The sequence below is a fragment of the Quercus robur genome, chromosome 10 (assembly GCF_932294415.1).
Source record: "Quercus robur chromosome 10, dhQueRobu3.1, whole genome shotgun sequence".
NCBI lineage: Eukaryota > Viridiplantae > Streptophyta > Magnoliopsida > Fagales > Fagaceae > Quercus > Quercus robur.
In genome coordinates, this window is record NC_065543.1 from 34842781 (window position 1) to 34973982 (window position 131202).

The 131202-nt window shown below is 34.3% G+C and overlaps 9 protein-coding genes and 3 non-coding genes across 12 annotated transcripts; 9 read left to right on the forward strand and 3 right to left on the reverse strand.

The window, feature by feature from the left end:
* Window positions 1-11090: 11090 nt before the first annotated feature.
* On the reverse strand, window positions 11091-11621 carry LOC126704086 (uncharacterized). Its single transcript, XM_050403119.1, has one exon. It carries the CDS (start codon window positions 11619-11621, stop codon window positions 11091-11093), a length of 531 nt encoding a protein of 176 aa, XP_050259076.1.
* Window positions 11622-13680: 2059 nt separating this feature from the next.
* On the forward strand, window positions 13681-34402 carry LOC126703627 (protein CASP). Its single transcript, XM_050402652.1, has 19 exons — window positions 13681-13969; window positions 18081-18191; window positions 18527-18705; window positions 20065-20214; window positions 21146-21234; window positions 21393-21502; window positions 21641-21735; window positions 25930-25985; window positions 27019-27184; window positions 27461-27553; window positions 29495-29623; window positions 29841-29960; window positions 30517-30597; window positions 30914-31021; window positions 31138-31281; window positions 32262-32363; window positions 33566-33645; window positions 33871-33963; window positions 34042-34402. The coding sequence occupies exons 1-19, from the start codon at window positions 13885-13887 to the stop codon at window positions 34100-34102; spliced, it is 2052 nt and encodes a 683-aa protein (XP_050258609.1). The 5' UTR covers window positions 13681-13884; the 3' UTR covers window positions 34103-34402.
* A 4962-nt stretch (window positions 34403-39364) lies between these two features.
* On the forward strand, window positions 39365-45908 carry LOC126703628 (protein NRT1/ PTR FAMILY 5.10-like). Its single transcript, XM_050402653.1, has 5 exons — window positions 39365-39599; window positions 39687-39825; window positions 42396-42474; window positions 43525-44075; window positions 45026-45908. Exons 1-5 carry the CDS (start codon window positions 39485-39487, stop codon window positions 45816-45818), a joined length of 1677 nt encoding a protein of 558 aa, XP_050258610.1. The 5' UTR covers window positions 39365-39484; the 3' UTR covers window positions 45819-45908.
* Window positions 45909-47717: 1809 nt separating this feature from the next.
* TRNAD-GUC (transfer RNA aspartic acid (anticodon GUC)) lies at window positions 47718-47789 on the forward strand. Its single transcript has one exon. It is a non-coding gene; the product is annotated as a tRNA-Asp (tRNA).
* A 55-nt stretch (window positions 47790-47844) lies between these two features.
* On the forward strand, window positions 47845-56678 carry LOC126702179 (peptidyl-tRNA hydrolase, mitochondrial-like). The gene is made up of 8 exons (XM_050400838.1): window positions 47845-48301; window positions 48922-49006; window positions 49675-49742; window positions 49840-49890; window positions 50007-50080; window positions 55786-55844; window positions 55947-56023; window positions 56116-56678. The coding sequence occupies exons 1-8, from the start codon at window positions 47981-47983 to the stop codon at window positions 56227-56229; spliced, it is 849 nt and encodes a 282-aa protein (XP_050256795.1). The 5' UTR covers window positions 47845-47980; the 3' UTR covers window positions 56230-56678.
* A 377-nt stretch (window positions 56679-57055) lies between these two features.
* Window positions 57056-57127, forward strand: TRNAP-UGG (transfer RNA proline (anticodon UGG)). The gene has a single exon. It is a non-coding gene; the product is annotated as a tRNA-Pro (tRNA).
* A 17606-nt stretch (window positions 57128-74733) lies between these two features.
* Window positions 74734-76755, reverse strand: LOC126703619 (protein ASPARTIC PROTEASE IN GUARD CELL 1). Its single transcript, XM_050402643.1, has one exon. The coding sequence runs from the start codon at window positions 76480-76482 to the stop codon at window positions 74998-75000; it is 1485 nt and encodes a 494-aa protein (XP_050258600.1). The 5' UTR covers window positions 76483-76755; the 3' UTR covers window positions 74734-74997.
* Window positions 76756-89973: 13218 nt separating this feature from the next.
* On the forward strand, window positions 89974-102093 carry LOC126701981 (actin-related protein 4). Its single transcript, XM_050400511.1, has 21 exons — window positions 89974-90289; window positions 90404-90495; window positions 91695-91871; window positions 91965-92038; window positions 92632-92712; window positions 94163-94223; window positions 94351-94400; window positions 95008-95062; window positions 95904-95981; window positions 96093-96146; window positions 96793-96846; window positions 96957-97017; window positions 97764-97815; window positions 98045-98106; window positions 99649-99716; window positions 99819-99881; window positions 100357-100419; window positions 100723-100787; window positions 101399-101467; window positions 101640-101719; window positions 101832-102093. The coding sequence occupies exons 1-20, from the start codon at window positions 90277-90279 to the stop codon at window positions 101683-101685; spliced, it is 1338 nt and encodes a 445-aa protein (XP_050256468.1). The 5' UTR covers window positions 89974-90276; the 3' UTR covers window positions 101686-101719; window positions 101832-102093.
* Window positions 102094-104138: 2045 nt separating this feature from the next.
* Window positions 104139-104211, forward strand: TRNAA-CGC (transfer RNA alanine (anticodon CGC)). The gene has a single exon. It is a non-coding gene; the product is annotated as a tRNA-Ala (tRNA).
* A 324-nt stretch (window positions 104212-104535) lies between these two features.
* Window positions 104536-111083, reverse strand: LOC126702301 (ATP-dependent Clp protease adapter protein CLPS1, chloroplastic-like). The gene is made up of 3 exons (XM_050400971.1): window positions 110882-111083; window positions 110484-110640; window positions 104536-105068 (listed from the first exon to the last, which is right to left on the reverse strand). The coding sequence occupies exons 1-3, from the start codon at window positions 110949-110951 to the stop codon at window positions 104807-104809; spliced, it is 489 nt and encodes a 162-aa protein (XP_050256928.1). The 5' UTR covers window positions 110952-111083; the 3' UTR covers window positions 104536-104806.
* Window positions 111084-115545: 4462 nt separating this feature from the next.
* On the forward strand, window positions 115546-116508 carry LOC126704088 (uncharacterized). Its single transcript, XM_050403120.1, has 2 exons — window positions 115546-115677; window positions 115936-116508. The coding sequence occupies exons 1-2, from the start codon at window positions 115546-115548 to the stop codon at window positions 116506-116508; spliced, it is 705 nt and encodes a 234-aa protein (XP_050259077.1).
* A 12503-nt stretch (window positions 116509-129011) lies between these two features.
* On the forward strand, window positions 129012-129755 carry LOC126704089 (transcription elongation factor TFIIS-like). Its single transcript, XM_050403121.1, has one exon. The coding sequence runs from the start codon at window positions 129012-129014 to the stop codon at window positions 129753-129755; it is 744 nt and encodes a 247-aa protein (XP_050259078.1).
* The last annotated feature ends 1447 nt before the right edge of the window (window positions 129756-131202 follow it).

The following is a 131202-nucleotide window of genomic DNA, read 5'->3' on the forward strand; positions in this document are numbered from 1 at the left end:
TAACGGTCAACTACGAAACTTAAAAAGAATGAGTGCTATAAGTGCCTCAACACTGAAGTACAATACATGTGTGCACACAACCCGTAGATTTGTGATCAAGAAAAATAAAAATTCAGTCTCTCATTCATTAAATAAATAAATAAAATAAAATAAGACAATTCACTAAATGTAAACACCTCATTTTGTACCCGTTAATAAATTTTGGTCCCCAATCCCAATAATGAGCTTGACATGTGTCAACTAAAGGTAATTAAAGAGTTCACAATAATTTGGAAGTAATCACAACTCAAAAGTACTCAAATCGCATTGAAAACATTCTAAAAATGACCTTTCCTCACTTTTTTTTACCATAAATTTTGATCTACAAATAATTTTTGAGTGAGGTTTGTTTTATTGGAAAGTAGACATCCTCACAACTTCTACCTAATTTAGATTTATTTTGAGTAAGTTACTACCGTTTGAAGTCGAGCCATCAAAATTGTCAGGAATTAGGGCATGCGTACGCATGAATCAAGGGTGCGTGCGCACCCTCAAAATATGCATACGCAGGCCGATTTTTTCGACAATGGAACTTCATTTTTAAGGGCCCAAAACATCATTCTTTGATGTGAGCCAGCCTCTAGACCCTTGGAAACGTCCAAAGACCATTAAAAAGCCCCGAGAACACTAATTTTAACTTATAAATACTCATCTAATGTCTCCAATCAAAACCCTAACTAGAGAGAGTTTTTTTTGGCCTCCATCTTCTCTAAAACCCCATTTTCTCTTTTCAAAAACCCTAGAGCAGCAGCTAGTACAGTTTTTACAAAGATTCAAAACCTTTTTCTAGCACAAAACAAAGGCAAAAACTTGTTCTTAATTGGATTTCTCAAAACCTTTTCAAAACCTTTTATTATTGAGTTGTGATTACTAACTATTGTTGTGTTCTTTAATTATTCTTGTTCCCTCAATATAATCTTTGTGTTGTAAGCACTGAGGGGTCGATTAAACAATCTCAAATCTATGATTCTAAAGCAAGGTGAGTCTCTTTTCCATGATTTCTCACTTTGCTACATAGGATTCACATGGTTCTTTTTTTGATGTTATCATAAGTGTTCTTATCATGTTTGATTGATGTTATGATCTTTTTGATATGTTCTAATCTGATTTTAGGTTGTTCATAATATGTTCTCATTGTTCTTGGTTTGTTATTTTAGTTTTATGTAAAGTTTAACATGTTTATTTATTTAATGCAGTTTAGTTTAATAGTTTGATTTTGTTTCTTAATTATTTGTTTATGTTAATGTTTATTTTATTTGCTTCATGTTAGTTTAGTATTTAGGGTTCTAACATGCTTGTTTGATCTCACATGTTATATCTTTGTTTTATTAATCTCTAAAAATGTAATTTTTCGGATCTGTGCTAAAGGACGTGTACGCATCCATCGAGTATGCATGCGCACCTCAAACCCTAATTAGGGCAAAAATCTTATTTTTGTTTATTTAGTTATTTTTCACATGATATTTGATTCTGTTTGACTATGTTTAGGTTAATTAATTGTGTTTAATTATTTTCCATGTTTGGTTTATTTTATAATCTATCCTTATGTGTGTGATTTAATTGTTATCTTTTCCTTTTTAGTATATGTTTGATTGTGTTTTATTTGTTTCCTCTTATATTGTGATGTGATCATTAATATGTTGTGTGTGTTATTTCCTTAAGTGCACGATGTATGTTTGGGTTAAGGATTAGTGCTCTCTTAATAAACTCTTTAATTAAATATAGTCTAGCTACACATAATGGAGACCAGCTCACAAGCCTGGCGGTCTTGAGTACCTAACACCTTCCAAAGCCATACCCAAACTCCAGACCCATAATCTGGTATGCAGACCCATCATGTAAGTGATTGGCCCAATATGGTTCCTAGACCTAATCTAGGTGGCAACTCCATTTTTTTTCATCATGATCCACTCAGTCGAGGGGTACTCCCTTGCAAGGGTATTTCGGGATTTTTGTTCTTTTAGGTTTTAGGGTCATTTTAGTCATTTTTTAGGTTCTATGAGTATTTCGGTCATTTGTAAGTTTCAAGTGCATTACGGTCGTTTTTTTAGCTTCTAAGGGTATTTTAGTCACTTTTTAGTTTACAAGGTCATTTTAGTCATTTTTTAGGTTTCGGGTCATTTAGGTCATTTTTTAGGTTCTAAGGGTATTTCGGTAATTTTTAGGTTTAGAGGGTATTTCAAACATTTTTAAGATTCTAAGGATATCTTGGTAATTTTGAGGATTTCGGGGGTATTTTAGTCATTTTCAAGTTTTAGGGGGTATTTTCATAATTTTACTAGATTTAAGGGTATTTCAACAATTGTAGAAGTTTTAAGGGTATTTTTGTTATATATATTCGTTGATTATTAGGTCATTTGGTTGGTTGGCTTGGCTTGGCTTGGCTTGGCTACGACCATATGTGATGTTGGTACTGCTTAATATGACGATGAAACTATCAAATGTAAGTAAAAAAATAAGGGTACAACCAAATGTGGCAAAAGTACAGTCATATGTGATGTTGGTACAGCCTAATGTGACAATGGAACCATCAAATGTAAGAAAAAAAAATAAAGGAATCATCAAATGTGACAAAAGTACAATCACATGTAATGTTGATACTGCCCAAGGTTGTTACAAACCCATGGGCAGAACTCACCCTTGAAAATCAACTTGCAAGGGGAGGGTGCCCAAGAGCTTATAAACACATGATTAAACTTATACTTAATCCATGTAGGACACTAGGATCATAACATACCACCACGCTCTACAACCGATGTCTACGACGGCTCACTCTAGCGACATTGACTCGATGGTACCCCTTTTTCTTTTGGTGGCTCCACTCACCTATTAGTTATTTTAATCTAGCCTCTAGGTCACCTCCTCCAAGATCCAACCACAAAGCCGCAACTCATTTGATCCCATACTCAATGAGCTACCCCCAATTACTCAAGGTGGTGGTTGGCTCTGATACCAAATGTTAAAAACTTATAGGTAGAACTCACTCTTGAAAACCAACTTACAAAGGGAGGGTGCCCAAGAGCTTATAAACACATGGTTAAGCTTATACTTAATCCATGTGGGACACTAAGATCATAACAAATGTGATGATGGAACTATAAAATGTGAGAAAAAAAAATTAAAGTACCACTGAATGTGAGAAAAGTACGATCAAATGTGATGTTAATACTGCCTAATGTAACAATCGAACCATCAAATATGAGTAAAAAAAATAAGGGAAACACCAAATGTGACAAAAGTACAATCACATGTGATGTTGGTATTGACCAATGTGACAATGGAACTGTCAAATATGAGAAAAAATTAAAGTAACTCCAAATGTGAGAGAGGTACAGTCAAGTGTGATGTTAGTATTGCCTAATATGAGATTGGAACCATCAAAGGTGAAAAAACAAATAAGAGAACCACTAAATGTGACAAAAGTACAGTCATATGTGATGTTAGTACTGCACAATGTGAGGATGGTACCATCAAATGTGAGAAAACAAATAAGGATACAACCAAATGTGACAAAATTACAGTCATATGTGATGTTAGTACTGTCTAATGTGACAATAGAACCATCAAATATGAGAAAAAAAAATAAAGGAACCACCGAATGTGACAAAAGTACAATCATGTGTGATGTTGGTACTACACAATGTAAGGATATTGCAGTCAAATGTGAAAAAAAAATAAGGGTACAATTGAATGTGATAAAAGTACTGTTATATATGATGATGGTACTGCTTAATCTGACAATGGAACTATCAAATGTGAGAAAAAAAAAGGAACAATCGAATGTGACAAAAGTACAATCACATGTAAAGTTGGTACAGCTTAATGTGACAATAGAACTGTCAAATGTCAAAAAAAATTAAAGTACCACCGAATGTGAGAAACGTACAGTCAAATGTAATGTTAGTATTGCCTAATGTGGTAATGGAACCATAAAATGTGGAAAAAAAATAAGGGAACCACCGAATGTGAGAAAATTACAGTCACATGTGATGTTGGTACTGCCCAATGTGACAATGGAACTATTAAATGTGAGAAAAAAAAAATTAAAGTACTACCAAATGTGAGAAAGGTAAGATTAAATGTTGGTACTGTCTAATGTGATAATAGAACCATCAAATATGAGAAAAAATAAGGGAACCACCAAATGTGACAAAAAAATTAAAGTACCACCAAATGTGAGAAAGGTACGACCAAATGTGATGTTGGTACTATCTAATGTGACAATGAAACCATCAAATGTGAGAAAAAATAAGGGAACCACCGAATGTGACAAAGTTACAGTCACATGTGATGTTGGTACTGTACAATGTGAGGATGATATTGTCAAATATGATATTTTAGTAACCTGGTATAGCAGGTTGCCTATTAGTGGTTACAATACCCACAACATAAAGAAGGGGGGGGGGGGGAGGGACGGTAGAATTACCCTCTTTTGAAATGACAAGAAGAGATATTGAGAGTACATGATGAGCATTATAACACTCCTAATACAGAGCCTTTGATGAAAGATGAGATATCTATAATGGTTCTTAAGCTGAGATCTAACTACGTGAAGAGACTTGACATGAAGCCTTCCTCATCTCTTAGGACTACTACCTCATCTTCTCCATCAACTTAATATATCCAACATCTCGAGGAGAAGATAGACTCACAAAATACTCAGATAGATGAGCTCAAGGATGTAAACATATGGCAGGAGGAAAAGATAAAATCACATAATAATCAGATAGCTAATATTATACAGTTTTTGAGGAGCAAAGGTTTCCTTGACACTTTTGGGAGTGGGGGGAACTCATCTACTAGCTAAAAGACATCTTGGTTAATGATTGATATTATCCACTTTTTAAATTGGAAAATAGTTTCTTTAGTTGGTTCTTTGTGCCTAATTAGTGATTGATGTTATCCATAGTAATGCAACATCATCTTATGACTAATATCTTATTAAAAAAATCCAATCTATAGGGTCAAATGAATATGCAAATTTTCTTTGCTTTGGTTATAAAAAGTGTGGATCACTTTTGGGTTTGTAAAAATATGCTAAACCATTTTAATAAGTTTTATTGCTCTCTCAAAATCTATAATTACTAATCTGGCCCAACATGGGTTCTTGTAGGGTGGATAGTTGGTAAAAAGAGTTGTAATGCAAATAAAGAGATATGGGAAGAATATGAGTTTCACCTTTGTTGTTTATGCTGCAATTTTCTCAAACTAATTAGCTTAATAGTGCTAGAGTATGATATTTCCTAGAGTTCAATTTTTCGGATGCCTTTAATGCATCAAATTGTTGGAGCATGATTGAGATCTTTTAAGATATCAATGTGGTAGTTAAGCCAATTCAAAACTTGGGTATATTTAACATATTGGGTCCATTTGTTTTTATAAGTAATGGAAATAGATGTTACAACGTGACTTTTTATGAGAAACTTTCAAGTCCAATATAACATTTAAAAACTTAGACACACCAATAAAACTTACAGTTAGAGAGCTAAATGTAAGCGTGCATTACATAATACTTGAAAATATAACTTTACTTTATGAGCTGTCGTGACTTAAATGTAAGGGTGTTATTACTTTTAACACATTGCTAAAAATGTATCTTATATTATTAACATAATTAATGTTTTTGCTTGATGGTACTGATATATTTTTCTTTATATTTGTGCAAATATAAGATTGGTGGCAAGAAGCAATTTTTTTTGTAGCACTACTTGAACGCATTTTTGTTTTTGTAATGTATGGAATACATATTTCATCTACCTCTATATATATATATATATATATATTGTTGTAATTGTTTTGTGAACAACTTACTTCAATGGGTTTAACAGTGTAACAATTTTTTATTTACTTTATATATTGTATGGATGATTTGTTTATGAATGTGGTTGGAAAATATTGTATGAATGGTTTGTTTATAGATGTGATTGGAAATGAACAGGTTAATGTGTAATGTAATGGAAAGAACATTAATAAATCATAAAAAATGGTGATGAAAATTTTCTATAACCAATAGGTTGAATAGACAATTAAAAAAATGGTGACGAAAGTAAATAAAAAATAAATTGGTGACAAAATGTTTCATCACTAACAGGTTGAACTCTGAATATAAACAAAAATTAGTGACAAAATAATTTGCCACCTAATCCATTGAAATTGGAAAATTAAAAAAAAAATACAATTAGTGACAAAATATTTCGTCACCGAATATAGTAAAAAAAATTACAAATTAAAAATAATTGGTGATGAATTTATTTCGTCTCTAAACATAATATTTAGCAAGGAAAATATTAGGTGAGGAAAAAAAATTTCACCCATAATTTTTTTATTAAAAAAAATTAAACTAGTTAGTGAAGAAAATTTTCGTCACACATTCTATGGCCGAGATTATGTGACGAATAATGTTTCGTCATCATATGTCTTAGGCAACGAAATAAGAATATTTCATGATGAAAAGTGTTCGTCATCATAGGTATTGTCTGTTGTAGTGTAAACTATGACTCTTATTACACTTTGCACCCCGACGTTAAATTTATCATTAATTTAGAAGGAAAAATATGACACCATGTCATGTGAAAAGACTCAATTGCCACTCTTTTCAATCCCTAAAAACAAAAGAGAAATTACATTTTACTACCCTAAAAACTATACTCTTGATTATTCTTTACAACCTGAACTTTGAATTTCCATCCAAGTGAAAGGCAAACTTAACGTCAGGGTGCAAAGTGTAACAATTTTCATAGTTTAAAGTGTAAAACATGCATTCGAAAAATTTAAGAAGTAAAGTATAATATGAGGTATAGCTTAAGAATGAAATTTTTCCAAAATTAAAATATTGAACTTTAGATCGAAACCAAATAAAGGCCCAAGGAAATCAGAACCGTTAAAGCAACACAGATTCGCTTTTCAGCTAATGATTATGATCCTTAAGTTCTCAAATCGGGCCCAGGTTATATTTGCTACATATGATGAATTTGCAAGTAGAAAGCTTATTACTTCATGAAAAAGGGCTCAAAACCCCTCAAGTATGCTTCATTGAACGGAATTGATTTACAAAGCCCAAAGCTTATTACTTCAAGGAATGGGCTCAAAAGTCCAAGTATTCTTCATAGCATCTAGATGGAATGGGTCCGCAAGCCCAAGGCTTGCTAGTTCATTGAACGAGATTTCGAATAGTTTAAATCTTCTCCACTCACGAAGTAAGCTTAAAGCTTCTGATTACTGATTGTTCCCATCAAATTGTTACAAACTCATGGGTAAAATTCACCCTTGAAAACCGGTTTGTAAGAGAAAGGTGCCCAAGAAATTATAAGAACATGGTTAAGTTTACACTTAATTCATGTGAGACACTAACATCATTACACAAATGTATCAAGATTTTATGCCTCTTATCTCATTATGGCTAAGCCTTTCCCATGTATTGGACTCTTACTAATAAAAAGGTGGCCCAACTATTTAAGGAACTAAAAGAAGCAAAATTTTAAGAAAGGGGGAAAGCCTCTCTTGTTGGCCATATGGGATATTAAGAAAAGGAACTGAATTAAATTTCTTAGAGCATTCATAGCCAACTCACCACAATTTTATTCAAATTTGATCATTTTTGTTACTTTAACTAATCTATTATTTTTATTTAAAAAAAAAAAAAAAAAAAAAAAACTAATCTATTATTTACATAAAACTACATCAGTCTTAATAACCTATATGTAATCCATTTAAAATTTTCTTTCTTTCTTTTCCCTTTCCCAAATAAAATAGAAAAATAAAAAATAAAAATCAACACAGTGGTCTGAGCTTTGCAACAAAAGCTCACAAGCTCCACCACTCCCAAACCTATCATCTCCAGCTCAACCCACCGGCTACTTTATTTTTTTTAAGGTATAATTATAAGTGTTCATTTGGCTTGAGCTTATAAGCCCAACTTTTAACTTTTGTGTATAGTTTTTTAAAACCTTACTTTTTCTCACTTTTTCAAAATGCAAGTATACACTTTACACATTTTCAGCAAATAAATTTTAGCAAAAATTTAGATAAATTGTCCCCGAACAGACACTAAAGTCTCATTTCATTTAGTTGTAACTATACTTTTACATTATAAATATTTTAAACAAAATAAACTAATGAAAAACAAATTTGTACCAAACATTTTAAAAACTTCTACTCCACAATCTCCACCACTGTGTACATGTGATGTGAGTAAGCTTAGCAGAAAAATTTAATGCCTAGGTGTGTATCCAATAATATTAGGTTTACGTAAAATAGAAAGAGAAAAATAGAATAAACAATAAGACAAGAAACTCTAAGAATTACGTGGTTCAAACTTATGCTTATGTCTATGAGTGCATCTAAAATAATGTTTCACTAAGAAAATAGAGAAATTACAAAAGTGACATAAAGACACTGTCATAAAATCCAATCTTAAATACACCCTAAGTGCTCTCTCTCGCCACAATTAGCACGCCACATATAACAACCAAAGTTTATGTGCTAGTTTGAATTCTCTCTCTACACACAAAAAACCATAAATACTGCATATATTTTGTGCCTTTTTTTTTTTTTTTGTTAATTAGGTTTGTTGCAAAAGACCAATAGGGTTAGCTAGTGCTTATTGAATCCAAGGTTGCATTTATTTTGACGTAAAATATATTCCAGATAAACATTTTCACATTTTCATGTATTTGGGCTTGTTGAAAATGTTGAAAACATGAGCCCTTAAGGCATAAACTAACACACATATCTCAAAGGTTGTAAAATCATTTATACTAACACAAAGTAATACACCCACCCATCACCCCTGCCTACGAACACATATAACAACCAAAGTTATGTAGTTTGAACTCTCTCTCTCTCTCCACACAAAAAACCATAAATACTACATATATTTTGTGCCTTTTTTTTTTTTTTTGGTTAATTAGGTTTGTTGCAAAAGACCAATAGGGTTAGCTAGTGCTTATTGAATCCAAGGTTGCATTTATTTTGACGTAAAATATTTTCCAAATAAACATTTTCACATTTTCAAGTATTTAGGCTTGTTGAAAATGTTGAAAACATGAGCCCTTAAGGCATAAAATGACTTACATATCTCAAAGGCTGTAAAATAATTTATACTAACATAGAGTAATACACCCACCTATCACCCCGCCTATGCAATCTCTCATGATCGGGAACCAAAATCTTCGTCGTCATGACTTTCCACTACATAACACCGTTGTTGCCATCACAACCCAAAAAGGCCTCGAAGCATTACCATCGCCTATCCTCCATTGAACAACTCACGCAGCCATCATCGCTTCTTCCCCACACAACCATAGTCGTCGCCTTAATTGTTGATTAATAAGTTTTTTTTTTTTTTATCTCTCTTCTCTCTTTCATGCAAGCATCTTCTTCTCCTAGACAATCAATGCTTTATTTTATTTTATTTTTTATTTTTGTAAGTTTGTATTAGATTTAGAAAATTTTGGTTTTGAAAATGTGGATATGGTGTCGATTGGATTCATTGGATTTGTGACATTTAGATTTGGAAAATTTTAAAATTATTTTATATATTTTGTTTTTGGGCGTGACAAATTAATTTGGGTGTTGGTTGGATTGTTGTTAGTGTTGTGTATTTTGAATTCATTATGTTATATTTGTGGGATTATCTAAACTAATTTTTTGTACAAATCAAATACCTAAAAATGTTTTTTAAAGCATTTTTAGGAACCCATCAAACATGAGGAAAAATAATAATTTGTTTTTCATAAAATATTTTCCATTCAAAAAACATTCTACATCAAACACAAATGCAACCTAAATTGACACAATTAATGTTTTAGAAACAAAATCACGACACTTAATAGTTGATGAATCAAATTAATAATTTAACTAAAAAAGAAAAAGAAAAAAAGATAGTGTTCTTTTTCACGTTGCTTTGGTTGTATGGGTTGAGCTACCTCAACCCAAGAGTGTGAGTTGTAATGGATTCATTGTGATGATTGAAGGCCCATAATTATTTTTTAGGTAGGCTTTGGACTGGTCCAAGCCTAATAGCAATTGATCTGATACAAATTTTTTTTTTTTTTGTTTTTTTAAATTTTTGCAAATGATATCGTACAATTTGATTAACCAAAAAAGATAAGGACTTGTACATATTACCTATTTAATTTTTATATTTATATTTTTGATGAGATTTATATAGTTATATTTACAAATTTGAGTCAATTTTAGCAGGGTTTGAATTATCATCTCTATATATTAAGAAGATTCAAAAAGTTAGTTATGATTTTGAAAATGTCAACAATACCCCTAAATTAATAAGATAAACCTTATTTCTTAAAAAAAAAAAAAAAAAAAAAAAAACCTACCAAATAAACTTTTTTCTTAAAAACTAGCACATACTAAACACTCATTTTCAAAATCCTAAATTTTAGCTTCTTAAAAATCCCTTCACGTATAACTTTATTAACAATAAAAAAATTCAAATTAAAAATTTACATTAAACTCCAAATAAATAAATAAATAAATAAAAAGCCGCATCACACGCTAGTTGTATTTTATTTGAACTCTAGTAGGTATAGAACTCCAAGTTATTGCCTATGCATTTGGCTACAACACTCCACAGTCCACGCGTTTTTCATGATTATTATTATTATTAATATTAATAAGTAATTAAGAGAATTATTATTATTATAATAATTATTATTATTAAGAGAAGAAGATTAGTGGATGAAATTCCTAAATTTTAGAAACATAACATACAGGTACTTCATAAGTTCCTCACATGATTAATGGGCAGCACTTTTGGTGTTTTTTGCATTTTGATTTTTGAGATGTCACACTTTCTGCTGTTGACATTTATTATCATAAAATTATATATGTATGTCATAGACGTTTATAGTCTTTCTCCTCATTTATGTTCTTTATCGCGATTGTCATGGATTGATACAGACATGCACGCATGTGATCACACTAAATTGAAGGTATATACTATATAGCCCTTAATAATCCAATTTTTGCTTGGGCTGTGTTTTTTTTTTTTTGATGTGAAACTCATTACTTTAAAGTAAACTCAAGACCAACTACATGACATCTTGGACCACCAGCCCCTCAATACAAACTGGAACTTCCTCAACCCACGCGTAATAGTCTTGCACGCTTTTAGCAAATTGGGCTAGCGTGTGTGCAACCTTGTTTCCTGACCGGCCCACATGGCTAAAGTTTACATCTCTAAACCCATACAGCTGGGACAATGACCCATTAATAACATTAACAATAGAAGCTGGAACCTCTGTACGTCGTTGCATGGCGTTCACGACAGTGAGGGAATCGCTTTTAAACAGGCAGTCTCGGATTCCCATTTCCCATGCGAAGCGGACACCTTCCTCCATTGCTTTAGCCTCTATCTCAACAGCACCCAACGGAGCCTTTATCCGCTTGCTAAGTGCTGCCACTACCTCTCCGTGGTGGTCCCTTATCACCACTCCAATCCCGGCTTCCTTTTGCTGAGTAAAAACTGCACCGTCCATGTTTGCCTTGTACCACGGAGGCTTGGGAGGTTGCCATCTTGCTTCCACTGAATCTTTGAAAGGCCGTGTAGTATAGTTAGCCATCACAAAGTTCTCCAAGAGCTCTTTTGTCCACCCAACGAGGACGGACGCTGGTTTTCTGCTCTTTCTGTGTCGCACTTCATTCCGGTTCGTCTAGATGCCCCATGCCGTCGTTACCATCAAACCCACGTCCTCCATCGGCCACTGCTTCACGTTTCGGGCATACCACAATAAGTCCAAGAATTCCGGGCAATTGTCCATCACCTTATCCGTATTCATCCCTGCTTCCTTCCATACTTCCTTCGCACGGTGACAGTGCCAGAGTGCATGGCCTGTTGTTTCTTCAAAGCTTCCACATACCTCACATGTATTATCCGCCGTTATCCTTCGCCGGAAGAGATTAACCTTTGTGGGTAAGATATTCTGGCAAGCACGCCACGTGAAGCTTCGAATCTTATTAGGGACATTCAATCGCCAAATAAACTTCCAAAACTCCTTCATCCGTGTTGAGTTTGAGCTCTCCTCTGCGTCATTGCCAGCTCTCTCTTTAAGGGCCAAGTTATAAGCGGACTTCACCGTGAACTTCCCTGAAGGAGTCAGCGCCCAGATAATGTTATCATCAGGCAGCGTTGGGCTCAGTGCAATGGTAAGAATCGATTCCACATCCTTGGCCATGAGAGTTCGCTGTAAGGCTTCCAAGTTCCATTCTCCCCTTTGGTGATCGATTAACGCAGCCACTAATAGTTCTTCCCCACCACTCGGGCATGGTGTGACAGCTTTAAAAGTGGAGGATAAAGGGAGCCAGCGGTCTCCCCAAATCCGGACTTTGGCTCCATTTCCTATCCTCCAACGGCTCCCATTCCGGACTAACTGTTGTGCAGCAATTATACTCCTCCAAGCATATGAAGGTCTTGTCCCCACAGTGGCTGAGAGAAAGTCTCCATGTGGAAAATATCTAGCATGGAAGTCTCAGTAAAAAATCTCAGTAAAAAAATTTTTTTTTTTTTTTTTTTTTTTTTTTTTTTAATGTTTGGTTGGGCTTTTAAAATTGTTTAAAACATTTTTTTAAGTGTTTGGTTGTACAAAAAAATCAACAGTAATAATTTCGAAATCGAACATAATGGATACAAAATTGAAATTACATAAATCTTATAACAATCCAATGTATCACAGGGAAAACAAAATCTCCATACTGATTTTAGCCATGGAGTTTAATAGCCTAGTATTAATGACATTTTGTGGTATTTTATGCTAATTTAGTCATGAAACAAAAGTTACAAATTTGAGAAAGTCTATAACAGTATACACATCAGTCTTTTCAAATATTTAACTAAACTAATTCAAAAAACTCTACTTTTGCTAGTTTAGTTATCTATTATTTTTATACACATATATCAACTTTAATATTTTATTAACATTAAAATTTAATATAGCGAGGATAGAGACTCGTTACATTTAGAGATGAGGCTATCATCTTAAAAAACTTTAGCTAAATTAATCCAAAAAACTCTACTTTTATTAGTTTAACATCTATTATTTTCATACACATATATCAGCTTCAATACTTTATCAATATTGAAATTTAATGTAGCGAGAATAGAGGCTTACTCCATGTAGATATAAGATACATGTAGATATGAGACTATCATATTTAAAAACTTTAGTTAATTTAGTGAGGTTAATACACACTTATTTTGATTGAGTTTAGATAAATTTTTACTAAAATATTAAATTGTTGAAACTGAGCATGAATGCCCTGAGCACAATAAAATATCATACAACAACCATGCTTTGTGTTATGATAGGTTTGGGTGTAATTTTATTTTAAAACCCTTTAACTTATTATAAAAATATTATAAGATTATATTGTGAAAAATGTGTAAAAATTTCAAAACTTAGTGAACTTCAAATATAATTTTGTATTTTTATATATATTAAAAATAATTTTGTAAAATTTAAATAGAGAGGAAACACATGGATCATGTATGATTTCAAAAGTTGAGAGATTATAACTGATCATTAACACGATAATAGACGAGGGATAAAAATCATAAAATCATCAAAATTAAAAACTTTATCCTTTTCTACCAACCAAAAAAAAAAAAAGTCCTTGGAGGAGGAAATTAGTAATTTACTTCTTAAGCAATACCACACTACTATAAACTCTGAAGGAAATCCATTACCCAAAAAATAAAACCATTAGACTGAAAGCCAAAGCTCTCTCAGATCCATCAGAGCAAACTAAAAATTAAAATTCTCGTTGTTGCAGAGACTGAAGAACACACACAAAAAAAAATCAAAACCCAGCGATTCGGATCCGTTGAAAATGGAGGTTCCGCAAGTTGGATCCGAGAGGGACAAACCCAACCCGTCCTCTTCTCCTACCCCAATCGTCGCCAATTTCTGGAAAGGTAATTCCAATTCCCAATTCCCAATTCCAATTCTCGCATTTCCATCTAATTTGTGAATTTGTTTTTCTGATAATCATTCCACATTGAATTTTTCTTTTACTTACATAAAAATTGTTGGTTTTTTTTTTTTGGTCTTTATAGTTTGGAGTACTCTTTTAGTTGAAGCTATAGTTTTTAGCAGATGAAGATTAAATGCCTCTTTGGTTTGAGAAATTTTCAAATTTTCAAACACATATATCAATATATGCACAGTCTCACTTGTTAACGTGAATCTTATGAATTGCTTAGAAGTTAGAGCAGAATATGATAGTGTTACATCTGAATCTTCATTTTTATATTTTTGATTAATTTTGCATTTGAAAAATGGGAAATTGAGTGATTCTATTTTTGGGATCTTGAAACTACACTCTATCATGTTTTAGATCTGTGATCCTAGAATTGGGGTTAACGTTGTAGCGAGACATGATAAAGTGATCAAAATCCTAAACTATTAAACTGCATAAAGAAAAAAAAGTTATCAAATGGATTAGCACAATGCCTTAGAAGTTACTGATTGTTACCCATTCTCACCATTTTGGGCCAGCAGTCTCTTCTGGGAAACTTGAATATAGCCCGTTGTTCTCGTGCCCCGAGTCATTAGTGTTGAGTTCCTGAAATACACACGAAGTGGGATCGAAGGTGATAGAATAGTGTAAGGCTTTAGTCAGTTGACTAAAAAAATGAGAATTAAAGGGATTTTTTTTTTTAAATGAATAATGAAAATTAAATGGAAAATTAGGAACATAAAGAATAGATGTTAAAGATGATTACTTAGTGAAATGAAGAACTCATTTTCCAAGGACAAGGTCGAAAAGGACCATATATTAAAACAATATAGTGTTTAAGAAGATGCAAATCAGAGGAGTGAGAAAATTTGCTGGATATATGTTTGTTATTGCTGAAGTCAATGACTCAGTTATAGTTTTTTTTTCATTGTTCCTTTGTGTTCGTCATCCTGAACTCAAAGATTTTATTATTTTTAATCAATAATACTGCATGGATTACCTATAAAAAAAGAAAAAGAAAATTGGTTTGGGCTAATAGAAGCCCAGCTACCTCCAACAGATACTAGCGGCCCAACAGGCCCTTATGAGTACTAAAATGTTAAAATGAGCCCTAGGCAAACTTAAAATCTAAAACAAAAAACCTCAATTTAAAACTGAAAAATCCCTGTTCACTATTCTGTAACTAAAAATTGCATAATCCTCTCCCTAATTATCCCATTGATGTTGATGCTCAGGACATGAATAATGATGATTATGATGGTGTTTTTGATAAGAGCGATAGAATGGATGATTAAATGTTCTTTTCACCTTATTATTCATATTGCTTTTGAATTTCATATTGTAAAGTTAGCTAGTTTCCATTTGCTATCTTATTTTGGATTTTGAACTTGGAACTTAGAACCATTTTCCATTTGTGTTGATAGTTATTTTGGTATGTGGTTGCTAATTAAACATTTGTAGAACATTTTTGATACATTGTGTTAAAACTTAAGTATATTAGTTTCATTAGTATAGACGTATTGATGTATGGTATACAAATTACATCATATTGATTTTTTTTTTTTTTTTATAAGTAATAATATTATTCATAAATGATAAAACTGATTAATATGACCCCTCATCATTACTTGGTCAGGGGTAAGGACCCCATCAATAATGTCTAATTGTATTATTTTAACTATGAGAGTTCGCTATTGTTAATGTGGCGTGAAGTGTGGCTTGAATTTTGCCACAAGCCCATAAGGCCCAACTAAGCCCAATCCGGCATAGAAATTGACCTAATACAAGTTGTATTAGGAATCCCAAGAGCCGACTTCATAAAGTAACATGTATATATATGTGCTTTATGATATGCGGCAAGAAGGAGAGGATGAGAGTAATTCCAAAAACCCTAGCAGCAGCCGCATAAGAAGAAGAATAGTGTTTTCTTGTCTTGTGGGTGAGAGAGAGTTAGGGTGTATAGGGATTTGGGTTTCTTGAGAGTGTTCTTGTGCACTATTGTATCTCCCTATTTTTTTATAGTGAAATTTCTCCGTCGTCTCCGTGGAGGTAGGCAATTTGCCGAATCACGTAAATTCTTGTGTTCTTTGTGTGTGCTTGTTATTTAATTTCCACTTATTTACTGTTATTAATTTGAGTCCTGGGGTGCTATCTGCACAACAGCTATCTGTTGGAAAATTTAGTATTCTTGTCACCTTCTTGCAACCATAGGGCTCTTGATTTCTATCATTAAACCCCCTTTCAAAGCTTTCAGTTTGTCGACCAAAATAAAACTCAGAGTACCTTGGAAATGGTATGAATTCCACCACTCCTTAACCATCCCCTTAAAGCCTTCAGCCTTCAGCCTTCAACCACATATTTTCAAATCTGAAAGGTCTTCTTCCTTGATGTATTCTACCACATTCCAAAAGGATAGGGAAATGGTTTGAGCATATTCTAGACAACTTGCATTGAGCGAGAAAGGAAAATGCCCTTCCCAATCAGAAGTGAACAAAAATTTATCAATTCTAGACATAAGTGCTAACTCACGATTATTCAATTAAGTGAAATTGTTCCATGTAATTTATAATTTTTGTGATTATATGCTAACTCATTATTCACATCTTTGTTTTTTAATAAATGAATTCATAATTTACCTGATTATTTAACATACAAAGTCACAATCTGTGTTTTTTTTTTTTTTTTAAATATTTTTTTATACGTTTTTTCCCAAAAAAAGGGAAGATCTTACTATCCATGATCCAATCCCACAATCCACAATTCTGCCTGCCTCCATGATCCTATCCTACAATCCCAACTTTGACGACCTTGCTTGTAGCTCAACTAGTTGGCACTTTTTGGTTTTTCCAACGGATACATCATAGGTTCAAATCTCTTCTTTCCAAACTATTAAATTATCAAAAAATGCTTATTCATATTACACTGTAATCATCATTATAGAGTACCAAACATGCCCTAAAACATCAATCTCTAGGTTCAAAAAGTTCAAGAAATATTTTTAAAAAATTTCTTAAATTATTAAATCAGAAAAGGCTTCCTATAATGAAGGCTGCTTCATAGTAGCGTTCAGTGTTCCTAGAATCATAACCCTTTGTCTTACATATGACAATTAAATTCCAACCATCCAACTTCATCAAAAGTCATAAGCTAGTCATATGACCTTTTAAAAATACTCACAACATAATAAGTTAAACATAATATAGAAAAATAAAAGACTAGTCTTGTACGGTATTAAAAGCATGCTTAGTGCTCAAGGCTCAAAGCTCCAGGTCTAAGCACTTTGCATGGCCAAAGCAAAGCTCATTTCAAGAAGCACACCTTCGGCATGCTTTTTTGGCGCTTTTTGAAGATGCACAAAGCACACCTAGGACACTTTTTTATTTATTGCTAAAAAAATATGAATTAATAAAATTAATTGCTTGATCTTGAAGGAATTGACATGGAAAATTGATTTGTTACACAAATGCTATTCTTAAGGTGTTTGTACTACAAAAGAAATTTTTTTATTTACATGTCAAAAGATACGAACAAGGCTAATTTGCTGTTCCCTCTTATGCTTTTTTGTATTTGCCCGTTAGATGTATGTTGATTGACGAGTGTGTGAATCGAATGGCCAAAACATTTTTCAACTTGGGAAGTATACAAGAGAAATCTCCAGAACAAAATATGATCTCTGACTGATTTAGAACTTTTCATGGGTAGAGAAGATGGTGATTTTCTCTTATTTGTGCTAGCATGCTACAGTAACATATCCTCTATCTTTCTAGCAGGTTATGAAGAAGAGAAATATTATAGTAACTTGTTGAATTGAACACATTATTATTTTTTTTTCTTATTTCTTTATTCAAAATTCTAACCATATTGATACCTATTTCATACCTCATTTCTTATTGAGGGTCCGCAGATCCCCCCCTCCCCCCACCCTCCTTTTGTGCCTCCTGATTTTATTTCTGTTGTAATGTGATTGTTTCAGAGTTGCGTCAGTCAACATATTTCTTGTGTATCATCCAGCAAATAAATACCATAATGTTAAAGCATTCACAAATTTCTGTTTTTCTTGTCCACAGGTTTTGATTTAGAGAAGGTAAAGGTTATTTTGGATGAACAAGGGCTAAGGATAGCTGATAATCAGGAGAACAGCCAGAAAAATCGACGGAAGCTTGCAGAAAGCACTAGAGGTATTAATTATACATCTTTAAACAATCAGGCTAATGTTTCACACTTTGTGTGGGACTGTAGGAGGGTAGTAGGGAAGAGGAGAGAGAGAGAGGAAATGATCCCCCCCATATTTATTATTTCTTTTGTTTAAGGGAAGGGGGCAGGAAAAGAATCCAGGGTAATAAATGAAGATCTACTTTCTCTCCTGGCTAACCAAAGTGTTTTTTTAAAAAAGAGATCCATTGGGGATGTCTTGGTGGAGTCTATCTCTTCTTTTATGTTTTTCCATTGCCACCTTTTTTTTCGTATAAATAAAATTGTTTTGGTGTTATATTTAAAACTGTTTTGATAACAGATTTCAAGAAAGCTTCAGCAGAAGAAAAGTTAAGTTTGTTTAACTCTTTACTTAAGGGATACCAAGAAGAAGTTAACAATCTCACCATGAGAGCAAAGTTTGGAGAAAATGCTTTTCTTGAAATTTATCAAAAACTTTATGAGGCTCCAGATCCTTATCCAGCTCTTGCTTCAATTGCTGTAAGTACCAGTGTGTCTCGTTATTGTGTTGCATTAGAGCAAGTTTCAATTAGAGATTGCTTCTAAATTGTATATTAGTAAACCCCTTTAATACTGTTGTCTTTAAAGTAATAAGTAATGAGGGTAAAGCTATCACCAAGAAGAAGATAAGAAGAACAGAAAAGAAGAGTAATGAGGCTAAAGCTACCTAAGGTTTCTCTATGATTGGATGGTGGCTAATAGTTTACAATCTTCCCCAAATTTGTAGGATTTTTTTGAGCTTTTGAATTTTAGATGATAGTTTCCTTTTAGTTTGTTTCTCTTGTATTTACTTATTTATTTGTAAAGTTAAGGAGTCTTGAACACTTGTTTCTCTTGTATACATCTGTGTACTTATGCATCTTGCTGACAAATTGGCAAGAGTGAAACAGTAGGATATTTTATTCTGTAGAGCATCCAATTAATGTTATCAAGCAGTCATTGCTAAGCAGTGTATTTAAGTGGATGGTGATTTTAGGCAACACTCCTTTTTTTGGATAGCTTGCGTTTTACTGTGATTTTTCTTTTTGGGACAGTGTTTTATTATTTATTCGCTTTGAATGATATACATTTTTAATTATATAAAAAAGGTACTAGGGTTGTGCTGCTTATTGCTCTTGAATGAATTTTATTACTTATCAAAAAACTAAAAGAGGAGAGCCCTGAAGTACACTGAGTATGTACAGAAGTTCTCTTAAAAGATTCAAGCAAAGCACAACTGCTCAACAAAATCTAGAAAAGAAGCATGGATTACGCATTCACTCACACAGTGATCTAAGGAACAAAAATCTTAGATCAACTATAGAGAAAACAACATCATTCAAAGTGTGGTTATCCCCAGCCTTAGTGATGTAATCACCGCAAACATCAAACAACCTTTGCTACCTATGCAACTTCTGTTGCATCTACTATTAAAACTTATATAGTTATATTAAATCTCTTCAAGCTTGTTGAGTATGAACAAGTTCTTCATTCTCTCTCTCTCTCTCTCTCTCTCTCTCTTTAATTATTTAGTTTGCAATAAGTAATAGTAGATGTGACTAGCTTATAAGCCAGTACAAAACCTAGGCCTCTGGTGTTAGATCTATAAGGCTTTAGTGCCTAGTTGAGGTTTTTCCATTCAAACAATGGCTCTATTCTTGAATTGTTTGACCCCTTGTACCCTCTTTGTGTACTAGGGTGTTCCTTTTTTGATATCAATAAACTTATTACTTATCAAAACAATGGCTCTATTCTTTGTGTCTATGTGCTAAAAGCTTCTCTCTGTGCACTATGCACACACACTGTGTCTCTCTATGCCATCATTTTATTAGTAAATTCACATATGTCTGCTGCATCCAGGACCAAGATATAAAACTGTCTGAACTAGAATCTGAGAATCGGAAAATGAAAGTTGAGCTTGAGGAATTCCGGACAGAGGCTACCCACTTAAAGAATCAGCAGGCAACAATACGAAGACTTGAAGAGCGCAACCGCCAGTTAGAGCAACAGGTTAGTAATGCTTACTATAATTACAGTAGTAGCACAAATAGTTTAGGTGGATTGGTGTTGTATGTGCAAAAGCAGTGTTGAAACTGTTTCACTTGCTAGTGAGTTGCACAGTTTCCCATACGTTGTGGTCTTTTGCATTTTCATTTTTCAGGATTCATTGAGGTAATGCCTAAAAGAGTAGTGGAATTACTTTTTGGGTGGAGGAACTAGTTTGGTAAACATGGTAGATCTTTTACTTGGAATTTAGCTGCCTCATGAATATGATTGGTTCAGTAGTTTGAAAATTTGTAATCCTCGAAGTTTAATAATTAAAGCTCTTGGTCCTTTACATAAAGATGGAAGAAAATAAAATTGTTAAGAACTTTAAAAGGGTGACATTTATATAATTTTCTTACAGAAAAGTAATGATAGACAGAAGGGTTAAGCAAAATAAGAGTGAAAAGTTGGTGCAGTTTGCTTCTTTTTCTTAGGGAGTCTTATTATCTTTTTTTTTTTTTTATCTTATTGTATAAAATTCTTAGTATCTTGCAAAAAAAAGGAAGTGCATGAAAAAAAAATGTTTCATTTGATTTGTTTATTCCTGCCTACACATTTTGGGGTAGATGGAACATAGCATTTTTGCTTTTATGAACTCTTTATTAACTGCCAAGTAAGTTTTAAATGGGAACTGATAATTTTATTTTATAACTTTGATGTTTGAGCTTCTTATTTGTGTCATTGTAGTCTAATATGTCAATACTTTGAGGTGCTGGCTTTTGAGATTCTCATGGCCATTTCCTTTCTTTCCTCAAGTTCTATTCATTAAATGTGAATTCAAAACACAGAAAATGTGGTATGACTGATATATAGTTCCCATTTATATCAAATTATGTGTAATCATCGGAATGATGGTTTTTCCTTTTAATATGTAAAAATTCTAATGTGTGTTCAGATGGAAGAAAAAGTAAAAGAAACTGTGGAGATGAAACAACGTAGCTTGGCAGAAGAGAACCAGAAGACTTTGGAAGTTTTAAAAGAAAGGTAACATCCTTTCTAGTGGCACTGCAAATTCTGTTATGCAGCTGAGGTCATTAGGCATATATATTATTTATTTCTGGATAGTTTGCTTTTGTGTATATTATGTCCTATTGAATTGTCACATTATTATGGCCCTGATTTATGATCCCTTCTTCACACAGGGAACAATCGCTGCAAGATCAATTACGACAAGCTAAAGAAAGTGTTTCCACTATGCAGAAATTACATGAACTTGCACAAAGCCAGTTATTTGAACTCCGTGCACAATCAGGTGATACGCTAATTTTGATGGCATCTTCTTTTCTTTTTGTTGTCACAAGACACTCTGAATTGAACCTTTGTGCCTCATCTTTCTGCCCAGCAAAGGTTATGTCTTTATATTATCTTATCTGTTGTTTAATAATTTCAGATGAAGACACTGCAGCAAAGCAATCAGAGCTCAGTCTATTGATGGATGAAGTTGAACGGGCTCAAACACGGCTTCTTAGTCTTGAGAGGGAGAAGGTGCATTTGCTGTATCCCTTGAGCCATATTTTTAAAAGGATCCAACTTACCTTAAATCCCTAATAATAAATCTTAATTGTACGATATTCATTTACTTAACTGCTGACTGTCCAAAAGGACAAAGTTTCTCTCCAAACTAGTTTGGAGGGAAACGCTCAAACTCTCACTAAAAAATTAACATGGTTACATATTTTGAAAATCTAACCATTGGATTGCATGTTTTTTAGGTTTTTATCATGCATGTCAAATTTCGTTCAAATGGATGTTCAAATCAGATGTTATTTACTATTCGATCCATAAAATATTTTTCATGCATAATTTAAGACTACAAAAACTCTCTCACAAACACACATGGGGCATGCAGGCAGCTGTGTCAATGCCATTCCCATGTCCAACACCGACACATTGCCTGTTTTGGACGTTGATAGATCTAAACTGTCAATAGCTAGTTGGTATCTTTTAAGTTGGGAGTGTTCAACAGAGCTTTTCTCATCCCAAAGGGATATTCTATTGTGAGTCGGTGTTGTATGTATGTAGTGAGGAAATGGTGGACCGTCTTTGGATACATTATAGCGTGGCCTTCAAGTTGTGGAGTTTAGTTTTTAAATCCTTTGGGATTCAGTGGGTCTTATGGATAGAGGAATTGGGTTGGCAAGCATTCATTAGATAATTGGAATCTTGTTCCTTTATGTTTGATGTGGACCTTATGGAGGGAAAGAAATTAGTGCACTTTTGAAGATTTGGAAAGCACGGGGAGTCAATTGCTATCAACTTTTACTAGTTCCTTATATGCATGGTCCCGTGGATGGGGATTTATTATTAGTGGTTCCATTGTGTTAATTCACAGATGAGACCAAATTCTTGAGTTCCATGAACCCTCTCATACGTGGTTTTGGGTTGTTCATCTGCTGCGAATTGGAAGATTCTGTGGCCTTACATCAATTTCAATACTAGTAAGCAGCCTCATTGCTTCCTTTTCATACCTTCTAAAAGAGACCCAAAAATTTATTGAATCCCTTAATCCTATTCATTACCCAATTTGAAGGTTGAGTTCTCTAACTACCTCGCCTCACTACCCTAATACATGTTCAATGGGATGGCTTAGAGAGCTTCCTGACTGTCTTCCTCTTGCTTAGAGTTAGCCTCTTGACGCATTTGGGTATGTTTATACAATTCTTTCCTCCAGTTCGACATTTACATTAGAAAAAATTGTACCTAAAGGTGGACTATCATTCATCTAACCCAATAATTCCTCAACATTCTTGTGCTTGATAGCATTTCTCTATCTTTCCTTACATGGGATATTGCCAAGGACAACCCAAGAAATATCTAGGTCTAACACGGGTCCAATCAGACATGCTAAAACTTTGGGCACTAGGAAGTGACTAATCTCAACTAGTACCCCCCCCCCCCCCCCCAAACAAAAAAAACGCAATGAACATCTTGATTGATTTTTCGTCTTCTTCAGCATGTTGCTCCATTTACATCCTTGTCACCATCTCTGTCTTTCCCCTTTTGGCGTCTCTGGTTTACCCCTCTTCCCCCATCGTCTTCAATGGGTAAACAAACAATATTCTATTGGGTCCTTGCAAGGGTCTTTGTCCCTTTTTGGGTTTTCGGGTTCTCAGTGCAGCCCAATATCATGTTGTTGGAGCACTATTCTACCTTTGGGCCAAACATGAATCATGGGCCCATAATGAAACCTGAGTCAGGCCCCATAGAGACTTGTTTGGCTGCCTAAACATTGCGTTTAATTTTTTGTTTGATTATGTGTGGCCCACTTCTAGATCCCATTTCTAATTCCTTCCATGCACAAGCCCTATTCTCCCATTTTCCAAAATTGTCACCCTAAGAGATCTCACATCAATGTGTGTGTATATGGTGTCAAATTTGCACATTTAAGCTCAAAATTTCCCACATCAATCAATCTAAAAGTGTGTGAAATACATTGTTGCTATAGTAACAGTGTAAATATATACGGTTACTGTAGCTATGTATTTCAATATTTTATTAATTTCCTTTACTTTTGTATTGCTTTCACGTTTCGCTCTTCTTTTCTTTCTCAACAAACCAAGCTCTCTCCTTCACTTCTCCGTCATCTTACTACTTGCTCCATTTCAGCTCTCGCTCATCTTTGATCATTTGCTCATTCTCTTCACCACATAGCAAGAATGTGATCGGCTTGGAGGCTTTGTATTCCGATGAGACCTAGAGGGTGGATTGGCTTGGAGCTGATGCAGTTCTTGGGTTTGCAAGGGAGCTGAAGCGTCTTCCTCCACCATGTTAGGTCGTCAATCATCCTCCTCCACAGTCTTTGTGAGGGAGCTGAAGTGATTCTTGGGTTTGATTTGGAGATTGATGAGGCTGGGGTTGATTTGGAGTTGGAGGAGGATTTTGGATTTGATTTTTGGGTTCATCATCCAAATTTTGAAATGTTTGTGTTGGGGCTTGGATGATTTGGGCAATGCAGATATGATATAGTGTGAACTGCTGCACAGGTGGTTCATAAGGATTGTTTAGTCTTGATTGTGGTTTTCTGGTGACTACTGCCGAAACCAAGTTTTGTGAGCTGGCGTTGCTGCTGAATTCAGATAAGGTTTGCCCATTGATGAGGGTTTTTTTTTCTGGGTTGGATTTCATAGTGGATTTTGAGGTGAATATCTGTTTGTTTGCTGAGAAAACAAAGGATAGTTAATGAAAAAAAATGACAAATATAATAACAAAAAATGAATGAAAAATTATTATTTAAGTAAAATAGAATGTAGAATGGATAATCTGACGAGTGTTTTGGAAAAGTGGTTATATAAAATAAAAAAAGGAGGTCCTTATTCTAAAATAGTTAAATAGACAAATTTTGCATGAACTTATGTGAATGCTCTAAGGTTCAAATTTTCTGCTTCCCTCATCTATTACAATTCTTGTCTCAATGATTATATATGAGGAATTTTCGGTCCTTAATTCGCATGTCTCCTTTTCGATTCCCTTTCCTTGCTAGGCTTCGTCATAAGTTCTCACAAGTCCACCCCTCCCCTTTCAACACCACCACAGACGACAGGTTGTTTTCCCTTCTGATGGTTTTCCGGTATTAAGGTTCAGTGGGTGCTCTCTTCTCAACCTCTATCTGGTTTCTATGGAGTCATGTGGCTTGAAAGCCCTTTGCACCTCCTGCTTGAAGCCTTTCCACCCACCATTCTATTTTTGCCCTCCTTTCTAAACGTTAATAACTCCAAGGACTGGCCTTTTACTGTTGGGCCTTTGCCAGATCATCAAGGCCTTGCCTTCCTCCCTCATCCTTCTAATGATGTGGACATGGTGGTTCGCACTACAAAGTTCCGTTACTTGCTCCAGTAGCTACCTCACTCCTGCTTGACCCAAGAACACCAATCAAATGAAGCCTCTTCCACTTACATACGTACGTAATCAGAATGTTTTGGTTGTTTCCTCTAAAGACTTTAGTTTCTACCCAAAAGAACCTCAACTCTGCCATGTTGTTTGGCTAAGCATGAATAAAATCTGTTTGACTACTGCCTCTCCACCTTGGGGACCCCCTACATTTGTTGTTGAGACAACTGGTGGAGTTGATGGTTCCCTAGATGGAGGACACTCTTTGCGTCGCACAATGTTGGCTAGTGGACAAACCCCAACAAAGAGCCTTGGCACAACTTTTCTCACTACTTTTATTTTTTTGATAAGTAGGATTATTTATTAAAAAAAAAAAAAAAAGATTACTTCATGTTCACGATGATGAACACAGAGCATCTAAAAGATTACAAAGAAAATGAAGGGAGTCTTGGAGCTCCAAAATAGAATGAAAATGAGTAAAACCCCAAGTGTGAGACCAATGAAACAAGGTATGATCAAGGGTTGCACCATATCTTTAAGGGTGCAGCTATTCCTTTCCTTCCACACCATCCGCATCAAACAGAACAGAGTAAGATTCCAAACATTGGAATGGTGCCTCCCAAACTAATTTCACTACCCAAATAATATATCTGTCACTGTCAACTAGATTACCAACTAAACCCCAAATATCATAAAATATTTCACTCCACAAGGCATAGGAAGCATCACAATGAAGCAATAGGTGGTCCATGGTTTCTCCATGACACCAACGTATACAGCACCAATCAACTAATGGTCATTCATTCTGCTGATATACATGCCTTTTTTTTTCTTTTTTCTTTTTATTTACAGGGACTTCTTCGTTCTCAATTACAGACTGCAAATGAAGATGCTGGAAATAAGAAGAGGTGAGGTACTTCGGTACCACAATTTTTACTTTTGTATCCACCCACACTATGACTCTAGGTTCACTTGAATAACAATGGATAGCATTGTTAGGAAAATATAATGAGTTAAAGCATACATGCCCGCTAGAGGAAAACTGGGAAGAATTTTTATACTTATTACTACATCAAACAATGTGGAAATGTTTGATGTAGTGCATTTGGTGGGAACACAATGCTCGAAGTTTTGAGGACTATGAATGAATGATTCCTGAGCTTAAGCTCTTTTTTTTTTTTTTTCTCTGCAAAACTTTGTTGGATTGGATTTTAGCTTTAGGCTCTTTCTCTTTGTGTAATCTTTTGGCTGTGCTTGATCTTTCTCTTTAAAACTTGTGCCTATCTATAACTTCTTGAACTTTGGTTATTGAGTTCTAATTAGAGAAAATTATATTAATAATTAAATGTACTCATAATGCGCTGCATTGCATAAGGAGGAAAAACAAAATAATATACATTCACTTACGCACACACACACACATATATAGAAAAAAGGAGAGGGTGTCCAGTTGACATAACCATGGTTTGTATGACATAACTTTTATTAAATTAGCGTATGATTTTGGGTTTTCTTTTCTTTTCTTTATTTATATTTATTTTTTTGGTTCACTAAGTATCACTAAGCTTGCATGGTTGCACCTGTTCCACCCCTAGGCTAAAGGTGTATCATATATTTACCAGTTATCTTTTTTCTAAAGAAGAATAACTGTTGAAACATTGAAAAAATCTTTACATCTTCACAGAGCTAGCTTCCTTGTGACATGTTTGTGGCCATTATTTTTGGTCCCTGCCTTAAGATTTTACCTGGCTTTCTGTCCAACAATACAGATGGGTGTAAAAAGTTTTGTTGGCTGTGCATATTTATGATATCTTTTTCCTCCATCAATTGTGTCCTCCATTAGTAATATGTTCATCTTTCTGAATTTTGCATATCATTTTGCTGTTTTTTCCCCTTTTCTGTTTAATGTTTTTAGTGTACTATTGGTTATTGCGATTGCAGTGATAATTTAGATTCAAATAGCATCCTTGAGAATTCTTTGAATGCTAAAGAGAAAATAATCTCTGAACTGAACCGGGAGCTTCACAATATTGAAACAACCTTATCAAATGAGCAAGAAGAACACATGAAAGACATTAAGAAATTGAAAGTGCTGCTCAATGAAAAGGTATGCCACTTTGTTTTTCTATTGCTCATTTAATGTTAATAGTTAATCATGTTTAGGAATAACTGAAGTTATTGTTCTCCTCTGCCATTCATTGGGAATTCTGTTGCTAAGACCATAAATGCTGAAATAAATTCAAATCTTGGTTATACTATCACCTCATCTGATATCATGCACATTTTGTTACTGCTTGCTGTATCTCTGTTGATTATATTGTTTCGTTCCTGGCTCCATCTATAGATATATCTTAGCTCCTTTTGCCTTTTCTTATTAATTCAGGAAGTTGCTATTGAAGAGATGAAGAAAGAGCTTCAGGCAAGGCCAACAGAAAAAACGGTTGATGAATTGCGTAAACAATTGAAACTTATGCAGGTAGTTTGGTTCCTTCCCTGTTACTAAACAGTAGGGTCCCCTAATCAATTTCAACTTTTACCAAATGTTATGACATTTTTTAATAAGTGATTCCTATCTTTTGAAGTTTTATTGATGATGCTGCATGAAAATTTTCAAGTTGCATTAGCCTAAATTTTCAAATAAAAAACATTCTTTAGTATCTGGTTACTCTTTTAGGCTGTGTTTGGTGATACCAAACTAATGCATTCTCACAGATTACTAGGCGCAAAATGCATTTTGGAGAAATTTGAGGTGTTTGGTATGACCATTAATCTCACATTCTAGAGCAAAAGTCAAAAGTAAAAAAATCTTGACGTTCTCATTTTAACTAAAGTAAGTGGGACCCACCACTGACACTCACAATGACTATTTCTCTATCTGTTTCTCTTTCTTTTTTGTTTCTATATACATTGTTTTCTCAGCAAATTCACAGCAACAACCACCAAAATTACAACAAAAAAATCTAAAATCACAACACCAAAAACAAAAATCCCCAAAATCACAAGAAAAAAAAAAAATCTCAATCACAACACCAAAATAATAATAAAATAAAAACCAAAATCACACTTCTTATGTCGCCACTGCTGAGGCAGTGGATGAAGCGGAGGTCATCAAGGCCGAGCAGAGTATGGGTGATTGCCATTGCATCCCAACATGGGTTGTAGAAGGGTGCGATAAACCAGCTCCGGCTCGGCAGGAAAATAATGGGTCATTATGAAAATAACAATATTTTAGAGAGAGAGGGCAGAAAATATCTTATAGAGAGAGAAATGGTGAGAGAGGAAAGTAGTGGGAGAGAAAAAAAAAGACTAGTGAGAGGAGAAAAAAAGTGAGGAAGATAATAGCACCTGTAAATTTGCGAAAATTGAAAGAAAAGTGAATCTAGAAGCTTCAATTGTAGTTGAATTGGAGGATTAATTAGTGGAGTTTTTGAAAGGGAAAGAAGGGAAAAAGAGAAATGGGAGGTGGGATGAACATGTGCTAAAGAAAGAAATGGGAGGGGGGTGAACGTGTGCTGAAGAAAGAAATGGGAGGGGGGTGGAAGAAAGTGTGATATGGGGAAAAAAGAAGGGGGAGGGGAAGTGAACGTGTGTGGTGGGGAAAATTTGGAGGAAAAATAAAAGTGGTGGTGACGATTAAAACTTGAGGGAAAAAAGATAGAAATGAGGTAGGGAAAAAAATTTATTTTTTTAAAGGTAAAAACACACACACACACAAACATATATATGAGAAGCCATTATTATTATTTTTTTACTTTATTCATCCTAATAAAAAATTATTAAATGTACCAAAAAATGCATTCTACACTTTTCCAAACCAAACGTAATCCCATTCTGCATAATTACTTTTTAGTATAAGGTTTAGCATTATACCAAATGCAATTTTCGAAAGAAATACTTTTTTTGCCACTTTACATTCTGCAAAATGCTCTGCTGGAATGCATTCCACCCAGAAGTTGTTCTAAACACTACCTTAATAAAGTTGTGTATATCATGTTTAATGAGGCCTAGAAGAAGGATCTCACCAATAAGATGCTTTTCTGGCCCTGCAACCATACTTCACTGTGAGTCTGTGACTGCTATTTAAACCATCTGAATAACTATTTCCAAGATTTGGTCATTTGTGTCACTAGATGGCCCAATATTTCAATATGCTCATCAACAGAGTGCTCTGTTGTTGGATATTTTTATGTGATATGTAGAACTTTTTCTGTGCTTGCTGTTACAAGTTCCGCTTTAAGTTATGCAACATCAATACATCCCCATTTCAGCCTCCTGATTGTTATAGAGTAGCATGTTTTTGTGTGTGTTTTCTTCCTACGGTGTCCGCTGTACTTTACATGCATCTTTCTTGTGCTTCTTTGAAGCCTGACAGTACTTCGGTGCTTATCTGTCTAACATTACACCATTATATGTATAGGTACTGATTTATAATTCAATTGAGGCTGAAGATTGGGACGCAGCTACAGGTGGGGAAGAGATGAGCAAAATGGAGCATCTTCTTCTTGACAAGAACCGGAAAATGGAACATGAGCTCACACAGTTGAAGGTGTGAATTCTCCTTGTCCTGCTATTCCAAGCTATTCCAAGAACAAAATAGAAATTAGTGTGGTGGGGATGAAAAAGAATACCTGTACATACAAATAGCACCAGTGTATTATGCACTAGACACTGCACAGAAAAAATTACCAGAAATATCTTCTAGACTTAGAATACCGTGTTTTATACTTATTTTTATAATTTTTACACCTTTCTACCACTTGCAGGTCAAACTAAATGAGAAAACAGCTTTGCTGGAAGCAGCTGAAAGCAAGACAGAAGAACTTAAAGCTAAGGTCAATGAACAGCAAAAGTTGATACAAAAGTTAGAAGATGACATATTGAAGGTTTGCATCTACAACTTCTTTTGAAAGTCTATGACTTGACTATTGGCCGCCAGATTTGCCTCTTAAGTGATATCCAGGTTTATGAATAGTCAGACCTGCATATTGGGCATCAAAATATCAATTTATGCAGCATGTAGTTTGTTAAAGATTCTGGTCAGTGATATTTAGAGTCATAATATTATTAATTAGAGCCAAGAGCCTTGAAGCTCAATTGGCAGTTTTGGGTGTTCCAATGGAGACATCTAGGTTTCAAATTCTCTCTCTTCCAACTATCGAATAATCGAAAACTAATATTATTAATTAGGATGCATAAATGGGTAAATAATTAAATATCAGTTTTTTACTCAGAAAAAACTTGCATAGCCAGCATACCTATAAAGTTGTATTTTTTATGTGTATGTAAGCTATTTTGTTTATTTGCTTAGCAATCTCAGTTAACTTGTTAGCTAACTTGTTAGCTTGTCTGTTAGAATTAAAAAACTTCTAAAAGTTTAATTGTTGATCATTTTTGTGTTTCACCTTCTTATGCATTCTGATTCTTCACCTTCTAATGCAGGGTTATAGTTCCAAAGATAGAAGAGGCAATCTGTTTGATGACTGGGATCTTTCAGAGGCCAGGGGTTCTGAGCTCTCTGAGGTACTTGTCTCTCTTTTGTTCTACCCCTCATTTTTGAGTTCACACAACATAGCGACCAAAAATACAGAGTTGGTATTTTCTTGAACAAGTAATGAATTTATTGGGGGAAAAAAAAAACTTTGTGGATAGGGGTATACAAGAAGTCGTTTTTAATGGGCAAGAAGGCTAAAAATAAAGAACAACATATGCTGCTATTAGTTTGCTGTTGGTATGATTTAATCAATGCCTAATTCTTCCTGGCTAGATTAAGGTTTCAAGATGCTGTTCCTTTCTACCCCATGATATCTCTTATTCATGTTAGCCTTTTCTGTATCAGAATGCAGATCAAAAACATATTTCCTCAGATCAAGATCAGAGTTCAATGCTTAAGGTGATTTGTAATCAGCGGGATCGATTTAGGGCACGTTTGGGAGAGACAGAAGAGGTATTATGTTCGTTCGAAAATATTCAGTTTTGGCTTCCTATCCTTATTTGTAAATATTATATTGACATTGTTAGATTAGGGTTTAAATTTGTGATTTTGCTTTTCAATTGCACTAGGAAATACGGCATTTGAAGGAGAAGATTGGGCTACTGACAGTAGAGCTAGAAAAGACGAAAGCTGATAATGTCAAACTCTATGGAAAGATTCGTTATGTCCAGGATTACAACCATGAAAGAGTAGTCTCTAGAGGATCAAAGAAGGTACTTGATTGCAACTTCCCTGATTATTATAGTTATTGAACCAATCTGACCTGGCTGGTTGGACTGGTGAACTAGTAATCTGGTGCCTAGGTCAGTCTTAGTCCTAAATTATATTGTTAAAGTTTATGACTTGTCAAACCTAGTGGGTTCCTTTGGGCTTGCACAATCTGACAGGGTTTGTTAAACTGCCCTGGTTTTTTCAGATGCTCCAAGTTACATATCTGCCTAATTTTTTTTTTAAAAATAAATATATATATATATGTTTTTTAACAAAAGAAAAATGCTATATTAAGGAAATTAATCTAGGAATACAATATCTTCTATGATTTATTTGTGATTCTTTCTGAAAATGTATCTCTTAATTTATATAAAATTACTATGAAGGAAAATCATACAAATTTGAAATAGATTAAATTATTATCATTCCATTTTTTTTCTATATTTTTTCTTTTTACATATTTTCCCTTTAAATAAATTCTTTCTATTTCAATTTCATTGACTTACTTGATATATGCTGGATATTTCTTTTATGAGTGTATCTCTTAATTTGTTTTGTTGGTAAGTTCATACGCAATCTTCTTTATGACTTATTATGTGTGTTTTTACATTGACTCCATACATATGTTATAAATTTGGATTTGGTCAAAAAATAATATTGTTAAGCGCTCTCTATGTTTGTCATGCATAAAAAAGCTCAATAATTAATATTGTATTAAGTCAGTCATAATTTGCTCATATGTTAAATTGATTCATAAAGTTTTCAACATTTGTTTTTCCTTTTTTATTTGTATTCTTAATTTTTATTTGATTTTTAATTGACCATGAGGTTTGATTGTTTATTCTCTAGTTGAATTGGCATTTGAGGGAACTAAAGCCTGCAGTTGCTCAAAGTAGTCTGGATTTAATAACTAAAAATGTGGTCCTCTTAGTTTCTTGAAGCTTATTTTATTTATTTATTTTACTAAATTGTCATTTTTCAGCAAGCCGAAGATCTTGAAAGTGGTTTTGCCTCAGATGTTGAATCTAAGTACAAGAAGATATATGAGGATGATATAAATCCATTTGCAGCATTCTCAAAAAAGGTTGTTATTCTTGAGCTTCTTTGATGAATTTGTATATTTTCTTTATATGCCCCTTTCTTTAGTTAGGCATTATATCAGATTTGAGGCCTTCCAAGATTTTGCTTTCTTCCATTTTGAAGTTGTGATAACTGATAATTACAGACTTAATGTCCGTTTGGCATGATTAATTTTGCCAACTTATTTTACTATTCAGTTTATTTTTGCTACTATTCATAGGTTCCATTACAAAAGTTTTCAATTTCAACAAAATAAGCGGATCCCAAACAGACCCTTACAGTGAACAAACACAATGCTTTCTGCTTGTTTTTTTTTTTTTTTTTTTTTTGGGGGGGGTTGGGGGGGGGGGGGGGGGGGGGTTCATCTAGGGCTTTCTGCTACTTAATAAAAAAAGAATTCTCCTGTTCTGAAATTTTGAAGCATTTTTAGTCTCGAAAGATGTTAATAATTTATTATCATCCAATGCTTACAGTGAACAAACACAATGCTTTCTGCTTGTTTTGTTTTTTTTTTTTTTTTTTTTTTTGGGGGGGGGGGGGGGGTGGTGGTTCATCTAGGGCTTTCTGCTACTTAATAAAAAAAGAATTCTCCTGTTCTGAAATTCTGAAGCATTTTTAGTCTCGAAAGATGTTAATAATTTATTATCATCCAATACTGAAAGTTGATACTTCTTTGGATTCCCAAGGGCTCCAAATGATTGTGGATTATCATATGCTAAGCCTGGTTAATTCCATCTATAAATATCAAATTTCATCAACGACAAAACCAGAACTTTATTCAAAGCTCATTTACATTCTTCTACTTTGGAGGTTGCTTTTCATAATTAGATTGGCCACTGGAAAAATATTTGCCCAGAAATTATTGGTCAATATTTCTGAAGCTGCTTATTTACTTTGGTGAAAAAGTTAATGCATTATCTAAACTGCAAACCTACCAAATATGTAATACTTATGAGGAGTGAAAGGATAACAAATCTAGTCAATGACAGCACGAGAAACCACCTTCTGTTAGTTTGGTAGACATTGCCAACAGTATTGGGTTACTTTGTACTGATAGCATTAATCATCAATTGCTAAATATGCATCCCCAGATTTCTATTCTGCAGCATAACCATTTGTCTGCCCTCCTGTGGGTTATATATTTCTTTTGAGTGCTAATATTTGTTATAAATCATGTACTAACTTAATTTGTTGACTTGTAATTAGGAAAGGGATCAAAGGTACAAGGAGTTGGGTTTCAGGGATAGAATCACACTTAGCAGCGGACGTTTTCTTCTTGGCAATAAGTATGATTCTGTTGTCTGTATTCTAAGTTTTGAATTTCTTAATGTGTGCAACCTCTGCTTGTGGAATGTTATTTTTTATTTTCTTGATCACTAGATTTGAAAGACAAGAAAAAATTCGTGTTGAGTGACACTAAAAGAAACTGCTCTCTTATGTTTCTTCCTAATTTGGTTCCAATTTTTTCCTCTGTAGTGTATGTGAAATATAATAAGAGATAACTCTTGCAGGTATGCTCGAACTTTTGCATTTTTCTACACCATTGGGTTGCATATCCTGGTGTTCACCTGTCTCTACCGCATGTCAGCTTTGAGTTATCTTAGGTAACCATCAGTCATATGCGTTATTTGCTCTCTTTCATTCTCGTTTATTAAATCTTCAACATATTCTGTTTTTTTCAGAAATGGCCCTGAGGAATCTCTTACTGGAGATAAAATTTTGAACCTTCCACATGCGATGTAGTGTCACACCAACACCTGTTCTCCACTGATATCACTTATGTGAGAAGAGAAGATACAGGAAAGAGATGTCTTATACCATGTATATATAACAAAATCTGGTGCAAAGTTTACTTGCCAATTTGATGGTGCAACAAATATTGTAAATTCTTTTATTCTTGCCTTGAAATTTGGCCCTTGTATCAATGATGTATTAATACGAGCAAAATCATAGAAAATAATCTGGGCAATTGAAAATTTTACAGATACTTATTGACTTTTATCAAATGCATGATGATATAAAGCCAACTTATTGGCATTTCCATCTTTGCTAGAAAATCGTGATGGAGTTGGCTTTTTTTTTTTTTTAATGAGAATTCTGTAGTTACAACCAAGTGAGGAGATTTGAACACTTAACTATAATGGAAACATATGGAGGTGCCAACCAATTGAGCTACAAGACTTTTGACAGTGTTGTTTGTTAGTTTATATGGATTGTCATTTTGTTTAAGTAAAACTAGGATGTAAGGGTAGTGTAGTTTTTGTCTTTTTCTGAATGGTTCGTTAGTCTGTTAATTAACGGTTAGAGGGTAGAAATAACCAGCTAAGTGTTTTTATTTATTTATTTATTTATCAATGCTGTAATTTAGATGTAATAGAATTGCATTACCAATAACAAAGTATAGGCTTATCTTCTTGACAAGCTATTTTTTCAAAATCCTAAATATTTTGAAGTATCATATTGCATACTCCTTGTATGAATCGTTTCTATTATTGAAAATTTATCTAAATAAAAATAATAATAATTTCTTAGTAGATTTTGATTATATCAAAACTGACAATACACCATGTGAATCACCTTGACCCTCTATACCCTAATTTTGAGCAAAATCTTTTATGATCTCAAATAAGGACCTTTATTCCCATGATAGTCCAGTTCACTCTATAATAGTCTAGTTCACACGCCTAAGTTGAGGCTAGGTTGAGCTTAGAAAGTTGTGATGGTGGTGTAAACCATCTTTATCTTGTAGGGAGCGGCGTTGGTAACAAAAAAGTGTTTGTAGAAGTTATGTGAATTTAATAGTTATGTTTATGGCCATTCTTGCCATTATTTTTGGAGAGCAGCTAATTGAGTTCTTGCATGGTGTGTGGTGCCATTTGTTATTAGTTTTTTCCAATATTTCAATCATTTTCACCAAAAGAGCTCTATTGGTTGACACCTCCATCTCTTGTTGTTTTCACTTCCCACTAGAGAGTGGAGACATTAAATCACCCACTCCAACTATTGATGTATCAAAAAAAAAAAAAAAATTTAATAATTTTTCATTGTAAAAAAATTGCAATATTTAGTATTCTATTTTATAAACAAAATAGAAAGACAAAGTAGTGTAGTGATTTGATCTACTATATATTAGTTTTCAAACTTGACTTTGCATGATATAGTGACCATACAAATATGCATGTTTCATACCTACTCAAGAATGCGAATATCATTTTGATAAAATAAAAATGCAACTATAGTTCAATTATTTTCTTATATTCTTCATTGTGTTATATATATGGAAATCTAAATAGTTAAGATTACTTTTAGTGAATTTACAAATAATCAAATATTTAATTTTTTAGATGACTTGTATGTCAATTGTTGTCAAAGCAACTAAATATGAGGGAGAATGTCATATTTTAAATCTACTAATACAATTATTATTTCAAATAAAAATTGTTTCTTATATAGAATTTATAAAAATATAATCATATAAATTTATTTAATATAAATAATTAGTGCAAAATTATAGGTAATTAATATATGTACTTACTCTATTGGCTAATTCAATGAACTAATATTTTAATATAAATGCAAACTTTGTTGAGATGAAAGCCTAAATATATAAAGAAAAACTCAAAGAATACGTTACATGGCAAAACCTTATGCTATCACATATGAGATATCTACTTTTATATATACAAGTAAAGAGAACCTATCTCTAAGTAAAATGAAAATTAGATTACACCTTACTAAATTACCCATACTTATACATTTAAAAACACACGTGAATGGACCAATCTCAAGGTAGAACTTCTCACGATGTCAAGAGAGTCAAAAAAGAACCGATTCCAAAGAACCACTAGTATGTTTCTCTATTTCTAAAGTAAAAGTAGAGAACTTCATGTGATGATTTTTTTTTTTTTTTTAATAAGTAGAACGTGTAATGATTTTTTTTAATAGATATATGATTGATTTTATTTTTATTTTATAGTTCATTAATATTGGACTCTTAGTATTTTGCAATTATTAACTCACTTGGCACAAAATTTAAAAACATAAGTGGACTATGGATATATGGCAATTAGCCCACAATTGAAAATCTAATTTGAAACATAATTGAATTTTCTCTTAGTTTTGGTTTGGTTGTAAATAAATATATACATAATTCTAAATTTCCAAATTCATTCAAACTAATTCTCTAAATACTTAAATCAAACTAAAAAAAAAATCAAAATAAACTTAAGTATATAGTAGGTCGGGTTGGGTTAAATAAATTGAAAAAACTATTAACATAAACCTAACCCAACTTGAAGCTAAAAGAAAAGAAAAAGTTACAACCCAACTCAATACACGCGAACTAATTTAAAATATTGGATTGGATTAATTTCATTAGGTTTATAGGTTGGATCCACAGGATTTTTTTTTTAAAATAACTATAAAACCCAAACTATATTATTAGTTAGCCAAGGTTTGAAATTATTTTGGTTTCTAACAAATCGAGTCCAAATGACTCGATTTTGGGGTTATAAAATCGAGTATATTGTACTCGATTTTCCTATTGCACAGGAAGTTGAGCTGGACAAAGTGTCCACGTAGGCCTGAAATTGAGTCTAATGGACTTAGTTTTTGTACATGGAACTCGAGCCTAAAGGACTTGATTTTTGTTAATGGAAATCGAGCCCAAAGGGCTCGTTTTTTGTTCATGGAACTCGAGCCCAGAGGACGTTTTGTTCAGCCACATCACCCAATTCAAACACGAGCAGATATTTACACTCCCATACACCTCACAATAGTCACTCACACTCAAACCCACACTGGTCCTGCCTCTCACTCTTCAAACCCAAACACCAATCGTCACTCTCACTTTGCCTCGCGCGGCGCCACTCCGAGTCTCAAACCCACATCGATCCTCACAACAGATCACTCACACTCAAACCCCACACCGGTCCTCACAGTTTCTCTCACTCTTCAAACCCAAATACACTTAAACCCAAACACCAGTCCTCACTCTCACTCAAGGTCTTTAGCTTACGGCGTATCATCATATAGTAGCATTGGATAACCAGACCTTGAAATGGGAATCCGTTATAAGGGTTGGCATTGCTAAGAAGTCCACTATAGTATATATTTATATGAATCATTGTCAACCTATAGATCATCAAGTGCAATTGTGTTAATGACAAATTTATAACTCTCCATTAACATCAATCACAAAACTTTGCATATGAAATGCCAACAATACTAACCTCAACCAAATTTGCATATACTCACCTCAGGTCACATACAAAAATAGCCATTACCAATTTCATATTCTTTTAAAATTCCAAATCATTCTAGGGGCATGACTTTTAAAACCCATTCAAATAAGTTGCGATGAACAAAAATATTATACCAACCAGTTATCTATTGAAATCTCTGTTACAAATCTTAAACAAATATATCTTGAAATAATTTATGCTAAAAAGACTACAAATACTATCTTAGGTATCAAACTCATAATCCATTTCATACCCATGATAAAGACCTAAAAGTACTAAATATTCCTAACAATTGATCACAATATTTAGTACTAAATATTCCCAATAATTAATTACAATATTAATTTTTTTTTAAACCTAGCATTTTATTAATCACAATATTTACACTAACAAAAAAAAAAAAAAACAAATATTCCCAATATGTTGTAATAACATAATTAATCACAATATTTGGTACTAAATATTCCCAATAATTAATCACAATATTTTTTTTTAAAAAAAACCTAGCAAATAATTTAATCACAATATTTACAATAACAAAAAATAAACAAATATTCCCAATATGTTGTAATAACATAATTAATCACAATATTTGGTACTAAATATTCCCAATAAATCACAATATTAATTTAAAAAAAAAAAAAACCTCTGCAAATGATTTAATCACAATATTTAGTACTAAATATTCCCAATAATTACTCATAATATTAATTTTTTTTTAAAAAAAAACTAGCAAATAATCACAATATACTAACAAATAAACTAATCACAATATACTAATAAATAAATTAATCACAATATTTACACTAAAAACAAAAATTTTCCTAATATGTTCTAATTTTTTCTTTAAAAAAAAAAAACCACAATATTAATTAACAAAAAATATTCTCAATATTGTAAAAACATTACCTATGAGAGAGTGTTGTTAAGATTATTGTGTGAGAGTTGAGGAAAGTTGTGAGTGAGAGTGAAGAGAGGGTGTGAGAGCTTAGCTGAAGAGATTAAGTAGGACAGGTAAGGGGGAAAAAAGGTCCCAGTTGGGACCCACATGCAACATGTGGAGGGGTGGTGGCCATTAATAGAAAATTGAGTCCAATAGAGTCGATTTCCTTTAGTAGAAATCGAGTTTAACTTACTCAATTTACATCCACATGCTGCAAGATTGTGGTGGAACCACACCAGGAACTCGAGTCTAGTGGACTCAATTTCCATACGTGAAACTTGAGTCCATTGGACTCGATTTCCATACCCGTACTATGTGGACAATCCAAGTTAGCTGCTGGCGCAACAGGAAATTGAGTACAAATAGCCCAAAATCGACCCCAACGTGCTCGAATTGTTAGATATCTAAATTGTTTCAATAGTTTGCTAACTAACAAAATAGTTTGCATTTTACAGTTATTTCTGAAAAAATGCCTGGATGCACACCCCTAAACATACAATTGTTCTTCCAATGTAAGGATCTTCTTCTTGGTTTTTCTAATCCGCGCCTTTTTGTTAATGAAAAATCTTCTCGATTCCTTGAAACACTTTATAATGGCATTGATTACGAGATACAAATAAATGTATACAATACATGAACAAGAACAACCACCAAGTAGGCAAACAAAATGAATAATAATTGTTGTGGCCAAAAAACCAGTCATTGAACAATACTATTTTATTATATTTACTACTATTATTTATTTAATTTAAAAATAATAATAATAAATAAATAAAAAATAAAAAAGGAAGCCCGAAGCTTGCAAGTTGCAATATGGTGACCGACCAACCATGGCCCCAACCACAAATAAGATAAAAATTAAGCAAAGAAGAGAAAGCCCACACTTCGCTCTGTTTCAACACTTTGCTCTGTTTCAAGATTCAACTCGTGGTTCAAGAAATGGCCACTGAAACTCCATTGCTATTAGACACAATTGAAAAGGCCGCAGACTACAAAGGCCGACCTGTCCTGAGATCCAACTCTGGTGGTTGGAGGTCTGCAAGTTTCATCATAGGTAAGGAAGTACATGGTGATTACTTTGCTTTTTTTTATTTTGGGCATAAAAAAATATACATGTATGATGGGTTTATTATACATATAGGTGTGGAAGTGGCGGAGAGGTTTGCGTATAATGGGATTGGCCGCAACCTGATAATGTATTTGACTGAGCAGCTGGGGCAGTCAACAGCGACTGCAGCTGTGAACGTCAACACCTGGTCAGGAACTGCGTTGTTGCTTCCACTCTTGGGTAGGGATGGCCATACCCATTAGGTAATGGATATCCAACCCTACCCGATCCAATTATTCTGAGTAATACCCAGTTCTTAATGGGTAGAAGGTAATTGGGTAGGGTTTGGATATTATCCAAATATTTTGGGTAGGGTTTGGATATTATCCATTTACCCATTATTACCCATTTAACTAATTAGATCTAACTCAAACCAAACTCAACCAAATTATTATGGGTAAACCTCAACCCACCCAATTAACCAATAATCAAAATTACCAAATTGCCCCTAAAACTTGAAAATGACCAAATTATTCATAAAATCCTCTAAAATTGCCGAAATGCACTCCAAACCTAAAAAATGACCAAAATATCCCCGAAACATAAAAAAAATGACCGAAACACCCCCAAAACCTAAAATATGACCAAAATACCCCTGAAAACTAAAAATTACCAAAATACCCCATAAACCTAAAAAATGACCAAAAGACCACTGAAACCTAAAAATTACCAAAATACCCTCTAAACCTAAAAAATGACCGAAATACCCTCAAAATATAAAAAATTACCGAAATACTCTCTAAACCTAAAAAATGACCGAAATACCTCCGAAACTTAAAAATTAGCAAAAAACCCCCGAAACACTAAAAAAAATGATTGAAACACCCACGAAACCTAAAAATGACCAAAATACCCCCGAAACTAAAAATTACCAAAATAACCCCTAAACCTAAAAAATGACTGAAAGGCCACTGAAACCTAAAAAATGACCAAAATACCCCCCGAAACCTAAAAATTACCAAAATACCCTCAAAACCTAAAAAATGACCAAATACCCTCGAAACATAAAAAAAATTACTGAAATACCCCCCTAAATCTAAAAAATGACCGAAATACTCTTGAGACCTATAAAATTACCAAAATACCCCGAAACCTATAAAATGACAAAAATGCCCCTAAAACCTATAAGATGATAAAAATACACCCAACCCTAAAAAAAGACTGAAATAACTTCGAAACCTAAAAAATGACCAAAAGATCCCAAAACCTAAAAAATAACTGAAATACCCCCAAAGCTTAAAGAATAACCAAAATACCCCCAAAACCTAAAAAATGACCAAAATACCCCTGAAACATAAAAAATTACCCCTGAAACCTTGAAATTACCAAAATACCTCCGAAATCTATAAAATTAACAAAATAGCCCCAAAATATAAAAATTACCGAAATACCCCTAAAACCTAAAAAATGAAAAAAAATTCCCCCGTAATCTAAAAAATGGCTGAAATGCCCTTAGAATCTAAAAAAATGACCAAAATAACCCCGAAACCAAAAAAAATTACCATAATTCCCTCAAAACCTAAAAAATGACTGAAATATTCTTAAAACCTTTAATCTTGACAAAAATACCCTTGAAACATCCAAAATACCCCAAACCTCTATTTTCATAATTTAAAAGGTTACAAATGTATTTTGGTCATTTATAGGTTAAGGGGTACTTCAGTCACTTTAAAGTTTTCAAGGGTGTTTTGGTCATTTTAGATATTTTCTGGGGGTATTTGGTTGTTTTAGAGGTTTAGGGCTATTTTGGTCGATTTATAGGTTTCGGGGTATTTTTGGTAATTTTAGAGGTTTGGGGTTATTTTTGGTCATTTTGGAGGTTTTGGGCATATTTGGTCATTTTACAAGTTTACGGCTTATTTTGGTCATTTTATAGGTTTGAGGGTATTTTAGACATTTTATAGGTTTTAGGGGCATTTTTGTCATTTTATAGATTTCGGGGGTATTTTGGTCATTTTTCAGGTTTACGGAGTATTTCGGTCAATTTTTAGGTTTCAAGGGTATTTTGGTAATTTTCAAGTTTCAGCGGTGTTTTAGTAAGTTTTTAGGTTTCGGGGATATTTCAGTCATTTTTTAGGTTTAGGAGTTATTTCGGTCATTTTTTAGATTTCGGGGGTATTTTGGTAATTTTTAAGTTTATGGGGTATTTCAGTCAAATTTTAGGTTTCGGGGTATTTCGGTCATTTTTTAGGTTTAGGGGGTATTTTTGATAATTTTGGGTTTCGGGGGTATTTTGGACATTTTTAGGTTTCGTGGGTATTTAGTCATTTTTTAGGTTTCGGGGGTATTTTGTCATTTTTTTAGATTTAGGGGGTATTTTGGTAATTTTAAGTGGTTTTTGAGCATATTTGGTAATTTTGGGGGTATATTGGTCATTTTAGAGATTTAATGGGTATTTTGCTCATTTTAGAGATTTTGAGATATTTTGGTCATTTTAGTGGTTTTTGAGCATAATTGGTGATTTTAGAGAATCAGGAGTATTTTGGCCATTTTAGAGGTTTCATGGGTATTTTGCTCATTTTAGAGATTTTGAGAATATTTTGGTCTTTTTAGTGATTTTTGAGCATATTTGGTGATTTTATAAAAATTGGGTTTGGGTAGGGTATGGATATCCATGGGTAAACAAACTGGGTAACAATTGGGTATGGATACTAATTGGGTAAGGTAATTAGATATCCATGGATAAATTAATTGGGTTGGGTATGGGTATACCCTACCCATACCCTACCCATGGCCATCCCTACTCTTGGGAGCCTTCATAGCTGATTCTTATCTGGGCCGCTACCGCACCATTATTATTGCTTCTTGCATTTACATTCTGGTGCGTATCCTTATCTTAGACAAGTAGAATCTAAGCTCAGATTTTGTGCTCTTCTTTTTTTATCCAACAAAAGGAAATTAGAGTAATGTTACGAATACAATAATTTTCACAACAATTGAATTAACAAGTTTTATTGGCTCTCGTTGTCATTGGACCTCACCATTTTGTCACCTCAAAGTTCTGAAATATTTTGTAAAAAAATTTGTTATAAGCATTAAGATGGTCTAATGTCTTGATCAACACTTCAACCTGCCATTCTCAGAAAAAAAAAAAAAAAAAAAAAAAAAAAAAAAAAAAAAAAAAAAAAAAAAAAAAAAACACTTCAACCTGCCACTTAATTATTCTTCTTTTTACTTTATGCATTGCAGCGACCTCCTGGCTATCTACCAATATAATCACAGCAGAAAAACTGGGCCCAATTGTTACATGTGTTTAAAAACTAGAAATTATTGTTTGAAAATATTTATGAAAATTCGTGTCGATGAAAAAGTGTATGGAAATATGTGTAACGTTGTTTAAAAACTGAAAATGGTTGTTTGAAAACACAAACCAAACACCCCCTAAGTTGTAAAGATCTCATAGCTGCTTCTCTAAGTGCATAAATAACACTTAGCACTTGTTCACAACCGAAGACCGTCCTGTCACACCTTTACTAATACTAGAAAAAGGAACTCTTCTTACAATGGGGGTGACAAAATGGAGGATATTGCCAAAGTTTAGTCAGTCCTCTCTTCCTCATAAGCTTTTTCATATCTGCATAAGCAAGAATTCTGCTAGGGATTAGTACGTTTTCATAAAACAAATGGTTCTTAGGATTGTAGTCACAGCAATTTTTTTTTTTTTTTTTTTTTTTTGTGGTGGGGGTGGGGTGGGGGGGAATGGGGAGATTAAGCATTGTCAGCTCACCTAGGTTTCATCTAGTGGTTCAAAAAGCATGACAAGATAGCATCAGCTTTCAGAACCAACTCTTCCCAAACCAAACAGTAATGTTTCAGCATTATATATTTTTTTTAGTTAATTATCATTGGCTTAGATTGGGAATAATTTCAGGGACTAGGCCTGCTGACTCTGTCAGTGCTTCCTTCTCTCATCACATCTAATCACATGGACACCCTCAAAGTTAGATTATGTTCTTCTGAGCTCCACCTCCAAGTGATTTTATTCTTCATCTCTCTATATCTAGTAGCAGTTGGGCAAGGTGGATACAAGCCTTGTGTCCAAGCTTTTGGAGCCGACCAGTTTGATGGAGAAGATCCAGTGGAACGCAAAGCCAAAAGCTCATTCTTCAATTGGTGGTATTTTGGTCTATGTGCAGGTACTTTTGTAGCAATGTTGATCATAAGCTATGTACAAGACAACCTTAGTTGGGGTCTAGGATTTGGAATACCTTGTATGGTGATGATCATTGCCTTCGGTGTCTTCTTGCTTGGTACTAGAACTTATCGATATAGTATTAGTATCAAAGAGGAGAAAAACCCATTTGTAAGAATTGGTCAGGTGTTTCTTGCTGCAATTAAAAATTGGCAGACTACCCCATCAGAAATAGCATTTGAAGAGGAGGCTTGCAGAACCCTGCGACGCTATGATTCTGAGAAATTCAAGTAAGAGATGAATTTTCTTTCTATGCTAATTTATTAAAAGGAAAAGGGCTATACAAAAGCAACAAAAAGGTTGAATGAGGAATTTTGATAGATTTTTTTAAGGATTATATGCACTGTTATTTCAGCAGTCACTACATGCTTAGCTATAGCTATTCCTTCTACACCAAAAGATAAGAGTTGGAATTTTATGTATAGATGTGCATGGTAATATGATATAGAGTGGATACTACTTATGGGAGAAGAGTGAACTCCTAGAAGAACATTCAGCGGATTTTATTCTTACATGTTATAGAGTTAAGCATGATACCAAGAGAGAGAAAAATGATATATTTCTTTGAAAATAATGCAAGGATTCAACGCACAAATCAAAGATAATTTGTGTGGTTTAGGTTGGTGATTTTTTGAAGCTACTCAATCATTTTTCATGTGGCGTGTATAATGTCTCTATTTCATTTTTCTTGATGCTCTTTCAGAATATGGACATTTTATTTCATGAAATCAAATTCATCAATTATTTCTAGTAATCTTTTGTGTTAGAGATACATACACTGCACGTATAGCTACTACATAATTTATTTTGCCTATGCTCCACTGGATTACCTAGGGACATAAACTCAGTTTCCTAGAGAAGGAACTCTACATGATGGCATTGACACCTAAGAAATCCTTGTAATATCACTAAAATTACTTGTACCACCAGACTATGGTTCCTTATTAGGATATAAGACTTCACTGTACCTCAAGGAACTTCTACTTACCAAAAAAAAAAAACCAATATCAGGAACTTTGATTATATTACTAATAAAAAGAGTCATACATCCAGTTTTCCAACTAATGGACAAGTCTTGCTCCTCTTTCAGTCGAAACAAAATTGGTTTACTTAAAACAACTTTTAATTCCTTTCATAGATCTACACTTATACAGAATTATTGGGATCCTCAATGTGGCAGGTTCCTTAACAAAGCCTTGCACGGTAAGGTTTGTACTGTCAATCAAGTTGAAGAAGCAAAGGCAGTTCTTCGGCTTGTTCCAATTTGGGCTACTAGCTTGATTTTTGCTATTGTGACGGCACAGACTGCAACTTTCTTTACCAAGCAAGGTGCCACCCTTGACCGAACAATTTTTCTTGGCTTTGAGATACCAGCTGCCTCACTACAATCCTTTATTGGTTTGTCCACAGTTCTATTCATTCCCATATATGACTGCATTTTTGTTCCTATAGCAAGAGTTTTCACTAGGAAACCATCTGGGATAACTATGTTACAGAGAATTGGAATTGGGATGCTTTTATATGCTATTTGCATTGTAGTTGCAGCTTTAGTTGAAATAAAAAGGCTGAAAACTGCTAAGGAATTTGGGCTGATTGATATGCCACATGTGACTATACCAATGAGTGTGTGGTGGCTTCTTCCTCAATATGTTCTGTCAGGCATTGCTGAGGTTTTTCTCATGATTGGTCTTCAAGAATTTTTCTATGATCAAGTTCCAATTGAATTAAGGAGCATGGGTCTCGCTCTTTATCTCAGCATTTTTGGGGTTGGAAATTTTTTAAGCAGCTTTCTTGTCTTTGTCATTGAGGAAGCTACTAGTGGATTTGGCAGAGATAGTTGGTGTGCTGATAATCTTAATCGGGCACATCTTGACTATTTTTATTGGCTACTTGCAGGACTCTGTGCAGTTGCATTCACTGCCTACTTGCATTTTGCAAAATCTTATATTTATAATAGACAAAGTACAATTTAAGTACAATATATAAGTAAATTATTGTAAACTACGAAAAATTATTAAGTGTTCAAGAGTACAAAGACGTAGTATTCCCTTCTCTCACATAAATGGTAAATTTCACCATAAATTTAATTAGCCTTATCACACACACACTATGTGAGTGCTAAGAGGCTTTTTTTTTTTTTTTTTTTTTTTTTTTTTTTTTTTTAATAAAAAAAGGTTTTTCTTTTTCATCTTAATTCGGGGTTAATTCGAGGTTAATGTATTTATCTAGTAAATTTTATGCGTTTATCAATCACTAAAATAAATAGACATGAGTGTGATATTGTGATGAGATTTAAGAACAAAATAAATAGATACCAAAATAACATTAAAGTCGTCATTATTTGGTGTGTGGGTGTATTTATTTTTCTTCTTTGTTTATTATACACCACAACATATACACCTTGTATATTTCCTTAAAATAATGTGTTTAACAAATTTGGTCACATGGTATTGTACTTATAATAACATGCATTAATTTGTCCTGAAATTACACGCTATGAGTTAATTGCACAAAATTAATAAGTTAATAGCATAAAGTAAAATTTTAAATTATTTTTTGAGTTAAGAACGATAGAAAATTTATGAAGCTATACCTTTGTCTACAATGGGAAGGAGAAAAGCGGGAAAATCCTCTTATGGCTCTAGCCATATGGCTCCTTAGCAATACTTGCCAACGTTTGTACACAATAACACTTTTTAGGAATAGCATGGAACGAACATAGGAATGGCATCAGAGTGAGTATGGGCAGTGGCTAAAACAGACGCTCTTCAGTATGAAATTTCTAGAGAATGTACTTGTACAATACAAAGTGTCACCAAAAACACCATCTTGATAGGGGTATCTGTTTTATAATGGTAGCACATCTTGGCATGTAGACTTCATCAATAAGTTCTTGATTCCATGTACGAGTTGGCTCAGGAATAAGCTCTTACATTGTGGTATACAATGAGGTTTAATGCCTTTAAGTGTAATTGGAGTAGGTAACCATTGATCCTTCCACACATTTATCAACTGTCCATTCCCCAAACTCCATACAGATACACAGCTCCACGCCCAATGAGCACTCTTGCTGCCAAAATACTCTTCCATGTCTCTCAAGGTGTCCATACCCCATACATCATACAGCCCAATTTGACACCATTCCATTTGTTTTCATCACGTATGAGGGCATCAAAATGATGTTTTGAAAAAGACAGGAAAGATAAATCAACATCCTAGGACCAAACAGCGCATTACTTTTCTATTTATTGTATTGTACATGTACTAGTTTGTCATTCTTTTTTTCAATTCTCACGACAGTTTTTCTTACCCCTAATACTAATAGACTTACACTCCTACTACAACTCTTATATAAAACTAATGGGTCCTACTTAGTAATGTTAAAAATAAAACAACCTAATATTTTGCGGAATAGGAGTCAGAAGCCTAATAGAATTCTAGAAAGAAAAAAAAAAGTATATATAATATAATATTTAAAAAAATGCTTTTAAGCAGGCCTCCCATCATTTTTTTTTTTTTTTGGTGGTACCAGTCTCTTTCAATTTGAAACTTAGAATTTCTGTTGAGTTTGAGTCAAGTCTATATATTCACAAGTATATTGCTATACTCTTAATACTTTAATTTTGATTTATTTTTTCTACGAAGTATTTATTTTGAAGAGTTAAATTATATGTTTAAACTGTTTATATTTAAATAAATGAATATCTTGATTTGACTATTCTTAACCATGAATTTATAATTCAAATTATATGTATTTTTGAATTTACAATTACCATGCGAAGAGCTGAGAATAATCGAAAAAAATTAGGCTTGAAAGTAAGCTACATTTGCAACCTAACATCTATCACAAGTATGGAGAGAGAAGCCAACAAGTCGTTGTAGTATAGTGGTAAGTATTCCCGCCTGTCACGCGGGTGACCCGGGTTCGATCCCCGGCAACGGCGTCTCTTTTTTTTTTTTTATACTTTACTTTACTTTACTTTAAAGCAAAAAACCTTTTTTGAACCACAGACCAAACAAGGGTTTCAAACTTTAAACGTCAAAAAAACCAAAACCCTGTCTCTGTCTCTCCTCAATAGACAATAGTCAATCCTCATCCTCTTCAACAATTTTAAGAAAAGAAAGAAAAGGAAGTATGAGTTTTGGGTTCGGTGGTTGTTTCAGTAGTATATCATCAATCAGCACCACCACCACACGTTTTGTTCCTATTTGCTACCGTTGGTTTGGTTCTTTTAACCTTAACTGTAACAAAACCCTAATAACTCGTTTGTCTTTGTCGGATTGGACTAGTTCTTCTTCTTCTTCTTTTGCTTCAATGTCAACGACATCCACAACCACCACAGCTTCTTCGCCCACTGAACGATCGGTCGTAGAGTCCCCAAAGCCTAAGCAGCAGCCCTGGCTCATTGTCGGCCTCGGTAACCCCGGCAAGAAGTACCAATCCACTCGCCACAATGTCCGTACTATCCCTCTCTCTCTGTTTTATTGAACTTCAAATTTAGCTAAATTTAGTTGCAATGTTCTTTGTTGTAGATTTTTTTTTTCAATTGTGATTGTAATTTCTTTATGCTTATCATCACACGAAAAGGCGGAAAATAAGGATGTGATCATATGATAATATGACAAGTAAATGAAATTTAAAGTTTAAATTACTATAAAGAGATTGGAGAGAAAGCGGAAAATGAGCTCTAGTTCAAATGGCACTTGCTATGTTCATAAAAATCAATAATCGGGTGAAGAATGAGGTCGTGGGTGGTACGTGTGTAATTCACCAACAACTAGGGGAAAAAAATCCTAACTTTAATGAGAGGGGTCCTTAGGATGGAATTCATAGTTTTAGCTGGTGCCTTAAATTTTCGAACTTGGTTAAACAGGGCTGCCAGCATTCCAGTTATCAAAAAAGTTTCTGATATGCATGAGGTTGGGCACTAGTTTTGTTTACTTATTTATTAACAGAAAGCATTATTGGCAATTTTCATAACATGGTGCATGATATATGGCGAAGTGAGCTAGAGCTATCTTGAGTACATTGGGTTGGTGGCGTATGGGATTATAATGAGGTGGGATTCTGTGCAGGTGGGCTTTGAGATGGTGGATGCTATAGCTGAAGCTGAAGGGATATCAATAAGCAGTGTTTCCTTCAAAGCTCTGTTAGGAAAAGGTTTGCCTTCTTTTTGAACTTTTTGGGTTAGTTGATTGCACATATAAAATCTGTTAAACAGCCAATGATTGTGATGATGAATTCGGCTTTATTAATCAATAGGCAAGTTAACGCAGTGTGACAATTTTTGTATCTTACTACAATGTGATAATTGTGGTCTAGTTGTCATATTTCATGTTTGTGAGATGCTTGAAGGTGCTAGAAATATTTCTTTTTTTAATCATCATTCACATAATGTTCTCTATAGATGATAGAACCTTCCTTTTAGTATATATTTCTAGGAAGGGGGAAATGTTGGAAATAAACATTTGATGCAGGATTTAACTGGTTTCTGGTTCTTCTATCTTATGATTGCATTGCATCAGTTTGATATAACATGGGGATTAGATTAAGATTCCTACTTAACATTTTCTAGGTTTCTTTTAATTTTTATTTGATGATGAATCTTGTCTTATCAGAGATTCTAAATAAAACCAAGCTTGTTTTGAGTTCCCTTGATATCAGAGTTAGCATGCTTAACATCCACTACACAGGGTATACCACCTTAAGCCTTAGCAAATGATAGGTTTGAAGCAGTTCCTCATTATGTTTGTTGAGCAGAAATCAGTGGCTTAAAAACTGGTTTGCTTATATATTTAGTGTTGAATTAATACGATTTGATATTTCAGGTTTTATTGGAGATGTTCCTGTTATGCTTGCTAAACCCCAAACTTTCATGAATGCAAGTGGTGAGTCTGTAAGTAAGCTATCTGAAAGATTTTTATATTTATTAATTATCAAGTTCTCTCCTCCAGTTATTTTCCTATGGTTTTGATGAGGATTGGTTGGTGAAGGTTGGGGCTATCGTTTCTTATTACAAGATTCCGTTAAAGCAAGTTCTTGTGGTAAACATCTTGCCTACTACATGCACTTTCTCACAACCTTTTTTTTCTTGTAGATCTTCTTGAGTTCTGATTCACTATTTTTCTGTTCAATCTGAATTTCTGATTTTCTTCTACAGATTTTTGATGACTTAGATTTGCCATTTGCAAAATTGCGGCTATTGCCAAAAGGTGGACATGGAGGACATAACGGGTGATTTTTTTTTTTTTTTTTGATAAGAATGGGTGATTGTTATGCCACTATAATGTTATATTTCTGCTGATACAAAATTTTTCATGGATATAATTCAGCATCTTATAGAAAAGATAGTTACCATTCTTGAATATAGTTCTTTAGAGTTTGCACTTTTATTTGAATAAACTCTACTTTATACCCTTTTATGTTTGGGTTAGTTTTCAATTTTTGTTTATGTTTAAAATTTTTCAATGCTCATCCCTAATGTTTGACACTTTCAATGTTATCTTTTTGTCTATTACTGTGATTAATGTGGCAGTTAAATGCCATATAAGCATGCAATCCTTATAATGTGTGACAATTGGTTCAATTAAAAATATAAAATATGTCATGTCAGTTAAAAAATACAAGTCATCAAATATTAAATCTCTCAATTCCTCCGAAAAGAAGCCAATGACCTCTAGGTCAAATGATATTTCCTTGTGTTTCCAATGAAGACATTTAGAGTTCAAATTCCTTCTCCTCCACTTAAAAATGTGTCAAAAATTTTCTTCAAAAAGACAAGAAAAAAAAGGTTCTCATCTCAAAGTAAACCTCATTGCAGCTTCTCTTTTGCCTCACCACAACCACCTATGTGTCTCACCCTATGTGCTTCAAAGCCACTCTCAATCTCACTTGCCTTGACCTTACACCATTAACCATCTTGTTACTTTACTATCCCAGTAAATCAACCTCCAATTGTTGTTACTTAACTCAAGTCAAATTTCTTAACCAAAATTTAAAAGCCCACGCACACCAGATTCTCACTACTAACATCTCACCTAATCCCAAAATCTCTCTCTCCCTATTTCCACTCAAAAATCTATTCAGTCCCCCATTAAAACCAAAATTTGGGTGGGTTTTTCGTGACAGGTTTGGCAACTCATGGTGGTTTTGTTGGCCATGATGACTGGGGCACAGCTGGTCATGGTGACCATGTGGTGGTACAGTGCTGTGCCAGCTTGGCCGTATGGTGATGCATCTTGGGCCACCATGGCCGTGCAATGGGAGAAGGTTAGAAAAAAAGGTGGGTGGGGGGGGGGGGGGGGAGAAGAAAGTGGGGTGAGCTATATAGATTTTTTTCCCCTGACGTGGTTTAATAAAACTATATTGTTTTGAGCTTGGTTGCCATTTGACAGCCCCATCATTCATGGAAATGGACTGAATGACAACATTGAAAACAATGTAAAATATTATGGATGAAACTGAATTGAACATAAGGGACTGAAATGACAACTAACCCAAATATAGGATGTGTAAAGTGAACTTTAGTCTTTTTATTGCACAGAGTCTCAGGCCTTTAGTCAAAAGATAGACCTTTTGTATCACCTGAAGACCAAGGTTACTGTGCACATAATTCCAGGATTCTGTCTCCTCTTGGACAGAAAAGATGTGAAAAAATCTCCATTGTCCCAACCACAATCCTCCCCATACTGGAAGCAGCTTGTGGCAGCGCAGCCGGGGGTGGGGGCAAAAAGAGGTTTTGGGTCCAAAAGATTGAACATGTCTATTAAGGTTAAGATTTTCATTACAAGTAATATTAGGACAATCAAATTGATTGATGTTTAGAGGTTCGTCGTCAGGACCAGGGGCTATTGGTAGTTATTAATGTCTTTACGACTTCTTTCTTGGAATGTTAGGGGGTTGAATAACCCTCAGAAGAGAGAGGTTTGTAAGAATCTTTTGAAGGATTGGAGATGTGATGTTGTATGTTTGCAGGAAACTAAGCTTGCTTCTTCAAATTCTGCTCTTGTGCGAAGCTTGTGGGGTAGTCCCTTTGTTGATTGGGCGGTACTGGATGCGGTTCAAACATCTAGGGGGGTTTTGCTGATTTGGGATAAACGGGTGGTCGAGAAAATTGATGTATCTGTTGGTCAATTCTCTGTTAGTGTTCTTCTTAGGAGAGTGTTGGACGGTTTTGAATGGGTCTGCACTGGTCTTTATGGTCCTAATGCTGATCATCATAGGGCTGCTTTGTGGGAGGAGCTATCCAGGGTACGGATCAGGTGGAACACAGCTTGGTTTTTATTCGGTGATTTTAATATTATTAGATACCCCTGTGAGAGGCTTGGTTGTGAATCTTTTAGTCCAGCCATGTTCGCATTCTCGAACTTTATTGAGAATAATTATTTAGTGGATCTTCCATTGGACGGGGCATCTTTCACCTGGTTTAAAGATGCTGAGCCGCAGGCTATGTCCCGTATTGACAGGACTCTTGCTTGTGTGGATTGGGTGGATCATTTTGGGAATGTGACTCAAAGGGTGCTCCCTCATGTTATTTCCGATCATTGTCTGCTCTTGGTGGAAGCTGGTGGAGTGGATAGGGGTCGCTGTGCTTTTAAGTTTGAGAATATGTGGCTTAGATCTGAGGGTTTTCTCGAGAGAGTTAAACTTTGGTGGGAGGGGTATAGCTTTTTGGGCTCCCCTAGTTTTGTTCTAGCTCAGAAATTAAAGGCTCTAAAAGAAGGCCTTAAGAAGTGGAATAAGGAGGAATTTGGAGATTTGGCATTTAGGAAGAAGTGTTTGCTGGCTGAATTATTGGGTCTAGATGCTAAGGAAGAAATGCGGGGCCTCTCTAATGAGGAAGAGTGCCGTCGAACTCAGGTTAAAGGTGATATTGCAGCTTTAGCTGCTTTAGAAGAGACTTTTTGGAGACAAAAGTCTCGTGCTTTGTATGTGAAGGAGGGAGATAACAACACTCGATTTTTTCATAGACTAGTGAACTATCATAGAAGAACAAATCACACTAGAAGCATTGTGGTTGATGGGGTCTTATATGAGGACGGTTCTACTGTAAAAGCTCAGGTGGTTCAGTTCTATCAAAATCTCTACAAAGAGCCAGATATATGGCGTCCAACTGTGGATGGATTGGATTTTGATTGCATTGGAGAGGATGAAAGGTTGGCCTTGGAGAGGGAGTTCTCTAAAGAAGAGGTGATCCAGGTTTTGATGGAGATGGAGGGGGATAAAGCTCCTGGATCAGATAGTTTCACCATGGCTTTTTTTCAAAAATGCTGGAGAGTGGTGGAGGAGGATGTTATGGCTGTTTTTGAGCACTTTCACATATATTCAGTGTTTGAAAGGTCTTTAAATGCCTCGTTTCTCACTCTAATTCCCAAGAAAAATAATGCTATTGATGTTAAGGACTTTCGGCCTATTAGTTTGGTAGGGAGTGTTTACAAGCTGCTGTCTAAGGTGTTGGCAAATAGATTGAGGGTTGTGCTAGATAGTCTCATCTCCGAGTCCCAAAATGCTTTTGTTGGTGGGAGACAAATTTTGGATTCAGTGCTTATTGCTAATGAGTGCCTAGACAACAGATTGAAGAGCCATGTGCCTGGGGTGGTTTGCAAATTGGACATTGAGAAAGCCTATGATCATGTGAATTGGGACGCATTGTTTTACTTATTGGCTAGGATGGGTTTTGGGGTGAGATGGAGGGGGTGGATTAAGGCTTGCATAACTACTGTTCGTTTCTCTATTATTGTGAATGGATCCCCGGTAGGCTTTTTTGGAAGCTCTCGTGGGTTGAGACAAGGTGATCCGCTGTCCCCTCTTCTTTTCCTCTTTATTATGGAAGTTCTAAGTAGGCTGCTGAAGAAAACTGAGGATTGTGGTCTACTTCGTGGCTTTCGTGTGGGGTCTACTAACTCTATAGGGGTACGCATTTCACACTTGCTGTTTGCAGATGATACCATTTTGTTTTGTGATGCGTCTAGAGATCAGTTGTTGTCCATTAGGCTGGCATTGACTAGCTTCCAAGCTTTTACTGGTCTGAAAGTTAATGCGGGGAAGAGTGAGATTGTTCCTGTTGGGGAGGTTGAAAATATAGATGTGTTGGCTGCCATTCTTCGTTGTAGGGTGGGTAGTCTGCCTTTGAAGTACTTGGGTATGCTGTTGGGCACCCTTTACAAAACAGCATCTATGTGGAATCCTATTTTGGAGAGGATGGAGAAGAAACTCTCGGGTTGGAAGCGTCTTTATTTATCTAAGGGGGGTAGACTTACCCTGGTGAAGAGTACTCTTTCTAGCCTTCCTACGTACTATCTATCCTTATTTGTCATTCTTGTAGCTGTGGCTGATAGATTGGAGCGTATTCAGAGGAAGTTTTTATGGGGATCTTCAGAGGAGTGTTTCAAATATCCTTTGGTGGCTTGGGAGAAGGTGTGTTTACCGATAGCTTTGGGTGATCTGGGGATCAGGAAGTTAGTGCACTTTAATAAAGCATTGTTAGGGAAATGGTTATGGAGGTTTGGGCGAGAAGGCACTCATCTTTGGAGGAGGGTTATTGCTTCTAAATACGGTGAGGGTCAAAGGGGGTGGAGTTCTAAAAGTTGTAGAAGGGCTCATGGTTGTGGTCCATGGCGTGGTATTCATGATGGTTGGGAGAGCTTCTCCAACCATGTGTCCTTAGTAGTGGGGGATGGCTCTCGTATTCTTTTTTGGCATGATAAGTGGGTTGGAGATAACACGCTTAATAGGCTTTATCCTCAGTTGTTTGTGTGTTCTAACGACAAGGAAGCTTACATTTCTGATGTTCTATGCTACCAAGAGGGTGGTAACGATAGAATCTGGAATTTGAGATTTCATAGAAACTTTCATGAAAGGGAATTAGGGGCTGCCTTATCTTTCCTTGAGTTCATTCAATCTTGGATCCCTAGGGGTGGTGGGAATGACACCTCTCATTGGTGTCTCAAAGGGAATGGCATATTTGATACCCGGTCCTATTACAATATCATTAGGGGTGCAATTGATTCCAATTTTCCGTGGAAGGGTGTTTGGAAAGCTAAGATCCCTAAGAGGGTGGCTTTTTTTGTGTGGACAGCGGTTCATGGGCAGATCCTTACTTTGGATAATCTTAAGCTTAAGGGGCGCATTTTGGTGAATAGGTGTTGTATGTGCCATCAAAATGAGGAAACCGTGGATCATCTTCTCCTCCATTGTCCGGTAGCTCACTCTTTGTGGGTTTATATGCTTCAGATCTTTGGGATACATTGGGTCATGCCTGGCTCTGTGGAAAGCTTGGTGTATTGTTGGAGTTTTTGGCTAGGAAAATTTAATTCAGACATATGGAATATAATTCCCGGCTGTTTGATGTGGATTGTTTGGATGGAAAGAAATCGGCGCTCTTTTGAGGACACTGAGAAATCCTTGGTTCAATTACAAGCTCTGTGCCATAAGACTTTATTTGATTGGTCTAGGTGTTGGGGCTTCTCGGAATGCTCCACTATCTTAGAGTTTATTTCTTCTCTTAGTATTGCTTTTTAAGTTTTTCCTTTTAGTTGTTTTGCTGTTTATTCTGTTTATTGCTTTTCCTTGTGTTCACCATCATGAACACCTTGTATTGGCTTTTGTCTATTTTTTAGTTTGTTTTAATAATATTCTTATTACCTATCAAAAAAAATATATTAACATGAAAACAAAAGAAGAGTAAATAAAATCTCCTATTCTACACCTGAGCCTTGAGGGCACTAACCCACTGGGATGACTCAGACACCAGGGTGTCAAACACAACAATTCCCAATTTTTTGGACTCAGTACACTGTTAAAATATATCTATCTTTTTGTGTTTTAGTATCTGTTTTACTTATGAATGGCTGCTTGTAAGGATGGTTTTACATCTCAACATCCCCACCCAAAAAAAAAGGCTGTTAAAATTAATTCTCATTAATTGCTTTCCCTTGCAGGATGAGGAGTGTCATTGATCACTTCAAAGGGAACCGTGATTTTCCTCGTTTAAGAATTGGTATGCGCTTAAAAGCACTAAGATAATTGCCATTTTGTGTGTGTGTGTTGCTAAAAGCTCTTTTTATAACCAATTTGTCATTAAATTGGTAACTTATACTAGGTATTGGACGGCCTCCTGGGAAGATGGATTCCATCAACTATGTTCTCCGCCCCTTCAGTAAACAAGAACGTGAAGAGGTATGTAGAAAGTTTTTCATGGACTTGTAGTGGAGAAAAACATGCAAAATACATTTTGGATTCTAATTATTCAATAAAAAATGTATTTTCAGTTAAATTTTACATTTCAAGATGGGCTAGAAGCAGTTCGAATCCTTTTGCTGGAGGGATTTAATAAAAGTGCCACATTTGTTAACAGTGCCAAACCCTTGGAACAACTGGGTTAACCTTCAGCATAAGTTAATGAATTTTTGGTGATCATAGACAGGTGGGTCCTATTCATGAAGAAGAATGTGCATCTCAGTAACTGAACATTGCTTTTATGATTTTCCAGATGAAGTAACTATTAGTAGACATTATTTCCAAGCTACCTTGGGAAAAAGGAAATATGGAAGGCACCATGGTGGCTCAGAGACAATCATTCTTTGAAAGAAAGTTATAGCAATAATTTTAATAGGAATATTATGCTTTGTTCTTAACAAGGACATTGTAATATTTTTCATTAGAAATCCAATGCTTTATACAGGTTTTATTTATTTTTATTTTTTTGGGGGGGTGGGTGTTAATAGGATGGTTCTTTCTAACATTTTTTTTATTCTATAGAATTGAGAGTAATATTATGTGGCTCAATTAAATGCATGGCAATGCCTATGATCTAGAGAACATCTTGTTGCAATTTCTTGCACCACATCTAAGTGCTCCATCTTCTGGTCTCATAACAAGTTTGTAATATTAGTTTTGCTGATTCAGGAGGGCCAACCAGTCTTTCCAAGGCATTTTCATCCAAAATATGACAAATGAATCCCTTCTTATTGTCTGCATTAAGTTCTTTCTTTTCATTTGTTTTAACTTTTTAACCTTTTTTGTGCATGATTAATAAGTTTATTTTTCTGGTGGTTAAGGCTGCCTATCTACTTCTTCCAAACCTTGCAGAAACGAAAGATTTATGTGTTTTGAGTATTAACCTTCACTTATCAGTTTTTGTAAGGTAGAATCTATATAAGGTCCTATATTATTGTTATTGATATCCTTTGCAGTTTCTGGAAACAAAGTGGGCATTTGGTCTAGTGGTATGATTCTCGCTTTGGGTGCGAGAGGTCCCGAGTTCGATTCTCGGAATGCCCCCTTTTCTATTTTTTTTCCTTTTTTATAAAGTCCACTTTCTCTTTGCCTAGAAGAGTGTTGAAATTTATACATTTGTTTTTTTCCTTTTCTTAAAGTCCACTTTTATTTTTTGGGGACAAATTAAAGTCCACTCTCTCTTTGCCTTGAAGAGTGTTGAAATTTATATTTTTGTCAATTCAGATGCTTCTGGGTAAGTCCACTTTCTCTTTGCCTTGAAGAGTGTTGAAATTTATACTTTTGTTTTTTTCCTTTTTTTAAGGTCCACCTTTGTTTTTTTGTTTGGGACAAATTAAAGTCCACTTTCTCTTTGCCTTGAAGAGTGTTGAAATTTATATTTTTGTTAATTCAGATGCTTCTGGGTCGTACTAATATACGCTCTTAGCCGCTACTTTAGCCTCTTCGACTTGTTAGTTCTTAATGCAGTTTCCTCTTAACCAAAAAAAAACAAAATAAAAAAAGTCTTCATCTTTTTTTTGGTCAAAAAGTTGCCGTTTAATCTATTTGTTAGATCCGATACTTATTGATTCGGTCAGAATGTTGATTTGCTAATATCAAATAGTCAAAATGTAGATTGATAAGCGAAGGGACGAAATTGAATATGGCACAATAAGTCCACTATCTGTTTGCTTTAGAAAGTCGTCATTTTTATTTTGGTAAAAAAGTATTCATTTTTTATTCACTAAAAAGATTTTTTTTTTTTCCCAATTTACTGTATAAGTTAATTCGGAAACTAATATTGGCTAGGTTAGAATGTTGGTTTTTAGTATAGGTGAAGTAGAATCCTAGATTTCTGATTTGAAAATAAGAAATTTTATCAATTAAGATAACTAGAATTCTTTTTTTTTTCTTTTTTATTAGTTATCAAAAGTTAGAACTTTGATTAGTTTCAATGATTAGTAGATTTGACGAAAATAAATATAGCACAATGAACGAAAACTAAAAATAGGACAATATTCTAATAAATTTGAATATGCAAGTAGGTATATCTAGTTGCAATCTAACAAATTTGTTTAACCTGAAATGTTGGTATAGTGGTTCTCAATACCTCATGAAATATGTGTTGGGGGGCCGTTTTTCGGTGCGCAACCACGTGTTGTCCACTTGAGGGATGACCTTGTTAAACCCAGGGTTTGTATGGGGAGTTGCGTCTAGAACTCGACATTGGGCCATATAGTTCAATGGCTTCCGACGTATTTTTAAGCCCACAAAATGAGTAAAGCCCAAAGTCTAAGAATCATGATAATGGTTGAAATAATAAATAATATGTGTTTGATATAATAGTTTTGATTAATAGTTGTAATAATAGTTGAAATAAAGTAATATGTATTTAAAGGTGAAATAATCAGGTATTCGATAATGTAAATTTAGAGATATGGAAACTTGGTGACTTATCTTTGTATGGTTTGTAACTCCAGCTGTATAGCATCGGTGAATTGATAGTGTTCCAGCAGAATGACTCCAACGATGGAGAAGCAATATGCCTTGATAACTTCAAGATTAAAAGGGGGAAAAATGGATGCAACTGAAGGGAGAGAGAGTATGTCCAGCTGTGTGTAGAGGCTAGTTAAGTTTGTCCCATTTATCATGCACTTAAATGAATTTACCTTGGATAATGCTTTTTAAGTTATTGTGAAGCTATGAATAGTATTTCGTTCCATGGGAAGGGTTTTTGTAAGATAGTTTTGTGCATTCCATAAGAATGGTTTTTGTAAGAAGTATTTGTGTCTTCTAGGAGAAGGGCTTTAGTATAAGTATTTGATATTACTTGAGAAGTATGGAGATGGAGAAGTATGAGTGTTTGATAGATGTTTTGTGGGATGTGTAGACACTACATTTTGTACCCCTTACAACTCGGGCCCCCGTTCCCTAATGATGCTCAAACTCTAAGACCCAAGGCCAGTTTAGAGTCGAATTAGATATCAAATTGACCTGAGAAGTGTTAAAATGGAAAATATAACTTTTTAAATGAGCAAAAATTTATTTTTGGAAATAAGTGACCAAAGTGGCCCTCAGCCCACGTATGTGGGTAGCGGCCTGCGTACGCAGGCCAAAGCATGCGTATGCAGACACATTCCTACTTACGCAACTAGGGTTTCAGAAACATGGAAAATGCAAGTTTTCTGTAATAATGGCTGAGGTTTGGAATGAATCTCATATCATCTAAGAGCCGTCCCAAACCTTATTTTTTTTTCCACTATAAAAAGCCTTGCATGGTACATTTTCAAAACACACAAAAATCCCACAAGAAAAATCTAAAATTCACTAGAAAATAGTAAATCAAAAGGGAGTTTTTCACAAAATACTCTCAAGTCAATTTTATTTGATTGATACCTTTTATGGCCCCAATCCTTTTAGTTTAACGTTGCTAATCGCTTGTTTAATGACTTGTGATAGATTTGACTAAGGGGAACGGTCAAAATCAAAGCTTGGGAACTCCTTTTTAAGGTATCAAGCTCCAACCTTTCTTTTCTCTTTTTAGTCTTTCTTTTGTTATTTAATCTGTTTTTCTTGTTTTGTTTATCTTATAATATGTTTGTGTAGTTTAGTCTTATGCTTGTTTGATGTTTATAAGCATGCTAGGCTGTTAGAATTAGGGTTTTCCTTTCTGCTATGTCTTTCTGCTTGTTTGTTTTTGGGTTAGGGTTTTGAACAAGTCCCACACATGCATGCCATAAGCATGCATACGCAGGCTAAGTCTTGCATACGCAGGCCTCTAGTTGTGTGCGCAGGTACTTGTCCAGACACCCTAATTCAGATTCCTTATATTGTTTGGTTCATTTGATTTACATGTTTTGCCTATGTTTAAACCATTTTCATAACGTATTTGAGTCTTTAGTTCACATGCTTTATTTGTTGGTATCTCTCATATGTTAGATTAGTGTTTGTCTTCTTGTTTCTTAATCTTAATGCCATGGACATGCATTCACATGCACATTCATTATGCCATAGGTGCTGAGATGCTGCAAGGTAAATAAGATAAGTCATACATTCACATGAACATGCATGTTGATTATTTAATCCTCCCTTCATATATGTGTATGAAGTTGATGCCTTGTTTTGATTTATGATATGATTTGCTTTGCTGACATGTTTGGGTTTGTTACCTTGTCTTGAGATATATGATAGGGTTTCACATGCTAAGGTTTCTCATATGTGTTTGGCTCTTTATTGCTTTATAAATAGATATGTGTTTCGGGATGAAATATGCCATGTTGTATGTTAGATGCATGCTAGTGTATGTGTGAGTTAGGATACAAGTGTTGAAATGGTTTTTAATAAGGTTAAGATTAAGCCACAATGATAGGAGGCCAACCTTAGGGTTGGGCGATCTTAGGTGCCAAACACCTTATCAAGAACGTACCTAAATTCCAAACCCATACTCTAATAATAAGATAAAAGGTCCTTCCTCAAAAAGAATGTTATATATATGGCTCCTAAAACATTACAAAAACTAGGTGGCGACTTCCCCTTTGTGTCCACAAGATGTAGTATTTGTAATTTGTATGAGTAATAAGTGTGGGTATTTGGTGAGAAATGGGTTTGTAATATATACATATGAGAAATATGTATGGAAAAGTTATGAGAGATATAATTTGTAAGATGTATGAGAGAGATATATATAAGATGGTAAATGAATGATATTAGAACTACTGGAAAGATTATAGTGATAGCTTGTGTTGCTTTCCAAGATATGGGATTTTATAAGAGAAGTGGATAAAGAGATGTTTAGAGATATGAGTAGCAAGATAGATGTATTTTTTTGAATATGGAGAGTGAGAAAATGAGCATAAGATGAGCAATTGTGTAATAGAGAATTTAGCGATGTTGCTGGGATTTTCTGTTGGGGGTGGATAAAGGCTTATGAGTAGTGATATGAGGGGCATTTTGTGAGATAAGGGCTGAAGAGCTTAGATTCTAATTTGGAAACTAAGAATTTAGAAGCTCAGAACCTCATTAAGAGCTTAAGAAGATAATTAGAGGGAGAGAAAATAAAGAAGTTTATGAGAGAGTTGTTATTCTCTATTGGTGTGCCTTGAGGTGTTGATGAAGGGCTCTTTTTATAGCTGAGTTTAAGGGGGTTTTTAGCAAATAATCTCTGCCAAAATCTGTCCTAATCAGCAATAAATATTCAGAAAATCCATCCTATGATTTGGCTGAAAATGGTATGTTCAGCTTTAAGGTCTTGTTGTTTTGGGTAATAGCAGCTGGAGGAAAGACTAGCAAAAAATGAAAAGATTTTAGCAAGAAAAAGATAGTTTCTTTGGTTAGTTTTGGTTTTTAGCTAAATAAAGAAATTCTGTAATGTTAAGGCTACTGGGTCAGCTATCCCATCTGTTCTGAAAAAGCTGTCACAACTGTCATCAGACAGTTGTTGCTTGGGGCTGAAGTAGATGAGGTTAGATGGATAATGTCAAGCTACTGGAAAGAATATTTAGCATTTATTTCATGGATTTCGCTGAAAATGGTAAGATCTCTTTTAAGGATATCTTGTTATTTTGGGTATAGCAATTGACTACTGGGATTGAGCATTAAATGGCTGATGATGTCAATTTTAGCCAGGTGTCAAATGCTAAACACACTAATAGTGTTCTGCTGGAAAAGTTTCCTCTTTTGGGTATTTATATTTTTGGTCCAAGAATTTATTACAATACATTTTTAGTAAGTAATAGAATGATTGATTGATAGTTGATAAAGCTTTAGAGATCTAGTCAAGATCTCATTGTGTTGTGACTTAATCTTGGTGAGCAAGAAAAGCATTTAATGCTCTGCTCTGACAGTTGGCAAGAGAATATTTGGTTTGATTATGGCAGATGACAGCAGAGTATTAAAGATATCATGAATATTTAATATTTGAAGATTAAAGATCGCCAATCAGATTTATCCATGTGTTTGAGTTGGATTTTAGCTAAAAATAGTAATAAGTTTATGTAGAATAATATACTTAAGTTTTCAAATTCATATAGCAACAACTGGAGATTGAATGAATAGTTATTTTGTTAGCATTTAGATGGCTAGAGTTTTTGAGTGTTTGTCATATGATGAATATTAAGTTTTAGGAAATGAACAATGGGGAGTTTCATCATTTTAAGTGCTATGTGATAAAGGAGTCTTACCATATGTTACCCGCTACACACTAACGAGTCAGAGTTCAGGGAGTTGGAGAAGACACGCCAAGCAACATGTTTCTTTTATCAACTTTAAACCACTGGAGCTTTACTAAACATACTTCTTAGCCCTCCAAACCATAACTCCTAAAGTTTCCCCAAAGCGACTCATGAGCTTAGATCATAAGTTAAAGATGAGATGATGTATCTTGGGCTTTGTTGTCATTTTGTGTAAATATGTGATTTTGTTGGAGAAGCCGCTTTCCATGAATATGAGAAAGGTAATTTAGGCTGTGAGCTTTGATTCATTACTTGAGCCCAATCCGTATATTGATGTTGATGATGTTGTGGGTTATGAGCCCTAATTGATGAAGAGGAAATGCGGACCATGAATCTGCCTCTTGAAGTGAAGATGTTGTGAGGCATGTGAACCCAGTTCTTGTAGTTGAATGAGATGTAAACTTATTTTAGGCTTTAAAGAGATTTACCTAAAAATCAATATTATGTTGATGTTGCGTGGGTTGCCAATGAAGTAATGTCATGTGGCACGAAAAAATAGTCCTCAACAATATGTTATAAATTTTAAACTCTTAACTAGGAGAATAATTAGGTGTTCAAAGAGTTCTGGACACCCAAGTTAGCCAAAAATAAATAAATAATAATAACAAATTAATTTGTGTCTATTATCCACTCTTTGGTCAAAATAAGTTGTAATTGAGAAGGTTTGTCCATATTAGACAGTTAAGGAAAAAGTTTGTAATCGCGGTCAATTTAAACACTTTGACATTTCCTTAACCTTTAAACACTCTGGCAATTCCTTAACCTTTAATACAGCAGATTAAAGCCAAGATTTCAATGATATATATTTAGTTATGAACAAAAGGAAAAAAAAAATGTTAGTACAAAAATAGCCAAATGTCAAACGAATCCTTATTGCCCGGGCTTGACAAACCCCCTAGACAAGCCCTTAGACCAATGCTCAACCGAAAGAATGTTGGATCCAAATCTACACCCATTTAAGAGAAAAGTCATTGAACCCATCATATCAACATTTATTATCCAAACTAACCGACACCCATTTTGTATTCAATGCAATGAAATAGATTTTTATTGTACTACATTAGGGTGAGCTCCCTAAAAACATGTCCCTTTAACTGACCTGAGGGAATAATGTATTGTCAAGATCTTCTCACTTTATAAGAAACTGATCACCATTTCCATTTAAGAAATACTTCATTGCTCTACAATTCATTTCAAAAGGTCTTCTGTTGACTTAACCTTCAAAATACCTCAAATCATCCCCATCAATTGATCATAGCCTAGAAAGTAAAAGTCGTTCAAATTTTGCAAGTTTGGATTCGATGAACTTCAAGTCGCCTAACACCTAGCTTGGTTGGAATTCATGGTGTGGTTCACTTTCAAGAATTTACCCCCTTACAATTAGTCTACAATAACAAGGTGAATGATCTTTTCTAGGAGGGTTTTTTCTTTTTTGGGCAAGAGACTCTTCACATATTAGTTATTTTGTGTAGTATGTAAATTTCTCACATAGTCATTTTGAATATCTAACCCTTAACTATATATATATATATATAGAGAGAGAGAGAGAGAGAGAGAGAGAGAATCTAATTAGATTCTAAATTAGAGTTAAATTTTTCGCCATGTGTCCAAGTTTTTAATTTTTGTGGCAAATGAATTATTGGGTGCAAAAATCGAATAGTGTAAAACCAATTATATTATAAATCATATATATAACGAGAAACCATTACATATTTTAGAAATGTATGGTTTTAAAAAAATGTAAGCTAATACCATGTATAATTTGAACATCTTCTACAAAAAATGTATAATTTGAACTATATAATTTTGATTAATTTTAATTGTACCTGTGCATAGACACAGGCCTACACACTAGTGAAAGACCCTACAGGTACCCTTTTTATCAAAAATTTGAAATTGAGAAAATTGTGCATGAATTACTTGAGGTTGGGTCCATTAGGACTAGTCAAAATCCTTTCTCTTCACCAGTGTTGTTGGTGAAAAAGGCAGATGGCAGTTGGCACATGTGTATAGATTATAGGTCCCTTAACAAGGCTACAATCAACGATAGGTACCCTATTCTTGTGGTGGATGAATTGTTGGATGAACTCCATGGTTCTTCCATCTTTTCTAAATTGGATCTTAGATCAGGATACCACTAAATTAGAATGAAGAAGGAGGACATTGAGAAAATTGTCTTTAGAACCCATAAAGGGCATTATGAATTTTTGGTTATGCCATTTGGTTTGACAAATGCCCCTTCAACCTTTCAATCCCTCATGAATCGGATTTTTAAACCTTACTTAAGGAAATTTGTTGTTGTCTTCTTTGATGATATTTTGGTGTTTAGTAAGGATTTGTCATCTCACTTGTCTCATTTGAGAGTGGTGCTTACTGTGTTGCTTGACAACAAATTGTATGCAAAAAGAAGCAAGTGTGTTTTTGGTTTTGTGGAAGTGGAGTACCTTAGGCATTTCATTTCTGGTCAGGGAGTTAGAACAAATCCTAGGAAGACTGAAGCTATGATACAATGGCCCATTCCTACTTCTGTTAAGGCATTAAGGGGGTTCTTCGGGTTGACAGGTTATTATAGGAAATTTGTAAAGGATTATGGCCTGATTGCAGCTCCACTTACTGCCCTATTGATGAAGGACTCTTTTCAATGGTCTACTTAGGTTGAATTGGCTTTCAACACTCTCAAGCAAGCTATGTCACAACCACTAGTGTTGGCCTTACCTGACTTTACTAAGCCTTTTGTTATTGAGTGTAATGCCTCAAGTACTAGTTTAGGGGTTGTCCTTATGCAGAATCACAGGCCATTGGCTTTTCATAGCCAAGCTCTTAAGGGTAGAAGCTTGCTTTTGACAACATATGAGAAGGAATTATTGGCATTGGTCACTGCTATGAAGAAATGAAGACCATACTTGGTGGGAAGGCCCTTTGTGATCAAGACTGATCAACAAAGTCTCAAATTCCTTTTGGAGCAACGGATTGGAACACCTGCTCAGCAAATATGGTTCACCAAATTACTTGGTTACTCTTTCATTGTTGAGTACAAGAAGGATAAGGAGAATAAGGCAGCTGATGCCTTGTCTAGAAAAGAAGAGAGTTTTGATATGCAACCAGTGGATGGTCCTGTTCAATCTTCAGAGGATGTTGGTACATTATTCCTTATTTCTTTTCCTTGCCCTACCTAGTTGACTATTTTGAAGGATAGCTACAACGAGGATGCTGAATATCAGCAATTGTTCACTTCCCTTTCTAGCAGCCCTTCCAACTCCTCTAATTTTTCTCTACAGAATGGTCTTCTTCTTTATAAGGATAAGGTGTTCTTGAGCTCTTCCTCTCCATTGAAGTCCTTGGTTCTTTAGCATATGCATGACAGTCCTATTGGTGGTCATTCTGGCTACTTGAAGACTTTACATAGGGTCAAGCAAGACTTCTTTTGGAAGGGAATGAAATCTAATGTCAAGAGGCATGCGAAGCATTGTGAGTTGTGTCAAAGAATTAAGGTAGAGACTACTAAGCCAGGGGGTTTGTTACAACCTTTGCCAATTCCTTCCAAGCCTTAGATTGATATTAATTTGGATTTTGTAGATAGTCTTCCTAAATCCCATGGATTTGAGGTCATTATGGTGGTGGTGGATAGATTGACCAAATATGTGCATTTCATGCCTCTTTCTCATCCTTACACAGCTGCTAAAGTGGATGCTGTGTTTATAAAGGAGATTTTTAGGCTTCATGGCATGTCTCGATCCATTGTGAGTGATAGAGATGTTGTGTTCACTTCCAAGTTTTGGCAGGAACTTTTCAGACTTCAAGGCAGCAACCTGACCATGTCTTCAACCTACCATCCTCAGACAGATGGTCAGACTGAGGTGGCTAATAGGAGCTTAGAATAGTATCTTAGGGCTTTTGTCAATGACAAGCCTAACTCTTGGGTTGAATGGTTGCATTTACCAGAGTTCTGGTTCAACACTAACTACCACACCTCTACCAAATGCACTCCTTATGAAGCATTGTATGGTTGCCCTCCACCTAAGCAATTGGTCTACATTCCTAGCACCACCAAGGTTGAGGCAATGGATCACCTTCTTAGGACTAGGTTTGAAGTCCTATCCTTACTTAAACAAAATCTCTCTGCTGCTCAATCCAGAATGAAGCTCCAAGCTAATCAGCATAGGCTTAACAAGTCATTTGAGGTTGGGGACTAGGTTTATTTAAGGCTCCAGCCTTATAGACAGCTGACCTTGAGGTCCAAAGGCTTCAATAAGTTCTCTAAGAGGTACTATGCGCCATTTCAGGTTTTGTAGAGGCTAGGGTCTATTGCTTACAGGTTGGCTTTGCCTTCAGACTGTCTCCGACATCCAGTTTTCCATGTGTCTTGCCTTAAGAAGCATTTGGGGGCTCAAGTCATTCTCATTCCCACTTTACCTCCTATTGATTCTGATTAGGGGTGTGCATGGGTCGGGTTGAGGGGATTTTTTGACCCAACCCACCATGGTAGGTCAAAAAAAATTCAACCCATCACATAAGTCCAACCCAACCCACATGGGTTGGGTTGGGTCGGGTTGAACCCATGGGTTGAACAATTTTTTTGATTACTATTATTATTAAATTGAGCAGAAAAAAATATATCACACTTGACACATGAGTTGATAAACAAAATATACATTAATATATAAACTAATATTCCAACTTAGTTGTAAACAAAATATGTTTAAGTATCCAACTAAGTTGATAAACAAAATATAAATAAACTAGTATCCTAATTCACTTATAAATAAACTATACATAAGTTCCTAACTCAGTTATAAACAAAATATATCTAAAATTTTAAATTTTTTTTTATTAATTATATAATCTATTTAAATATATATTAAAAGAACTAATAGGATTTTATATTATATATGGCAGTAGGAACCGAGAAAGTCCTCTACAATTGGTTTTAAAAAAAAATTATTAAATATATAATCTATTTTAAACATATATTAAAATATGGGTGGGTCGGGTTTGGCGGGTTTGTAATTTTATGACCCAAACCCAACCCAACTTGCTATAAAATAAAAAAATTTGCAATCCAACCCAACCCAACCCGCGCGGGTTGGGTTGGGTCGAGTTTGGCGGGTTAGTGGGTTTTCTGCACACCCCTAATTCTGATGGTTTTGTACATCCTGAACCTGTTGCTATCTTGCAGACCAGAACTAAACAACTTCGGACCAGGTTAATTATTGAGGTTTTAGTCCAATGGCAGGGGCAGGATCAAGTTCATGCTACCTGGGAGTCGCTCTATGCCTTGCAGCATCAATTTCCTCACCTTGTGGGTAAGGTGCTTTGATTGAGGGGGGTATTGATAGGTATTGTATTGTGGACAATTATAATTGTGTAAGGGTGTGTAGGGGGTGTGCGTGTGTGTGTGCAAGGCTGTGCGTGTGTACCTGCAAGTGGGTGCGTGTGAGCCTGCATGAGGGTGCGTAGGTGTGTGATTAGGTAAGCCGTGATTAGTGCAGTTAAGCTGGACTGCTATTGTGGGTTGTTAGTTGGTTGGGCCAGGGTGTTAGGTAGTTAGTTAGTTAGTTAGGAGTGTAGTGCTTATATGGGAAGGGAGGTTATTGTACAGGACATTCAGATAAGAATCTTCATTGTTTTGCCTCTCTATTCATTCTTCCCTTCTTGTTCTCCAATTCTTAATTCATTCCTTCCTCTGTTGAATCTATTAGAATCTTATCGGTAAGTTAATACCATGTATAATTTTAGCATCTTCTAAAAACAATGTATAATTTGAAATAAATAATTGTAATTATTTTTAATTGTATCCGTGCATATGCACAAGGTTAGACACTAATTGAGTGTAAAAAGAAATAAATAAAAGTCCAAAACTAATTAAATTCTAAATTGGATATCAATTGCAGTCTAAATTTGCGCCACATGTCCATATAATTTTTTAATTTTTGTGGTAAGTGAATTATTGGATGCAAAAATTGAAGAGTCTAAATCCAATTAAATTCTAAATCATATATATATAATTAGAAACCATTACATATTTTAAAAATTTATGGTTTAAAAAATGTATAAGCTAATACCATGTATAATTTCAATATTTTATAAAATAAAAAAAAAAAATGTATAATTTAAACAGTATAGTTGTGATTGTTTTTAACTATACCCGTGCATAAACACGGGGTTACACACTAGTATATATTTAAAACCAAAGATGGAAAAAAATTCAATTAGATTCCAAATTAGACTTCAATTGTGGGCTAATTTTGTGTCATGTGCTTACTAAAGTTTTTTAATTTTTGTGCTAAGTGAGTTAATGAATGCAAAATACTAAGAGTCTAATATTAATGAAATATAAAAATAAAAAATCAATCATATATCTACTCAATTAAAATCACCACATTTTTTTATCTTATTAAAAATTAGAATAAAAATGGTTATAAATAGTATTTGTGGGGCACAATAGTTTGTGGGCTCGGCCCGCTCGCTTATGGGGAGTCCACAGGCCCCAAACTGAAGGAGGCCAGGGCCCAAGCTCAAAAATAGTAAGCCCAAAGTGGCCCGAAGATACAGCTGAGGACAGCTTAGTCCTCGGCAGACCCAAAATCTCAGTGACAAAAGTGGAATACAAGCAAACTTAAAAGATCAGAAAATATCTCGGGGAAATAGTCCTTAATACCCTTCATTGATATGACATTGCACCTGACAAAACCGGATTCTTAGGCTTTATTGACCATCTCCAACCATTTCGGGATTAGACTGACGGGACAAATATCTGTCCTGGAAAAGTCGACCCTACACGTGGACGAAGGACAACGAACGTAGGCTAGTATAAAAGAAAACGAAAGGTAACGAAGAGGGGATCCCATCTCACTTCCTGGGAAAAACTCCAGGAAGGAGAACGCTTGGATAATATGGGTACACCACCATGAAAAACCCATCGCCGGGTAACCGGAGAAAAGCATTAAGTGCTCCTCGGACCTTATCCGAGGAGCCCAATCCCACAAGTTATAAAACTGTGGAGCTTGGATATCCAGATTGAAGCCTTTTCTTATCTGAGTTCCTTAAAATCCGGTTTGGATCAACGCCCTGTGACCAAACGCTAGCATTTCAAGCCCACTCTCTACAAATTTTATTGTGAGGGATCCTTCACGCGCGAACCCAACGTCATTGTTGGGCCGCTTGAGAATCATGTCCTTACAGTATTAAACTTGTATATGTAAGAATTTTAATATGCATTTAATTAAGTTTATTTTTTCTAATAATTCAATCAATTATGTATATTTTTACCATTAAAAAATGTATTTATTTTCAAATGTATTCATGTGTATTCGTGAATTACATGCTGGTTATTTGTTACATGAAAAGTTGAGCCGCATCTATATTCTAGTAGGAAAAAGAAAAACATTCCCAGATTTGGACCTTGATCGAAGGCCTAACATGTGATATATGGTCCACGTGACTTTAACGATCTTTGTGAGCATTACCTACAAGGCCTAACATAACATGTGACATTGTGTACGTGACTTTATTATGATACTACTTGCTGGCTTGGTCAAAAAGAATCTATATATTTAGATATGGTACTCCTTGTTTGCGAGGTTAGAATGTTGATTGATTGGTATATATATATATATATATATGAATGGAATAAACATAGCACAATAGTCTAACATGTGCTTTCCGAAAGGCTGTTTTCTTTTGAGACATTGGCTTTTTCCCAACCTTCTAATCATGTAACTCCCAGCAAAGATTTTGTATGTTTTCTATTTATTTTGTGAAGGGCCAAGCCAAGATTTTAGTACCATATATTTTGCTATGAACCCCAAAAAAAATGTTAGTATGAAAATATATCATCTTGTGCGAAATGAAAAGTTCTGGTAGTGCTAATTCTTCAAGAATCATTTCCAATATTCAGCTTTTAAAAACCAGTTGATACAAGAAAAGTTAAAGCAGCATGATAATTGATAAAGCGGGTAGGAAAATTTTTCCAAGATTTAGGCCTTGATTAAAGGGCTAATAGGTGATATATTATATATATGGTGGTCCAAGTGCCTTAACAGTCAATGGGAGCCTCAGCTACCTTTGGATGGTAATGCTAGTTTATGGTTGACTTGTATTTTCAATGGCATACATGCAAGAAGTGCATTGTTTATGCCAAATCTCATTCAACAAATGTGACTTTGATATTTAATCAACATGATGTCAAACTCTTCATTTCTTTCATGTGTAGAGTTTGGCACCATACCCAAAAAAAAGAGGGGGGGGGAGGGTGGTTGAAAGATTCAAGTTAGGCACTTAGGCCCACAAGCTTAGATATAATTATAAATCATTTACAAATCAAAGAAGCAGACAAGGGGAACAATTATGCTTTTTCAAAATCCTTTGAAAACCCTTTTTTTTTCTTAATTCAAAATTTGACTACTTTTATTAATTGTCTGTTGGGTCACAGGATAAATATTAATTGGATCTTTTAGATATTTTTACTGTCCCATCCCATGATATTTTTGCATTTTTTTCTTAAAGATAAAGTTTCCGGGGTTCTAAAATATGAAGATATTGAAGCGTTTCCTTTTTTTTTTTTTTTTTTTTTTTTTTAACATGTTTTACTTTTGAACAAATGTGCCTGGCTCTAGTTTGAAAGTTCTTTCTATACTGTAGAAAGTACGTCTTGGAAATCGGCTTGGTCTTGGTCAAGTAGTCAAAATATTTTAGGTTTTCAAACATATACAATTATCGTGTGAAAATTATATTCGTTTATTTTGCAAACAAATGGGATCAATTATTTAATACCAACATACTTGTATCTTTGTGGATACGCACATGGTTTAAGGCCTTAATTAAGGGTTCAAGTGGCGCTGAAAAATAGGTATATTTAACTATTTGATGTCCTTCAAAAACTATTATTATTCCACACCTTGTGTGCCTTCCTTTCCTCTCTGCCTCTACTTTGAGAGAGAGCACACCCCAAAAGGTTCATATTTGCTAATGCAAGATAGGCACCATCTACCATGATCTTTTCGTTATTTTTTGGGTACACTCATACGTACTCTATGATCCAACCCAAAAAAAAAAGTGAAAACTTATTATCATATCTTAATATAATTTAAAATTTAAAATAAGTTTTAGGCTAATCTTTTAAGTGTAGTATAACTTACATCACCCTTCCTTAAGAACCAATTTAGATGGAGGGAGAGTTAAAGATAATTGGCCGAACTAATTGTAAAAATTACTATGAGTTTTTACTAGAGTTTGTAATTTGCCTTTTTGTTACACAATAATTGTCACAATTTTGCTACAATTTATTTACGTGATAAGTTATGAACGATGGAGATGTAAACTTAACTCACCACTTTTACTTTATAGCTTACAACTTGCCACAAAAGCAAGTTATATAGGTAAGTTGTAGCAAAAATGAGGTCAAAAGTTGTAATCTAACCATTTTCCTTAAAATTTTCAGTACTTTTGACGTAAACGTAACAATCAACAAACACAAAGAGTATTAGTTAAGGGCTATATAATTGGAAATGATTAAAAAAAACACGTTACACGCATTGCAGACATAACTTAATTTACCATCACTCTCAAGTAAAAGAAAGAATCATTCACGGGTAATAATAATAAGTAAAGAACTATTAGAAGTACTAGGCAGCACTCTATTTATAAAATGGGACCCAGAAGCAGCTCAAAGGCCACGTGTTGACTAGTGAAAGGGTGGTGGAAAATGATCTGGCAATACAGAAGCTTTGCCGACGATCAAGGGAAAGGGACCCACATCCCCGAAAACGGGACCAAGGAGAAAGTGGTGGGTGTACGGCCCCTCCAAAATTAAAAACCATAATATTTCAATAACCAAAACGCTGTCTTCCACTTACAAAAGAGGCCTCCAACTCATGTGATCTGTTCCCCACACACCCATCCTTTTTTCCCATAAAGCCCACCGCACCAACCCCTCCAAATCAATACACCATTTTTGCATATATTAACACCATGACCATAGTTCTATTATTTAAGTTTTTTTAGCTAAGGAAAAAAAAAATTAGTGTTTATTTATTTATTTTTCTGAATAAGAGATGTTAGGGAATGATGGCGACCGGTCGGAATTGCTGGATCATGAGTATCCTATATATCATTTTTCTGGTCCCCCATGAGGAGAAGAAAAAGAGAAAGACAAACATAAATTATAAATATGATATATGTATTTATATAAAATAATTTAAATATAATTGAATAAAAATGTATGTACATATTCAGGGAGAGACAAGCAAAATAAATAAAGGCATCTCCAGTTTTCATTTTGTTACCTCTTTAGGACGGGAAAACCCTCGCAAAGTTAGGTAAGGATGAAACATTTTTGTCATCACTTATATTTCTTGATAACAATTACTTGTTGAAAAATCAATGCGTGAAGGGTGAATAAGTGATGGGATGGTATTAGTAGGGACGAAGCTATGATTTAAATTTGAGTCCGCCAAAGAAAGAACTACAAAAATATTTATAAGAATCTAAAATAGTATTGATTTGATATTACAAAATATTAGCAAATGAAAATATACAAATAATTATTTCTTAACACATTTTAATTCAATCATCATTAAAAGCAGAAGACAACCAATAACCATAACAGTATTTCCAACTAAATAACGCCATTACATCACTCCAAATCTCAATTATTCAATTTGACTTTATATCTTTCATACATTTCATTTTCAACTTTTTAATTTTGTACGTACTCATTATTTATTTATATCCACGGGCCGAAGTGATAAACTGATAGTCTACCTCAATCAAATTTGATAGTCCGCCTCAATCAAATTCACAAATGCTGTCCCTAAAAAAATAAAAAAAAATTCACAAATGCTTGTATTCTCAATATATATGCAATAAGCAGAATCTTTAAGAAAGGGAGTCCCCTAGTAGTTCCGTCTTTATCGAGTCTATGTCTTCGCCTAATATATGTATTCTCTAATATATATAGATTCAACCATAACTTAATCTTAACTCCACTGAGTCTTAACCACACAACAAATGGCCATCCTGAAATCAATTCTGCGCCTCAAAGAGTTTGGAATTTGAATTCAAGATATGAATCCTAATCAAGCCACACGAGAGTTAAGTCCTTGTCACCCACCATCAGTGGTTAATTTTAGTTACAAATAATGGTCTACCTATATTTATAATCCTCAACTTCCACATTTATTTCAAAATCGTTATTATACTTTTAAGGCTCATGTTAACAATGTCCTTAAAGCATTAATTAACAATCTATTTTAGAAAAATTTTGACACCACTTTTATGGGAAATGAAAAAAACTTTCAAAATATTAATTTTTTTTTCCTTACAAACTTTTTTTAAATGAATTATTTAACTAATGCCCTAAAGACATTTGTTAACATTTCCCTACTTTTAAAATGTATCCAAAAAGTCTTTATCATTTATTTAAGGAATAAAAAAATGGTAATGTGCAAAGGAGATTCATGAAATCAAGGTAATTTGATTTTGATGACATGAAGCCTATAACATTCGTTAACGTTTCCCTACTTTTAAAATGTATCCAAAAAGTCTTTATCATTTATTTAAGGAATAAAAAAATGGTAATGTGCAAAGGAGATTCATGAAATCAAGGTAATTTGATTTTGATGAAATGAAGCCTATAACATTCGTTAGCGTTTCCCTACTTTTAAAATGTATCCAAAAAGTATTTATCATTAATTTAAGGAATAAAAAAATGGTAATGTTGCAAAGGAGATTCATGAAATCAAGGTAATTTGATTTTGATGACATGAAGCCTATAACGTGTAAGATGATTAAAAAGTAAAATTATACAATATTTTAAAACACATATACAATTTTGAAAAAAAAAATACCCAAAGGTTGGAACTAGGAACAAAATATTCCAATTTTTTTTAATGTACAGTTATATTACATTCATACATTAATTGTGAACATATTTTAATATATATGTTTTTTTTTTTTTTCTTCTTCTGAAAGAATATCTGTTTGTCTTATGCCCCAAACAAAATCTTAAAAAAATCCAACAAATCTTAAACTATATCTCAATAGGACAATAGCATCTCAAAGAAACAACGATGAATAATGCAAAGCACACACATCCCCTCGGTCACAAAATCCAAACCACTGTCATATTTCTCATTGAACGTGTCGTGTCACCATGCAAACTATTCACAACGTAAGCTTCGCTAATCACTGTCCACCCCTATCTCTTTCCTTGTCATAAGTAACATATGTACATTTTTCCCTTAAAAACAAACACACACACACACAACCACAACATGAAATGTCACATTCCCACTTTGCTTAGAAGTCCCTTAAGTTCTACTAATTTTCCATACAGTACTACTTTCCTCTAGATGCCCATATCCATATAGCCCCATCCATATACGTACAATTCTACCAAAAAAAAACAAAAATTGCCATAACGTACAATAATTTTGACATAAATTTATGAACCACACCAACCAAAGCTCCTTTGGAATTTATTTAAATGGGCTCCACTTTTCAGCCACACAACTACTTTATACTACAGCATTGCATTTCAGATTTTACTTTGCTAGATACTAAAAATATCACAATATATCAGACCACTCATTTTTCAGGGGTAAAAACGTAAATTACACTACCATTTTTAAAAGAACCACTACCTGTTTTTTGTTTTTTTTGTTTTTTTGTTTTTTTTCAATGAAAACATTCACTGTTTTACACCTACTAACATTTATTCGGCGAAAAAGCCACCTTTGAGTTTGCCAAATCGAAGCTGACACGTGTCCCCTGTTGCTGCACGTTCCCAACAATAGACAAAGACGACGTCGTTGGAGCGAAAGCAAAGCAGAAGGTCCCAGACGAGTCCACCGGAATCAAATAATTCTTAGCTGGCAGCTGCAGAGACTTCCCATCCGAGAACTTAAACGACACCGTTGGGACCTTCACGGACCTCAGCGACGATAGATCGTAACACGTGTCGAACAGAGCGACTCCGCTTGCGGACGGCAAGTGCTGAGTGAGCTTGACGAACGCGTCGCGGAGCGAGTTGTAGGCCTGAGTTTGCAGCCGAGTTATGGCGGTGCCCGAGTCGACGATGATCCCACCGTTTCCCGACGCGTCGAGCTGGAACAGCGAGGTTGGGATCGAAACGGCTTGGCCTCCGACGCTCATACCCGCGAGTCCGACGTAGTAGAACGTGTCGAGTTTGCTGTTCTTGAGGAGACTGGTGGTGACTGAGTCGGCGGGCGGGGCCGAGTTGAACTCGAGAGTCGAGGATCGTCCCGAGTCACGATCTACTAGGCAGTAAGAAAACGACGACGCTTTGGTCTGTGAGGGGAGTGAAAGTGAGCCCCCACCGAGTCCGAGTAAACCTGCGGCACCTACGAAGAGTCCCTCGTTGTCGTGTCCGCAACCCAAAGCGATGGTGTTTATGGAGCCGGAGTTTCCGAACGACAGCGTTTCGGTGACGAAGTCGCCGACTGTGAAGGACCCGTCTCCGTAGGACACTTGGTAAAGGCACTTGTTGGAGCGACACGCGGACACGTCGAGCGAGCTGCATTGTGAGGACGCGCAGGAGAGTGGGTTGTAGGAGGTGGAGTCACTCGGGTTGAAGATCGGGTCGGATTGCTGGTAACAGTCGGAGCAAGGCTGACACTGGAGCCAGTTGACGTCACTTCCCGTGTCGAGGACCATGTAGAAAGGCTTTGATGGCTTTCCGACACCGATACGGGAGAAGTACTCGCCGCTGCCTTGGCTCACGCCGGAGACGATAGGAGTAGACAAGTCCTCGGGTTGGAGCTCCGTTTGCACGGGCAGGAGATCCGACTTCTTGACGCCATGGAGGGCGAGCTGGAGCTTGGTGGTGAGCGAGTTGACACGGGCCGTGTCGCGCTTGAGACGAGAGAGGACGAGGGTTTTGTAGTCCTTGTGTGGGGTTTTGTAGAGTCTCCCTCGTGGGTGAAGTTGAACTGAGAAGTAAGAGGCATTTGGGTATGTGAGAGTTTGCACTTCTTCTTCTAGTTGTTGTTGTTGGTCTGAGGTTTGAAGTGTTTGAGGGTCGAAGTTGAGGACAGCTTGGGCTTGTTGGAGTGAAGCAGAGACATCAAGGACAGTGTGAGTGGTAGTCTCTGACAACAAGGTGCGAGAGAGAGTGAAGGAAGGGAAGAGAGAGACGGTGAGAACAACGAAGATGAAAGGGTTAAAGGCCATTGTTTGAGAATCCAGACCTCAGATCAGAGAGCTGGATTCAGAAAGAGAAATAGAGAGGTTTGTGTGTGTTTGTTTTAGACTGAATAGTGAGAGATTTGGGTTTATTTAGAAAGGAAAGCAGAGACTAGTAGTGGGAGTGATTGGGCGGCGGGGCCTATGTTGCTCACGTCAATCTCGTTGAGAGTTGAGAGGAGAATAATGAAGTTTGTTAAAATTATTGCTGCACGTAGTTTACACGGCTTAAACAGATTTTAAGGAGAAAATGACGGTTTAGCATTAATTATTTTATGTGGAATAGCCGTATTTTTTAATTGCGTATCAAAATACTCCTTATTTGAAACTTGACACCAGCTTTATGAGTTTCAATTTTTTAAAAAAGTTTTGCGTAAAACTTGATATTAAAAATGTCAAGTTTCACTTAAGAATATGTATAGAACTTGATATTGCTAATATCGAGTTCTGACTGAAACTCAACATTAGTAATATCGAGTTCTAAAATAAGGGTATTTTGTTATATAGTTTGAAAATGAGACTATTTGGCTACATAGTTCAAAAATTAAGGCTAGACATCTATTTCCCCCAATTTTACATAAAGAATGTGTGACTAACTTAGGGAAAAGTTAACGAATACTTTTTTTTAGAGAGTTTCAACTTATAGTATCCGCTACTAATGATAGTTTTTTATCATCAAATCAATACACACATCATTTTTTGATGTAAACGAAAATCAAACCTCATATCTCTTATTTAATAATAAAAAAGTTAACGAATGCTTTAAAAACATTGGTTTAAAAACTTTTTATGGGAAAATAAAAAAGTAATTAATTTTTGTATCCAATTATTGGGTATTGTGGGGCTAGAGAATTTGTGACCCCGGCTCACTTTACATTAGGACCCAAGGCCCGTGTCGAGGAGAGACGTTGTCGAGGACATGCAACGAAAGTCCAAATGACTTAGAGATATAGCCGAGGACGATCATGTCCTCGGCATCCCAAAACCTAGAAGGAAGGAACGGCACGCCATCAAAGGCAGCCCCTAAAGCGCTCCTAGAAGAAAGGGCGAGTACAGTAGGACGCACACAAGGATACAGTGTAGGAGCGATTCAAGGAAAAACTGTCACCTCCGCATTGAATGCGCTAACAAATGTCCTGGCCGCATTAATGGGGAAAGGACCCCTGAATAGTATGGTTTCGGTTACTACAACTAACAGAAGGTGGGGGAAGGCAGCTGATGGGACAAACACTCAAGTAGTTATCTGCCTGATCAATAGATAGAAGGTCAGGATCAACTGAGAGAGACTATATAATGTAAGAATCCCTCCATGAGAGAGAGGAGGGAGGAGCATTATGTATCATCTCTAGGACCATTGTAACCTAGAGAAGGAGGAATAATAAGAACATTAAGTTATTAGGACAAGGTCCAAGAACCGGAGCCACCCAGGCCGTGCCGAGGAGAAAGTCTTCCTGGATAAGCTCAGTTTACTTCTGTGCGATCATCTTGAACACCATGGCTAACGGTTGTCCGTTCACCAAGGCCTAGCCTTGTAGCCCACCCTCTATAAATTTATTGTTTGGGCCTTTAACGTTCGAATCCAATACGAATTAGGGATCGCTACAAATTGAGTCCTTACAGGTATCGTTAGAGTATTTATTAATAAACCATTTAAAAAAAATACTACCACTTTTACGAGGAAAAAAAAAGTTATAAAAAAAATCAATAGTTTTTTTTTTCTATAAAAAGTTTTTAAAAATAGTTCCTAAATCAATGTCTTAAGGCTTTCATTAACTTTTTTTTCTTAAAATTTTTTCAATTTTTTATATTTTTAATGAAAATAGTATTAAGATTTGTCTAAATTAATTAATTGACCATTAACTAATTATCACCAGTATTCATAAAAATTGTTATGACATATTAATGTAGGAAAATGCAATGGGACTTGACTTCCCACTTTTAACTCTCTAAGCTATTTTCAGCAATAGCTTATGTGAATAAATATGAAAGCTAAAGAGGGAGTGGTATATAGTGGAGTAGGAAGAGTGGGACAGAGGATTTGGACTCTTGATTGTGGATTAGCAATAGCTTATGTGAATAAATGTGAAAGCGAACCCAGGGGATTAGTCGAATTGGTTGGGCTCTTGGTCTCAAGGTACTTGTACTGGGCTCGACTGGGTGTGCTCCCCAGTTCGAGTCCTGTTACCTGCACTTTGAAAATAATTTCTTAGGCCAGCATTTACCCTTTCGTGGACCCACCCAGCACGAACAGTGATTAATCTCTGGTTGAAAGTTTTAAAAATACACTGTGCGAGAGCAAAAAATAAAAAAAATAAAAAATAAATAAATGTGAAAGCTAAAGAGGGAGTGGTGCGTGCCTTAATGGTGGATATGAATCATGTGATATGATGATAAGGTACCAATAAATTTCACTAGTGTGGGGTGGTGAGCATTTTGAGAATTGAATTTTGTGATTGAATTTAGGTGAGGCAGGTGTGTGTCCGTGACATTGACATATTGCAATTTCTCAAACATAACGTGGTGGATATATATAATTATCCTAAGCTATGACTGTTACTATATAGGACCATGTGACAACTGTGAAGCTCACGATAATTATAAGGTCCCGTTTGGTACACTCACTCAAATAATATTACACGTATTTTCACACATTTTTTAATTCATACGAATTTTTACACATATTTTCAAACATATATTTTCAATTTTTAAACACATATACTAAACACTTTTTAAATTACCAAAATGTATGTTTTCTGTTTTCTTTTTATGTCTTGCATTAATACCTTAAAATAATAAAAGAAAGGTAAGTGCTTGTTCTTTTTTCTTTTTGATTTTTGTTTTTTAATGACAAAGTTTTTTAGGTTCACCGAATTTAGGGGCACAATTGGAGATTCACAACTATACTTTATACTGTTTTATAATAGTTACTCTTTTACTTTTTAATGGGCAAAGGCAAAAGTTCACGGAATTTTAAGAAACAATGAGATATACGCTGGTTGGTTCATGCAGTAACTGATGAGTCAAAATTTTGAACTCTTTCTTGTACGTGGTCTGCACAAATGATGAAAATCAGACTGTCTTTCTCTTTTTGGATAAGATATGATTACATTAAGCAATTTTTTAATTTTAGTTTTAATTTTAATTTTCTCCAAAATCAGATGCCTTATCTTTTCAGGCTTCACATTTATCACGGACAAAGAGGGGTCAGGACCGCAGGCCTTAAATTGCATTCAATAAGTTGGAGCTAAAACTTTATGGTATGTAATACTGCCACTCTTGATCCGATAGACAAGTATTAAGTCTTTGTTGGTGCTTGTAAGGTTGGGGGATAAGAGATAGGATTCAAGTCTCCAGAAAAAGACTCACATACATATATTTATGTTATGTTTAGAAGTTTGAAGAGAGAGGAGAGTAAAATGGGAGTAAAAGGAAGGAGAGTAGTGGATAAGAAAGTAGAAGTAAATTGTTATCCTTCACCTTATTTGGATGTTTTTAAAATTAAATAAGGGATGAGAATAATTAATCTTTTCATAATTTGTAATTTTGTTAACATGGTAAAGGTAAGTTTAGTAATTTATTTGGTCAAACATTTCTATGCACTATTCTCTCTCTCTCCAAATCTCTCCAATTTGGAAGAATTAAAAATGAGAGATTAAAAGTAGTTAAAACTTAAAACCCCTTCAAATCCCTTTCCCTCCTCCCTTAAAAAAATCCAAATAAGGTAATTTAATTTACTTTTCCTCCCTCTACTCTATCCCATCTATCCAAACAAGCTATTAAATTAGGTTAGAATAGGATTTCTATATTGTATAAAAAAATAAAAAATAAAAAATAAAAAAAATTTATCATATGATACATTTAACAAGGGAATGAAAGTTCAACATTTGGGAGAAATTTGTTCTCAATATCATTATAAATACTCTGATACACAAAACTGATTAAAAAAATTAACGGATTGTTTTAAAATTTTCATTAAAAAAATAATTTTTTTATAATTTTTTATATTTTTCATAAAAATGTATCAATTTTTCTTAAATTATTCATTAATAAATGTCCTAACAGCAAAGATTATTCATGCACCTAGCCTCAGCAATTATCGGGTGATTTGGGTAAAAAACAATCTAAGAAAAAATTATTGACTTATACAAAAGTTAGGGCATATATATATATATATATATATATATATATAAATTGCGTGATGATCTGGTAATTTCAAGTTCGTTGACAATTTAGTGTTTTTTATTAAGTTAGTTTCATGTCAAACAAAAAGTTTCTTAATCCATATGATAACTTATCCCTTTCAAGAAAGTAGGCGGGTTAGCCATTCTTTAGAGCATATGTTCCAAAAAAAATTTTATTTTCAAACTTAAAATTTACTTTTACTACTACTTTAATATAGCATTTGATAATACATTTTACATCATGAAAAATTTTTAGATACTCCCGGAACATGGATAAATGATGTTCCATTCTCTCAAATTCATAATAAATCCTACCATAAATTTAATAAGTGGACCTCACTATAAATGTAAGAAAACGGAGCATCATTCTTTGTGCTCCGAGAATACATAATGCTTTGTTTGTTTCGCTAGAAAATCTTTTGTAAATATAGTTTTCTAGATCTTTCAGTGTTTGGTAGCATTAAAAAAATCAATCAACGGAAAACTATTCTTAGTCAATGGAAAACCCTAATAAAAAAAAAGCTTATTTTCTATCGCTTGTTTTCTAATAAAAATATTCAAAAAAAAAAAGCTCTCTACCTCATGGCTCTAACCCCTATATATATATATATATATATATATTTTTTTTTTTTTCTTTTGTTGTTGCAGGAAACAGTATTGGTTTGGCGCTCTCACTCTTTTTCACGATAAGCACTCTCAAATCTTCTCTTCCCTTCACTTTTTCTCTCTTCTCAGTTCTCACACCCACACTGTCACTCCCTGGTCTCTTCTCTTTCCATTGATTTCACTTTTTGTTTGTCTCTCTTTTCTCCCTATTTCTCTTCCCTCTATAACATTGTTATCTGATAAGGTTCCCCCCCCCCCCCTCACAAATTTGTCAGTAACTCTTCCTTACAAGGACGAACAAATCTACAACGGTACTTTTTTTTTTCTTTGTTTTCTCCCTCACAGATATGGTGTTCAACTCTCGTGTTTATTTGTTTTCTAATTGTACAGTATGTTGGCTTTGTATGGGCTAGTGCTACAGATTTTTATGCGTGTTTATTCATTTACATAATTGCATAGGTTATAGTCCATTAATTTACATAATTGCTTTACATAATCGCATAGGTTCTAATTGCATAGATTTTTATGCGTGAAGCCAAAACCAATAGGGTCTTTTAATATAACAACCCCACATGATTTTTAGGATGTGTGAAATCTCTTTTTTTTCTTTAATTAGTTGACAAGTGTAGTAGGAATTTTAGCGTTTCCAGAGTAGTAATAGACTGCTTCATTATAATCAGTAGCGTTTCCAGAGTAGCGCTTCCAGAGTGTTTCTAGAGAATCCTTATAATCAGTTGATGTGTGTAGTATGAATTTTACTGTCACACTACTTGGCAAGTGTTACTTATCATCATTATAAGGATTCTCTGATGTGTGAATGATTTACCAATAGCATTGTAGTGATTTATATTGCTATACTTATCATTATTTACCTATATGCTTATCATAGAACAGTGAATTTTTTTCATTCCTTTGTTCCAAAATACATTAGACAATTGATGTGAATTTTTTTCATTCCTTTGTTCCAAAATATATTAGATAATCGATGTTCTTGTATATATGTTCCATGAAAATTTTATTTTTAAGTGTCTTTTTTTAAGTATACATTTAATTTATAATTATCATATTTTCGGAATGTAGATGGATAGCCCATCACTTTCTGCTGCCATAATGGGGGTAGCTACATCTGTCATTGCTTTAGGTGTTGTTCTTTTGAAAGGGCTAAGATCTAGAAGTGTTATACCTAGAGAACCTCATGTCAATCAAGACTATGAAAGAGAGTCATATATGAGTGATATTCTCTATAGAGGTGATGTGCGTTGTGTCCATAATATAAGGATGAGACCCTTTGATTTTTATGCGCTATGTAGAATTCTGGGTGAGAATAACTTACTTCAAGAGACCATTCACACGTCCATTAGAGAACAAGTGTTAATTTTTTTTTACACACTATTGGGCATAATATGAGGTTTCGAGTTGTTGGTGGGAGGTTTTGTAGATCAATTGAGACAATGCACCGATACTTTAAGTATGTCCTTAGAGCAGTTTTCCAATTGTACAAACATGTGATTAGACTACTTGACCAAGATACACCCTAGGAGATAAGGAATAGCAACAGGTTTAGCCTATATTTCAAGGTAAGTTTTAAAGGTTTTCATTTTCCTCTTTTTATAAGTATAAAGATGTAAACTGAATGTAACTTATATTGGTCGTAATTAGGATTGTGTGGGAGCGATTGATGGAACTCATGTTTGTGCATTTGTTCCACTTCAAATTCAAGGAAATTTTCGCGGCCGAAAGGATGGAACAACACAAAATGTCCTTGCTGCTGCTACCTTTGACTTAAAAAATTCACTTATGTATTAGCTGGTCAGGAAGGAAGTGCACATGACTCACATGTCTTAAATGATGCGTTATCTAGGTAAAGGGGATTAAAAATTCTTGAAGTTATTATAGGACTAGAAAGTGATTTTATTATAGATACTAGCTTTAGGAGTGATTTGTTTTCCTTTTTGACTATAAATGTGTAGGTAAATATTATCTTGGTGATGCTAGTTATGGAATTCAAAAAGGGAATATCTCCCCTTATCGTGGTGTTCGTTACCATTTGAAAGAGTTTAGTGATAATCCGCCAAGAAATGACAAAGAATTATTCAATCTTCGCCATTCTTGTTTATGCACTACCATTGAGCGTTGTTTTGGAGTTTTGAAGAAACATTTCCATGTGTTAGATGCAAAACCTTTTTGGTCATTCCCAACACAAGTGAACGTAGTCTTAGCATATTGCATAATTCACAATTTCATAATAGGAGCCAACCCTTTAGACTCAATTATGAACAATGAGTTTCATGATAATCCGTTTGCAAATGAAAGTACAAGTAGAAGAGTCCAGCAATCACACAGGGAAGTCCAAGAAGAAAATAGAGAATGGGTTAAAAAATGGGATGATATTTGTCATGAAATGTGGGAGGATTATGATGCTATGGAGTGAATAAATACTCTTTATATTAGCTGGTTGTTTAATGGATTTTTTTTTTGGGTCATATTTTCAAGACTTCTATGTTATAACCTTTTTTTTTTTTTTTTGGTCCTGGACACCCCTGAATTAATGTTTTGTATTGAATATTATTTAGGCATAAATGCACTTTTGGTCCCTATATTTTGGTGTCATTTCTACTTTGGTCCCTAAATTTTTATTTTACCGCTTTTAGTCCCTAAAATGAAAAACAAGTTCCATTTTGGTCCTTACTATTAGCCCACTAACGGAAATTACTTATGTGGCAAACTAAGTGCACTGTTAGCACATTAAACGCTGATATGGCCATTAAAAAAGTAATAAAAATTTTTAATTGGCATTAAAAAAAATGCCATGTCAGCTTCTAAATATAAAAAATAATTATTAGGGTCCGTTTGGATTGAGCTTATTTTTGTTGAAACTGAAAACTGAAAATGAAAACACTGTAGCAAAATAATTTTTAAATATGTGAATAGTATTGTGGGACTCATTTTTAATGAAAAAGTTGCTGAAAAGTGGAATTTGTGGGTCTGTAAACAGTGCATTACGAATGCACTGTTCACAGTTGATTTAGTCAAAATATGCGGCTAAAGTAAAAAAAAAAAAAAAAAAAAATTTCAGAAAACGCAGCTTGGATTCAGCGGAAAACGCTGAATCCAAACGGCCTCTTAATCAATTTTAACAAAAGAAAAAAAGAAAAAACATAATTAAAAACAATAAAATACATTAATTCAGATTTAATTCATTTTGAACAAAAACACAATCACAAATTTAAACATCAACCAAGAACATAAGAGCACAAACCCAGAATCAAACACAAAAAACACAAACTCAAATTTAAACATTAACACAAGATCACAATTCACAAGCACAAAGAACACAATAACAAACATAAACTATTTACTCTCAAAATAAATGCCACGTCAGATCCAAAAAATAAAACAATCCCATCAAGAACACACAAGAGCACAAACCCAACAGCAGATCTTCTCAGATTTTCTCAAACCACAAAACCAAGATATACAAAATCACAACTTAAACTTAGATTTTCTCATCTTTCAATCAATAACGAAACCTCCAACAAATCAAATTCATAAAGCATAAAAACATATCCATAATCATTCATACTCCAACAAAAACACCATATTAGACTAATTTTTAGACAAATCCAAATAAAAAAAATTCCCACAAATCCACAGATGACCATACCCAAACCCCACCTTTCAAACCCAAATAAAAAATCACCAAATATTTTCACCCAAAAAAAACCCAATCTCTAAACCAACCAAAATCTAAACCAACAAAGGAGGAGGAGAACAATCACTAGCCAGTGGTGGCGTTTTTGGTGTGATTCGTTTGTGGTGGTTGTAGAGATCGTGGGTCTCAAATCCAAATCCAAATAGAAGCACAAATGCACACTCTCTTCCATGGTTGAGGAACACCAAAGCTAGTGTCGGTAGCACCCGATCGGAGCCTTCAATGAGGAACAGTAGCAGCGGTGGTGTCGATAGCACAATATTTCCATGACTGAAGACCCAAGATCCACGACCTTCACCAAGACCCAAGATCCACGACCTCCACGCCGAGCTGAGAGGGAGACAAGCAAAATAGAGAGATGAAAGAGAGAGAAGGAACAAAGCTCAACATCAGAGGGGAGAGAGATGAATGAAACAATGAAATGTGAGAGAGTAGAGAGAGAAGATGAAGACAAATGAGAGAGGATATTTTTAACTCATATTTTTTTCTTTTGTTAAAATTGAGAAATTAATTTTTTTAATTATAATCTGATGTGGATGCTTAAATAAATTTTTTAATATTAAGTTAATGACCACGTCAGCATTTACTGCGCCAACAGTGCATTTCATTTGCCACATAGGATATTTCCGTTAGTGGGCTAACAATAAGAACCAAAATGGAACGCGTTTCATTTTAGGGACTAAAAGTGATAAAATAGAAATGTAGGGACCAAAATAGAAATAACCCCAAATTTGTAGGGACCAAAAGTGCATTTACGTCTATAATTTATATTCTTCTTTCATCTTATCTCATTTTTTCTTGTGAATATCATTGTAATAGATTAGCAATGGGAGAGACAAAGGATACTAAAAAAGACAAGGATGTCAAGACCAACTTTAGGTGGTCACAACCCATGCAGAATTTGTTACTTCAAATACTTGCAGGTGAAGCTCTTAATGGAAATAAGCAATCCAACACAATTAAACATGCATCGTATGCTAAAGTGGCTGTAGCAATTAGTGAGAAATTTGTCATTGAATGTACCCCAAAGCATGTGGAACATCGGTTTAAAACACTCAAAACCAATTGGAATATTATTGCATTACTTCGTAATAAGAAATGCAAGTTTGGATGGAATGATGATTTGATAATGATCACCTGTGATAGGACAATGTATGACGAAGAAGTCGAGGGAATAAACTTTATTTATTTTATATGTAGAAACTTTTTAGTTTGTATCATTGTAAAGTTTAAATCTATTCACTATTCTTATTGATCTCATATTAGTTTTTGACTCTTTTCCTTTGTATTTTAAATTATTTCTTTTCCTTTTTTTACACAAGCACATCCCAATCATGCACAATTTTTGAACAAGAAAATTGAGATGTTTGATGAGATGATGCTCGTTGTGGGTAAAAATATTGCTACATGAGGTTTTTCCAAGGGAGTTGGTGATATAGGTGTAGAAAAATTGGATGACTCATATCTGGTTGTTGATGCTGATGTTGATGACATATCCAAAAAGAAGCAAGTTGATCCCTCACACGTGGCCTCAAGTGAAACAAGGTCTCACTAGAAACGAAGTCATGCTACTATGATTGAGGATGCTGTTTACCAAGATTTGTCTACACAACTTGGTAAGGTTGCTTCTGCAATAGAAAAGATTTTTGAAAATCAGCTAAATTTTGGTAGTCTTTATGAAGAAATTATGAAGATGGATGAGAATGAGGAAACTATGCTTGCGTCTGCATTTGACTAATTGAATGGGGATGAAAAACAAGCTAGGTCATTCATGTTAAAAAATGACAAGCTCTGTAGACATTGGCTACTGAGCTTCTTTGACAACTATTTAAGCCAATTTTGATTATGTAGGTGCATTTTGTTAGAATTTGGATGTATCTATTTGGAAAATTTGGCATTTTGGTATTTATCAAACTATTTGTACTAGATTATTTTGGAGGTTAAAATATTTAACCTATATGGCATTTTGAATTATTTGAAATGGAGCTTATGGTTATTTTGAATTATGAACTTATGGAACTTATATGTTTTTTTTTTTTTTTTGCTAAAATTATGGAACTTATATGTATGAGAACTATTTAGGTCATAAATATATATTGTATGTTACTATCCATATCTATTTTGAAAATTTTATTTTGAAAACCAAATTCATATTATATATGTTTTAAATTATATAAGAAATGTTACAAAAAATTTGTGCATACCAAACACCAGAAAACATTCTTAAGTTGATTTTCAAGGTCATTACCAATTATAGAAAAATGAGATAGTTTTCCAAAAAATGTTCTTTGGAAAATGACCATTTTTTCAGAAAACGTTAATGTTGAAACAAACAAAGAATTACATATTACTCTTACATCATATGTTCTAATTTAATGTTCTATTCCTTTATTTATTCATTTCCCTCTCTCTCTCTCTCTCTCTCTCTCTCTCTCTCTCTCTCTTTGTGAAACTCACCACCACCAAAAAACAAAAAAAAAAAAAAGATAAAAAGAATACCATCACCACCTCAAACCCACTACCCACCACCACCAAAATCAATCACAATTGCATTCTATATGTCTGAAACTCACCACCACCGAAGGAAAAAATAATTAGAAAATCTCACCACTCAAAATCCACTATCCCAATAACCCATTCACAATCACAATTACAAAATCCACCAGCCAATCTTGATGCCCACTGGCCACCACACTAACCTTGGCCTCCACCAGCCGATCTCCTCCCATGTCAATCTCCAAGGTGAGGGCTGACTTAGTAAAAAGCCACCTTTAGCTCTTGATTGTGATGTATTGCAATGGATTTAAATGGCTGAGAGAGAGAGAGAGAGAGAGAGAGAGAGAGAGAGAGAGAGAGAGAGAGAGAGAGAGAGAGAGATAATTGAGAAGAAAGAGGTGAGAGAGAAGACAAATAGATAGGAGAGAGGAGAGAGAAACTAAATAAAAATGATTTTTTTTAGCATTTGACACATTTGATGAACAAGTTTTTTGTTTTTAAAAAATTTGGTGTGCTAAATTCTAAAAATTTAGCATTTAGCATGATTGATGCTAATGCTTTTAGTAAGTTCAATCGCATATAAACAAAGTAAAAAAAATGAAGGACAGAGTCACCTCTCATGTGCACAAACGAACAAAAAAAAGAAGAGATATTTATTGAATTATGTTATGACTTGATCCCTTTTGAGTTTTTAGTTGTTTTCAACCAAAAGACGATGAAAATTTTTTAAATCTAAATAATATCCCTGCCCATTATCTTCTAAGCCCTCTCTTCTTTTTCTTCTCTAGTATTCCTACAACCTATGACCCTCCCTGCAACCTATGACCTAAGCCATGTCATTTCTTCAATCTAGTCAATATAAGCTGGTGCTGCTGATCTTGAGAGTCACAAATCAGCGTTAGGTGTGCAAGATTGGTGGTGTTCTAAATTTGTTGAGCCACGAGAACTAGTTGGAGATGGGATTGCATGTGTTTATGGATTGAATGAGATTCAAGTTGGGGAAATGGTTGAATTTGCCAGCTATGTGAAAGGAACAACCTTAAATCCTGAGAATGAGAATGTAGGGATTGTTGTCTTTGGTAGTGATATTGCTATTAAAGAAAGAGATCTTGTCAAGTGCATTAGATCTATTGTGGATGTTCCTGTGGGAAAGGCTATGCTAGGGCGCGTGGTTGACATGTTGGGGGTACCTATTGATGGAAGAGGGGTCCTGAGCCATGAGAACCATTGCACCAAATCTTTGCCTACCTTCTCCACCCCGTTCATCTCTCCCTTTCACTATAAAGTTGGATCCGAACTTCAACTTAAACTTCAAGTCGTAGCCGTCTAATTATACAAAAACTCAATTGTAGTTCTAATCAAAGTCTCTCTTTCTAGCTTCCTCTCTTTCTCTTACAATGGATGTGCAAGGTTGCTACATTTGAAAGTTCAATGGATTTGTTGCTTGTTGAACTTTGTAACATGTATTTTTTTTAAAAGAAATTTTTGCAATAGTTTGTGCTTGTAATTTCAATTTGGATTTGTTGCTTGTTCATTGTGTTGTGGATATGATGCATGTAAAATAATTTGTAGTTATTATAAGCATGTTTGGTTTATGTTTTTTTTAAAAAAAAAAATTTAAAACTATTTTAGAGATCAAAAACAAGAACAAAATTTATTTTAGGAGTTTTCTTAAGAAAATTAAAGAAATAATAGCGGGATTGTTTGGTTGGGGTAAGCTTTGGTTTAGTGCATTAGTGCACTAGACTTAAGTTGTATCTTGTTTGGTTAGGCATTTTAAACAAAATTATTTTAATCATTTAAAAATAAAATATGAAGGGATATTGAAATGTTTTAAAAAGCCAAAATTAGAAAATGGTTGCTCAAATTTATTTTGCAAATACCAAAATTGAAAACATATTTAGGTATTTTCAAGATTGAGTTTTGTGTTTTTAACGAAAACTTATAATAGAGATACATTTGCCAAATATATATATATATATATATATATATATATTGTCTTCTTTCATATCAAGAACCTATAATAAAAACATGTTTTGAAAATCTATTTCAAAACCATTTTTTGTCCTTCTAAAATCATTTAAAAAAAGAAATAGTACATCCACAATATTTTCATTACAAATCATAGATAGTAAATTATTAATGATTCAAATTTGAATCTACAACTTAAATTATTTTTTTACCCACCTGTAACAGCTAATAAAAAGTTGCTACTTAGAATTTGCTATGAAAGTATTGTGCAAATGTTGTCGATAATAACATTTCCTTAAAAAAAAAAAAAAAAGGGAAAGCCTAATCCATTTGTTTTGAAAAACTAAACATATTTGAAATAGACAGGCCCAAAATGTTGGGTTTTTGTAATAGTTTTCACTGGGCCAAACAGCTTGGCCCACTTTACAAAACTCCCACTAGCATCGAAACTGGGATTTAAAAAAAATGGCATAAAATACCTTCTTACTTCTCTCAGTACATCTTAGTTCTTAGGCTTAAACGGGTACAAGTGACGAGTATCTCTAACCCGAACCCGCCCTCCCAACCCAGCTTACTCGAATTCGGCCAACTAGACTAGTAGGAGGAATAGAGAGAGAGTCTCCGAGTCCGTATCCTAGTCACAGTCGGATTCGGATTCGGATCCGGATCTTCACGAATCAAAATATTTTGACTTCAGTTTTTCCCTCACTCCGACTCTCTTCTCTAAAACCCTAACCAAACTACAAGACCAAACCAGAACCCCAAAATCTCTCTCTCTCTCTCTCTCTCTCCCTCTCTCCGTGAAATCTTGCAGCCATGTACGGAGGAGGTGAGTGAATAAAGCTTCATACTTTGTTTTCTCATATATACACCTTGGAATTTTTAAAGTATACTAATTTTTCTTTTGAATTGTTGATTTTTTTTTTTTTTTTTTTTGAAACAGACGAGGTATCAGCTATAGTAATAGACCTAGGGTCGCACACTTGCAAAGCCGGTTACGCCGGCGAAGATGCCCCAAAAGCTGTGTTCCCTTCTGTAAGTCTTTTTCTCACTCTCACTCTGTTAAAGTTTCTTACTTTTGGTCTCAATTTTACCTCCGCACCTGTAATTTGCTATGTGTTTGTAGCATTGTACTATAAAATTTGTGTTAGTGAGTTTGGAATTGTAGCATGGAACTATTAATGGTATGTGGAAACTTTTAGAGGGAATGGGATGGTAATTTTGGGGTATTTTTGTGGTAAGATTGGTGGGGGAATGTTAAAGTTTCCGGCTTTGGTGTTATCTAAACAGTTGTGCAAAATGTGGTGATTTTGGTATTTTCTAGTTAACAAAGGGGCGCGGAGGTTGATCGCGATATTATGTTCTTGGTGGGAAATGGGAATGTTCAATTTTTGGTGTTGAATGCTTGGCTCTTTGAGCCACCATTGAACTATAGGTTAATTGGCACTTCCGCCAATGGCACGGAAGGTGGGGGTCGTGGGTTGAAGATCCATTGGGAGTATGTATAACTTACCAATAAAAATTAAAAAAATATTTGGTTCTTGGTTCTTGGGAATTCAGACTTGCACATTCTATGCCTTGAATATATATGACATATATGTATGTATGCATGTACCCCCAATCAATTGTGCAATTTACCCGATGCTTGCTCAGTGGGGGTGTGTAGGCACCCGGGGTTTGCCCCACAGGGGTGGTCCCACTGGTCCATACCTTGGTTTTTCATGTCAGTCTTTATGATCTATTATTGATTGGTAGATTTATGTAGTTTGCGTAATTGATTGTTTAGTCCCCAGTTGTATACCCCCTGTGTCCTTGGGCTACGCTATTTTTTTTTATATCAAAAAAAAATTTATTACTTAAAAGAAAAAAAAAACAGCTTGGACTGTTAAAGGTTGTGAGCATCGGTCTGGGAGCTTTCTATAATGATATGCTACTGCTTCATAAGTCTACACTCTACACTACATTTTTGGAACACCTCTAACAGAGGGACAAATAGTCAATTTTGAAAGAACTTATTGTAAACCTCCTTCAGATATGAATTTATCTGATTCGTACGATCCGTACTAGATCTGACCAACTGCCCAACCTACCTCCTCTACGTTCTAAGGGATTAGGTGTAAAATATATTCTGTCCACCTTAACATAATTTGTTGGAAATTGTTGTGCACTTGTGCTTTGTTTTTGAATCTGTCCCAGCTAAAATCAGTTTTTGATCTCTCTCTGTTTTTGTTAAGGTTGTCGGGGCAATTGACCAAATGGATGTTGATGAGACTGCAATTACTGAAAAAAATTCTGGATCTGCAGTAGATTCTAAAAACATTGTCAAAACTCTTGATTCTGACAAAGCCAAAGGAAAACGCAAATTGTTCGTTGGATCTCAATCCTTAGGCTTCCGTCGAGATCATATGGATGTAAGCTTGTTAGTTTTTACTTAATATGAGAATTTTGACCTCATATTTCAAAATAATTTCTTATTACAAGGATTTTTGTTGTCTATTTATTAGGTGCTGTCGCCTCTAAAGGATGGAGTCATCGCTGACTGGGAAATAGCTGACTGCATATGGGACCATGCTTTCAGGTAATGGTTGAGGATAGATTTCTATACTGTCTTCTGGTGCTCGTAATCCTATTTTCTAGTGATATGCTAATGAAATAGAGATGGCTTGGGCGCCTAAATCATAAAATGATCATATGATCTTTTGTAGTTTTGAGAGATGTGGTGAAGGTGTGGACCTACTTAGTTGCTTTGAATTTAGAGTGGAACCATCTATCAAAAAAAAATTTAGAGTAGAACCATGTCATTCGGTAGCACTTTACTCTGTGTGTCTTGTGTATTTACTCACACAAGTATTTTCTCATTGAATATCAGATTTCAAAAAAAATAGAACTATGTTATTCTGTAACTCCGCTCCACTGTCCGAAAACTTACAAACTTTTATATGTAACTATGTGAAGGCTTTTTTTTTGGGATCATTTATCAGCCTAGTCCAATGAGCTTTAGGTCAAATAGTACCTCTTGCTGTGAGAATTGGGTGGACTGTGTGGTTGTGTGTTCAAGACCAATCAGAAGTGTGTTATTTATCTGTAAAATATCAATTATCAGCCAGAAACTTTTTGGGTAATTATGTTACGGTATGTCAATTGTCATAATTGGTTGCTCTTTTGTTTTAGGGAATGCCTATTGGTTGATCCTAAAGAGCATCCAATGCTACTTGCAGAACCATCTTCTAATACTCAACAGCAAAGAGAAAGGTGAGCTGGCACTGTATAATATGATGAGTGCTTCTCATATTTAATTCATTTTAGAGCAGTTTCTGGACGTTGTAATCTTTATGGCTCGCATTATTTTAGGGCCACTGAGGATTGACTTACTGAAGTTGTTGTTACTTGTTGTCTCTGTGCATACATACTAGCAGCTTTCTTTGTCAGTTATTTCATGAGTTATATGAGGCACAGACATTGGTAACTTTTGAGTGAAAACTGCATATATATGTTGATTTTATTTTAGAAAAAACTTCTGTGATATAATGATAAATTCTTTTCCTTTCAGAACAGTTGATCCTGAAGCCTTATCTGGTTTTTCTAGGGTTTATGTTCTGTGAAATGAAACTGAATGTTCAACTAAAAGGTATCTTGCATCAGGAATTTCAGCTGAAAATAGAGTGTGGGGGAAAAAGTGAACATTTTAGTCCTTGCAAATTTTAAATAACTTCTTCTTCTTGATTGTGGACCTGATAACTTTTAATGGTTGCCTAGGTTCTGTCTAAACCTTGTCAAAATTAATCTTTGAAGTTTGTGTGTAATAGAACGACCTCTTTGTTTCCTAGTGAACTCATGAAACTGTGTTGTAACTTTCAAATATATTCTTTGAATAAAGTGCATGTATGTAATCTGGTCTGGAGAGACCCAAAAGCCGCCATGTTCAATCCTCATAGTGGATAAGCTTAGACAAAGACATTTAGACCAGGTTCATAGTTTCGTCAATAGACATTTCTTAGATGGTGCATCCTCCCATTGTAGGAACAAGGAGAAGGGCGAGGCTGTGAGTTCAAAACCATTGGGTGCATTTGTAAATTACCACTCCAAGAAAAAGAAGAGGACTATCTTTATCCACAGCCCTTGAAGATAATCTTAAACAAAAGTAATGTATGTTAATATGGGTAATTGGAAATGTCTGAAAATTTAAGACAAAATTAAGACTTAGACAACAATATTGATCTCTTTGAAAGTGGAATGTTCACTACAGCGGTCTAAGGTTACACGTAAATGCATTTCAGTTGAGTTTGTCAAGAGCATGGTGCCAGTTTTATAAAAATGTCATGTAGTATGAACACAAGTACTGTCCCGTTGGGCTAATTTTATTTTATTTTTGTGACCTTTATGATTGAATCCATTAATGGAGGATATTTTTTTTTCATGATTTAAATAAAAATATTATTAGGTAATATTTTATGCAAAGTATGATACACGATCATTAGTTTCTTGTCTTATATAAATCTATAAAGAATGCTTCTTGTCACTTAAGATTATATGCCTTCATTATCTGGCTCTACCCTCATGCGGAACAATTATACTCACCTAACTCGATAAAGCCTTTTCCTCTTAGTTATAATCAATATTCATGGTTTAAGTTTTTGCATTTTATTCTTTAGGATGTAGCTTTATGTTTGGTAAAAGAGTTTGATTGTCGTTTATCTGACAGGACTGCGGAGCTTATGTTCGAAAAGTACAAAGTTCCTGCATTATTTTTGGCCAAGAATGCTGTATGCTCCTAATGGACCCATAACCTCACTTCTAGTACTTTGATTATTAATATGAATTTTCTCTTTCCCTCTCCTTTCTTCAAGAAATGTCAGTATTGTGATTGATTGGAGTACTTGTTGATGCCAGGTTCTAACATCTTTTGCATCAGGACGTGCTACCGCATTAGTTGTTGACAGGTAGTCACATTTAGTTATTGTGCATGAGTATTGGTTCCTTTTCTTTGGCATTACCTTACCTTTCTAGCTACATGCAAAGCATTATTGATTGGCATCCCTTTTAATTTAAGCCTCTTTTCATATCACATCTGCTTTGCATTTCTTTGATTATTTCTTGGATTTCATCTACCTAGCAAAAAAAAAAAAAAAAAAAAAAAAAAAAATCTTGAATTTAATCAAATTCTTGACATTTTTTTCTGCACAATATCTTTGAACGGGAAGCACTCTCCTACTCTTAATAAAATGATGATATACTCATCACAAAAATATCAGTGTTTAAAAAAAAAGGAATTATGAGTTATTGATTTGCGTTATATTCCTTCTTTTGTCTATATTTAATGTTAACACTTTGTTTTTGGAAAGACTGTTATTTTCTTTGATTTAAGAAAGATGTTGGTTATAATCTTCTTGTCTTGTCAGTAGCTTAATGAGTATGCGCAATTTGCAATTGTTATTTGTTTTTCTTTTCACTTATCAAAAGTATATTGTTCATCCTCATTTAAAATTTCTTAGTATATGTGAGAAGAAAAACTAACATATGATAGTCTATAATTTCCAACTCGTTCAGTGGCGGAGGATCAACCACAGTTGCTCCGGTGCATGATGGTTATGTTCTTCAAAAGGTATTCCTCACCTATTAACCAAGTGAAAGAATGACTTGCTGTTGTTATATTCAAGTAAATTTGTTCTCATTAAGCAAGCCCAGTTTTTATTCAAATTATGCCTTTTGGACTCTTACATAGTCACTGTAGCTTCGTATATGTACTGTCAGCTATACAATTTATTGATACATATACTGGCTTGTATCACTCATTCAGCAAGTTTTACCTTTTTTAATTGTCAGTAATCCTTTCATCCCAGTCACAAGTACAACTAATTATCTAATTTTAGAAGTTTGTTTTGAGTTCCAAAAAAAAAAGGGAAGGTTCCCTGGGCAAATTTTTTTGTTTTTTTTTTGTTTTTGTGGGGTGTGGGGGGGGGGGGGGGGGGGGATAAGTAATGGTATTTAATAAGGGAATAGACTACTTCATGCACATCATGCACACAATAATGAACACAAAGTCACCTAAAAGAATTTTTAAAAATAAAATGTAAAAAATAAAGTGATTCTTTGAAGTTTAAAGTGAATGGTTATTTGTAAGCCCCCCATGCATGAGATCAATCAAACAGAGCTTCATTCTTAAATCTTAACATTTAAGAATGTTAATTACCTACCGGTTGATAAGTTTTGATGTCCATGTCTTTTGGATACATACAACTGTTACTAAGTGATTGTATAAGCTTTGTTCTTATATTTTAACATTCATCCTATATAACCTATACCCACCCTCCTATTCTCCCCAAAATATGAAGGGGCAGCTTAAAGTTGTTTAATGTCCTGTTTTTACCATGTTAAAGTTCTAATAAATCTTTTCATAGCTTGTAACAGACTCTTTTCCCTTGTTTTTGTGTTTGCAACAATAGGCTGTGGCATCTTCTCCAATTGGAGGAGAATTTCTTACTGATTGCTTATTGAAAAGTTTGGAAAGCAAAGGAATGATGGTAAGTGACTAAAATTAATATTTATCTTGAATGGCAAATTGATTGTCTCAATTTTCATAAATTTTCCTTGCCTTTTATTTTTCAAAATGTGTTCTTAATATTCTTTTGCAGATAAAACCTCGATATGCTTTTAAGAGAAAGGAAACAAGGCCAGGGGAGTATCAGGTATTCAATGATTTCATTGCTCGTTTCTTTTGTGCACATAATTCATTCATTTTATTTGTATCATAATTCAATCTCATACTTTCTTTACTCATCTCCTCTGTCTTGACTTCTTGCTCTGCATGAAACCACAAAATTATAGTACCCACATGGTCAGGTTGCTTGTAAGCTTTATATGAAGTCTAATGTTAGATTTTTTTTTTCTTCTTAGCCAGAAACATGTCTTTATTTATTAACAATTCATGATTTCTTTAACAATGTACTCACTTGTTCCTAAATTTAAGTTGACTCTAGTATATACCTGATTCCCTTTTGACCATCTGGCGTGCTGCTTGTAATCAAAGGCCTTGAAATTCAAAATACTGTCCATTATTGCTTAAGATTAAACTTATCTAAAGGTGTGCCATTCAACACCTTGACCACTGTTCTTATTATGCTTCTGACTTTATTTACCAAAAATATTGATATGCTTCTTAGCTCAAGAATAAACTTTATTGGTGCACTACTAGATAATGCAAGATTCTTAATTCTCCTTCTGTCATTATTTTAAGTGAAATGCATTATGAGTTATACATTTCCTAATCGTGCATTTGCATATTAAATTATTAACATGTAATTGCTAACAATTTTAACTTTTATTAATCCACAGACAGTAGACCTTGATTTTCCAAATACAACAGAAAGCTACAGGCTCTACTCCCAGGTCTGTGATTGATCATGGTTTTGTTTATTGAGATGTATCCTCTATTTTAATTTTTCTACTAATATCCCTCTCATTTTTATTATGATTTTCTGATTGTTCTCTTATTACAGAGGGTAATTGCTAGTGATATTAAGGAATGTGTGTGTCGAGCCCCAGATACTCCGTATGATGGTTTGTGCTCCTCCCATATTTACACTTTAAGATGCTGTTTTGTAGCTATAAAGATATATGCATGTATTTTTATGCTTATCTTATTTAGTTACTGTATTTTTTTTTCTTTTCTCCTTTGGTTACTGCTTGTGTTCAATCATGTTTTTTGTAGCAATTCATGAATTTACTAGTGCATTTTCCCCATGTTTTCGTCAATTTTTTAGACGGTCCCAAACTCCTGCGATGGGTCCAGAACCTGATTTTTCCTTACTCTACCATACCCTGTCCTCCCAAAGGCTCCTTGAATAGCTCATTTATATTCACACTCCTACCACTGTGTCACTAATTCTTAATTTTTATAGTGTATGAGAGCCAGGAACCTACTTAAGGACTAATGGAATACCCTTTTTTTATTAGTAATTACACACGCACTTGATAGGTTTTGAACCCACAACCTCGCTCACCACCTTTCTCTTGCAAGGGGAGGAGATGTTGGTCGAGCTAGGGCTCGTTGGCAAGATACCTCAATTCTTTCACAGCTTGATTAAATATTATCTTGGAAAATGAACAAAGCCTGAACCTTAGTACTTTCGTATTAGCAATAGATGATATACAAGTGGTCATGTTACATATATAATTGAACCTTGACAATCTTGTTAATTCTCTTCAGGTTAAATCTCCATTGTTTCATGAAATGTTTTAATCTTTGAGGTTTCAGAAGCATTGACCATACTAAGCTTTCTGATATTGTATCCTTATCGTTACAGAAAGTTCTTATTCAAACATTCCAATGACGCCATATGAGCTACCTGATGGCCAGTAAGCCCTTTACATTTTTGTGTTACCAGTTATCAGATTACATCATGTTTCATTGCTCTGCATCTTTGAATTCCCTGGTTCTGGTCTTCCTAAACTTTTTTGGATTCATGAGGCACAATGTGGCATTATTACAACGTACTATTACCTCGGTTTTATACTGTTTAAGTAACCTTAAGTTGTTCTTTCTAATATTGATATGTGGTTATTTTATTCTGAATGTATAACGCAGGACGATTGAAATTGGAGCTGACAGATTCAAGATTCCTGATGTTTTATTTAATCCATCCCTGGCTCAGGTGGGTGTCTTGTGAGTTTACAAAATGTCAAATTTTTATATATTTTCTCAGGTAAATTGAAAATTTTGGGTTCATATTTCATTTAGTACCATTATTATCATATGGGTGGTTTATTGGCTAAATTGGCTTCTACCTGTAAAAATCTGATTTCACTCTCTGTTAACACTAACTTCCTAATTTAATTGATTACCTTTTCTATTGCGTTGGTTTAATAAGAATGTGAAAGATAAGTTATTTAGTGGAATTCACAATAGGAAATACAAATGGAAACACACCCTCCTCTTTAACTTTAATTGTCATCTCGTTGACTGGTCATTTTTGGATGAATGTGCAATGTAAACTGGGTTTTATTGATATGATATATTGGTATGATATGCACATACCCAAAATTAATGTACATATTTGTGGCCAATGAGCTTTGGCACAAAAGGCATTTCCTCCTCCCATAAGAATCTTGGGTTTTGAAATTCACTAAATGCATGTGTAACTTAACAATAAAAGAGCATTTATGTTCGGTTGAAAATTCACTAAATGCACATGCAACTTACTATTAAAAGAAAAATTAATGTACGTATGCTGTGCTAGGAAGCACAGATATGGCAAAATCTCTGTTGTGTCCATGTCACACTATATTTGATGGGAACAAGGTTGCATGCGTGTTCACGGCATGTTGGGAGGAAAAAAATAGTTTTATTTATTTTTTTTGGACATAGTCAGGGCACAGTAGGGACATGGTCCTAATATGACGACCAATAAAATAAAATAAGAAAAAGAAAAAATATCTATTTTGATTACTTTGTGCAATCTCAACTGTCGATCAAGCTCACAAATCATATGGGCTCTTGTTTTTCTCTCTCAATCAAAAATCTTCTTTCTCTCTTGACCAGCCATCACATCTCTGTCGTTGGTATTTTGATAGACCTGTCCATCTATCATCGGCCTCCATCCAAGCTGCTTTAACCAACCCTTGATGCTCTCTCTCTCTCTCTCTCTCACACACACACACTCTCTCTACTAATCTCATCTCGGTTACTCTCACCAGTCTAATGCTTTTAATTTTCTTTGTTATGAGCTATCTTTGGTATGGGTTCACAGTTTGACCAAAATGTCTTTATTATAATTTCCTCTTTTTCTTTTCAACCTTATCATTGACATCATTGATCCCAAAATAAACATAAATGTCTAATAACTTTTCATTATTAACTTTGTCATTCACTATGAACTTTTTTATGGTTATTATTTATTTAAAACCTAAAATAAACATGCCTAACAATATTATATAAAATAAACCCAAAAATAATAATTAGTTAATTAATTCCCATCTTTCTGCTATGTTGTGTTCTAGTTTGTTAAGAATTTCCATTTCTGTATCATGGTGTATCTCGTGTTCTTGTTTGTGCTTCTGAAATGTTAAGTGGTTGAATTGGTATGTAGATCTCAATGGTTTTGTGTGCTTATTCAGTTTATTTGGCAATTCAATATCCCCTTCATTACTTTTGGCCTGTGTTCACTTTTCAATTTTATTCTTGATGTAAACCTCAGACAATTCCTGGCATGGAGAATTTTGCGGAGATTGCTCCATCTGTTCGTGGTCTACCACAAATGGTGAGCTCTTTTGTTTGATTATGCATTTACACTTGCATGCATTTTGTCTTTAATTGTTTTTTAAATTTCTCTTGGTTTACTAATTTCTTTTAAACTCTTCAGGTCATAGAGAGCATTAATAGGTGTGATGTGGACATTCGGAGAGAGCTATTTAGTAGTATACTGGTAAATTTAATATATGTGTCAATCTGTCTTTTCCTTTTTCAATTTTCTTCTTTAGGATATCTTGATTAATTCCTACTCATCCATTAATTTCTTACATATTTTTTGTATAGATTATAAAATGCTACTAAGTATGAAAACTTCAATAGTGTAACCTAGTTTAAGTTGAATATCCTTTTTTTGTGTGGAAAAAATGATCAAATTATTAGAATTTTTATAATGTATTATGTATGCGGACTTCCCAATAACTTCTTAGGACTAGGTGAATAGTTTTATCTATGCTAAAATATTTTCAATGAGACTCTTTTTACCTGTTCTTTAGAGACCACTCTATCAGGTACATACCCTAATTTCTTCATGCAATGGGATCACACACACATGAGCACATGCACTCACACATGATATATCCAATAGAAGTGCCTTTGTTTACTATAATTTGTACCATTTTCAAACTTTCTGCTGTTTCTATATTACACAGCTTGCTGGTGGCACTGCATCAATGCAACAGTTGAAGGAACGCCTTGAGAAAGACTTGCTAGAAGTATATTGTTTATCCTTTTTTTTTTTCCTCTCTCTCTTCCAACTCTTGCTTACATTCCTTTCTAGTTGGTACACACTTTTTCAACAACTTAGTCGATTGGTTTCATCATGCAGTAAGCCTTGAGTATTAAATAACCACATTATTGGAGCATTCAAACCTTCCAACTTACTCTCCCCCTTCCAAATCTTATTTACTATTATTTTTTTTAAAAACACCACTGATATCACACCTTAGGCAAGTCATGGAGAATTTTGAGTTTACATGGAGATTTTTCATTTCTGAGATATCATCCTCAATTTGTAGGAATCTCCTCAAACTGCTCGAGTTAAAGTATTGGCAAGTGGAAATGCAACAGAAAGGAGATTCAGGTCAGTGTATTGCAATAGCTAGTATTTTGGTATCTGATGCTCTGTCAAAATTTTTTTTTCAAATGTGGTTCTTCCATGGGGACTACTTGTGTTGCTTGAGTGCGAGTAGACATCCTTTTTACGCTGTGTAAAGTTGGCATCATTTTGACAGGTCTGACTCTATAGATTTCTCTAAGGTTGAAGCATGATTAGGATGAGGGTGTCTGTAAGCTTGAAGCATGATATTTTGTGATATGATTTTCTGTATAGAAGAAATGTATTAGCATTTTTTACTAGGCCTTTTGACTAGGGGCCAGGGCAACCTCTATATAGACCACTGCCTGATACATGAAAGGCTTGAATCTGATTAACTTTCTGCCTTAGTTATTCAAAATTTAATCAATTGTGATCTATCAATCATGGTACTTTCTGTCCACGTACTCAACTCTCCTAATGAAGGTCATAATTCTCAATTTATGTACTGTAGCCTCACTTTTGGCTAATATACTGCTATAGTTGAACTCCTGCAACACCTCTTTCTTTCGTTGTTCTTTGCAAAATTCTTGTTTACATTCAAAATTTATGCACTGTTGCTTCATCTAACTTATTGTTGGTGTTGAGAACTTTTGCAGTGTTTGGATAGGAGGGAGTATATTGGCTTCTCTTGGTTCATTTCAGCAGATGTGGTTCTCCAAGTCTGAGTAAGCTTCCCCTTTTTGCTATAACTGTGCTTAGAAAGTGTCTTTAACTGTTAGAGACGCATTTTAACCACACTTTTCTATTGGAATGAAAAATTAAAGTCATGCTTACAAAATCAGGGTTGAACTTCTTATAGATTACTTAAATCGTTTTGTTTTTGTATGTGATTGACAGGTATGAAGAACATGGGGCTTCTTACATTCAAAGAAAATGCCCCTAAGATGCCATTTTCTCCATCCATGGAATTACCAGAGGTTTGTTACCTTTGCCATAGCTGAGTTAATGATTCCAGGGCATCCTTCTAAAGATCGTGTATCTTTTAGCATTTAAAGGCACTAATTTGCAATATTTTTGTCTTATGCTTAGGTATGAGCTTCTGGATCCTTGTATGAATCACACTAACATTTTCGGGCCTGTAAAAACTTCAAAGCCTGTGTCTAATATCTAAACAGATGACAGTGCATTAATTTAAACTGTACCATTGCTTCTTAATTTGCAGTGCTTCAATGTCTTTTTCAAAGGCAAGCTGCCCATGTAGTTAGTTTGATGTCTATTCATTGTGATCTAATGCGGAACTCGTCCAAAACATGTTTACTTTTATTCTAATGATTGGAGGTGTTACTTTCAATTAGCTATTTTATTTAACTCATCCAAAAGTGTACTAAGCTGCCCTTGAAGTTGATCTTTCATTTAGCTATCTTATAGTTCCAGTGAAACTCAAATTCTTATTCTAAAAAGGAATAGGAAAAAAAAAATCATTAAAAAAACAGAGTTTTGTTCACATGCCTACTGAAATTTAGTGGAACAGAGAAAAAATCGAAATAAATTGGAATGGACTAGAATTTAAGCTGAGGCTGAACAGGGGGGTGATTCATACTTGGGTACTTGGGTAACTAATCGGAGTGAAATTTTTTGGCAGTTCTAACTGGAACAAAATGCTATTGATAACTTTGTATAAAACAATGACACATTCGAGCGTGCATGCTATAATAATATTTTTCACACATGTATCCGTGTGGTAAAACGAGAGACCACAAACAGCTTTGGTTATAATTGACATTGCACCAAAAATTCCTCATCCGAGTATCTTGGTAGTGAAATATCTGACTTATAAGTATGTCGATAGTTAACAACATGGCCTACTATTTTCTTCAATAAAAAGTAACAACGACGTATTTGGTTTTGACTATTATTTTAATCGTGCTACTAGACGTATTTTCTTCTGCTCTAAATGGATCACCATGCTTGGGGAATTTGGCAACTCGCATCTGGCAAAAAAAGAAAAAAAAAAAGAGCAGGTCATTGTAGCACCCAATGTATATGTTATAGTCCTATATTTAATCATAGTTGTACAAGTTTCAGTCGGTTAAAAGTATATCTTGCTTTCAATTAAAAAGGTTATCTTGCTTGTATTATTATTCTATATATATATACACACACACACTTTTCCTTTAGTTTTATCAAACTGACACCCCAAAACATTTGTATAATAATACCACACCCTTGAGGTTTGTATAATTGCAATAGTTAAGTGAATATCCTCTCAAATTGTGTGATTTCACTAACAGAATATTTCACTTTTAAAGAAAAATTCTTTATCAAGGCTATAGATTGAATGACATTTCCCTCCTTTAAGGTTTTTGGATGAATGTAAGTCTCTAATGTGTATGTATAAATTAATAACAATATTTAAAAAAAAAAAATATTTCGTTAATGAAAACGTTACTGTTGTATCTATACAAATCAAAGGGGTTGTCATTTCAATAACCTTAATATATTCCAAACTAGCTCAAGCTTGTTTATAAGCTTTGTTGAGTTACTTAAGTTAATTTAATACATTTTTATTACTTAAACCTATATATATTTCTACCTTTTTAATGCATACTAGCCACCAAAATAATATCATAATTTTATTAATTAACTCATTTACTCTTCAAAGTGAATCATGAAAAATGTCCTTTTATAAATTTGTCTTTTGAACTTGTAATAAATTAATCATGGAAAAAATTTTCTTCAGTATTCACAAACATATCATGTTGAATTTTGGGTTGTTCAAACTTGGTTCCTTTAAGTAATCAAGCTCTAAACTTCGGCTTGATGTTGATATGTGTAATTAGAATATAAACTCAAACAATAACTTCCATGTGTACCTTTAAAAATGTTAAACTCAAGGGATGAAATGAGATTTGTGCAGGCTTAAGTTTGATAATGTTTCAATCATTGACAGATATTCCAAAACTCTCATTGATACTGTGCAAAACTTCAACACCCCATCCCCATCCTTTGGTTCACTGGATTCGGTTGTATATGATATTAAATCTACACTAAAACTTTTGTCTTGCTTGGATTTTGCTTTTGTTTCTAAAGATGTAAATATTTTGATACACAATTTGGCCCTTTGGATTGCTTTTTTGTAATTGGAATGGGTCTTTTATCATCTCCTCCCTTCCTTCTTAAGTTTAATGTCCCAGAGATTGGAGATGGATTGAGACCTTCCTTCTCTTTTTCTTCTCAATATATTAACATTACTCACATATATATATACACATATTAAAAAAAGTGTTTCAATGCTTCTTTTATGAGAGAGAGAGAAGTGGAGGTAGAGTTGACCATCCTCTGACGTTGTTGACTTTAGTGAACGTAAAAGGGCTTTTCACTTCAGATTTGAAAGTTGGGGACGTAGCTCATATGGTAGAGCGCTCGCTTCGCATGCGAGAGGCACGGGGTTCGATTCCCCGCGTCTCCATTCACTTATCTAATTTACTGTTCATTCATTAATGTATTTTATATTTTACACCTTGCTTTCAAAATGAGCATTTATTTTATAGTTTGATAAAAAATTTTCCACTTAAATTATTGTCCATTCAAAAAAACCCCGCCTAAAAAAAAAAAAATCAAATAGACCATGTATTGTATTTTTCTTTAGGAAAAAAAAAAAAAAAAAAAAAACAGTTTTGTTTTCTATTCCTAGAAAGAACTAAACCAACTTGTTCTGCTCTGATCGATTCCTAAGCCTGAACATCAAATTCAAGAATTTTGATAGGCAAAAACTAATGCCAGAAACACATGCTAAGGTAATATTCTCCATAATTTCAATACAATGCACACAAATTGATAACTGTACACACAGAAGCCACGTCCATTTGAATAAAACCAACGTTGATGTATTAGTTGTAGTAGTCGTGGCTTAACTTTGGCGAACATAATAACAAAGGTTTTACTCTTAATATAGGACCTTCTCAGTGTATGTACATATGAGCAGAAATTGTAGTACTTGACATGGATCGAACCCCGTTGCCTAAGAAAATGTATCTTTCTGATAATAATATACTAGTTAAAACTCAACACCCACCACTGGCAGGCTCAATTGAACTCAAAAGGCCATTTCCTCTGAGTTGCATGCAATGTTCTTCTGCATCAACTTGAGCACAAATAATCACCACTGCCAGGCCATTATAATGTGCCTCTTGCATGATGTTAACTGCATTGTCAACGGTCATTCCCGGGATGACCTTCATTAACACTTGAACAACGTACTCCCGCTTGTTGTAGTTGTCATTGTGCAACATAACACGGTAAGGTGGCGCCATTTTCCTTGATTTTCTGAAAACCAAATCAATAAACAAAGTTGAGTATTCTCTTATTATCTAAAGAAGAGGATAGTCATCTCCTTCTTGACATAAATTCTGCATGAACTTAGACAATGTTAAACAAATACAGATAATCAACCGCTAGCATGGCACATTGCCATACCAGAGGGAAGAAAAAGAAGAGAGAACGACAATTTATTATTAATTGGATGGTTCAGCTCCTCTGATCAATTCTATTTGTTACATTATACAATCTATTCAACAAACTAACCACTTGTAATTATGGTTTAATCAACTTGGGATAAAAGAATAAATTAGTCATTCACCCCAAAAGATAGGGGCATTGTCATCATTTCTTTCTTTCTACTTTTGACGGGGAATTTCCATAGTTCCCTTCTTTCTACTTCTATACTAAAATGATGATGGTATGCTTCCAGGCTCAACAACTCTTGCTCTGGTGCACTAGTAATTAACTTGTGATTAAAATTACAATGATACAGGGAAGAACAGAGAACAACTGATAGAAGTTGAACCCTAAGGAGAAACTCCATTCAGTTAAGAACAAGATGGGCAAACATATGATACAGACTCAATTTTTATTTACTTTTTTGTACTTGATTTAACAAGAAAACATACAAATAATATAAACAAAGAGTAGAAAATAGATAGTACCTAAGTAATAAAAAAAGCTATCCTTTCCGGTATTAGAAGACAAAGCTACTCAAAAAGGTTGAAATCTATAATACCCTCTAGACAGGTGAGAATATTAGCAATAACTTCTCGAGACAATGCTGTAGCAACTCATCACCTTCATCAAGCCACTTCCAAAATGTTACAGTAACAGTCCTCGCATTCAGCCTTCCTCAATCATTAGGAAGAGTTAGGAAGAGCTATGAATTTGAACCTAAAAGGCCTCCTATCCAAATGGCCCAGGTAATCATACCAACTTTAAACAATGAACCAAAAGTTTTCAATGTGGGCCATGAATGCCAATCTGACCCATATTAAAGACGGATGAAATTGCTATTGAATTTAATGATAAATATGCCATTTAAGAACTAAACTCCACATCAATGAAGAGGCAATATCATAGATTACCCTTTACTGAAATGCCCATATTTCTCCAGCAGTTTTAAACCTAAAAAATTGATTGCAATCCTAAACTCCACCCAAGATGTTTGGTATCAGTATTCATACCTATCTTCAAACTTTATACTGCATATTACATACCTACTGTCAAATTTTGCATAGCCAGTGCTAATATGCAAAGGCATCTGTAAAAACATCCTGAATTAAAGGTCTAGAACTTCATAAGACAAGTAAATGATGATACAAGTCAAGGAGGCAAAATCATAGATTACTCTTTCCCATGGCCTGTTGAAACTTCTAAATAATCCAATAAGATGAGTGCTTTTGGGAAATAGCCCAATCAAACTCAGTCTCCAACAGAGTATGTCGAGATGGTATAGGAAAGAGAATAATAACAAAAATATTTACACTGTCAGTACCTTTTGAATAAGTCAGACAAATTTGAAGTGGATTTTAGTTTGTGAAATGTGCAAATAGATGGAGTCATGGAGAATTAAAGTCCTCCTCAAAGTTCAAGGTAGGCAGAGGAATTTTCACTCCCTGATTGTTCTGTACTGTGGGAGGGCCATAAACAAGGCCAAAGGCACTGCACATTGCCCACCTCTAGTTGGAAGATTTATATTGCTATATTGTGGTTGTTCATTCTCTATCTGAATCTATTGGTAGACACTCAAACTTTCCATGTCAGAGCTGAAAACACCGAGATTCCATAAGATTGCAAGTGATTAGACATACAGTATGAGCACCCAACAAATAACTTATGTAGGCTTTCAATTAGGTGTTCTAGTCAAGGCAATGGTGTCAAAAAAGAAAAAAGAAGAAGCACATGACTCCTTGAAAAAATTCAAAAGGAGGGTACACTCATAAACTCTCAGAAAAATTTGTGTAAACATTGCATATGTACTTATGATGGCATCATTGTCAATAACATGTATAAAAAAATTTCAAAAGGACTCCTTGAAATTCCTTTTACATTCTAGAGGAAGGGTACTTTTTTGCTCAGACAGCCGCTTTGAGGACAATTTGTAAAATTGGATACTCTCATCAGAAGGATGATTATAGTGAATTGATTTGTATGTTTAAATGTGGTAGGACTCTAACCCTAGTAGTTGATTCTGTTTTAGTTGCTTCTCCATCTTTTAGTGTTTTGGACCCTTGAGCACTAAAGGGGCTTTTGTTTTTGGTACAGATGGCAATATTTTGCTGATGACTTAAATCAAGCTTGCCATTCCATTTCTACCAACCAAAAGAAATATGATTCCACTGGACCTTGAAGCTCCTATCAAGAAAGGCATTTGATCGAGAACCTACTCCTCAAACTTCCATTTTGATGAGTTTGTTGATCACTTGTTGCTTCATTGCCTTCTTGCTAGAAGGTTTTGGTCTTCTATCTTCACTGTGTTTAGGACTCAATGGGTAAATTGGTAATGCCCCAAAAGGTGGTTGATGTGTATTTTAATTGGTTTATTTGGATGACATAGAAGCAATTCTATTTAGAAGGAATCTCTTCTTTGCCTTAAGTAGATGATTTGGGACGAATAATCCCAAATTAAATGGTTTAGTTGAGTACCATTGAGCTTAAATGTCAATCTTATGGACCTTATACAAGTAATGTATTGATTTTGGCAATGCCTCCACTCCTGTAGATTTTATAAATTCATTAAATCTTGGATTATAATTATTAAGGGGAGCCTTTCGTATATATCCAGTATGCATGAGGTCTCTCATTCTTTTTTTGAAAAGTATTAAGTTTTACTAGAAATAGTGCAACCTAGTACACATAATGTATAGAAGTGAAGCACCCAAAGGAAATACAATTAACATCTAGAGTTCATAAGGTTGAGGGACACCAAAAGTTCATGGAAGAGAGTAAACTAGTAACCATCATCTAGTCATTGAGAGACCTTAATAATAAAAGCGTCTATTTCACTACAGATAACTCATCCCCTCAAAAGCACGCACATTACTATCTCTCGATTCTCTCCATATGCTCCACATTAAAGAAAGATGAATTGCCTTTCAAATTTCAATACTATATTGTTTGCCAAAATGTCCCTTCCAACATGTCAATAGCTCAACCACTAATGTTGGCATAACCCACCTAACCCCAAAGAAACAGAACATGAGTCCATATTTCTTATGTGATATCACATCAAATGATCCATTGATTTCCCATTTCATATACATGTGCAACACCAATCTGAAATTATTATACCAGCTTTCTCATATTGTCCCTTGATATAATTTCCCCAAAACAACAGTCCAAGCGAAAAATGCCACTATTAGTGGAATTTTGACTATCCATATGCTTTTCCAAGGAAAAAAACTATCACTCCCCACTTCAAAGCCTTATAATAACTTTTGACCTGAAAACTAAGGCTTGTCAAAGAAGACCATATCAATTTACCCTTGCAAGTTGCAAAAAACTTTGGTGGAATATAATGTGAAATAAGGGGTTCTAGTGAAGACAACCATTTTTTATTATATAATCCACCACAATTGCATCTCTATCTCCTGTAATAAGAAAGAGTGTTCAGGATATGTCTTTGAGCAACGAATCACCACACCGAAGATTATGCCAAAACCAAATTCTAGTGCCATCTCCTGCCTCTAACAATAACTTTGGAAATATTGGCCCAGCCACTTTAATTCCACAATCTAACAACATTATAACACCACCCTCCCAAGCAGTCCCATCTTTCTTTCTTATCACCTTCTCCATATATTATCCCCGCCCCACCATATAACATCAGGTTTCTCATTTTAATAAAATATTATACTACCTTTCAAAAAACAAAAGAAAGTAAAAAGAAAAGAAAAGAAAAAAACTAATCACTTGAATAATAAATGCAATAGCTTGTACTAATAGCAGCCATTTTGTACTAATAGCATTTTTTCTTATGAGCAATGTTAATGGTATATTTGTTATATACTTATATGTAAGGTAAAAAGGATATTTCAATAATATAATTGAAATTGAACAAAAAGAAAAAAAATTTAAATTTCATCAAAAAAGTATACACTGTGTAAGACCAAGTCTTTATCAAAACAAAACAATTATAATAGACGATTAAAATAATTTAAAGTTACAAAATTAAACTTCTTTTAAATTTCTTAAACTTTTGGTCATTGAGTTTTAATCAAAGTAGTATTTAAATTTCTTAAAAGTTTAGAAATAAATTTGCAAGAAGCGAAATATGTTAGTAATTTTGATATACTTATACTGAAGAAACGCGTATAATGTGTACTTATACTGTACAAGAAACACGTTGTATAACATGTAATACTTATGCTGAATCAAATGTCGCAACTCACAACTACAACTTCTAGGATGCAACTATTATTATATATTATATGATTTTAAACTCTTTTGTGAATTTACCTGTGTATTGCACAAGCATGTGACTAATCAATTACAAAAATTCACTGTAAATCGAAATCCAACAAGAGTGTTTGGCAAATCATAGAACTCGTTTAATTTGAATTAAAAAAAAAGCCAATCCTTTGAACTAGTTTTGGTTTGAATATAGAAGGTCTGAATCATTCAAAATCGTCATATCTTAGTCTTTCGGTAGAAAAATACTGCTAATTTTGGAAATAAAAATGAAAGAAAAAAAGACAGTTTTATATCTTTACCAAACTTTACCCAAAAAAAAAAAACCATAATTTTTTTTTGGTGGATAATTTAATTGTTACAAGTGGGGGATGGGGGATTCAAACCCTAGTTCTCCTTATAAAGAAGAATAGAAAGTTTCTGAACTATAAGACTCTTGCTCCAAAACCTATACTACTATTCACTGGTGGTTTAATTGTTTAGTTTTGTTTTCAAATTGGCACTCTAAGCAATTTACAGATGGACATAGTTTTCCTCCAGCCGGGTTTGGAGTAATCTCTTCCAACCCACCATGTAGCAATTCATACAACCATCCAAGTAAGTTACACGACTCATTAAAAACTTCGTGTGACAAAAAGTACCGATTGTCCCAAAAGCTTAAACTTCTAGAAAATAATAAATTGGATCATTTAACCATAATTCTAACAATCACTCACAACCTTCTACTCTGATACCATGTTAAATTACTAATTATCCCAAAAAGTTTAAGTCAGTGAATTTAATCATTTAACCATAATTTTAACAATTAAGACCATTTGCTCTGATACTCTATTAAAATTACCATTTGTCCCAAAAGTTTAAACGGGTTAATTTAATCATTTAACCATAATTCTAAAAGTCAGACCTTCCACGTTAAATTTATCGATTGTCCCAAAAGTAAGTTTAATCATTCAACCGTAATTCTAAAAGTTTGTATAGATAGAGTATAGGGTATAGTGTGAATACCTCAAGTCGAATTCAGATTCACGGCCAGGTGTGGTTCTTTCAATGGTAGGCTTCTCCAATAAGCCTCCACCTTTCCCTGCCCCAGCAGCTGTTACTGCCATCAAAATGCTCCGCTGATTGCATTGCTTATAATTTGCGTACTTATCCCCTGAGATACCTACAATTTCATAAAGATACAATAATGTAAAATATAAAAGCTTCATTCCATTTCCATTACAATCAATTTTTTGTTTACATGGTCTCAATATAAATAATCATCAACATAGTAATTAATTAATTAATTAAATTTTTTTTTTTTCTGTTGAAAGGATTTTGATTGAGCTAAACAGAGGAAACATAGATAACAACAAAGCTTTCATTAATTAAATCAAAACAAAACACAGAGAGAAAGAGAGTACCAGGTAGTTTTGTAGGGTTGAAAACGTTGTTAGGTGAAAGAGGGACTCGACCGCATATTGCAGTTTCCATGGCCACTCTCTCTTCACACACACACTCTCTCTCTTTCTCTCTCTCTCAACTTTTGTCACTGTTTTCACCACACCCTCCTCAACTCAACTCTCTCCTACTAGTCTTGCATTCTGATTTTTTTTTTTTTTTCTCTAAAAAAATTGTAATTTTTCAACTGAGGAAATGGCTGAAATTTTAATTTTAAAAAAAATACATATTTTTTTAATAAAAAAATTGATTATAAATTTGTAGATTATAATAAGTCGTTAGTTTGTTGACACGTAACACATAATATAATGAGGTGAATGTAAAATGAAAGTGAATTATTCTATGGATATATTCGAGATTAGGGGCCCCACCTTTGAGATCTTATTTCCAGTTTCGTCTCTCTCACCACACAACTCCACCCACCGTTTCTTCACCTCTCTTATTCTGTTTTGTTTTTTTTTTACTCCATTTGTTGTTGTTGTTGGTGGTTGGTTTTTTTTTTTTTGGGAATCTAATTAAAGAAAATTAAATTTAGCAGAGTTTAAAGTATATGACATCTCAAACATAAACAATTTTTTTTTTTTTTTGGTTAGTTTCAACCTATGCGTTTACATCTGATGATAGCATTTTATTATTAAACCAAGATACCAATTAGTTTTTGGTGTAAGCGAGGATTGAACCCCACTCATCAACAAAAAATTGATTTACATACAAAGAAGGATTTAAGTGTAACTCAAACAATAATGCTATGACATAACTTTCTTTACAACAAATCTATATAATATCTAAAAGTTGAACCGTAACATTTGTTTGTTATTATTACGCTCCTATTAAATCATATCAAGATAGCATTTCAATCCACTTCAATTTATGCAATTCGTTTCAATTCAGTTCAATCTACTTCACTCTATTCGGTATGTCCAATTTTGGCAATAAAGAGTTGCTTGACAATTATGTTACTTTTAGTGCAATGTTAGCAGGTTCTTGATAAACTTACATTTTTTTTTTTAATTTATTAAAGTCATATAAATATATATTTTTTTCTAATATAAGTGATGAATTTAATTATATCTGCTTCCTCTTTAGGCATTTCAAGACATATAGAAGATGAGTTATTGGTACGGAGTACTAGAAACAAATTCCAACTACATATTACATTATTTACAAAATATCTTGTCTTATATAATTGTTGGGGGGGGGGGGGGGGAGAGCCCGAAGAGAGGGAACCCTTGACAAGATCAACCTGAGGAGCAATTAAGGCCCAATTGTCTAGCAAACCAGGCCCGACCCAATCAAGACAACCTAAGTACTCGGCGGCCCACCTGAGGAGGCCGAGGAACATTTGCCACTCGGGAGATAGGAGGAAGGCTGCAAGAGTTGTAAGGTTAAAAAGTTGAGGAGGACCATGATGACACATAGACAAAAGAGGAAGGAAACTTCCAGATAAAGCATCCATCACTTTCGTATTAAATGCCCTCCAACAACTTAGTCTGTAGCATTAATGACAGAATGACCCCTGAATAGTGTCTTCATAGCCTGTATCCTACTCTACCACCACTAGTAAGGCAGTGATGGGACACGTATCCAAAAAAAGATTAGCAGCCCCCCAAGTGGAAGGTTGGGATGTAATTCAATGGCTATAAAATGAAGGAAGATCCCACATAAGAAGGGATTGGAAAAAGTTTAGAGAGAGAGAGAGAGAGACTAGAGTAATTCTAAGAGCAGTATTTCTTAAGGGCAAGTGATCCTCGGCCAGCCTGAGGAGAGAATTAAATAAGAATCTCTTTTTTCTTGTTAAATTTCTATCAAGTGTCATCTCTGTAGTTAATCCCACTTCTTTAATCATTAAGCCGTAGTTTTAAGGAATCAAAGTATTGAATTGCACTCCCATCTCTACAAATTAGTTGTATAGGGTTCTCTTCTTGGCCCATTCTAAGTGGGCTGGGCTGAGGGGTTTAGTTTTGCCCCCTACAATAATAATTAAATGTAAAATGTTTCATGTTTCCTTAAAAAAAAACTTACAAAAAATTTAAATACTTTCAAATAACAATATAAATAGCTTAATTTAAAAATCTAAGATATTGTATCAATTGTACTTTGTTAGAAAACACTCATATCATTTTAAGAAGGGTTTGAGATTAACACTTACAAGTTTCGTCTACTATTTTTGTTTTTCACTTAACCAAAAAAAAAATTTTCATAATTTTTTTATACATCGCATGGTTTTGTGACTAATTTCATAAATGCTGAAGTTATCAACTATGAGTGGTTGAGAAAAAGCAGTAGCTCCATCCTACATGAATGTCAATTGTGTTAACCACTCATAAACTCATAGTCAACCATTTCAGCCATTGTAAAATTTTTGTAAAAAAAAAAAAAAGGTTGTTTCCATAGCATTACTACATCACAAAAGGCTTTCTACAATTGAATCTTCTTTTGTCAAAAGATCTCTACATTGATTTCCTATGAACTCACGCACCCGATGTGGGACAAAGCCCGTTTGTTTTTTGATAACACGCCACAACTAAAACTGCATGCGACAGTTAATTGTGCGGAGCTAGTGATAAACACACACATAGACTCACGCACCCGATGTGGGACAAAGCCCATTTGTTTATTGAAACTAGATTGTTTCTAATTGTTATAATATGGACCTAAAATTATAAGCATTATGGAATGTTAGGCACAAGTTGACTCGGTTCCAGGTTCAAGGGTTACTTTGTTAACTTACTTCCCTTGCGACAAGGGCTCCCAAAACAAAAACCAAAAAAAAAAAAAAAAACTGTTTTTCACTTTCAAACTCAGCCACTAGATCATTTTTTTTAAAGACATTTTGACTTTATACCTTTTTATTTATTTCCATTTTAACTTTTCACATTAATTTTTTTATTTGACTCTCACATTTAAGTGTAACTAGTAAGTTGCCCATGCGAGTAATGTTCTATGTAATTTTTTTTTTTTTTGGAGAATGTTGTATATATATTATAGCATATTTGTTATAAAACTTTGTTAGTAATGAGTTCATCATAAGAAGTGACAATTATAAATTACTTACACATATCTATTATAATTATTTTGTTCAAGTAATAAGCAATTTAAAAAAAAAAAAAAAACAACTTTGGAGTAATATTGTTGTGAGAGACCGCCAAAATTAGGGGTGCTCTGAAAAAAGAAAGATTCAGGTGCTTTTAAGGACACCTCTCTTTTTGGCTAAGTGGTGTGGAGTCATCACTTATTTTTTTTTTATACAAAAAAGAAAAAGAAAAAAACAAAATACAAAATACATGATTGAAATAGTTCATTGTCATTGAAATAAGGAAAAGTACAACTTTGGTAAATTAAACCTTACAATGCTTTTAGTCCTAGTTACAATCTATCAAAAGAATACTTGGCCTTTTGTCCTAATTACAATCTACCCAAAGATAAAAAGAAAGGCAAAGCACAAGTCTACCTATCCAAAAAAATTAAGTTCGGAGGTTAGATTACAGAATGGAAAGGTGTTAGGCACCCATTCCGCTCAGACAGAGTCTTGTCTTCTAGACTCTAACGACCAATATACCATTTATGCATGATATGAATGATATGTTGCATATATGACAAACACTTGACTAACATTAACTCAAATAAATTTATCTTATGAATGTATCCTCTTCTTTTTAAAAATTCAGATCTGTTTTTGTGAATAAAAAAAAATGATTTAATTCATTAAAAAAGAAAAGAATCCATATCTATTTTTGTAGAGATAAAAAAAATAGTTTTGTGAAGAAAATCATATCTGTGTTTATATAAAGAAAGAAAAAAAAGTTTTTGTAAAAAAATATTAGATCTATTTTGGACCAAAGTTAAAAAAAAAAGTGATTTTTGGTTTATATGTAAAAAAAATCAGATCTGTTTTTTATGAATAAAATAAGAAAATACTTTTTTTTTTTAGAAGAGGAACTGAAACAAATCTATGTTACATGCATCACATATTAAAAAATTACAACCTAACTTTCAATCCTTTCTTTTAGATTTCAAAATCTGCAATTTTATAAAAAAGAAAACTTTTTCAAAAAAAATTTACATTAGTTTCATGACCAGAAAAATATAGATCTGCATCTAAGGAAGATACAGATCAGTTTTGTGTTTGAAAAAAAGTCAGATCTTCATCTAAGGAAGATACAGATCTGTTTTGTGTTTGAAAAAAAGTCAGATATGTATCTAAGGAAGATACAGATCTGTTTTGTGTCTGAAAAAAAAAAGTCAAATCTGTATCTAAGGAAGATACAGATCTGTTTTGTGTTTGAAAAAAAGTCAGATCTGTATCTAAGGAAGATACAGATTTGTTTTGTGTTTGAGAAAAAATTCAGATCTATATCTAAGGAAGATACAGATCTGTTTTGTGTTTGAAAAAAATTCAGATCTATATCTAAGGAAGATTCAAATCTGTTTTGTGTTCGAAAAAATTCAGATCTACATTTAAGGAAGATACAGATCTGTTTTGTTTTGATAGTCATTTCAGATTTTGAAGTCAAAGAGAGAGAATTGAAATAAACAATCATCTAAAGCATCTAATTATGGAAATCATATATTAAGAACAAGTTATAATAAAACATGCTAATCATATTCTTGCATCAAACATAAAAACATGCTAATTGTTAAAACAGCACAACAGGATGCTTCCTTGCATCAAGGAGAAGTCCATTTTGCCAATCAGATCAACTCACAACTTCAAGGTGGCAAAGACATTGATCAAATGGCTGCTATGGCTATGATTGAAGTAATGCCTCACTATGATCAAGTGTTGTACTCAATGCAGTAGATGATGCCATGTATGCAAGAATGTTGAGAACGTGATTGGACACGTGTGCATGAGCTAGAATGTGACTGTAACAGATTTTCCCCTCTTTTAGGGAGTTAGTTGTTTAATAGTTTTCTTGGTTACTTTAGTCTCTATATATAAATATAGGGTCAGGGCTTGTATGTATTTATTGTATTCATTCACTCTTTTATCAATAAAGGTTCAACTTCTATTTAGAGTGAGAGCACAAGATTTTACATGGTATCAGAGCTTCAAGGTCTTGCAATGGCGTCCACTAAAGCAAACAATCAATCCACTCACACATCCCCTGAGCTTGTCAACAATCAATCCACACACACAAACTCGAATTCATCGAATACTTTAGCCGCTATTACTCCTAAACCCTATTTCTTAAATTCCAGTGAGAATCTAGGAAACATTCTTGTTACACAACCTCTGTTAGGAATGAGAAATTACCAATCCTGGTCAAGAGCTATGGTACTTGCCCTTACTGCGAAGAAGAAGATTGGTTTTGTAAATGGAAAGGTTACGAAGCCAGATCTTAATTCACCTTTGTATGAAGATTGGGAGAGCTGCAACACTATGGTGCTTTCATGGATGATAAATTCTATGCATGTGGATGTCTCAAGCAATATCATGTACTGTGAAACAGCAAGGGGGATGTGGATTGAACTCCAGAATGTGTTCTCACAAGGAAATGGACCTAAGATCTACAATTTACAAACTGAGATTTCTCAAATTCGCCAAAATCAGATGTTTGTGATTGAGTTTTATATCAAATTCAAGTGATTATGGGATCAATTGCTGAATTATGAACCAGTGCCAGAGTGTTCTTGTGGAGCTATGAAGACTCTGAGTAATTCTCATAACAAGGCTTATGTGATGAGGTTTTTGATGGGGCTAAATGAGAGTTTTGACACTGTTCGAAGTCAAATACTTATGATGGATTCTTTTCCCTCAATGAGCAAAGTCTATTCACTGATTTTACAAGAGGAATCTCACAAGAATGTTGGCCATGGAAATTCTGGTTCTTCTCAGTCTGATACAATGGCAATGTATGCCAATTCCAAGGGAAACTTCAAAGGAAATGGGAGAAAGGAAAGGCCTTTCTGTACTCACTGTAATATGGCAGGGCACACTATTGAAAAATGCTACAAATTGCATGGCTATCCGCCTGGTTACAAGCCCAAAGGCAAGCCAATAGCCAATGCAAATCAAGCATCTTTCAACTCTGGAGATGGTGCCTTGGTTACAGGAAATCAGTGCCCCATTTCTAAAGCACAATGTGAGAAATTGTTGGCATTTCTCAACTCAGGAACCACTGGGACAGGCAAATGCAAGCGTTTCTTATATGGCTACTGGTGTAGGAGGAGTCTCTGGTGAGGGTTCCGGATTGGTAGGATCTTCTTCACAGTTACAGGTCAATACCTATCATGTTTTCAATCCTGCACTCATGTCAGGTAATCATTCCAATCATTTCTTTAATCCTTCTTTTCAGCATTCCATTTTTTTTGCTAGAAAAGTTGATAGGACTGCCTTCAATGGATTTGATTGGGTAATTGATACAGGAGCCACAGATCACATGGTGCATTCTGTGTCTTGTTTTACTTCTATTACTGCTGTTTTGAATACTTTTGTTAATCTTCCAAATGGAGAGCCAGCCTTAGTCACACATATAGGAACTGTTGAAATCTCAACAAAACTTGTTCTTCACAATGTTTTTTGTGTTCCTTCATTCACTTTTAATCTTCTTTCTGTTAGTAAATTGACTAAGTCGATTTCTTGCTGTCTCATGTTCTTTGGAACTCTTTGCTTCATCCAGGACCTGGCTCATTGGAGCACAATTGGTCTGGGTAAGGAGTACAAAGGATTATATCTGCTGGAAGAGAGCATCTCAGCCTCATCAAATTGTTCTACTATTTTTCATTCTGTAAATGATGTTCATGTTGTCAATAATGTTCATGTCTAGCCACATGTTTGGCATTTCAGATTAGGACATTTGTCAAATGCTAAATTGGCATTGTTGAAACATAATGATGTACCACTTTTCAATGTTAATAAAATGGTTGATTGTGAAATTTGTCCTTTAGCTAAGCAAAAGAGATTACCTTTCACTTCTAGTTCTCATATCTCTAGTCATTGTTTTGATTTGATTCACTATGACTTATGGGGACCTTTTTCAACTTCTACCATTGATGGTTGCAAATTTTTTTTAACAATTGTAGATGACTATTCAAGATGCACTTGGGTTTATCTCCTTAAACATAAATCCCAAACTCAAGCCATCTTGGAACAATTCTGCATCATGGTAGAAACACAATTTTCAAGAAAGGTTAAATGCATTAGGACAGATAATGGGATTGAATTCATCATGTCTACATTCTTTTCTCAAAAGGGCATCTTGCACCAATTAAGTTGTGTTGAAACCCCTCAACAAAATGCAATAGTTGAGAGGAAACATCAACATCTCTTAAATGTTGCAAGAGCACTTAGATTTCAATCCAACTTACCTTTGTATTTGTGGAGGCATTGCATTCTTATTGACATTTACTTAATCAATAGAACTCCATCTTCAGTTTTAGATCATAAAATTCCTTTTGAGGTTCTTTTTGGTCAAGTCCCAACTTACTCTCATTTGAGGGTCTTTAGATGTCTATGTTATGCTTCCACCCTCTCTCACAATAGGACTAAATTTGATCCAAGAGCATCTAAGTGTGTCTTTTTGGGTTATCCTATTGGGGTTAAAGGTTACAAGGTAATGAATCTATCCACCAAATTTGTGTTTGTTTCTAAAGATGTTTACTTTTATGAAAATATTTTTCCTTTTGCTACTACTGTACAAGATTTTTCTGATACTTTTGTTACTGAGGTTGATGCTTTTGCTTCTGCTATAGATCCTTTTGTTACTCCTGTCAGCATACCAGATGCTCCCATTGAGTCTTCTCCTCCTTGTACCTCTTTGATTTCATCTTCCCAACCTTCTTCAACTCCTTCACCCAGTCCTACTCCTCCTTGTGTGCCTTTGGTTACCTCTGATTCCCTTGATACTGCTTTTTTTGTTCCTAACATTCCTAATGCAGATCCTCCACTAACTAGAAAGTCCACCAAAACTCACAAAACTCCAGTATATTTATAGGACTATGCTTGCAATTCAGCTGCCATATCACCTTCAGCTACCTCTTCTCATGTCTCAAGGACTCCTTATGACTAGGGGTGTGCTCGGTTCGGTTTTGGTTGGTTTTCATGGATATGGCCAACCAAAACCGAATATTTCGGTTTCTGAAATTCTCAACTGAAACCGACCGAAATGGCTGGAAATCAATCGGTTTCGTTGTATTTCGGTTTCGGTCTGTTTTCAGTTTTCCAAAAAGGGGTTTATTAAGATTTTCAAAACCCTAAGTCCTTAACTTTAATCATATATAAAAAACAAAGCAATAGAGCAACAAAGAGAGAGAGTTGTTGAACAAATCAAAACGACAGAGAAAGAAAAACTTCCAACAATATTTGTTCAACAATTTACACACAGATTCCAACATAAAATTGAAAATATTTTGAATTAGCAAAAGGGTCCACATAGAACTTTATTGTTGCCGCATCATAGCAGGAGCCTAACACCATACTTGAGCCCACCACCATGTCTCTGTAGTGATTTTTCAATAAAGAACAGAGATATGTGACTTAGAGAGAAGAGAGAGGCATGGCCATGGTCCATGGGCTCAGAGAAAAAAAGAAAAAAAAGAAAAAAGAAAAAAAAGAACGAGGAGGCGCTGAAGCGAGAAGGGTAGAGAGAGACATAGAAAATTGGGGAAGGGGGCGGTTGAAGAAAGGACCATGAGACTCAGAGAAAAAAAAAATGAAGAGGCACTGAAGCGTGAAGGATAGAGAGAAGAGACACAGAAATTTGGGAAGGGGACGGCTGAAGAAAAGAAAAGAAAAGAAACGAATAGGAGGGCATGGACTTATAGAAAGAAAAAAAAAATGAGGAGGCGCTGAGTTGAATGAAGTGTGAAGGATAGAGAGAAGAGACGCAGAAATTTGGGGAAGGGGACGACTGAAGAAAAGAAAAGAAAAGAAGGTATTTATATCATGCTACTATTAGGGTTTTAAAAAATTAAATAGCAAAAACCCACGCGTGAAGGCTTGAACTGGGGATCAGTTAGCCAAAATGCAGGAAGCATACCACTAAGGTACTGATCATTTACTTCTTAAAGTTACATAAATATATACATATATATAAATCGGTCGATTTCGGTTTTAAAAAATCCAGCATCGAAACCGAACCGAAATATTTCGATTTTCTAAAATTCAAACTGAAACCGAACTGAATCGGAACCAAACTAAAAAATTGAACTTGGTTCGATTGGTTTCGATCGGTTTTTTTGGTTCATTGGTTTTTTGCACACCTCTACTTATGACATTGCAGATTGTCTCACTTATTGTCATTTGGATCCAAACTATTAGTCATATCTCATGACTGTTAGTCATGGTCATCAGGCACCTCAGTACTTCCATCAAGCTGTCACAGATCCTCTTTGGAGGGAGGCTATGGATAAGGAGATTCAAGCCTTAGAACAGACTCATACTTGGGTGCTTACCCCTTTGCCACCAAGTAAAAGACCTATTGGGTGTAAATGGGTCTATAGAGTGAAGCTAAATCCTGATGGCACTGTAGAAAGGTACAAAGCAAGGCTGGTTGCTAAAGGGTACACCCAAAGGGAAGGGCTTGACTTCTTGGAGACTTTCAGTCCTATTGCTAAGACTGTGTCTGTGAGGGTTTTGATTGCTCTTGCTTCAGCCAAAGGGTGGCCTTTGCACCAACTAGACATAAACAATGCCTTTCTCCATGGTGATCTTGATGAAGAGGTATACATGGATTTGCCTCCTAGTTTTCACAGTAAGGGGGAGTCTCCTAGTTCCACTTTTGCTACTCCTTTGGTATGCAAATTGGTGAAGTCCTTATATGGTCTTAAACAAGCTTCAAGGCAATGGAATGCTAAACTTTCTGCTACCATTGTACAACTTGGCTTCAAACAATCTCAGGCAGATCATTCCTTGTTTGTCCATGCTGATGGTTCTTCTTTTACTGCATTATTGGTTTATGTAGATGATATGATAATTACAGGAAATGACTCAGCTTGTGTTGCCAAGTTAAAATCCTTGTTAGACTAGAAATTTGGAATCAAAGATCTTGGTTCACTCAAGTACTTTTTGGGTTTGGAAATTGCAACAAGTGCTAAAGGTATTAGCATTAATCAAAGAAAGTATGCTCTTGAGGTTTCAAAAGAGGCAGGAATGCTTGGTTACAAACCTGTCAAGTCACCAATGGAACAACAATTGAAGCTATCCAAGGCAAATGGGGAGTTACTTAAAGATGTAGGGCAGTATAGGAGGTTAATAGGAAAATTGATGTACTTGACTTTGAGCAGGCCTGATATAGCCTATGCAGTTCACAGACTTAGTATTTGGCTCAACCTCGAATTCCACACATGAAGGCAGCCACTAGAATCTTCCAATACATCAAAGGTACACTAGGACAAGGGGTATTCTTCCCTGTTGAATCAGACCTACAGCTAAAGGCATTCTGTGATGCTGACTGGGTAGATTACCCTAACACAAGGAAATCCTTGACTGGTTACTGTGTTTTCTTAGGAGATTCTTTAATTTCTTGGAGGTCTAAAAAGCAAGACATAGTGTCCAAATCCTTTGCTAAAGCAGAGTACAGATCCATGGCCACCACCACATGTGAAGTCACTTGGTTGCTCTACTTGTTAAAAGACTTGCACATTCCACATGAGAGACTAGTGTTGCTATACTGTGACAACCAGGCAGCCATACATATCTCTGTAAATCCTGTATTCCATGAGAGATTAAAACATATAGATGCAGACTGTCATATAGTCAGAAACAGAGTGTTGGATGGTACCATCAAGATGTTTTATGTCTCTTCAAGGAATCAATTGGCAGATATATTCACAAAAGCACTTAGGGTTGATCAATTTTCTAGATTATTAGCAAGGCTGGGAGTCATCAACATTTTTGCTCACAAAATACAGTATCCAGAGTATAAGAAGCACAATTAAGAAACAAGAGCTTTGCTCTTGAGGGGGAGTGTTAAAACAACATAGCAGGATGCTTCCTTGCTTCAAGGAGAAGTCCATTTTGCTAATCAGATTAGCTCACAACTTCAAGGTGACAAAGACATTGATCAAACGTCTGTTATGGCTATGATTGAAGTAATGCCTCACTATGATCCAGTGCTGTACTCAATGCAGTAGATGATGCCACGTATGCAAGAATGTTGAGAAGGTGATTGGACATGTGTGCATGAGCTGGAATGTGACTATAACGGATTTTCCCCTCTTTTAGGGAGTTAGTTGTTTAATAGTTTTCTTGGTTACTTTAGTCTCTGTAAATAAAGATAGGGTCAGGGCTTGTATGTATTCATTGTATTCATTCACTCTTTTATCAATAAAGGTTCAACTTCTATTTAGAGTGAGAGCACAAGATTTTATACTAATTAACGGAAAAAGGAAATAAAGAATAAATAGAATACCTCTTGCATGAGCGTGCTTTTCTAATGAATGAATATTTTAGGACTCAGAAATTTATTCAATTCTCTTTGAAGCCTAAAATATTTTGCTTACAGAAAAGAAATTCCTAAGGTAAGAGCCTCCAACATAAGAGGGAACAGAAAAGAAAAGAAGAGCCAGAAAGAGGGGGGCTAGAAATCGTGAAAAAGTTTTTTGAATTTTTAGAGGCATCCTCTATTTATAGAGGTTAGGATGCTGAAAAAAATAAGCAAAAAACGTATGGGGAAAAATCCTTAAAAAAGAGAGATTTGGATAAGAGTAAGCTGAAATTTTGATAGCTGAAGGGAAATTCAATCCTCTACAACTTTTCTAGAAATAGTCCAGTTTGAATTTTGAGTTCTACTATGCCAAAAGTCCCTTGGGACTTGAATTTGAAATTTGCTACTTGATTAGCACGTTTTTGAAGTGTTTTCCAACTCTAAAATTGTATTTGGATGAATTTTAGAGTTTTTTTTTCATGACAAACCTCATTCCAAAGTGATAATTAGGATTTTTAAAATAATTATTTTCAATATAATTATCCTAAAAGCCTAATTATCTATGGTCTTTAAATATTATCAGCTTATTTCTTTTAATCCCATGTAACAAATCTCACTTTAAGAAAAATACTCCACCAACCACATAAATTCATTTAATTAATTTTAATCATTAACCAATCAAAATTAATTTCAATTAATCACACGTGATCGGTTTCACCTCATACAATGCATGCAGATCGTGAAAAATTGATCTCATGATATCTTTCAATCCGATGGTCTGATTTGGAAATCGGGCACACCATCGCGACCGTTAGAACCTCAAGATCATTTTTATGATATGCAATGAATGAATTAATGCATGTAATGCAATCATGAATTTTGGGTATATGATTGGTCATTCTAGCCATCTTCCTTGATTAAATTATTGGTGCAAAATCGAGTGTCTACAATTGTATAATAAAAGTTGATAAAAGCATATTAATTTATTTCATATTATTGATTTTTATTATGTGATGTAATAAAGAGTTTCATTACGTAATCTTGTTTTTTTTGTTTCTTTAATGTTTTTTTATTGCGGAATGGCAATGCTTGTAAAGCTTGTTGAGGGGTATGTTATCATCATCTGTTTCTTCATCTTCAACGTTTGAAGTTTAGTTCATCTTTATTTGTTCAATTATTGAGCTTTCATCACTTTTTCTTTTTATTGCATAATTTGTGTTAATCACTAATGAATTGGCACTGGAAGATTTTTGACTGAATCTTACAAAGTTTGGACTTTTGGATTTGTTGTCGTTAAGATTTTTCAAAGGTTTTTGCAGTCATATTAAATTTCAATGATGTGACAATTTTTTTGTAAATATATATTTATATATATATATATATTTTGTTAATTTTGGAATAGTGTAGCAAAAGAATTAATATAGCATTTTGGATTGTGTATATATATTTTTTCTTCCATACCTTTTTTGTCATATGAAGGTGCATAAAAAATCTTAGCAGCTGTGTAAATTTTCAAAATCATTCTTTTTTTTGAAGTAGGAAAATATTTTTTTTCCTAAAATTTTCTTCAAATCATGTGGGATTTCTCTCTAATATCAATAGTTTGACAATAATTTAAATAAATTGTACCTTAGTTTGTTTTTCAAAAAGATCTCTTGTAGATTTATTTAGGATTTTCTTGGCATCTTGATTAAATATCACAAAAGTTGTTTTATTAGTTGCATCAAAAACTTCAATTTGAATATTGTATTTGAAGTAGTTTGCAATCTATGTAGTTACAGTGAGATGAATATATTATAAATATTTGAAGAGTATGTAGTTAATGTGAGTAACAAAATAATCCTAATTGTGGTTTGACATTCCTTCCACAAAGAATGCACACAATGTAATATCAAACCATCGTTGTATCAATGTTGCTTATTGTTGCAATACCCTAGTAGTTTGCATCCTACAATGAACTGCTAAGGTATTGAAATTGATAAAAAATGAAGACATGATTTCATGAGAATGAAACTTTCTAGAATGTATCATCTATACATGGGGGAGGAGGAAGAGAGTTTGTAAGTGGATAAAAGTTTTGGTTTTGATTTACAAAGGGTCAAACTTGGGTCATAATATGTAATGTAATAACTGGGCTTTTACTTTTCATAAGGTTTGGTCTATTTTTAAAAAAGTAGTCCATTTTGTTACATTTGTTCTAACTGTTAAGAGCCGCCCACATTTTATATAACAGTAAAAAGAAGTTACTATGATCTATTGGGTTATAGTAAAAAAAAAAAAACTTAATAAAAAGAGGAAAAAATGGCTAAATGCAAAATTAGATCACCACATAGCAGGACCTCATACTATCCCACGTGAGGTCTCTGTTTTTTATATATATTGATTGCAATTTTACTTGTGGACATAGTTATTAAACCTGAACATTCTAGGCCGGTTGGGCTAGTATCGATGAACCAACACTTAAGCCAGTCCGGTTATTTGATTGGACCACTTATGCAATTGACTTGATAAAATCCAGTAAAACCCCTTTTTTCACAACTCATGAAACCCGAACAAATTGCTGTGGCCCATCTAGTTTTCTAGTTTTGAATAAAATTACCTTCATGGGTTCATTGCAATATTGCTCTCTGAATTTAGAGCTTAATGAAAAAAAGAGATTTTATAATATGGTTGATGCATGACTTTTCAACAACGATATAGCTTCAAGTTTGGGTTCAAATCGTAATTCAAGAGATTAGAGCAACGTGTGAGATATATAATATGCATAGAATGTAACTTTAGAATTTGAGATATATTTTGTACCTAGAATTTTAAGAAATATAATGTAATAAGACATATTTAGCAAAGACTTGGTTACAATTTTATGACATCCTTTTATTTCATAATTACTTTTTAGTTTTGTTCCTTGTGAAACCTTGAGTTTATTTGTACTAATACCACTATGATCATGCCAAAATCATGAAATATTAACTATGATATTGGCATGTTAAAACATTGCTATGAAAAGTTTTCACTTGTAGAGTATTTTATATATAAAATAAATTTTTTAAAAAATTTGTAAATTATAAACGGTGTCATTTCTATTGGACAATTACACTTTTCTTTCCTAAACTATACATCATTTTACACTTACCTCCTCTAAATTATCTAAATGCACACTTATCCCTCTATACTACATATTCTTTTACACTTATCCCTCTAATCTATGAGAATGCACACTTTACCCCTCTAAAATATCTTTTATACTTACCCCCCCCCCAAAAAAAAAAACTATACTCAATTTTACATTTACCCCCTAAGCTATGAGAATATACACTTACTTTGCTAAACAGTTACTCATGGCATGGGGTGAAAAGTGTTACATGAGTAATAATTTAGGGGATAAGTGTGCATTCTCATAATTTAGGAGGATAAATGTAAAATGGAGGATAGTTTAGGGGGTAAAGTGTAACTTCCCCCATTTCTATTAAATGCCTTAATTTAGTTTCAGACAGATTCTTTTCAAATTAACCTCGCTCAAATTCACAATCTGCAAAAATAGGGCTTAGCCCAAGGCGGACCCAAAAATAGGACTTGACATCATCCTCTAAAGCACAAGTGAGTGACTTCCCATCAATAATCAAAACTAATGCTTTTGAGCTTTCACTTGATGTCCTTGAAATCATATTCTAAGTCACAAGTTATAACCCAAGAACCGGTAAGAAGTCCACCCAAAAAAAAAAAAGAATCTAGTCATTTGGCTAATGATCTCTGATATGTAGCATCAAGAAAGATCTATTATGTTTTTTCATTTTTTAGTGCTAGAATAGTAACCAAGTCCAAGCTGTTTAATCCTTGATAATTGGTAAGAAAAGAACTCAATGTCTAATAATCACTCCTCAAACTTCAAATATAGTAAGATTCCAAGATTTTATTTTGTTTCTTTCTTCCATTTTTTTATCAAATATCAAAAGGAAATTGATGAAAAACTTGCACCAAAACATCATGAATTCATTGGACCTGCTTTTCGAGAAATTATAAGGTTCTCATAGTGGACAAGTGATGTGGTCCACCATTGCAGTAAAAGACTCTCACTTGTTTAAAATTGTAGAGTTTTAAATAAAAACTAAATACTGACTCAGCAATTTTAAATAGGTGAGAGTCTTTTACTGGAATGGTAGACAAATATCGTGATCCACCATGAGTGCTATATAATTTCTCCTGCTTTTTTGTAATTTTGAAAATGCTTCTCATAAGAAAACATCTCGTCTATGGAGTTTTAATACAATATGAATTACTCATAATAAACAGGTTCCCTTAAATTATTAGAGTTATTACACTCATTGTTAGATTGTAAAATAATTATAATGAGAATGAAAGTACTCCAATAACCTTTAAGTTAAATGACATTTTTTTTTTTAATGAAAACACTAAAATTCAGATCCCCCCTCCTCAACTTTAAACATATAAGTCAATCGCTTTTAAGTCAATTGGCACTTTGGGATATTTCCACAACAAAATTACCGAGGCTTGAATTCCACCCTCCCACTTAAAATTATATACATATGACATGTCTTCCTATCATTATTTGATTTTTTAAGAAGTCTTGCATGCATTTATCTCTTTCTAGGAATTGAAGTATCATTGACATTTTATGTACTATTGGTTGTAACAGTAGGAAGTAGGCAATTTTATTTAAACAAAATGCTAGGGGTGGCAGCAAGGTGAGGCGGGATTGCATTAGGGGTGTCTTATGAATGTTGACATCTTCTTTAGATTGGGAAAGCCCGTGCAGATCAGCAAGTAAGGGTGCGTTTGTTTTGGTATAAAATATTTTCCAGGCGTAAAATATTTTCAGGTGAAAATATTTTCGAGGAAAGAAAATATTTTCAAGTGTTTGACTGCATTATGAAAATTATTTTAGAAAATATTTTCAAGTGTTTGGTTACATTCTAAAAATGTTATTTTCCTACTAGTTTCTCACATTTTCTCAGCTTCCAAACAAATTTCATAATAGAAAATTTCAATATATAAACTTAAAAGAAACAAAAATCAAAACAAAACATTCATTAAACTCAAAAATTCGGTCAAACAGAGAGAGAGGGAGGAAGAGAGAGTGATCGGCAATTGAGGGAAAGGGAGAGGTAGATCGAGAAAGAGAGAGATCGGGCATGGGTGGGTCATGGGTGCGATCTCACCGGTGTTGGGGTGCGATCTCGGTGGTGCTTCAGGCAACGCGATCTCAGTGGTGCTTCAGGCGGCACGATCTCGCAAGTGCTGGGGTGCGATCTCACCGGTGCTGGGGTGTGACGAGACCGGTGAGATCTGGGGTTGTGTGTGCGATCTCGCCGGCTCTACTCTCTCTTCTTGCTCTTGGTTCGGTTCTTTTTTTCTTCTTTTTTTTTTGGTGGAAATGGTTTGAAGGTAAGCTTGGAGATGGGTTTTAGACTGTGGGATGGCACGATCTAGGCTGGCTAGAGCTTGGCTAAGGTGAGCTTGGATATGGGTTTTGGACCATGTGAGGAGTGTGCTCGAGCTCTCTCTCTTCAGGTGTGGTTTTCGGAAATTGTTTGAAGGTAAAATCAAAGTGTAAATGATTTTACGTTCAAAGTGGCTTATTTTCCGGTCAAAGCGTAAATGATTTTCCGTTGACCGTATTTTTTGTAGTTGGCAAACACGCACAAGGGTGTAAAATAATTTCCTGAAAGTGTTTTCCGGCAAAACAAACGCACAGACAGGATGGGTTGAAGGCAATTAAAAATTAAATATGTATAAAAAAATTAAATTTTATATATAAAAATATAGATATAAAATAAAAGCTATATATATATACAAATATTCGGGGAGAGTGGGCAAAACTCATCTCATGCCGTCGACTCTTCGGTGCTGATAAAACTTGTGCTACACAGAGTGAGGGCGGGTTATCCGCTGGGATGAAAATTTTTCATCATCCCTAATTTTGACTAGCGTATCCTCATGGATTAAATAAAATTATTACATAAATAAGAACTTTCATTAATATTTTTAAAATTAAATAATAAAAAACAATAAAAATAATATAAGAAATATCTTTAGTTATGTGACAAGAAGTGTATCATATAAAACTGAGTTTATAATAAAAACAATTTAAAGTAAATAGCGGAACTTTTAGTTAATGATAGAATTTCACAAAAGGTGAACTATCAAATAGTTTTAACATACTTTATTGTGAGGTACATAGTAAAATCATTGTACAACAATTTTATGCATACAAAATAAAGAAGCAAATACACCATTTGAGTAGCATAAGGAAAAGGCATCTATTTAACGCAAATAAACTATTTTACCATTTTAATTTTTTACTCTCATATTTAAGTGTAATTGATCCTTATCCTAAAGTTTTCCAGTAAAAAGTAAATAAACAAAAGAAAAGAAAAAGAAAATAAAAATTGAACTCTAGCCCAAACCAAATACCAAATACCAGATAGCAGTCCCAACGGCTATAACCCAAATTCTTCACATCACCGCCCAATTCGAATTTCCTAATCCGAGTCCGATTCCGATTCGAACTCCAATTACTTGTTGGTGACGGAAACAAGAACGCTATCATAATTAAATACACAGTCTTCCTTATCATAATAATCCTTGTTGAGTTTTGGTTTGTTTCCCTCTGAAATTATAGAAAGTTGCTTAAAAAACTTCAATTTGGAGAGCAAAGGGTAATAAGAAATCTTTCGTTGTGTTTTTGGGAGAGGAAGAAAGAACAATGACAGAAACACAGGTTTTCAAGTTTCGACTTCCCAAGCCAGAAACAAATGTCGGTATGGCTTTTCTTGGTCATCAAGATTCCAAGGCACCCATCATGAACGACAGTAAAGTTGGTGTCTTTGGAAAAGATTCTGGGGTTCCAAACAGAAAGAGGCTGATAATCAAGTTTCGTATTCCTAATCCTAAGGCTTTGAAGAACAATCATCAAGATTCCAAGCCCATCAACAAAAACTCTGGCTATCGTGAGAGGGTTAGGAAACTGCTAACAGAGGCCTTTTCCAGAGTTTCTTCTGAAACTGATGAGAGGATATCACCATCAATAGACCCAGTTCAAATGGCTGCTACAGTAGAGTCTGTGTTGTTTGAAAGGATTGGGTGGTCTAATCCCATCAAGAAAGCAAATTATCAATCAATCTTGTTCAATCTCAAAGACCCAAAGAACCCAGATTTGAGGAGGAAGGTGCTTCTTGGAGAGATCAAGCCTGAGAGTCTTGTAACCATGAGTGCCGAGGAGATGGCCAGTCACAAGAGGCAGAGTGAGAACATTCAGATACAGTTGAAAAGGTTGAAAAGATGTGTGCATGATGCTGATGAGGAAGAAAAGGCCACCACTGACATGTTCCACTGTAGCCGGTGTCGCGAGCGCAAGTGTACTTATTATCAAATGCAGACCCGGAGTGCCGATGAACCCATGACAACATATGTAACTTGTGTCAAATGCAACAAACGCTGGAAGGTCTAACTTTCTTAGGCCTCTGGAATTAATTGATTATGAGGAACACTACTGCTGTAGGAATTAGTTCTATTATTTGTCCATATTCTTCATGAGATGTACCTACCTTTTTTGTTATATATGTTAAGACGTTCTTTCTCGTATATAAAGTTTTCTTTTTCTATGTTCTTTTCTGATATGGTGTTCTAATTAAACTTTTTTTTTTTTTTTTTTCCTTCTTCTAGTTGATTAGTTTCTCTTAGGTATTTCATAGCAGTATACAATTCATTAAATTTAAATTAGCACATTTGTTTGTGCTTTAGAAGTTAATGTTTCCTGTCAGAGTAATTTTTATTTTCTGAAAACTCTGAAAGCATATTTATTTAAAATTATTTCATTTTTTTTAAAGTAACAGTTCTTCAAGTCATGGAGATCTAAATAAGTGAGCGATTGATTTATATAATATATACATCGATTTTTGATTTTTTAGTAGCTACTATATATATTTCCAAAAAAAAAAAAAGAGTAGCTACCATATACCGGATTGGGTTACAAGAACATATTGGATATTATGGAGACAAATTTATTAACACTGGGGTTTAAAGTAGTCATTAATTAGTCATTAGTAGTAACTATGGGAATAATCGTGGTGGCTCTATGAATTTTTTTTAGGGTGATAGTTAAGAAATTCAAACTATATAAAATCTTATAAAGTGATAACTAAAAAATATTAATATCACAAAAAAAGAAGAAGCAAATATATGAAGTATTACAATTTCTTTTTACGAAAAAATATGTTGATAATAGATAAAGTGAGAATTGTGAATATTGAGATAAGAGTAATAAAGTGAGAGAGGGTCTGAAATGATAATAGAGAAGGAAAAAATGGATATATATATATATATATATATATATATAAAGTATCTGCTACTACCACAAGCCGAGTTGCTAAGGAGAACAAAATTGTTGCAATTGCAAAACCAAAGAGAGTATAACTATCGTTACCACCAAAGAGAATACATGATTACAATATTTCTCTTGTACTATTTTTTAAGGAAAAATGAAATTATAGATTAATTTTACTAAATGAGTGAACAAGTTGTAAATTTGAATGATTAGAGATTTTAATCTTTTTTTTTTTTTTTTTTCTAATATGCTTTTTATTGAATAATTTGTTCACTTAGTATTGTTTGGTCTTGTAGGGGTAAAGTCCCCAGACCAAATGATGGGCCTTGGGCCCCCTATAGAGTTCAACCCAGTCCGAGGAGAGAGTGTGGGTGCCAAAAAGGGCTCCCGGCCCAATTCTTATGGGCTCAAATTTATTTAAAAGGAGGTCTAAGGAGGAATGTCTCCTCGGACGTGCCAAGTACGGCTCAGACCTGCATCCTACCAACAATAAAGAATCGCTCCAACGAGTATTAGTAGCAGAGATGAGCCCCACAAGCCAGGGAGAGGGAAGAGAGTATAGGATGTTAAG

What these genes read in the sequence shown, in the direction of transcription:
- LOC126704086 (XM_050403119.1), bottom strand. Translation starts at nt 11,621, where the DNA reads ATGGCTAACTATACTACACGGCCTTTCAAAGATTCAGTGGAAGCAAGA.
- LOC126703627 (XM_050402652.1), top strand. Translation starts at nt 13,885, where the DNA reads ATGGAGGTTCCGCAAGTTGGATCCGAGAGGGACAAACCCAACCCGTCC. An exon ending in GGGGTTCTGAGCTCTCTGAG is followed by an intron (nt 30,598 to 30,913) that starts GTACTTGTCTCT and finishes TTTCTGTATCAG; the next exon opens with AATGCAGATCAAAAACATAT. An exon ending in GTTTGGGAGAGACAGAAGAG is followed by an intron (nt 31,022 to 31,137) that starts GTATTATGTTCG and finishes CAATTGCACTAG; the next exon opens with GAAATACGGCATTTGAAGGA.
- LOC126703628 (XM_050402653.1), top strand. Translation starts at nt 39,485, where the DNA reads ATGGCCACTGAAACTCCATTGCTATTAGACACAATTGAAAAGGCCGCA. An exon ending in GGAACTGCGTTGTTGCTTCC is followed by an intron (nt 39,826 to 42,395) that starts ACTCTTGGGTAG and finishes ATGGCCATCCCT; the next exon opens with ACTCTTGGGAGCCTTCATAG. An exon ending in TATGATTCTGAGAAATTCAA is followed by an intron (nt 44,076 to 45,025) that starts GTAAGAGATGAA and finishes TCAATGTGGCAG; the next exon opens with GTTCCTTAACAAAGCCTTGC.
- LOC126702179 (XM_050400838.1), top strand. Translation starts at nt 47,981, where the DNA reads ATGAGTTTTGGGTTCGGTGGTTGTTTCAGTAGTATATCATCAATCAGC. An exon ending in CGTTAAAGCAAGTTCTTGTG is followed by an intron (nt 49,891 to 50,006) that starts GTAAACATCTTG and finishes TTTCTTCTACAG; the next exon opens with ATTTTTGATGACTTAGATTT. An exon ending in GTAAACAAGAACGTGAAGAG is followed by an intron (nt 56,024 to 56,115) that starts GTATGTAGAAAG and finishes ATGTATTTTCAG; the next exon opens with TTAAATTTTACATTTCAAGA.
- LOC126703619 (XM_050402643.1), bottom strand. Translation starts at nt 76,482, where the DNA reads ATGGCCTTTAACCCTTTCATCTTCGTTGTTCTCACCGTCTCTCTCTTC.
- LOC126701981 (XM_050400511.1), top strand. An exon ending in TGGAAAGCAAAGGAATGATG is followed by an intron (nt 95,982 to 96,092) that starts GTAAGTGACTAA and finishes ATTCTTTTGCAG; the next exon opens with ATAAAACCTCGATATGCTTT. An exon ending in TATGAGCTACCTGATGGCCA is followed by an intron (nt 97,816 to 98,044) that starts GTAAGCCCTTTA and finishes TGTATAACGCAG; the next exon opens with GACGATTGAAATTGGAGCTG.
- LOC126702301 (XM_050400971.1), bottom strand. Translation starts at nt 110,951, where the DNA reads ATGGAAACTGCAATATGCGGTCGAGTCCCTCTTTCACCTAACAACGTT. An exon ending in CAACCCTACAAAACTACCTG is followed by an intron (nt 110,641 to 110,881) that starts GTACTCTCTTTC and finishes ATGAAATTGTAG; the next exon opens with GTATCTCAGGGGATAAGTAC. An exon ending in GAATCTGAATTCGACTTGAG is followed by an intron (nt 105,069 to 110,483) that starts GTATTCACACTA and finishes TTTGGTTTTCAG; the next exon opens with AAAATCAAGGAAAATGGCGC.
- LOC126704088 (XM_050403120.1), top strand. Translation starts at nt 115,546, where the DNA reads ATGCTAATTGTTAAAACAGCACAACAGGATGCTTCCTTGCATCAAGGA. An exon ending in CTGCTATGGCTATGATTGAA is followed by an intron (nt 115,678 to 115,935) that starts GTAATGCCTCAC and finishes ACTTCTATTTAG; the next exon opens with AGTGAGAGCACAAGATTTTA.
- LOC126704089 (XM_050403121.1), top strand. Translation starts at nt 129,012, where the DNA reads ATGACAGAAACACAGGTTTTCAAGTTTCGACTTCCCAAGCCAGAAACA.